Source organism: Emydura macquarii, unplaced genomic scaffold (genome assembly GCF_026122565.2).
Source record: "Emydura macquarii macquarii isolate MOO-44397 ecotype Brisbane River unplaced genomic scaffold, CSIRO-AGI_Emac_v2 contig_2432, whole genome shotgun sequence".
In the NCBI taxonomy this organism is placed as follows: Eukaryota; Metazoa; Chordata; order Testudines; family Chelidae; genus Emydura; species Emydura macquarii.
Window position 1 is genome coordinate 4,055,273 of NW_027132569.1, and position 144,179 is coordinate 4,199,451.

At 40.6% G+C, this 144,179-nt stretch overlaps 2 protein-coding genes and 1 long non-coding RNA gene across 3 annotated transcripts; 1 reads left to right on the plus strand and 2 right to left on the minus strand.

The window, feature by feature from the left end:
• Positions 1–7,004: 7,004 nt before the first annotated feature.
• SFRP4 (secreted frizzled related protein 4) lies at positions 7,005–19,304 on the minus strand. Its single transcript, XM_067562517.1, has 6 exons — positions 18,863–19,304; positions 17,911–17,991; positions 17,745–17,810; positions 14,853–15,051; positions 9,743–9,806; positions 7,005–7,193 (listed from the first exon to the last, which is right to left on the minus strand). Exons 1-6 carry the CDS (start codon positions 19,302–19,304, stop codon positions 7,005–7,007), a joined length of 1,041 nt encoding a protein of 346 aa, XP_067418618.1.
• Positions 19,305–22,090: 2,786 nt separating this feature from the next.
• EPDR1 (ependymin related 1) lies at positions 22,091–59,716 on the plus strand. The gene is made up of 3 exons (XM_067562518.1): positions 22,091–22,625; positions 51,781–51,989; positions 57,156–59,716. Exons 1-3 carry the CDS (start codon positions 22,369–22,371, stop codon positions 57,344–57,346), a joined length of 657 nt encoding a protein of 218 aa, XP_067418619.1. The 5' UTR covers positions 22,091–22,368; the 3' UTR covers positions 57,347–59,716.
• LOC137162610 (uncharacterized) lies at positions 27,967–101,032 on the minus strand. Its single transcript, XR_010922423.1, has 4 exons — positions 100,898–101,032; positions 29,833–29,949; positions 28,919–29,054; positions 27,967–28,191 (listed from the first exon to the last, which is right to left on the minus strand). It is a non-coding gene; the product is annotated as an uncharacterized lncRNA (long non-coding RNA).
• Between the last annotated feature and the right edge of the window lie 43,147 nt (positions 101,033–144,179).

Consider the following 144,179-nt stretch of genomic DNA (forward strand, 5'->3'; position numbering starts at 1 on the left):
CTACAGAACACAGAGAATATGTTGGTACAAACATTGTCTGCCCTCTCCTTTGGGATGCAGGAGATGCAATTTGCACTCATACACACATTCACTTCATCACCACCATGAATTGAGCTCATTATGTTTTTCAACAAATGTGATTTGACTTGATTACACTGTAATAAAGTATTTTGCTAATGCGTTATGACTTCAGACAGCATTATTTTATGACTATGCAAAAGTTTTTGATGCTGTGAACTAGGTACATGTCTTATCATGTATCTGTGACACATTAGCTATTTGAAGACTGCCACAAAATAATGAATGTTTGATAGGTAGCATACAAAGGCTTTGAATGCTGTGGTATATTTATTGCATCTGTCTCAGAAGTTTCAGTTAACTCTAGCTGTATTATAGATCTATTAAGTGTGATGTAACTTTATTTACTGTGCTATTATTTTCTTAACTTTGATTTTTTTTAACAGACCATTACTTCACCCCAGGCCTCATAATTCAGATGTATCCAATCGGCTCTGAACAAAAAATATGGTTACTTTTGTACGTTAGGAGATTTTAAACTTTAGCTGTAGATGGATTGCACTTTTTGGTTAATGTTTCTTATCTCTTTTGAACAGCGTCATGTGTGCTTCATTAAAATGCTTCAGTTTTGTTTTACCATCTCCTTATGGAACGGATTATACTGTTCTTGATGCTGAAATGTTATAGTTAGATCTGTGACAGTTATTTATGCATGTTGCCCATATATCATGCAGGCAAAACTAAAATGTGAGACCATGTGATCTATTACAGCTTACTTACCTTTTTAAATGATCTTCTTGAACCTACCTCCTTTTAGCAGTTGGGACTTCAAAATTCTGATGATGGATATTTGGTGAAAAGCTGTATTCAAAGCCATAAAAAAGATACTATTTAGCATGCTGGCAGAATGTTACTCATACAATGAAGCTTGGGTGTCTTCTACAGATGCTAACCTACATGAGAACATCAAAATATATTCTAAGGGTTACAACCCAAACACTCAAAATTTTAGCACTCACATTGTGTCATTTTCAGAGCACTTAAACATTCATGTGTGATGTACATCTATGATGCACATCTAGTATCACAAAATCATAGGGTTAGAAGGGACCACAAGGGACAGCTAGTCTAAACCTTGCCAAGACGCAGGATTTGTTGTGTCTAAACCATCCAAGACAGATGGCTATCCAGTCTTCTTTTGAAAACTTCCAGCAAAGGAGCTTCCACAACCTCCCTAGGAAGTCTGTTCCATTGTCCACCTGTTCTTACAGTTAGAAAGCTTTTCCTGAGATTTAATCTAAATCTGCTAGGCTGTAATTTGACCCCATTGCCTCTTGTCCTGCGCTCTGTGGCAAGAACAACTGTTCTCCATCTTTTTTATGGCAACTTTTCAAGTATTTGAAGACTGTTATCATGTCGCCCTTCAATCTCCTCTTTTCCAAACTAAACATACACAGTTCCTTCAGCCTTTGCTGGTATGGCTTGCATTCCATCCTTTTGATCATCTTTGTTGCTCACCTCTGGATCTTTTCCAGTTTCTCCATATCCTTTCTATACATTGGTGATCAAAACTGGACACAGTACTCCAGCTGAGGCCTAACCAACACCATGTAGAGTGATGCTATCACCTCCCGTAAGTTGCATGCTATGCGTCTATTAATGCAACCTAAAATTGTATTTGCTTTTTTTGCAACAGCATTGCATTGTTTAAGTTTAAGGCCTAAGCAGTTTACTTTAACATATATTATATCCTGATCTTTTGTTATGTGTGTGTTCGATTGCTTGGATTTTTTTAATGGAAATCCTAAGCTGTGGGCCCTTGTGCAATATAGGTTTTAAGATAAGTGCAAACACAATTTCTCTTTTGTGTTGAGCTAGCTTTGATTCATATTCGTCCATGAAAATTAATTGGCGCTGAGATAACTTTCCTGAAAATCTGGTAGAGGAAACATTTTAGGATTTATTTGCAATTACACTTACCTGCTAAGCACAACAATAGCAGATTTAGTGTCAATTAAGTGTAGTTAGAATAAATATTTTTTCAGGTCTCATTATTTGAATTCAGGTTAGAATGTTGGGTGAAATAATTTAACGGCAATTCTGGGTTATTTTGGATTTAAATTTTTAGTTTTGTTTGTTCAGTGAGTGCTTTTTAGTTAAATGCAATTATTTGATTAGAATAACAAGAATAAGTAAATGAAGTAACAATTAACTGTGGTAATACAGTGACTGGGTCATTTAATTTATTTTATAGGAGACTTCACTGAAATATTTTATGTGCGTCATAAGAAAGCTGTGATCCAGAAGTCTGTCTCTTAGTAAACTGGATACATGTATAGTGGATCTAAAGCATCTAGGATCTGGGCACATTAAATACATTAGTGATACAGCCAAACTCTTTCTTCTCAATCTGCCAAAGTTACTTATTAAAAAGGGATTATACCCAACTGATACCCATTTTTAGGGGCTTGGGCAAGGTGATGCTATAACTTTACTGGAAGAAAAGCTACACAAGGAGATGGGACTAGCAAAACGCACCAAATATAAAGATCACGCTTAGTCTTGTCTGGGCTTCCCTGTGAAACTAGAAATAATAAAAAGGTTCTGTCTCAAATTACATTTAAATTTCCCTGGCTTTGACTGTGAGACTTGTAAGTTTCCCTGTCCTTAACTCTCAATTTATTACCCCACCGCCCTGGCCCTCTCCCCAAAATAGACACTGAAGTAGGCAGGCAATCATATAGCCATAAAAGATAGTTTGGGTCATTCAGTTGTGTCTGCTACCTTCTCAGAGAATCATAGAGTTTAGGGACAGAAGGGACCACCTGATCATCTAGTCTGGCCACCTATATATTACAGGCCACCTGCACTACCCAACACCCGCACACTACACCCAGCAACCAAATTAGACCAAAGTATTACAGCCCATAGGAGATCAGACTATTATGTGCCATAGACAGGGAATAGGAGGGGCCTAGATGCACCACTGTCTGAGGCCCCTGCAATGGCAGATAAATGATTAGGGCTATGTACACACTGACATTTGCCGCCATCAGATTGATTTTTCTGGTTCGATTGAGCGGCACTGAAGACCCACTCAATTGATCTGGCAGTCAATCTAATAAAACCACCTCCCCAAAAAGCGTAGTGCTGCGCCGATGGAAACACATTTCCCGTCGGCACAGCACAGTGGAGACGGCGCGCTAAAGGGAAGTTATGAAGTTGACGGGAGTCACGCAAGCTACGCAGAGTAGTTTGCATAACTCCCATTGACTGCCGCCGAATTTTCCCGGCAGGGTAGACCAGGCCTAAGTGAAATATACCCAGATAACCTTGGCAAGTGAACCACACCCACACACTGCAGAGGAAGGCAGAAAACCCACAAAGTCACTGCCAATCTGACCAGTGAGGAAATTCCTTCCCGACCTCATATATGGTGATCAGTTAAACCCTGAGCATGTGAACAAGAACCAGCCAGCCAAGCACTTAAGAGGGAGAATTGCTCAGTATCATTTTAGAGCCCTGGCCTTCCCAGTCCAATGTCTCATCTTCAGCCATGGCCATCCCTGATGCTTCAGAAGAAGGAGATTAAAAAAACCCGCCCAGAATACATTAGGAGGGGGCAAAAATCCCTTCCTGACCCCTGCAGTTGGCCATCTGAAACCTTGAAACATGAGCTTTTAGGAAAGTAAGACATAAATTGGAAATGAGCCTCATGGCTATTGAGTGCTGCCCCCTAACATCACAAAGAAATCCGTCAAACAACCACACATATGTTTGTCCAGTTCTGTCTTAAAACTAATTAAGTTGTTTGCCCCCACAACTCCTATTGGGAGGCAGCACTAAAAGAGACAGGGAGGGTGACTTCTGTCCATCAACATATAGGTTATGAGTCTAGCACATTCTCATTGTGCCACTCTGCCTGGTCGTACCCATAACTGTGCATATATACGTTGTTGATCATCTTAGTGACTGGGAGTCATGAACCTCTTAGTTCTAGCCCTGATTGTGATAATGAGTTGTTGTGACCTTGGACAAGTGATTTCTAACCAAATTTTCAAACTTGAGTAGCTAAAATTATTACTTTAAACTACTACAACTAAATCAGCACTCAGATGTTAAAATATTCATTTAGCAGCCTCTGAGGGGTATTGTGGGGATTCATTAACCAATATTTGTAAAGGACTTTGCAAAGATAAAGAATTATATTCGTACTACGTATGTATTTAGCATTATTATTATATAGTGGTATCATAAAAATTAGAGATGGAAAATAGAACATTTGCTCATCCAGTCTATCTCCCTTGTCTGGTTAGGATTGCTCCTTTATTGCCTCATGCTATCTGCAGTACTGTCTTTCATTCCCAAGCATTTTTAACCATAGGTATTTCTAATTGTAAGGACTAGAAAAGTGAGAGTGCATTCAGCATAAAAAATGCATATAACATACATTAGGGAACATGTAAAAACAAACATACAAAACCACTAGTATTGGTGCATCAACATTTATTCCCATACAGTGGAATGTTGAATGATCTTATAATATGAAGGAATGGTGCAAATTCTATGTAGCAAATAGTTTTTACACTTTTTCTTTAATATAAAAAAAGCTATGGATAAAAGTTTGATTTCAACAGATGTAAAATAATACGTAATGCTGCTATCATTTCTAAATAGCTGCTCCAGCAGTTTCATTCAACAACACTTATGCTCACAATATTGTATGTTCAAAATAAAGCTTGTTAAAGTGAAGTATCACAACTACAGTATTTGCTGGTTTAACAATGCAATGTTAAGAATGTCGAGGCTTTTTAATAATTACACCTACATGTATTCATGTTTTCTTTTAGGGGTTAACTTGTGAAAACAAAGCATTGGAACTTCACAATGCTCTAAACGCATATTATTTTAGAAGCTTTTTAAAAATATCAATCATTTACCATATGTTTGTGTGGGCCAATATTTTCAAATGTGGATGTCTAATTTAGGCACCGCAAGTGAAATCCTGGCTCCACTGAAGCCAATTGGAGTTTTGCCATTGACTTCAATGGATTCAGGATTTCATCCATAATCTCTATTTAGACACCTAACTATGTGGCTTGAGTTTCAGAGAAGCTGATCTGCTCCTATTTCCACTGTAATCAATGGGAGATATGGGTGCTCAGCACTTTTGAAAAGTGGGCCACTTAGGTGCCTAAATATAGATTTAGGATCCAGTTCTGCACAATTCTGTTGAACTCCTGCATCTGCACAAAGCCAATGGCAGGAGATGCCTGGCTTAGGATGTCCACATCTGGACATTTTGGCCAGAGTTTTTTGTCACCTTGTTCTTCCAGTTGTTTAAGTACACAAAGCACACATCCATTGCCACTCAGGTTTTGCAACTAGAAACTGCACACATGAAAAGTTCATTAGTTTACACCCCAGCGAGCAAGATGAATCTGCTGCATAGGTACAAGCCTGACTAAGGAAAGTAATATTTTTGCTGGGTGCTGTTTGGATTTATTTGGGCATCTTTTGTTGCTTGTGTTAGGACAGTTTGAGTTACCAAATCAGGATGACAAATTATGCCCTCAGATACATGCATACAATCTTCATTAGGATTCCTTCAGTAACTTAGATCAGCATACTAGTATGTTGACATGATAAATCGGTGACGTGCAAAGGATTTTTTTAAACTTGGGTTTGTGTCTTTTTTACTCCTTCTTATTTAAAATTGATAAAAAAGGCAGGAAAGCTTGTCTACCTGCTTATTTTCAAAGTGGGCATTTTGTCCGTTTAAAAGAAGAAGAAGAAAATATCAGGGATGTTAAGTCTAGTATTTTTTGGTTTTGCTGAAGGATTTTCTGTGGCTCTCTGAGACATTTGTTGTGAGCTCTCACACTTTAATTGAAGCTCAGAGGCACTGAAGATTTAACAGACTCCATTTCAGCCAAATGTTTATTATGCAATAGCGTTAAATAGGTGTTAGCAAAAAACAGAGTGCCCCGATAGCAATAGCTTGAGCCAAGTAGAGTGCAGTCAGAAGCAGTGTAAACTGCACCCCAGAGTTGTGCCAATATACCTCATATTTAATTTACATCTCCTTTGCTTTTTTAAGCCCTGACCCAGCAAAGCATTTAAGCACATGCTTAACCTTAAGCCCATGAGTAGCTTCATCAGCTTTGTCCCGGACCTTTTTCAAGACAAAGAGTGCCTTCCAGTTGTGCCAAACTATGTGGTAGTTTAGAGGAACAGGGAGTAGCAATCTTATTTCCTTGTGTGATCTAAGCAAAATTTAAAATCAGGTCTCCACTGGTAAAATGGCTAATGGCCCACTTTACTACTGAGATACATTAGCCCCTCTTTTGAATATTTTAATATCAGAACTACAGAGTAGCTGAAGGGGAATGTTTACAGTAACAGAATAATATGTTTTCCTTCCAGTTTTTTAAATCACTTTTCATAACAAAGCCATATTTCAACAAACATGTAAATGTTACTGTTAAGCACTCTATAGTTCTGTTTCGGTTTAATTTGTTCTTATTAAAAACAGTGATTTTTCAACTAAATGTTTAAATATATTTATAACAACAGAAGCCAGCCTGAAGTATAATAAAAAAATTAAACGTTTCCTTTCTATGTGTTTTTGCTACACAAACACATACAGTTCAAACACTAATAGTGTAAGCATATTTCTGGCACACACATAAAAACAATCGCATAATGCATATCCAGATGCTTATTCGTAAACTATGCGTTTGACTGCTCTGAATATGATAAGCTCCATCAATCAGCTTTAATATGCCTACCACACATCAGTGCAAACCTACAATCTATGGCTTGCAGTGGCTTAAAATAAAAAGCAAACCTTTAAAAGTAAAGTGCTGCAAAAAATGTCTATGCAGAATACGGCAGTTCATGAGTTCTGGAGTAATACAATGCCACTCAAGCCAGCTTGTGACCCTCATCATGCAAGAAAGTCTTTCCTTAGGGAAATTCACAACTCATACTTTTTTAGGGGTTGTTTCTTTCTGGTCTTTTCTTATTTTAGTGGTCTTTTTAGAGGTCCCCAGCAATGGGCTGGTGTTCTTGGTGTTCAGTTTTGGTGCACCACTCCGACCAGTGCGTCCAACATTCTGATTTTTATCATGGGCTGTTTGCAGGTTTTGTTCTTGCAGTCTCTGTTCCCACCTCTAGGAAAATAATTTCAAAAGAAAACACTTAGAAAAAGATGTTACCATATTCTGAGTTATTAATAAAAGCTAACATGAACTGTTAACTGTGGTGCAGCTCTCATTAGCTTAATATTTTACTCGGCTTACCATTGCTGTCCATATGTCACCGCTCTCTAAAGTAACAGCCTGGTCCTGTACTTCCTGTGCAGTCAGAATTCCCATTGAACCAGTGATACTGTCAATTAAACTGGTGCAATAGATGGCTACACACTATGGCCCTTATCCTGCAAAGGGATCTAAAAATGCAAAACCTTACACCTTCTTGGGACTTCACTGAAGTCAGTGGGCATAAGGGTCTGTGTGTGCAGACACCTTTGCAGGACCACTTCTAAACATTACTAAATAGGCCTACTTGGCCTGTTGGTACAGCTAAGTGGAGAGCAGCCTGTCCTTTAAAAGTAAATATATTTAAACATATCACCATATAGGAAAGCTGTATTTAGTTTCTGGGTAAGCGCTTCAAAGACACCTTGAAGGCAAACATGAAGAGGTGCAATATTGACATAAATACTTGGGAGACCCTCGCTCAGGACCGTCCAAAATGGAGGCAGGCTCTGTCAGAAGGATCTCAACACTTTGAAACAGCTCGCCGACAGGTAGAAGAGGAAAAGAGGAACAGGCGGAAAGAACATCAGAACATTCAACATAGCAACACTGTACCTATCCCTCCTGGAAACACCTGTCCTTATTGTGACAAGACATGTGGGTCTAGGATCGGGCTATGAAGCCACCTGCGGACCCACTACTGAGATCTCTGGAAGACAATCTTACTCGTTTGCGAGTGATCACCATCATCATCATCATCAGACAGGAAATACCAGGGCTGATGTTAAGGATAGGCCAGCTAGATGACCTCCTAGGCCACTGAGTTTTTAGGGGAGTAATGTGACACCTGTGAAGGACAATGTGTGTGCAGTTTTGCCTAGGGTGACAAAATATCTAGCATCAGCCCGTGTTGCAGAGTGACAGTAAGTCTTTGGTTATTCAACAACAACCCCATACAGCCCATCAAACAAAATAAAAAAATACCAGTAGGTATTTAGGCTTATCACATTTAAAAGCAGCAGGATTATTTCCTGTACTCTGGACAAAAACATACTAATTTCTGAACAAAATACAGTGAATAAGCCTCACAATTTGTAAGATATCCATGAAGCATTGAGTAGTCTATAAATTATTGCTTAAGCAGGTTTCGAGATGTTCTGTAAACTGACATGACAAAGGTGCTATCTGGAGGCCATTAAATCACACCATAGGCCAGATAGGAGGCAGGTTAAAGGCTAAGTGTTTTCAAATGCCCATGTCCCATGTTAATGCTTCCATAAATCACATCCTGTGCTGCCTTATTGCTATTATAATATAGATCTACTTTCTTCCCATTTCTTTTTCTTTAAAACTCCTTTTTAAAGTGTGTTTTCCCATTTCACAGGTAGTCTATAGTCAAAGGGCTGGAGAAAAAGAATAACAGAATGCAGACACACAGCTACAGCAAAGAGTTGATTTGTAACTTAAAAGCATCTTTAATGGAAAATGAGCCTTCCTGCCCTCCTCTCTGGCAATCTCCAGCCAGTCAATAACTAAAAACAAATAAAACGTATGATCCCAACCCATTATTTAATTCTTTGCAAACTTTTTTCAGAACTAAGAGGCAAAATCCTGCCTCCAATTCCTGTTGTGCTTAGGCTCCACGCTGAGCACAGCAGAATCAGGACTCCAAAACACCCTGCCCACGGTGGATCTCTGTACTGGGATATATAAGAAGATTTGTGAGCAGGCCGGGGTGGGATAGGGTCTGTGACCTTGTGAAGTCAGGGAGAAGTGCGCTATGTCTACTACTACTACTGAAGGAGGTGCATTGTGGCTGCACAGGCATTCTGGTCATTTGAGACCCAGTCTGCAGCCCATTGAAATCAATGGGGCGACTCCCAATTACATCAATAGACTTTGGGTAGGGACCCTAGTTTTTCCGTGCTTCACTCCTTCAATGTTTCTGAATGGATCAAAGCCTGTTTACATTGGCTTTATTTAGTGCAACAGGATTTGGCCTTACTTTCATATTCACTTTGTAATGAGCATTATATACTTAACAATTAAAGGTTATCATTCAGAGTTAAATGCATTAGCAATTATATGAAAATAATTCACAAGTTCACTGTTTTAGGAAAAGAATACTAACATAAAACATTCACATATTAGAGAGAAATTTTTTTGTTATAAAAATTGTTTTCATCTAAAAATATTATAAACATATAAATGTCTCCTCGTGAGAGACCCTGTTTAAAATTTAAGGCCAAAATATTCAAACTTACACACTTAAATCTACAGTTGGGCATCTAAATAAAAGTGACCTGACTTTCAGTGGTGCTAAATGCCATCACTGAAGATAATGGCAGCTGCCACTACTCAATATCTCTGAAATTCAGGTAATTTATTTAGGTGCTAAAATAGATTTTGATGGCTGACTCTCTAGTAAGAATGTAAGAATTACTTTCGTCGGCTATACTTACCTTATATCTTTTATCTAGCTGATCCTTCCATTTTTCAACTAAACATCCATCAAGAAGCATCAACCTAAAATTTTGAAGATAAAAATGTGAGCTACAGCTAGTTTTCTATATACCAGGTAACTAAAAGATATGAGCCCTGATTTTATATGCTTAGTTAGTTGATTTATCGTAGACAAGAAATATTTTCCAAAGGGAACCAGTCAGGCCAAAATTTAGCCCAAATTTAAGTTTTCTACAAATAAACATTTACAAAACCTAAGACCAACAGAAATGTTTCCATGAATTAATTTTATATTCTAATGAAAACATTTTTTAAAAATATCGCAACCCATACAGTGCAACATTGTGCTGGTGCCTATGAAACACTTCAGGATCTGTGTCCTTACCTGCAGTAGTGCTGTAAATGAAAGATACCCCAGCTTCACCAGGAGTAGAGACAGCACAAGTCCCAACAATTTCAGTCTCTCATTGGGTCAACTATACATATAAAACGATGGGGTCTAAATTAGCTGTTACCATGCAAGAAAGAGATCTTGGAGTCATTGTGGATAGTTCTCTGAAAACATCCACTCAGTGTACAGCTGCAGTCAAAAAAGCTAACAGAATGTTAGGAATCATTGGGAAAGGGATGGATAATAAGACAGAAAATATCACATTCCCTCTATATAAATTCATGGTATGCCCACATCTTGAATACTGCATGCAGATCTGATCGCCCCGTCTCAAAAAAGATATATTGGAATTGGAAAACGTACAGAAAAGAGCAACTAAAATGATTAAAGGTATGGAAAAGCTTTCATATGAGGAGAGATTAATAAGACTGGGACTTTTCAGTTTGGAAAAGAGACAACTAAGGGGGGATGTGATAGAGGTCTATAAAATCATGACTGGTGTGGAGAAAATAAATAAGGAAGTGTTATTTGTGCTCCTTCTCATAACACAAAAACTAGGGGTCATCAAATGAAATTAATAGGCAGAGACTTAAAACAAACAAAAGGAAGTTTTTCTTCACACAACGCACAATCATCCTGTGGAACTCCTTGCCAGAGGACATTGTGAAGGTCAAGACTATAAAGGGATTCAAAACTGAAGTAGATAAGTTCATGAAGGATAGGTCCATCAATGGCTATTAGCCAGGATGGGCAGGGATTGCTGTTTGCCAGAGGCTGGAAATGGCCGATGGGAAGGATCACTTGATGATTACGTGTTCTATTCATTCCCTCTATTCATTACCTGACATTGGCTACTGTCGGAAGACAGGATATTGGGCTAGATGGACCATTGGTCTTACCCAGTATGGCTGCCCTTATGTTCTGGTGGGCCATTTTCAGGGCAGAAGCTGACTTCCTCCATAACCCCAGTGCCAAATTGACGGGGTCTCTATGCTGATCCAATACAGGCTGCAGCCGAGGGACCTGGTGGGGCAGGCTAGAGGAACGGCAGTCAGGTCTGAATTTATGTGGCTCCAGTGGCCCTATTACACAGTGACATAGATGGGCTGCTGCTGTAACTCCAGCTGGGAATTGTCACCATGAGAAAGAGAATAGATGATTGTACAATGTGGTATAAAGATTTCATTGGCACTTATTTATGACAATTGTATTACTCATGAGAAATGTAATCCTCTGAAGCAGCTGGTGGAGGCCACTATCGGACACAGAATAATGGACTAGATGGGCCACTGGTTTGATCCTGTAGAACAGTACTAATGGTCCCATGTTCCTAACCAAAAATGAGTTATTCAGGGATAAGAACTTTATACCACACTGTGTAATCTTACATTTTGTTTGTCTTGCATAACTATTTTATAAATGTTTTAGAAAGTTTAAAAATACAAAGATAGTAAATGATATAAAAGGATTCCAGGATTGTCATTCGGTCTCTGTGTTACTCTGAAGCCTAGAATGTCTGTTGAGTCATTGTGAAGTAATGGGAACAGCTATCAGCATAGTTGAAAGCGCTTTTTGTTCAGAATATCTCCAGGTTCAATCATTACTGGGATTTGCTTTCTCTTACCATCTCAGCCATTTTGACTTTACGAATTACACCTATGCAGTGTACAGCTATAGTAAGGTATGTATTAGCTATAGTAAGCTCAAGAGCATTGTGATATCAGAGGTAACTCAACCAATCACCAGTCACCAATTTGCATGTAACAATTTCATTGGTTGTATGAGGGAGACTGTACAGATGGTGGACTATTTGGCCCAAATGCCACATCTATGCGACAGCACAGGAGTTCATTTAGAATTTGTAAATTTTTTCCTGTAAAGCTGGCTGGTCATAGTACAAGAGTGCTATAGTATAGGCCTCAGAATGAGAAAAATAAAATGGTAACTGCAAAATGTTGGAAACCTCTAAGACCTAAAATAATTTAATCTAAAAATCATAAAGTCATTTATGATTAAATGACCAAATCATTTAAGGTCTGACATCTCACAATCTAGAAACATGTGTTGTCTCACTGGGAGACAGATTTCCAAACCTCCAGGGCTGTAAAGCACACATTTCAGACCTTCGTTGATCACAAGATATTGGACCTTAAATATATTGACTGGCCCTGTCAATGTAATCCTGCAATAATTTCCCAGACTTTGTAGATATCAATTAACATAATCAACTGAAGAAAGCAGAACACTGATATAAATATGCCTGATTCCATATGACATTTAACAGCCATTCAGGGATCTGCACTACCTAATATAGGACCTGATTCTCCACTGTCTTGCAACCCAGTTAGTCATTTATACAATGCAAAGTGAGTATAAAATGGAACCATGTGGGGAGTTGGTATCATTTTACACCCATTTTGCACAGATGTAAATGACTAACACAGAAAGCAAGGCGGTGGAGAATCTAGCCAATATTATACACCACTCCTTTCCTCCTATAGCAGAGATTATAGAAAAAAAGTAGCATTAAACTGAAAGGAAAATCATTATAAATGAAACCACAATGTGATATTTCCTTCAGTGCTGATGCTACTTTGGCTCAAAACAAGTTATTGGGTGAAATCCTGGCCCCACTGAAATCAATAGGTGCTTGTCATCAAGTTCAGTGGAGATAGGATTTTGCGCATTGTGACTTCTGACATTTTAAAAAGCCACTGTAATTCAAAACCTTTTGTTTACATACCATTGAGTTCAACAGGAAACATATAAACAATTATGGGCTTATTTTTTCAAATCCATTTTAGCAGAGCATATGAAAATAAAAACCTCAATGACCTTTCCAAATCATTCACAACATATTTGGTGTTTAGCTTGGTTTTCCATAATCTAATCGAAAAGCAGATGGTGATCTTTCACTATTTAAAACTGTTTTTCCATCATTAGTTTCTTAGGGTTCTAGTGATTAGAGCAGAACACTGGAGTTTAAGACTCCTGCATTGTAATCTCAGTTTTCCCATTGAGTTTATGTGTGACATTGAATCTATCTGTTCCTCAGAGAACTGATATGTAAAATGGGAACATACAATAGTAAGGTTTCTGAAAAAAACTTTAACTAATCTTTGTATTTTCAGATCCTCAGAAGAAAGATGCTATGTAAATATAAAATATTATTATTAGCTCATATAAAAAACTTTGTTAATTTATAATTAAGTTGCTCCCGTGATTAATATACCTCATCTAAACACTACATAATTAAAAACTTTTAACATTTTAAAAACTATGAAATATAGAGAAATGAGCCATGAAGTTCATTTATATAAATGTTCTATGGTTCTAGTTTGCACATTCAATTAGCAATCATTAAGGATATGATCTGGTCATGAAGGTCACAGATTCTGTGATTTTCCGGGACCTCCAGGACCTCTGGACCAGGGCTGGAGCAGCTGTCAGTCTCTGGGGCTGCTGCTGAACAGCTGATCAGCCAGCCAGCCCCGGGGCCACAGAGCAGCTGACAGGAGCCCATCCCTGTGCACTCAACAGCTGATCGGCCAGCCCGCGGGAGAAGCGGACTGGAGCAGCTGCAAACTCTGGCAGCTCTGTTTTCTCCCAATCCCCCATGGTATTTTTAGAAAAAGTCGGGGAGAGCTCATGACGTCTGTGAATTTTTGTTTATTGTCCGCGATCGGTCCTTGACCATTACTAAAAATACTCATGACAAGAATCTTAACCTTAATAATAATATTGGAATGTTAAAATATAACGTACACATTTCACAAATGACCTTAAAACTGGCCCAGAGCACATACTTACACATACTTATGAACTATTCTGATACATACATCTGTAACATATGTCTATTTTGATCGTGTAAAATATATCATTAGTGAAGTATATGTTGAAAATACTCACCTTACTAGGCCAGGGTGCAGCCTCACCCGGGTGGGGTCAGGAGCAGCAGAGCCACCCGGGGGTGGGAAGATGAGACCTCAACAAGGAGCAGTGAAAGCAGTGACCTACCTGCTTCCTCTGCTTCCCCTTCCCACTTGCCCTCAGCATGCGTGTGGGGTGGCTGCAGTTTTGTCTTTTCCCTACCGCCACCCCTCTTTTATGCCACTGCATCTCATGCAGAGTCTGACTCCCCTCATCTCATCTCTCCGCCTCTGGCCTAGAGGAGGGGAGCAGGTTGGGACTCTGGTTTCTGTCATGGTCCCTGGGGAGGACAAAGGATTTAGAGGGGGCTTGACCTCACGCCAACCATCACATTTGTATTATTGGGGGCCATTGGTGCCAGTGGAGAGCTGCATTGGAACAATCCTGCTGGGTAGTTTAGGGTGGTTAGCCTAGTGGGGTAATAACTTCAAATGAAGCTGTGGTGTCCGTATTTTACCATGCTGCAGTGTACGTGTCTCATTGTTTCCATGTACACATCAAAGTTTGTAAGTATGTGTTATAGGTCAGAGTTCAGGTTGTTTATGAAATGTGTAAGTGAATTTTGAAATGTTAATGTTGTTCCCTGAAGCCATGGACTTGTAAAAGTAATAGAATATTTATATATGTTTCCCTGAACTGCATATGGGATACTCATCAGGAGACTAAAATTGACACAAGGTTCACAGCATGTGCTTCTGAACAGAGAAAGTGGCCTTTTCTTTACTGCTTGCCTGCTTTCTATTAAACTTGACTACAGTAAATGTCTGCACTGCATGGTAATTGCTTACCTTGAACGCCATTCATAACACATGATTAGAACATCTTGATTTGGGAGAAGATGTGGACACTGGCAGGATGAATTAGTAAGAAGAGGCACTTGAGACCGAGGAATGGGTATTGAAGACTTAAGTATCTCTTTCACTTCAACCACTGTAGTTATTTCATTGCAGCTACCTCTCTCTACACCTTTTACTTTAGCATGAATAACTGCAAGTAGGAAAATATATATGCAAGGACAATTATTTTGTAAATTAGTAAGAACAATTCATATGAGTAAGAGTTGTTTTTTTCAGCCCCTACATGTTGTTATTTATGATTAACTAACGAGATTTATCATGAAATCCATACTGTTTTAAATAATAAACCATTTAAACTACTGATGTCTAGATTACATTTAGAAAGTGGATTGATAAAATTTTCGAGGCGTAAATTAATTACTTTAAACACACTTTATAAAAAGACTATGGTTTTAAATGAAAAGCTGAAAAATAAATAGGCTAAGGATTTTCACAATGAATATAGTTTACAGTGTTTTCCTTCAAATAAAAAAGTCTTTGAGAAACTGTTTTAAAAGTTATATCCCGACTGTGCATTTTATACAGAATAGAGACCCAAATACAATATCCATTGACTCTTGTTACCTGACTATATAAAGATGAAATTAAGATTGTATCTGAGCTCTGCATTGCTAAACATCCCGAAGAAAACTGCACACCTACATGGATTTAAGAAAGAGGCCACTCATTACTCTAAAAGGATACACCTGATCAGCTGGGCATCCTGGTACCTGAGCAGCATCTACACTTCCATTTTTAACATTTTTTAAAATTCCATCTTCAATAAATCACATTAGTAACTAGTAAATTCCAGAAATATAACAAGATTTCATATAAAAGAGGAATAATATCTATTGAGAACAGTAACTATATCAAACTCTGTAGTATCCATATAGTGCTTTAGGGGTATTGGTTGCATTTTCAAAAGCATTTAAGTGACTTAAAAGCCTCTGTCCCATTTTCAAATGTCACTGCAACATTATGGGATTTAAGATCCTATGTAACTTAAATGCTTATGAAAAAGTCTACCTATAATCCTTACATGAATTTTTAGTTGGAAATTTGCTTTACAATGAAAAAGGCTTCATAAAGACTTACTATAAAATTCGGTTGTTGTTGGGAACTATTTACAAAAGAAGCTATCATATCATAGCTAAATCTAGATAACCAGCAGTGATTCTTTTGTATTTACCAACTAAGCAGTAGCCCCAGTCAACTGGAAGAATGTGTTATTTGTATATATTATTCAAAGGGGATTTCTAACAAAACTGGATTTTTACTTTAACTTTTTTCTCTCTGTATTATCTCCCCATCCCACTTAAAAAGGTAACTCTCCTATTGATTTCACTGAGGGCAGAATAAGGCTCTGCATCTCAATGCTAAAATCTTGAATCCAAACATAACCAGTGGAATGCAGTGTTTTCAGTTTTTCTAAGTTTAGAACCAGGACCTGCAGTCTTTCATCAGGGCAACACTGCTGTTGAAATCAATGGAAGCAGGACTGGGCCAAACATAATTTAAAAAAATATATTTCACTTCAAAATACAGACATTTTAAGTATATATTAAACAATGCAGAATCTCAATGGTCCACCAAATGGTAGTGTGTGTTGCAGAGAGATAGATTAGGAAATTAGATCATTAGAAAATACTAATATTTCATATAAGTGTATCAAAATGCAACAATTTAAACAAATGCACTTATAGTTTGCTTTGTAAGGTAAATATCACAACTGTCTTACTAATAGCAAACTGAATTTGAATTAAAAGATTATTTAACAACAAAGACCTAAGCAAGTACCCAAACATTTTTGTTTTAATTTGGTATTGAATATAATAGATTGTTTTAAACTGCCTATTGTGTGATATCCATAGTTTAAAATAAATTAATTCAAAATAAAATAAATTAATTAATAAAATCCAGAAACAGTCACTGTAAACTGCAATAAACCATAATATTACATGTTAAATTCACAGCTCACATAGCATTCATTGTTAATCTTACAAACTTGTTATTGAAAGAAAAATAAAATTATAAATAAATATTCTGTGTTCCTCTGGTCAGAAATCCTTTTTGTGGCTGGGTACTGGTATTGTCAATACACCATACAACGTATGGGCCAGATCCTCAGCTGGTGTAAGTTGTCATAGCTCCATGGACTTCAGTGGAGCTATGACAATGTACATAAGTTAAGAATCAGGCCATAGGACTATAAGGCTAGTATGCAAAATATAGTAAAGATTCTATGACTTAATTTGTGACCAAAAAAGTTGCTTTTCTACCTTTTCACATCTTTCCAATTTCATTGTTTTCACAAGAACTCATTACATCTAGTGAAAACTGCACAATAGTGCTTACTTAATCAATCAAGAATCCAATTTATTCTAGCTGAAATAGCAAGATAAAAACTGCAGTTCTTATGATCTCCAGCTATTTTGTGCTTGTCACTAGACTGAGTTGCATTAAACAAATGTCATGAAAATTTAGAAACGGCTCACATGGCCCTCTCTATTTTTGCTAATCAATCTGTCCCACTAAGTTTTATTAGACCAGTCTGTATTATAAAAATACAACTATCTAATTATTTTAAAGACCACATTAGCTCTAGATCTTTGTTTCTTTTCTTTTCTTTTTTTCAGGAAAACAAGATTTCAGGGTCAACATTTTTTAAAGTACCGGATAAAAGTGCTTCTTATGATTCATTTAATCTTAAAATTTACTCTGTGGCTTGTCATAGATTACAAGTAGAGGAGTTATGATTATTTGATAATACCAAAGCAGCACGGGAAGGGAACCTTCGATTGCCAAGAGTTGAAAATGAAATTATTTCACGGGTTGACTTACTGTAGCTGTAGTTTTTGGTCATGTATGTTGTTAGAGTAGGCTTTATCTTCCGGCACTTGCATCGATCTTCAAAAAAAACCCAACAGCATAAAGAAAAGTTACAAATGAATGTCAATTACAGAATTATTTTCAAGAGAAATAAAAGGGAACCCTTATGGAGACGCACCATGGTTTAGATTCTTGCAGCCAGACTCATGAGGTCTTTCTTGGACCATTACATCTTGAGTAAAATCCATCCACTTTACATCTATTTAAAAAAAATCCATACAAAATAAGATTTGCACAGAATTTGGTTTTTGATACTGAAAAGAAATAAACAAGCAGATATGAAAAATTATTACTTTTGATATTTCAAGAATCAGTTCACTAGCACACACATCTTAGGGTGCATTTTAAATAGTTAATCTCTCCTAAAACCCACCGATTCACTATATTTCTGAAAATATGTCTGCATGAGGTTTTATGTTTGTTTGTTTTTTAACAGCACTGTAAATTGTTTTAAAGAAGGGAATAAAGTTTGCAATATATCACTATATGATTGTAGTTCACTTCATGGATGGGTGTGTAGTTTTGTGTACTCATATTACTAACTTGACATTTAAATTTGAAAGGCATATCTAAATATCACTATTCAGTCTTCGCTTATACCTAACTCAGAATTCTCTCTCCTTTGACTAGTAACACCAGTGAGATTTGGAGAGAAGAATATTAGAGTCCTTCTGCCCTGATTTGCTTTTCAATGTTCTCAGAAAAGCTGCCTGCCATAGGAAATTTAATCTCTTCTTGTTTGGGTTTGTTTGTTTGTGTGTGTGTTTGTTTCTGAGAGGTCTTTTTAAAAAAGACAAATATTTAAACCACCAGAGAGATTAGTTGTAATCCCCGCGAAAACCTGTTCCTTTTTGTTAGATCTGAGAGAGAGAGAGAGAGAGAGATTGCCTATACAGTGCTGGAGCTTCTGTAGTTTTGTGCTTTTGGGACCCACTTAACTAAACTTTTCTGGTTTCCAGAGACTTTGTGAAGAAGGGCACACATCTGGATTCAAAATTGCCACCTTATAATCAAGTTTCTCTACCCCTGAGCCTTTCCTTAGCCCACACACGCCCCCTGATCCGGCTCACCTTCTGAGAGATCGGTGACTATGGCTTCAGGAGATATGCAGACCCCTCGGTCGTACACAGGCAGGTCATCGCAAGCCAGGCTTTCAGGCCAGCTGTGGTTGTACCTCTTCATGATGGGCTCGCATCCATCTCGGGCTCGTTGGCACACCGATTTGCAGGGTTTGATGGGGTCGTGGAGGAACTCCAGGGTGCAGATAGGGGCATACATAGCGCACAGGAAGAAGCTGAGCACCGGGCTGCAGTTGATGTCCACCAGCTCCTGATACTGTTCGATGGCCAGAACGGCATTCTCCTGGGTACTGTGGTGCAGGTGATTGGGCATCCTGGTGATGTTCCAGGGCATGGACTTGCACATGGGGATGCGCACGGCTTCGCAGGGAGCACCGCGCACCCCCACGCTGACTCTGAGCCACAGGAAGAGCACAGCCACGGTGGCTAGCATCTTCCCAGCCTTTACCTTGCTGGATTAGCGTTTGGGGTCCCCCACCCCGGAGATTCTCTGCTTCCTCCCACGAAGTCGCGGGGATCAGTCTCGCAGGCTGACCCAGTCGCTCCTTCAGCTTTCAGTGTAAAGAGCTGAAGAAAGTCTGGTCTATCGCAGTCCCCTGGCAATACAGCACATAAACAGCCCACTGGCAAAGATGAACCAGCTCTCCTCGCGTGCCTCAGTGCTAAACAACACAGCGCTTCTCCCTTGCTCCAAAGTTCAAGTGATCTGAGACTTACAGACAGCCATGGAAACTGTGGGACCATACTTATACCAGTGCCACAAGTGACGTGGGGGTTGATCTTTTTTCTTGGCAGTATCATTCATTTTAGGGGTGGGGGTGTGGTTTGTTTTGGGTTTGTTTTTTTTTTTCTTTTCAGACAGGGTGACATCACCTCCACTCCATTTAATCCCAGAGCGACATCACTACATTTCTCATTGAGTCCCAAGATAAATTCCAGCAAGCCATTCATTCACTTTAGATCCCGGTGCAATAAATTCTTTAAGACGAGAGAAGGGGGGGAAAGCGCCACCCTCATCTATCACTGGGTCTGCAAATCCAGACGCAGAATTAAGACAGAGGGAGGGGAAGACTCAGCATGAGCAAGGACGATACTCTTTTTAACCAGCGCGGAACTTGGTGCCCTTTTCCTACATTTTCAAAGTGACAAAGAACAGAAACTTTTGCAGCTTTTTTTTTTTTAGTGGTGCTATTATTTCTGTCTCCGATAGATGGTTACGTAGTTACTGCAATGGCTCGAGATGGGGATGCTGCATGTGAACCTTAGACTTGACAAAAAATACATGAAATATACAAACTGGTCAGTTACTTTTTCTGGACACCGTCTTGGGAGAGTGCAGCAGCAGCAGCAGTGCGCAGCTCCAACAGTTGTGTTGCATCTGCCGTCGCTGCTATGAGAAATCCAATTAGCTTCGCCCCCTTCGCCCTATTCAAAATCTCCACCTACCCTCCCCCCCCACACACACACACCCAGCCTCCATAAATTAGATCAGCAGTGGAATCCGTGGGAGGGGGGGATACGATATTATGTGAAGTTTTTTCAAAAGCACGTCGTGTCACACAGAACACCAGCAGCCGCAAGTGTTTCATAAAACAGGGCGGACTGTCTGCATTTGAATCGCTTTGGCTCTTTCATCAGTCTGCACGTGCACCCAGACGCTAAATTCTACTTTTACATCGGTGTACTTCAGGAGCAACCCGCCGGTGCTTAGTGGAGTTGCTCCGACTCCGGATTTACAACGATTTAAAAGAGTTGAATTTGGTCCTTGATTAATAGGGACCAAATCCTGCCTTCGGTTCAACCCGTGCAATTCCAATGAGAACAGTCTCGATGGCACAGTGCAATCACTGGCATAGCGGGGATGTAACTGAAGGCCGAATGTGGCCCTAGGGTAGCAATTTCCCATCCCCTCTCATTAAGATTCTTGTACCAGGATGCCTTTTCAGTAAGCTCTGGGAGATGTGCGTTCCTGCTCACAGTTCACAGCATCAGCGCCCTGGCCTCTAGTTCCCTGTGCCTACTTTATAACCGACCTTGCCTATGTTAGTCTCTCTCCCTTTTTTCTAGGAAACTGCTCAGGAGGAGACAGCAGACATAGGCCAAGGGAGCTCCAAGGCAAATGGGGGAAGAACGTGAATGTTTGGGGGCAAGAGGATGAGAGTATTAGACAGTGGAGAGTAGGTGACAGGAAAGTGAAAAGCTTTCCCTCAACAGCAACATTTTAGAGGTTTCCCCTAAGCAGCTCATCCTTCTCACCCCTCCCTCCGTGAGCCCCAAACGCACACACAACAAATCGGCAGGAACAGATACGGGGACGATAAAATTGGTGTGAAGCTTTCAGTCCGCCAGATAGTAGCTCTGCTTTGAGACTAGTAGGAATGTGGGGGGCAGGCAAAATTGTATCCTCAAAATGTGTGTTCTCACTGCCTGGTAGGAAAACCCTTGACCATAGAAAAAGGGGGGAGGGAGGGAGAAAGTGATCAGATTTGCTCAGTCAAATTCCACATCACAGGAGCTCAGCTCGTCAAAGATAAACCAAAAAGATAGCGCCCAAATGGAAAGGAAGCAAACAATTTTTTCCCAAGCACGTGGCCATTTTGCTCCTGGCTCAAAAGAAGTATCTTGTTTTTTCTGTTCTGGTTTATAAAGGGAGCACACCAGCATGAATGTATGTTAAAGCGCATACTGTCCTTCCCCCCCTCCCCCACCCAATAAGAAATATGTGATCATTATACATTAATGATAACTGAGCAATTACATTAATATATATATATTGTTTGCTTCCTTTTTATCTTAATTAAGCCTTCCAGGGTTAAACATGAGGTATATGAAATAGATAGCAACTGGCTTCAGATCCAATCATTTCCAGCCGGAGTATTACATAAGGTGCAGAGCACCCAGCTATGGCACTGGTATCATATGCTGCCACCCAGCTGTGACACTGGCATCAGGTGATGTCTCTCCACCTCTGGCCTGGTATTAAAGGACGTTCACCCGGCTGCAGAAGTGGGGCCATTCAAGGTGCAAGGCCTGTGGCAGGAAACGCCTATGGGGGAAGAGGGGAAATGAACGGAAAGACGCTAGAAGATCGCCAGGGAGCTGGTGGAGGGGAAGGAGGCGTGCGTCTCCTTTCCCATCGCGCCTGCTGTTTAAATAATTGATGCCCAGCGGGCTGCAGCAGGCGGCACTCTGCCTCGGGCCGCAGTCCCTGCGGGCAGCAGAGAGAGATCAACCAGCAGCCGCCCGGCCCCTCAGCACTGCAGCCGCGCCTCTCTCCTCGCTGCAGTTTGCCGGGCTACCTCGGCCCTGGCTCGCCGCCTGCCGCTGCCGCAGTCAGCCAGACCCGCCTCCGCCTTGGACAGCAGCGCAGGTTAAAGAGCCAGACCAGAGCTGCAGCAGCAGCACCGGCGGGCTTCCTTCCTTCCCCTCCCCTGCTTCCCCCACCAGCAGCGCCCCGGGGGCTGCTCAGGGCGCGCGGCGGGAGCCCGACACTGAGGATGGCGCGAGGCGGCGGCCCGGGGCAGCTGCCGCTGCTGCTCCTCTGCTTGAGCTCGCTGGCGGCCGCCCCGCAGGGCCCTGCTGCTGGGCGGGGGCAGCCGCCCACCCCCTGCCAGGCGCCGCTGCAGTGGGAAGGGCGCACGGTGGCGTATGAGCACAGCAGCGGCAGGAACACCAGGGCGGCGGTGGCGTACGACGGCCCCAACCAGCGCCTCCGGCTCCTGGAGGAGAGAAAGGGCCTCATCCCCTGCAAGAAGTAGGTACCGGGGCGGCCGCTGCTCTGCTCTGCTCTGCTGGGCGCGCGGGGCAGCTCCCACCTCTGCCCCGACTACTAGGGCATGTCTCCGCACCGCCCCTCCTTTCGGGGGAGGAGAGGAGGCGAGGGAGAGCGGCCCTCCAGTGCAACCAGTCACCTCTGGGGAAGGGGCTTAGGGCGGGAAAACCCCTCCCGCCTTCGGCAGGGAAAAGTGCCTCCTCTGCAATTAAATCCTGCCCCCCCCCCCCCAGCCGGGCAGGGCTGGCGTTGGAGGGCGGGCCTCGCTGGAGTGGAGAGTGCTGCTGTTGGTGCAGCTGCCCCAACCTAGGGCCTGATTCAAAGCGCGTTGAAGCCAGTGGGCATTGGAACACGCCCCACACGCCCAAACAAGTGCTAGTGGGGACGACAGGCCCGGCCTCTCCTGTTCAAGGGCTTTAGCTCCACGCCCCTTGCCCCTTCCCACTTACAAGATGGTATAAATGCCCAGACAGATGCTGTTCCATCCACCCCACCATCAGCACATTGCTCAGTTTACAGCCAGGGGATGTATTATTTCCCCCCTCCTCCCTTCTCCTATTTTCCTCATGGTTCGCATCACAATTTGCTTATCATTCTGCCCCTGCATGGTTATGATGTCATTTATGCAGCCCAGGCCACAGCTGTGAGCCTGCCCAAAGACTTTCACAAATACATCATCGATTTCAGCCACAGTAAATTAATTTGGCTGTTTTTGTAGCACACTTTGGACCCAGTCACCAAAATTGGACTCTCACAGGTTGGTGGACGCTCTCATCTACCCCAGTGTAAATCAGAAGTAACTTAGTTTAAGTCAGTGAAGTTTCTCTGGTTTTACACTGACCTGAGAGCAGGATTTGGCCTCATGTTTTTGTACTGATGTGATCAATGATGGGTGTATGTAACACACCAAGATGAGGTGATTTCTGGTGGATGGTGACAGGGCTTTTTCCCATTACATTAATTTTTTCTGAGGGGAGAGAGAGGTGGTATGGGGGTTAAAGGTGAAGCCTTTTAAATGAACTGAGTTGTCATGTCATGGTGGCAGGTACTTATGCTAGTATGAAACCAAGTGGCAAGGAAAGAACTGACTGATGTTCATGCTCAATAAATATACGGATATTTATCAGTGGCAGCTTGTGAATCTTACTGGGCGATTAATTAAAAGGTTTTGTTTTGTTATGGAATTTAATCAGATTCAAAATAAAATAATAATAAATAATTAATGTGTCTCACAGAATTTTTAATATGGTGGTTTTTTAGAAAGTTTGGCCTGTGTTTTAGAAGTTCTATGGCTGTGCCTGTTTTTGCAACTAAACATAAATATTTTACTGTTAGATGTTAGTAATACTTTGCACTCATTTATAGGTATATTCATCTACATTCTACATACTGCCAAGGAATACAGGGACTTTATTATGCTTAAAGGAAACAAAGAGTGTGTAAGTCAAGCCATTGACTGACCCAACAAAGTCATTGCTCAGTGTGCACAAAACAATCTTAGTTTGGTGAAAAAATAAATTTAGAAAAGACCTGTTGGAACAAATCTTTTCATGTCTTTCCACCACAATCATAGGTTTTCCCAGTGTTGAGCACATGATATGTCTGATCTGTAGCCGTGCTGAGATCTTACATGGTGCATGGTTCCTCCAGGAGCTCGTAAACCAACAGATGTTCCATGGTTTGTGCAGTCACGTGTCTGGGGCGTTGGAATAGCCACTCTTTCCGCATATTGACTTTTGACCTGCCAACTCTTGTTTGGAGGTGGTTTAAACATCTCCAGGGTGACTAACACTTTCCTACAGACGTGGAAAAGGATTGAGCAACGTAGATGTGCATTTTGATGTTCTCCAAATATTTCGAGCAGTGTGTGCCACTTTTCCTGTTGTGTAGCCATTGGTGATTTTTTAAGCAATTCTGTTGCGGCTATGAAGTTTTTCCACAATTTCAGGTGTCTCACTGTGATGTAAGGATGTCCGCTTTCTTCGACCTGTAGTAAACATTCCATTTTGCTTGTGAGCACTCTCCCAATGTCTGGTGGAGCGAGTCTGGCAAGCACATGTTGGTTGTACACGTTTGTTGGTTTTAGACATCCTGTGATATAGCAACAGCTGTTATTCAGCACAGGGTCCAGATTCTTTGCATGACCCAATCTTTCCCGCACCAGATGTTCGTATTCACCCATCAAATAGCAAAGTGTGAAAGTGGTGGCTCTAAATGTTGCTGAGTTGGTTCCCCATTTTGACTTTGCAAGCTTCTATGTTGTTCCGGATGTTAACTTTGCCTTATATCTTCTTCATGTGTGCCGTGAAGGAGAGAGTGCAGTTTAGCATCACTCCACGATAGATGGGATTCCACGAGGAGCCAAGTCATATCCCATTCCAGATGATGTTGAGTTGTCTATCAGCTCATGATTTTGAAGATGGCAGAGACTTACTAGCATTTTGGCTGGGTTGGCGTGCAGTCGGTTGTTGTAATAGACTGAGAACCCAGAAAATGCCGATATTAATGTAGTTTCTATCTGGGCGAGATCCTTGGCATGGGCAGCGACATGTAGGTTGTTGGCAGAGATAAAACTTCTTGTGCCGAGATGGATTAGTTAATCATTCATGTAGATGTTAAAGAGTATGGTGAGAGTACACTCCTTTGTGATAGGGCTGTTTTTGTTGCCGCGATCGGCTCTGCTTCCCACATAGTTCTACATAAAAACATTGGTTCTCTAATAGAGATTATATCAGTCATAGGAAGTGGTGATCTTTCATCATGTATGTTTTAGTAAGGAGCCTTCCGTGATCCACTATGCCATGTGCTACTGATAGGTCAACAAACATGGTGCCCACTACCACACCGTTTTCAAAACCACCTTCAGTGTATTGGGTGATGTTCAACACTCCACTGGTGCATGACTTGCCTGGATGGAATCGAATCCATCTTGGTCTGGGATTAGGTGCTTTTTCAATGAGTAGTGATAGGCCTCTCATTATTTCCCAACTTGCCAAATTCAGACACAGGACGACCTCTAGGGAAAACTGATTGATTGCTGAAGTGAGGCCTTCAATTGAGAATGCCTTGTCACTGATCCAGTGGAACATAATTCTAGGTATCAAAAGCAAGAGATTTCAGTCATCATGTCAAGATATCTGAGGAAATATGAAGATACCAAACCTGTTCATTCCCTCCCCCTGGTACTTCCAGTTGGCATTTATTACTATTATTTCTTATTTGTATTGTGGTAGTGCCTGGAATGTTCTAGGTGCTGTACACACATAAAGGAAGATGACATCTCTGCCCCAAAGAACTTACAATTTACTCTTCCAAATTAAGTGTAATCAGTTTTGGTCTCATCCTGCATCAAATACTGGGAAGGCAGAGAGAAAGTTCTGTATTGCCCTTTGTGGCAGGGTGGACACGCTCCTACCCACTTTCTAGTCCTCAGGCTGTCCAGAGACCTTCTTCTGGTAAAACACCTCATGCAATTTATTTACAGTGTTCTATTCCACCACATTTACAGATGATGCAGCCACATACCAACAGTACCATGGAGTCCTCAGCTCCTAAGGCAAGGAGGGGAGAGGTCACTCATGGCTCCTCTGACTCTATAAGGCTACCTTGCTCTCTCTCTGACTCATTCTCTTCCTCCCTTCACAAACTTCTTTCCTGTGCTTTTTGTACCCTCTGGGCTAATTAGTTAATTTGTTTTTTTAACTCTCCCCAACCCATCCCAGTCTATCAATTGGGCACGGTTCCCATAGTCAGATGTGCTCTGCAACAACTAATTGGAGTTGCCGTGATTGGCGTGCTAGCTCAACTCCTGTTGCTCAGCACTTCATCAGAGTATCTCAAATACTTATTCATTCTCACAGCTCCTCATTTTACAGATTGGCAAAATGAATCACAGGAGGTTAAGTGACTTGCTGAAGGTCACACAGAAAACGAGTGGCAGAGCTAGAAATAGGGGTGAAATCCTGCCCTCACTGAAGTCAGTAGCAAAACTCCCATTGACTTCACTGTATCAGGATTTTCCCACAACAGACCTGATCTGCACAGTGTGGCCACCCAAACTTGAGACCAATTAATTTGAAATGGTGGATATTTATTAATTGTCCTGTTTGCTTGCAAGCACTGACAGATACTTTAACTATTAACACAGTTCTTAGTGCACTAAAATATAATATAAATAGTATTTTTGCTTTCTTTTTGTCAATAATTTCTATTCTTTCCAGCATCATATAATCATTTTTTAATCTTCCTAAATGGCATGCTCCTGAATTCTTTTTCTGTGTCAGAATGGTTGTCACAATATTCTTATTCTGCATCCTGTTTTAAATCTCAGTTTTCTTCCCCACACTGATTGTGGCTTTTTCTTTCAGTGAGATTTTGAAAAGGAACAATTTTAACAGTGTTAAATATAAAAAAAGTTGAATGTGAAAGGTGGTAATTTATTCTTGAGGTTTGTTGCTGGTTGTACATGTCAAACTAATCTTAGGAGGCCTATGAGGTACAAGTTTCTTCATATATCAATTCTATGTTGATTTTGAAAATAGAAACAAGTGTAGAACTGCATTAGAAAATCTGATGTTGTATTGTGTTTTGATAATACAGTTAGACTGTACAAAACATATACCCGTGTTGGTACAAACATATTTCTGTATTTGAAGATTCTATTTTTGTTTGAAGCATGCACAATTGTTTACAGAATCTGCCTGGGCCAGATTCTCCTTTGTATCAAGATCTGCTCTTTCTAAATTTTTGATAAATATTTGGACTGGACTCAACAATATCTGGTCTGATAAAGCTAGGCACAGTGCAGATAGATGCAGTCAAAGCCTCCCTTCATTAGTGCTGAACATTCATTTATTGCAGGCAATCCTCTGACCTTCAGTATCCCTGCTGTTCCCATGGTGGGCAGATTTTCTGTCATACAAAATTGTAGGGAGGTTTTATTACGTGTGCAACTAGTGCCGACTAAGGGCCTGATCCAACTCCCATTGAAGTCAATGGAAAGACTTCCATGGATTTTTTCAATAGATGTTGGATCAGGCATCAAGTTGTGATCACAACTTCTTTTCACTTTGGGCATTATGAGTCATATCCTGATGGCATCAGAAGTTAAAATCAAAATGAATTGTCCAGACTAAAAAGTTCTGTCTCGCAACCTCTGCTTTGTTATTGGCAGGAGAAAGATAATTAGGCCAAGGCAGTGACTACAAACACAAACACAACTGCTGCGCAACTCTCTAGAGAAGTTTTAGTAACACTTCCCATGGTCATCAATATGCAGACTGTACTCACATCAAACGTCACTAAGATGCAGTAATCAGGGTTGGCCAAAGATTTAATAAAATTGTAAATAACAAAATGTTTTCTAAACCTTACAAATGTGGGCCCTCGTCGTGCCAACTATTCCATGCTGAGGGACTCTTGTGCCAAAGCCTAGCCCCGAAGTTAGTTGATTTCAGTGGGACCCACACTGGTCCGAGGGTGTGCTTGCTTGCAGATTGGTAGCCATAGTAAGGACTATAATCATGAGGGCTTTCCTTGGAGGTATGTGCTTAAAAATGAAACAAACAAATCATGTTGTATTTTCATACCCACTTCAGCCATAATGCCCACAGTAATCTGCTTAAAGAGAATAGCTGGGTAGGTGGCCTCTGAGGATGTGTTTACACTGCAATTAAAAACCCTCGGCTGGCCCATGTCAGTTGACTCAGGCTCTGACTTGGGCTGTTCCATTGCAGTGTAGACTTCTGAGTTTGGGCTGCAGACTGAGCACAGGGACCCTTCTACATCGCAAGGTCCTAGACAGAGCTGGCACTAGGCATAAGTAGACTAACAATTGCTCAGGGCCCCGAGCAGCTCAGGAGGGCCCCTTATTAATTATTAGTATGTGTTGTGTGTGGTGGGGGACCTAAAATATTCCTGTTTAGGGCCCCCAATGGACTAGCACCGCTTTTGGTCCTAGAGCCCAGGCTCCAGCCCAAGCCTGCAAGTGTACACTGCAGTAAAACAGCCCCGCAGCCTGAGTCCTGCCAACCTGACTCAGCTGGTACGGGCCAGCCCCAGGAGCCTAACTGCAGTGTAGACGTACCCTGAGTGTTTCATTAATATCTCTTCTTCACTTACCTTATTTAAGAACAAAAACAATAAAGCCTGCAAATTGTACACATAGGCTGAAATTTTCAAAGGAGACTAAATTCAAATGCGAGTGGGGTGCCTAACTCCTTTAAAAATCCAAGCCTTAGCTAATAAATGCAACCCTATATTCATATTTCACTCACCCTTATCTTCTGCCTTTCACCACTGCACTGTGTTCTTCAGATTATTATAGATTGTAAGGTTCTTGGGGCAGGGACTGTTTTATTGTGCATCACCCGGAACGATGGGGCTGCCAATCCTGGCTGGAACCTCTGGATTCTACCATAATGCAAATAATAAAGAAAACAATAATTTTCATCCACTAGATTGTGCCATCTCATGTTATATTACTTTATTCCATAGTTCACTCCAGTAGTTCTATCATATCATGTTCACTGAATATGCTCAAAAAGTTCATCTTGGTTCTAGAGATATTATTACCAGTTCTTGTGGTATTCCCCTTTTTAAAATAGGGACTCTCTCTTAAACCTTTACTGTCTAATGCTGGGAAAAAATTAAATATACACACAATACAAAAATAGTAATACCTAGTTCTTGTAAAGTGCTTTGAGATCCTTGGATGAAAAGCACTATATGAAGGAGGTAAGTATCATTATCTCCCCCCCCCCTTTTTTTTTTTAACAGATGGGGGTGTGAGGCATTTGTTTCATTTTAATGTGATCTCTTTCAATGAGATGGATTCAGATTTAAAGACCACATCATTGCAGATCAGGGGAAGTCATGGTAGCCAATACCAAAAGTCACATTGACTTTACTGCGGCCAGGATTTCAGCCCAGAACTTTATGTTGGTCTTATGTTATTTTTTGTTTTTCTGAAAAATACAGTGAGAAATGGAGTTTCTAGGGTATTTTGTGGGGTTTCTAAAACTCAGTTATGAAGGAAGGAAAATGCAAGGAGGGGCAGAAGAACCAATCAGAGCAAAGGTAATAGGGTGAGTCAGTGAGGTATTGGAGGAGAAGCTCGGGTATTGTTTTACCTTCATGCTATATTTTGCAAGCTTCCACTTAGCATGAGTGTGCAGGTCTTTTTTGATACCTTTTGGATTCAATTGAAAGGAGGACAGTGGCTGCAGGACTCATTCAGTTTCACTCCTGGTCCTCCATATACAGAGACATAAACATCAAGGAATCCAGATTGGTGTTAACTTCTATTCTATAAGAAATACAAGAAAATATTAAATTTACTGAATGGTGAGCACAATCAAGAGAGGAAGAAATTTCAATTTCAACCTTCTATAAGTGCATTGTGAACAATAAACTCTTTGGGACATAAACTGCAATTTACTCTATCTTTGTACAGTGCCTAGCACAATGGGACCCCAATATGGTCAACGCCTTTTGGCACCTATTATAATGCCAATAATAATGGAGAGTAAAAAAACTGAACTATTAAAAAGATGATAGCATGCATTTAATTACAAATGTTTATGATAATTTATCTTGTCTCAGTGGTATTTGCAAGGGACAGACATAGACCCGAATTATGAATCTGCTTAACTCTTTGACTCGAGAACAAAAGCTGCCGGTGCTGTACCGGAGGCACAAGACTATGATTAGGCAAGTGCATCCTGCACTCTTGTAGCCTGTCTGCATACTTCTGTCAATCCTTCTCCCAGACTGATAAGAAGAACCATATGGTCAGGTGCAAATATAACAGCATTTGTCCAGAGAAGAGATGATCACTTTTCAAAATAAACAGAGTGTGGGCAGGTGTCTCTGACTTATCTTGAGTCAATTCTTAATTGTTAAGGATGTCCAGTTGTAAAGAGAAAACCAAAGGTATCTGACCTATTAAAATAATGTCATTATTTTTCTTTCCTTCTGTGCCCATTATGATGACTTAACAGGCTAAGTCATTCAGCTCACAACACTGAGTGACTGCAAACTTGTTTCTCAGATTTGGTTTTGAGAGTGATTTCTGCTACTCAATATTTAGGAAGATAAAACATGACTATGGATACAATTTTTAAAATTGCCTAAGTGAGTCAGAAGCTGGGTACTTAGGCTGCTAAGTTCCATTGACTTTCAGTGAGATTTGGCGTAAAATTGTCAAAAGTGCCTAACTCTCATTCTCAAAAATGACTTGGCACCTAGGAACCTAAACACTGTTACTATTAGGTTTTTAAGTGTCTAAGCCACTTTTGAAGATAGGGCATAGGCTTCTAAGTCACTTAGGCACTTTGATAATTTTATCCATAGCTTCATCTGGCATTAGGCAAAAAGTTCTCAGAAAAAACATCTAGAGCGCAGTCCCACAAAAATGTTGAGCTCCAGTTCAGAAAAGTGATTAAACGCATGTTTAGCTGTTTAAATAGCTAAACAGAGAACAGGTTCTGCCCATTAGGAATGCCAGCCTTCCGTTCCCAGTCAACTCCAAATGAGTGAGTGCCATTTTCCAGAACTGTGCAGAAAGGACAGCAGGAGGCAAGTCTTGTCTGGTGATGGTGGTGATAGTGGCTGGGTGTTTGAAGAAATGGGTATTGGAAGGCTGGCATTCCTACTGGGGCAGAATTAAAGTTGTAATACTTGTGTGTGATATATGGTGGTGGTTGTAGTAGTTAACTGTATGTTTCTGAGTGTAGAAGTAAAGGAGTGCTTTAACCTTTAAATTTCCTTGCTTTTGTGGTGCTATGTTAATGTTTTTGGTATACTGATATAGTATATCCACTTTTCTCTCAAAGGGTCCCAAAGCTTTTAAAAATCTATATGCCACGTATACTGGACTCATTTCATACACTACTAAAATACAGCCACTTCTCCGGAGCATGTACCCCCTGCTTAATAAGGAACTGCAGAAATAAGCAATGGGTTAAGATAGAAAGTGAAGGCCAATTCCTTTAAAGCTGCAAAGAAAATTTAGTTGAGCAGAATCTAATTATCCCAAATCAGAATTTTGCCAAGGCACTCCAGTTAGTAGCCCTAATCTTGCCAAAAGTTTCAGGGGATCTTTGGTGTCTTGCAGATTGTAAATATCGGTGAGGGGTTGTTCAAAACAAAATCAAAACAAACAAAAAAAAAGAGTCGTCTTAGTGAGAATCACTGTTAATTCATATTCCTTTATGGACCAGGTTGATACTGCATTTAATGGGAGCTGGATTAAACCTTTAATCTTTCTGAACCTCCTAAAGTGCGGATAATACTTCATTCCTCCCACTGTGTCTGTCTCTTCTATTCAGATTGCAAGCTCTTTGGGATAGGGACTGTTTTTGCCACGTGTTTGTGCAGTGTCTAGCACATTGGGCCCCAGTTTTGATTAGTGCCTTTTAACACTACTATAATATTACTACTAATAAAAGTAAAGTAGAAACGTGGCTGAACTAGGAGTACAAGTATATCGGGGTGTTTTTGAATCAGATGCACAAGACAAACATTTCACACGAGAAATTATTATTTGTATTAGGGGACTTTTTGGTAGCCTGAATAAATGCATATGCATATATAGTTAAAGTTAAACTTTAACTAACATGCTGTATGTTGTGGTCTTTATTCAAGGTGAAATGTTTTTAAAGTCTGTAGCTAATATCCCAAAGTAACTACTGTGATTTAAATGATGTTTTCTAATGGAAGTTGTTCAGAGAACTAATGTAATTCTCCTGGAGGTTCTCTCATAAAATGCCACATCATTAAATGGCACCAGTTCCCAACAGGAAAAGAACAAAATAATTCCGCTTATTTTTTGCTGCATTCTTGTTCTAAACCTGTGACTAATTAGAGAGAGAAAACAATAAGATAGCTATGAAGACCACAGGTTACAAGACTATCCACTCAGATTTCAGGCATAAATCTTGTCCATCTGTTTCTCTGTCAGTTCTTGTACTTTCATATTTAGCATAGCAAAATCTGTCCGTTTCCTTCTGTCATCTTATAGGAGTTCAAGATAAGGTTGATACTTCATCTATAATCAGGCAGCTCTGGCAGCTCTGCATATAAGAGTACACAAAAATGTGGCACCCTTTGTGTTTCTCAGTTCTTTAAAACATTTTAAATTGAATTCAGTCCTGTGCAGAATGCTAGCATGAATTCTGTCCACCTCTTCAGTGCCGCTTTAACCCTCAAAATAAGGTTTTACAGGGAAGGTGGTGCATTGACTTTGTGCCACGCTTCTGCAAAGTGGTGGATTTCACCCTCTCACTAGGAAATATTTACATATCTGTGTCATATAAAACTTTGAGGGGGAGAAGCTAGATTTCACCAGAAGAGTTTAAAAGTGTGACCATGCGAAAAACTTATTAATGCTGATGTGGAGAACAGTGCCATTTGTTTAGAAGTGCAAGGAAAGACATTTTGTTTTACTCAGTTTCATTACTTCCTTCTTATATCATTTGCATCTGAGGTTTCTATTATATTCAAGTACGTTTCTTGCCAGGAAACTTGTATTTCTGTCACACTTTTAGGCAGCCAGCACTGGAAAGTTTACTCTTCTGCGTGGATATGACTCTTTCTCAAGGAATTTTTGTTATTTGGAAAACCTGTTTCCATAGAAGATCAGGCATTGTTGTTATAATTTTAACTTCCCAAATTAATTTAGCATAATTTAACTTAAACCAGATTCATTATCCTACACCTACTGTTGTAGATACACATTCATTGTTTCTTACACTGTGGCTTATGGAGACATGTGAGTTTCCTGATATGTTCACAGGCACATATGCATAACCACCACCACCCCACGCCCCCACACACACACAATCAGTCTGTTATGTTACTCTGCATGTCTTAGAAAAGAGATAAAGGAACCTTGACTATATAACTGACCAGGTGTTAGAAGAATTAAGATGTTTCTGGTGTCTCTTGCACTTTTTGTAACAATGAGAAGGAAATTAGGATGGGTGACCTAAAAGTAGGGAAGGGCAGATAGGATTAACCTCAGCCAATGAAGTCCCCCAGTCAATGGGTGACATTGTTTGGGGCTACCATTTTACCATCAAGGCTGTGCAGATGAGATGCTTCCTTTTACTTCACCCAGTGCTTGTGGAGCCTGTGTCTACAACCAAGTGTGAACATGCACACACACGGTTTGGATCTTGACTCCATATATAAAGACTAATTTTTCAATATGTATTTATTAATTCATATTTACTCATGTATTTGTATTTGTTTATCTATAGGTTTGTTTTGGTTTTCATTTGTTACACTGTATTTAAGCTATGCTGATTTGTAATATATATATGGATGTGAAACCTTAGGACTGTAAGCACAAAGTGTGACATCATGTAAGTTTCCGAAATGAAACAATCACAAAGTTGGAAGCCCCATTTAGATACAATCCATACATTAGGTGATAAAATTGTGTATACAATACTTTTATATATCCCACTGTTAAAAGTGGTGACTTCCTTCTCCCTTTCTATGAATACAAATATGCACTATTTGTTTTAATTAACTTAAGTGCCTATTTGTGTTTGGCTGATATAAAATAAATCCTTCAAAACTACCTGATGTTTGGATTATGACATTGCAGAATATATTTTGTAATTAAGATGCCTATATACCATAGCAATAGGCACTATAGATGTAAAAAATGTTTTGGGGATTTTTTTGAAAAAGACAGCTGACCGGGTTTATAAATTTATAATCTTCGACTTTGGGGTCAAATCCATTGCTTTTAATTACTACCTACTTTTAACATCCACCTGGTCTTCATATTAATTCCCCCCAAAATTTATTCAAGTTTTGGCTTTCCATGAAGTGCAATATATACAGAGTTCTCACTCTGTTTTTATATTCAGAAATGTTACTAGAATTTTTGTCTAAAAAATAGCAGATCATCATTACCATATTTATATACCACCTATTAGAATAGAGTATTAATAAACAAAGAATATAAAGAACGTAGGTGTAAATCTCTATCTACTGAAACAGCAAACACAGTATAGCAAACATACATATTTAGCTACATTAGCCATAATTACCTTTAAAATATCTATATATGCACATCAGTATAACTGTAATATATACAGTATCACTGTAATTCATACCAATATAATAAGTGGAGGATAGGCAGTATATCAGTGTAATTAAAACCAAAATTTTTTCCAGTTTACACACGGATGTCCATCCATTTCTGTTTATCAGATTAATAAATATACACGTTTCTGAATCTTAAACTCTGATGAAAGAGCCAGTAGTGTCTTACAATAGCAATGTACAATATCCTCCGGTTTACTTTGCACAGGTGCACCATTGTGCCCACATGGCGTCCCATTGACTTTAGTGGGGTTTTGCATGCACACAGACCTACACAGGCGCAGCAGTGCACCCATACGTAGTGGATTGCAGGTGTAACTCTCACTTGAAGTATAATAGCAATAATAGTCTCTTGAATCTTAGGGCGTCAGTCTCCCCTCTGTGCCCCTCCAGCAACACAAAGGAGGTATAAAATGGTCTTAACCAGCTACCCAGGAATTTTCCCTGCATGGGGAAATCTCCAGGTGGTGCAAAGTCTTGTAGTGTAAAGGACAGTCTGGCTTTCTGAATTTAGATTCTGCTTCTGGTCTCTGCCATATTCACATAAAAAACACATCCTGGCAGGAGAGATGACCTGCAGCAGATGCAATGAATTTCCCTCAGATGCAGTGAATTCACCTCAGATCCATGCTGTTTGATTCACTGACTCCTTATCAGTCCCCCCTATGGGAAACTCTCAGTACTCTCTGCCACTCCCTGAAGAGTTCTATTACCTCACTCTTCCTCAGGGTCAATTCTCCTGTATAGAAAACATGGAGTTTCTCTAGACCAAGGCGTCTTTGAGATACAGAGTTAAAAGTTGCTCACTCTCCTAGATCTCATATCTCTAAGACACTGGTTTTTAATCTTTTTTCATCTGCAGACCCCTAAAAAATTTCGAATGGAAGTGCAGACCCCTTTGAAAATCTTAGACATAGTCTGTGGACCTCCAGGGATCCACAGACTATAGTTGAAAGCCACTGTTGTATGATAATGACAATTTTTTGCGGACCCCTTAGACATTGTCTGCAGACCCCCAGGGCTCTGCAGATCACAGGTTAAAAACCACTGCTCTAAGAAGGTATCCCATTAACTTTATAGATTGGTGAGGAAAAATAAAGGGGGGTGAGCAAAACCAGCACAATTCTTTTATGACAAGGAACGTGTACCAGATAATTCAGGTGGCTATAGTCAAGGATGTAAAGATATATTCTATTTGTTATTTTGCCTGAAATAAATCCTAGAACATTAAAACCAGAAAATTCGAAGTGACCTTAAATTTGTGAAAAATAAACTTTTGGAAATTAAGATTTTAGAAACAACGTTCTCTCTCTGCCCCCACACTCCAGCATGCACCCATATAATCTGCATTATCTACTTGATGAACATTAGCTTCTGTGCTAAGTATTTCAAATATATTTTTAGATTTTTTCCAGCTACTCTTTGTCCTCCATATGTAACAGGTAATAAGGACCTGATTTAAAAATCTATTGAATTCAATAAGATTCTTTCCACAGACTTCATTGGGCTTTACATTGGGTCTTAAATTTGTTCTGGAAAAATGAGTCATAGCTCATTGCTAGTATTTGTACAGTAGCTGAAGTGATAGCAATTATCTGTTTGTATAGGGATGGCTGGGTCTCATGCTCATATTGTGAGGGAAAATGAGATAAGTATATTGATGTATGTATTCTGCGTAGAGAGGCTGCTGGAACGGGACCCGTAAATAGTAGCAGGTGTTTGGGGACCTGATGTAGATGATGATATGTGGAAAGGCTCTTGATAGCTATGAGGGAGATTGGAGGGACAGGTCTCAACTGTATTGGTGAATAAAGGGTTAATGCTGATGTAGCTCTTTCTGAAACCTCACCTACCCAGTCACAGATGCAAGAGTGTAGCTTTCTATGACCTTTGAGAAAACAATCCCAAAGGGTTGCATATACAGCCTCAAGAATGTGTGTGTAAAGGGAGAGGGATGTGCCAGAAATGCCTGATCTTTGGAAGTCCTGAAAATGTAAGCCAGAGGCACGAGACCCACTCAGTAGGAAAACTGATCTTCAGGTATATTAGGATAATAATTTAAGCAAACAATAATTAGAGACAAGCAATCCCATTGACCAAGATTTACAACTTTAAGTAATGATTTTGGATGATTTTCGTCTTCATTTTTGGGTGCTCAACTTGAAACTACTTAAAGGGACTTGAAAGTGCTGCGCTTCTACACTCATTGTCAGAAAGTGCTGGAGGCATTCAGAATCACTAGTCACTTTTGAAAATCTTGGCCATTACTTTTTATTAAATGTGTCTGCAATTGTACATACAAAAAATTACAATATGCATACTTTGGATGGCTATAAATAATCAATAATTATAATTTGTCCACCTCAAAAGATAAGTTACTTTGGTAAGAGTATTTGTTGTGGTAGTGGAGGAAATAATTCTTAAAAGGAAAAATTAAATTACTATTGCACATAAAAGAAATGTTCTCAGTTCTTGTTGATAAAAAAGTTTAAAGTGAACTACGGCTCTTTTTTCCAGCTGATACGTGCCACAGACATTTTCATTTCAGGAAAGTTAGACAATCTTACCTGTTTGCCAGAAACTTTGGCTTTGTGTTCATGTCAGATGCCAAATGGTAAACCTATTTCTGTCATGTTTTAATCAGCATGGGGTAGGCTAAACATAGTCTGTAGGTCTAGTGACCTTTTCCTGAGCAATGGAAAACTTTCAGCAGTGCCAGTGATGTATTTTTATACCACTATTATTTACAGGTCTTGTCTTCCTTGCTACTATTTCTTAGAACTGTCCTTGAAGGAAAAACAAATGTGTTGGTCATGGTTTTCAGTCACACCTGTTTTTTAATACAATTAACATGGATACAACTTTCTTAAAAATAGAAAGGTATTTTTAGCCAATCAGTTTAAGCTGATAGTCATGTCTTTAGGAATAGTTGTTTAACAATGATGGTCAGTTTCTGCAGTATATTAACAGGTAACCTATGAAATAATTCTATGTCAAATACACTTTTACCAATTTACTTCTTAGAGCAAACACTAGACATTTTGAAAAAGCTTTAAAAACATATTTTAAAATTCTTATTTACCTAATTATTTATATCTTTAAAGTGAAAATTAGTTTCAACAACAAAGATTATTATTCATTCATTTATTAACTTTTATCAGAGTAAAGCTAGATACCTATTGTCATTACACATCTAATGTAATAAATCCACAACAGTGAAATTTAAAAACTGCCATCCTTTTGACAGAAATAAAATCAAACAGAAAGTAAAAAGCACAAATGCTCTGAAAGATATCCAACCAAATGTCATTGCCTAACATTGTGCAGTTAAGCTCACTAGACTCAGATTTTGTCAGACCTACAAAGAAAGTAAATTCTCTAAGCAAGGGCCCTTCACGGAGAAAGCCCTGCAGCTGATTATTCTTGAGGTTAAACACTGCACAAATAGTAAAGAGCCTTCCAGCTGATCTAAATGTTACAGAGGGAAAAAGTGAGAGGAAGCTTCGCTTTTGATGGCTGGGTTACAGACTATTCAGTGCTTTAATTTAAAGGTTATGATGCACACCTTGGACTGACCTCAGAAGTGACCATGAAGCCGATGAGACTTGAGTACAGTCACAGTTATGTATTCACAGTGACCCATTCTGGAGGTAGCCAGCTGTATACTTCACAAGCAGGAGGTTCCAGGCATATACTTCAAAAGGAATCCTTCCAAAGCCTCACGTCTTCTGCAGTGCCCAATAATGGTAGCCTGTGTTGAATGTCTCTTCCACACAATATTATGTTAGAGAAGATGAGAGTGAGATCAGTAAAACAAAACAAAATGAGCCTTCTAATGCTGCACTCTGATCTGGCTTTCCCAGTGCATCTTGTCTTATCTGTCTCTCTCTCTTAAATCGTAAGATTATGGATCAAGGTCTGTCCTTAGAATTATCTCCTGTACAGCAACAAGGATACAGTCAATGCATAAGGTAACTGTGCTGGATGTGACAAATGTATGGGTGACAGTGGAAAGACCTCTCGATCAGAGGAATGGCTGCAGGGTTCTGGCCAGTTGTAGACAATGAAAGGTACAATGGATTCAATAGAAAGTCAAGATCTGGACCATTTTGGTGAAAGGCAGCCACATTGTCTTAACAAATACTACATGCAATCTTTTACTGATTCCTCTCAATGTCCCTGTGCCAAAAAGCATCACTTCCATCTTATCTGTACAGAGTTCTAGCCAGGCTACTTTTGTCCAGGCCTTCAACTCATTCAGGCACTGGGGAATAATGAGATGGTGTAATTTGGGTTAATTGGAAAACACAGATAGGGACGAGTATTTTTAGTGTACAGGAGACACTGCAGTCCCCCATATTTCACAGTCTCCCCCGTGGCTTCATATGTACATAGAGTGTACAAAATGGCTCCTATAGAACTGTAATGTGAGAGTCCTCAAAGAGAACGAATACTTGTCCAGCTTTACTCTCTGGGAGCTCCTAGAAAGGCATTTGGTCCACTCTAGCAAGATCCTGCAGATGGCAATCCCTTGGTGTCAAAAGTTGCAAATAAAGCTGATAGCAACAACACTGACATCTAAAACTTGTTCATTGCCAGAAGACGACTATTAACCACGGATATCAATACAGTCCCATTTTCGTACCAGTGTTTAAACCTAGACTGAGGGGGATCTGAGACACTGAAGGAAACCAGGGGTGGCTGGAGTTGGCCCATAACTACTTTCTCAATAGCCTTCCTGAAAATTAGGAGGATTGAGACAGGATAACAACTGGCAAGGTTATTCATGTCCATAAATTGTTTCTTGAGTGAGGCCTTGACCACTTGGGTGATCTAATGAGCCTATTGTCTCTTCACTACCTTTAAGGCTGGACAGGGGTGTGATGGATTTGGAACTGCTCAATGTAAGTATCACAAACTGACCCACAATTATGAACCTACCTTTTCTAAACCCTGAATTGTTATGAATTGTACCACACTTGCTTATTGCAGTGATTGTCCAAAGTGCCATTTCCCTTATAAATATAACTGTGATTGGTTAATTTTTTCTCTTTGTGTTGCTACCTTTCTGTTTGTCTCTCATTCACATGCTGCCCCCTTTCTCTCACAATACTTCTTATTTTGGACATCTAATCAATGTTAATTCTACCCAGGATTTCAGCTTATCAAATTACGTGGGTTTGAGCCTGTCCACTGGTGTATAAACTGAGCTTCGTTGGATGCACACAATAGTCTCTTTGTTCTGTAGCAAGGAGAGAGAAAGAGAGGGAACTGCACAAAGAATTCTGGATGAGGGAAAAGAGCGTTATTTTTATTTTGGGAAGGAAACTTGACTAAAGAGCCAGAACTTCAGGTTGTATTTATTTTCACTGAAGTCAATCTTCATCATGTACAAAGCTTATTTAAAAATAAACTGTATTCAAAGCTTTGAATAAAGATATTAGAAAGCTAAAGTGTGTGTAACTTCCCTACTGTGATGTCCGATTACCCAAAATGACCTGTCTTTCAAAGTTCCTTAAAAATGCAGTGCTAGATGATTCTTAGATTTTAACATTGGAATGATAATTACAACTGCCTGTATTGCCCTCCTCCCAAGGAAATACCTGTAAGAGGAATCTTGGGCACATAAACAGCTACAGGAGGACTTTTCCTGCAAGAATTCCATCATGAAAGCATATTTTGTCTTACCAGAATGGGCGATTCAGGAATCTGCAAAAGCCTCTTGCTCTTCCTTGACTTTTCTCAAACTCCTATGCTGTGCAGGTCCACTGGAGAGTTCATGTAATGTCTGCTTCACATACAAAAACTTACACACAAGATTTTCAAAACTAAAATGTCAAATACCATACAGGTACTGTGGGCCAGGTTCTCAGTGTATACCGGCACAGTGCCATTGACTTCAATAGAACAAAGTTGATTTACACCAGCTGAGAATCTAGCCCTATGTATGTACTGAGTTAAGTTTGTATGAAGTTGCAGTCCTGAGTCCTAGTTTAAAAATGTGTATTTATTGTCAACTTTTTTGAAATAGCTTTCTGTAAAAAGGAGCTAGCTATATTTAATTGATTGCATGTATAGTACATAGGCTGCATCCTGCATTGCCTTTCTCACATGGAACACAAGGATTCCCATAGTGGATCAGATCTGAGGTCCATCTAGTCCAATATTTTGTCTCTGACGGTGGCCGGTACCAAATGCTTCAGTGGCAGGTGTAAGAATCCTGCAGTAGGCAGATGTAGGTTAATCTGCTCGCCACATAGATCTCATCCTAGTTTCTAATAGTTTGAGATAGTCTTAAGCTCTTGTCCTCTTTGAGAACTCTGGATATTCTTGATATCCATATAATTAGCCAATCCCTTTTTGAAGCTTGTCAAATTCAATGAATTCCTCAGTTTAGTCACCTGATGTGTGAAAAAAATATTTCCTTTTTACCAGTTTTGAATTTCCCACCTTTCCATTTCATTGAATGTTCTCTTGTTCTTGTGTTATAAGACAGGGAGAAGAGAAGTTCCCAATCTCCCATCTCTATATAATTAATTATTTTATGTACTTTTATCATCATACCCTTCTTATTCATCTCCTTTCTAAAGTATGTTGATTCTGGACACTTTGTGATCAGTGTGGATACCAGTGAGACACAGTACGCCCGATTTGCAGATCAATAAGGTTTAATGTGCAAGGTTTTCTATAAATACACTAGTTAGATACAAAGCCTAAAATTAACTACAATATATCATACTCACTAAGCCTGGAGAGCTAAGCTGTTACTCAGAAGGCTGTATATAGGAACAGCTTTCTTCAGGGGCCCTGCCAGGGAGCCAGTGGATTGTGGGAGTGTATTATTTGTATTTTGATTTGATGGCTACTTAGTAGACACTTATAGCAAGCTTGGTGCTGGACACTGGGTTAAGTGAGGCTGCCTACAGGGAGCTAGAAGGTGGCTACTTTTATTTAGGCGCTTTATTGGCGGCGAGTTTTTGGGACTTGGCCGCCATTTACTAGATAGTAAAAAGTATTTAAGGTTGTAAACAAAATAGTTGTGTGAGCTAAGAAGCTACCAGTAATATGTAAGCTGTTTTTGTGTGAAGTAAATGAAATCATATAATAGCCAATCAGCAATTGTGTGACCATTGTATGCAAAAATAATAAAAAGGTATATAAGCTAAAGAACAAGATGAAATAAACGATTCTGCTTGCAATCATATTAGTTGTTGTGCTTTATCCGTCCCGCATCCTCTGCCATCAGCAGTGGATTCCTCCCTCGTCCTCTGCTATCAGCATTAAAACCCAACAGTGGATCCTCTGGTCCAACCGGCAGCACCTCCTGCGGAGTCAGGTGTTGATGGAGCATCCCCCTTTGTCTAAGTGATGACTGCTTATACCATTCCATAAACAACTTTCACCTAATTATCTTTCTCTCATTATCATATATGCTAATTACCTACATTGGATTTCACCCTTAACTACATTCCATTCTCACCATGATAATTGGGGTCGTCAAAACAACATCTGATGATAGGAGGGGCGGAGTAAAAGTATGCCTCTTGGGAATAAAACAGTGTACCCCAGATGTTCAAGGATAACTTGTTCCCATCACCATTATCTATGTACAGTTGCAAGCATACAGTATCTGTATTTTGTCTTATGTGCTGTGCGATGCAGAAACTGCGACATCTATAAGATTATTCAGTCTCTGCCAACTGGAAGATGTCATGCTACAGGGGTCAGAATAGCCAAGCAAGCAACTGAATCTATGCTAGACCTGTAGGACAGTGGCCAAGCAACTCAATTTGTACTGGGCCTTCAAGAAAGTAAACATAAACAATCCCAGTCTTTTCAACTTCTCGATTCAAGTTGTTCCTGGCTTTTTTAACTCCCTCTAGTTCTGCAATATCTTTTATTATTATTTATTTGTATATCATATGCTTTAGGAGGCCCAGTTGTGCTAGGTGCTGTACAAACACAAAGATATGGTGACCAGTACTGTACACAGTTTTGCAGATGAGGCCACATCTTTGATTTATATGAAGGCATTATAATATTTTTGTTACTATTTTCCATCTCATTTCTGATGAATAACCCCATTGTCTTTAAGGGGACTACTAAAGGCCTGTGATGGGGTCTATAATCCCCATTCAGAATTTAGGCGGGGAGGGGAGGGGAGCCTATCCTACTTACAACAAACAGACTGGCCATGTCTATGCGCAGCTGCCAGCGTTGCCAATCGGAGGCAGGCACCCACAACCGGACCTCATAAGGGTAACAAAGCTTAATTTAATACCAGAAGCACGGGGGGCAGAAAAGCTGGGAACAACAGGGTGACAAAAGCTCTGCATCAGGCAGCCTCACGGAGCACTACCACAGAGTGGTGATATGCTAACATATTCAGTGAAGGAGATGCATAAGCAGGGACCAGCCTGGAACAGAGATAAGCTGGGAAGCCTGGTGGGCTCAGCGAGAGAGCATTAACAGATGCCAATGAGAGTCTATGACAAGGCCCCTATTCAGGAAAGCACTTGCTCAAACCCATCCCTGTTTAGGATAGCAAATAAGCACATGCTTAAGTCCCATTGAAACACAAGTCAGTGGGCTCTAAGCTTGTGTTTAAAGTTAAGCATGTGCTTTAAGTGCTTCCCTAAATAGGAATGAACATTTTAAGCACATTTTAAGTGTTTTCATGACTCCTGTCTTAAATTAGACTGGATTATTAAGGTTTGCTGGATCACGGTCTATATTATGGAACATCAAATGGTCCACAAAGAACAGCAAAGAAAGTCTTTTCTTAATGAAGAACTCAGTTTCCTGTCATTTTTGGCAAGGTAGTTAATTTAATTTATATTAAAAAAAAAAAAAAAAGAAAAAGAACAGAAGTATGTGTAACTTTTTAATGAGTTTTGTAAGTAAAAAAAATCACAAATATATAATCCCCTAATTGATGTAGCTTTGACTTTTCAGGTTTTGATTCTTTTCTTATATTGAAGATTTTCCTTTTACATGAACTTCATAACTGGATTAAAGCTGCCTAATTCTCTCCTGTTCAAAACTCCTATTATTGTCAAAGTTCCATTTATATTTTGTTAATTAGATATCTAACACAGAAGGCTCAGTCTCCCTGAAAGAAAAAAGCTTTGTAAAATCTGAGAACATTTTAATTCAGTCTAAAAAATACTGCATTGATACAATATTAGATTACATGTACTGCCACATGTATATGTACAATACATTATAATCCTGCATCTTTGCCAAACATGTGAGATCAAATATGGTAAATTACTGTTGTTGAAGTCAGATACACCAGAAGAAAAACACAAATCTGAAATTACTGAAACATCATGGGAAAGAGGAATGGAGTTCCGAGAAGTATATCCAAAAAAATGAACGCTTCACTGTTAGGAAATGAGTTGGCCAGAGATTTCCAAAAGCAGATGAGTGTTCTTGACCTGAAGAGAATGTTTATCATCCGTCTGAATGTCTGCTCAGCAGCTTTTTATCCTCTAAAATATTCTTATTTAAAATAAAAAAGTTGAAGAAATTTGCTGTTGCTATCATCATTTAATGAACTAGGGTTTGTGAATTACACTGATCAATATTTTGTTTAAAAAACTGATTTGTAAAAAGAAGCAATATGTCTATGAATATTGTGGTATACATTACCAAATAGGGCATAAGGAAGCCAAATAATTAAAGATTTGGAGCTACCTGTAGGTTTTGTTATGTTAACCAGAACAGAAACATTCGTTTTTTAAAAAGTGAAATTTCTATCACTTCTAGCTGTGAAGAAGGCTTTCATAATGTTTTTAAACCAGTTGCACCAAAGACATTTTTGATAATGCAGCTAAACAAATCTAAACAATACACCAACAAAGAGGTAAATTCTCCACACTTCCAGTTATCACAGTGGAGAAGAAAAAAATTAACTTTGAAATTCATTTGCCGTAATTTAAAATGACATTGTTCACATCTGAACAGCATATCAGCAATAATAATAATAATATATAGCATTCTGCCTTTCACCTTCAAAATGATTTATAAATATTATTATCTAATATAGGGCCTGATTAAAGTGAGAGGGAGTTTTCGGTTCACAAAAGGCTGCAGATGAGAAAACTGAATCAAACAGGTTACAGTCCTGGACACTCCAAATTCCAGCTGTCTTCAAAGACGAGGATAATCTGTTTTCTAAGAACCCAATATTTATTCAGTGGAATTTCAAGGCTCCAGAATTTTAAGAGACTTGCGCAAAGCTATAGAAAGGAGTGATGCAGAGCCAGATTTAGAACGTAAGGAGTTTGTGTCCCAGCCCTTGCCTCTAGTTTGCCTCCCTCTAGCGAATACCCATGTCTGGTATCCGTGGACATATCATGCAAGTCTTGGCATGCTGCTGCCAGCACTCATGCTTCGTTGAGTCACAGAAAAGGCAATTAGATATTACACAACTCCTTTTTTTTTTTTTTGGTTTTGGCAATCACTTTCTTTTGGGGTTTACTTTTGTTTATTCAACCAGAGAACCTAAAATAAATAAAAGTAAATCCCAACAGAAAGTGACTGATACCAGCGTGATAGATTTCACTTTGGCCAACACGCTATGGATTCAGGGTGGGGGGTCTCTACAGATGAAAGCAAGAATCTCTATAACTTGGCGGGGAGAGGAGGAGGGAATCTGCGCAGTGGTCCAAAAATATATGGAATCATGTTTCATTTCAAACACCAACATCATTTCAACCACCACATCTGCAGATAAATTTGTCAGCTGTCTTCATTTGTGAACACACTGTATGGAGTTTACATGGACTGCTAAGATCCTTATCCTGGTATTCATTTCTAAATAAAATTCTTGTTGAATTCAATGGGAATTTGGTGAAGCATTCATTTTTCAGTATATTTTCAGGAACTCCATTCCATTTACCTATGAAGTTTCGGTAATCTCAGATTTGTGTTTTTCTTCTGGTGTATCTGACTTCAACAACAACAGTGATGGGATATACAGCTAATATTCATTAGATTTTCCATTAGATTTTCGGTATAAATTGTTGGGTTTCTTAGAGCAGTAGCTCTCAACCTTTCCAGACTACTGTACCCCATTCAGGAGGCTGATTTGTCTTGCGTACCCCAAGTTTCACCTCACTTAAAAACTACTTGCTTACAAAATCAGACATAAAAATACAAAAGTGTCACAGCACACTATTACTAAAAGGATTACTTACTTTCTCATTGTTACCATATAATTATAAAATAAATCACGACCCCCCCCCAGGTTGAGAAACACTGATATAGTAGATATAGAGCAGTATAAACAAGTCGTATGAAATTTCAGTTTGTACTGTCTTTGCTAGTACTTTTCAGATAGCCTGTTGTAAAACTAGGCAACTATCTAGATGAACTGATGTACCCCCTGGAAGACCTCTGAGTACCCCGAACCACTGTCTTAGAGTGCTCTTGTAAATTTGGGGACAGACTGCCATCCTTACTCACATTGCTTTCAGAGAGTTTGTGCTACTCGAGACAAGTAATGGTTAAAGAAACTGGGGCTACGTTCACACTGCAGCGCTAATTCGAATGAGCTTAAATCAACTTTCAGTAGCCGATTTAAAGAAATAGCAGCAGACTGGTCTCACTATGCTATTTGAGCTGGTCTCTTGCATTCACACATTCCAGCTTTAATTCGAATTAGAAAGCAGTGCAATCTGGGTAGCTATCCCACAGTGCAACTACCGACGGAGGCTGTGGCATCGTCCCAGGATGCATTGCTGCTTCCCCTACCCTTTCCCCCTCCCAAACAAACAGGAAAAGGATCATCGCTGCTTCCCCCACCCAAACAAACAGGAAAAGGATTTTTGAGCTGTTTTTTTTTTGCTGCCTGATTTTGCCATTGCTTTTCATGGCTTAGCATGGGGTACTTGAGAAAAAGAGCAAGAAGGTGAAGCACCCATGGCTGCCCTGCTTCAAGACATCCAACAGAACAATTCCCAGTTGCTGCAGGCAATGAATGAGTAGATGCATTAGTGTTTCTGTCCCTGTATGTTGCTAGCCTTTTCTCATGCACCGCCCTCTGTATTTTGCTTGCCTCTTCACATCCACCCACCCACCCACCCCATATGTTGCTTGCCTTTTCTCATGCATCCCCGCCCGCCCCCCGTTGCTTGCCTGTTCTCATCCACCCAGCACCCCCCGGTTGTTGCTTGCCAGATCTGTGCCCGGCAAATCCCTCATGAACAAGATTTTCTTTAATAAAGAAACGTTTTGAAAAGACGCACAATTTTATTTTTGAACACTTATGTCTTGGGTGAAGGGGTGGGGGGAAGGGTTCCTTCACTCTCTCCAGGGGTAGGGTAGGGTGTTTAGTTTCTTCCTTTTCCTAATCTGAGACAGGCTGTGTGCAGCACTGACTAATGGTTGGGCCACGGGCGAGGTGTCTTCAGAATGAAAAAAAAAAAACCAAGATAGCCACAGCCAAATTAGTGAAGAACAATATACATATATAAGATTTTGAACTGATGCTTGGATACAATGTAGACACAGTGTTGAAAGTTAGGAAGAATGTATCTATTGATCAATTTCAGCAATGATGGTGTGACACAATGTTGCCTCTAGTTTGTGTATTGAAGAGTAAGAGGAGACATGTTTCAGTCGTTATAATTATGATTTTATACAATGTAGCAAGTGACTTTCTAATGCAGACCCCATGGAGGGCTGGGGGGTAATTGGCTGGCATCACAAACACACAGAGAGAGGATCGGGATGGGGGACGTGGGGGAGTTGCTTTCTCTGTTTGCATTCAACACACACACACAGACTGGAACTGAAGAAAGAGAACTCACCAGATGTCCCTTCCCCAGCATGCCTTTCCCCCTCCCAAACAAACAGGAAAATCAAATCTTCCTGGGGCTTGAGGGGAGGGGACTTTACCTGCTTTTGTGACCCCAGAGCACCACAGACTGATTGGCCAGAGAGATGAAAATGGAGCATAATGGGATACATTCTGGAGGTTAATTAATTCGAATTAAGCTCCATTACGTTCACACAAACACTAGGATTTTGGGAGGTTGTTTTAAGAAACTGTTTAAGGAATGAAATTGTTAAACAGAATAGTAGTAGTTGTAGACAAAGATTTCAGCTACATTTGCTTTTTAAAATACAAAATATTTGAAAATCAGTTTTTATTTATCTGCCAAGACCTTTTAAACAGTTATTTTTGTAAAACAACAACTTAGCAGTTTACCTTCAATAATGTGTAGTGAAATACAGGTCCTGCAAACCTGCACAGTACCTTATGTTCATTGTGTGGTAATTCCGTATAGGATATACCCAGAAACAAACCTCACTGTACAAATTAGGACAAAACATATGTCTGAATTTTTTGTAAGTCCTAAGGAGAGTATATTTATTTACAGTATAAACTTTTTCACTTGCTTTATATGTCAAATATTGTAATTCAGACGTCTGCGTATAACCCCACTGATTTCACTATGAGTAAAGTATTCTGTTCTGTTCTATTAGAGTTTTATCCTGTGCTCATTCATCCCTGTAGTGCAGGGGTGTCAAACTCATTTCCTATGGCGGGCCAGATTTGAATTAAATGTACTTCAAGTTGGCCATACATACCATAAATCAAAAAAAAAAATTAAATTAAAATTATTGTATTATATTGTACTGTATTACAATAAAGTTTGACAAATTTCATTATATATAATCAAACCCAATTTGCTTCTTGGCATTTCTGCCAAGAGTGAGCAATAACACAACTCTTCTGAAGAAAAGAAATTAGAATAGGAATTTGAAGAACCATTAAATTGAACATTTGTTTACAGTATGTGTGAGGTGACTCGTTTTACTAGGGAAATCAGGAAGCAGGTCCTATTTTTCAGGACCTATAGGAATATAAATGACCAATTAAAGCAAGTTATTTGTTCCTTTTTTGGAATTTCAAAGCTCTCTCTCTTTCTCTCCCCCTACCTTTATCAACTTTACCTTCCCCAGTGGGATTGTTTGTTTTTAATCTTGTGAAGGCATCAAACAGATCTATAGAACAGTGAGTAAAAAATGTTAAACAGGTTTAAATATCTAGCAACCGCTTACCGAGCGCTGTGTCTCATGCTGCCGCTAGAGTACACAGATCTCATGGTAGCGCGCGCTGCCGTGAGATTTCACAGTGTCATACCCTCTGGCGGCAGCGCCACCGCCAAAGAGTACAACACCGTGAGGTGTCGAGGCAGTGCCAGGGGCCGGACCAAAAAGGTTGACGGGCCGTATCCGGCCCAAGGGCCGGATGTTTGACACCTCTGCTGTAGTGTCTGAGTGCCCTCCAGTTAAGCATTAAGCAACATGACTAACATTTGTCGTGTGTGTTCGCCCATCCTCTCTCCAGGGTGAGAAGTGTGTGCAGTGGAAAATCTTGTGTTAGTAGGGCTTTTTATATTGTATTTTTAATGTACATGTTGCTGGATATTTATGTTTGAGACAGCAAAGTTAACAAAATGTATCCACAGGGTTTGGCTCCAGTCCTGCACATTCTTACACACACGCTTAACCTGAAACAATCAAATAGTCCCACTGAAGTCAGAGTGACTACTCATGTGCTTAAAGTTGAGTATATGCATAAGCATGTGGAGGATCGAAGCCTAAGGTGGTACTCTGCATGAGTGAGGGTGGCAGAATATATCCCTTATGTAATAACATAAATACTCTGTATTTTGTAAATCAAAATATGTAAAACATATTCCCTTCCCCAATTACTTTATAACCTCTGAGAGGCAAGACAGAGAAGGCAAGATAGGGGAAAACAGTTCATGGAAAGGAAGGTGTGAAGAGAGGACTGTTAGGGAAAATAAATAGGAAGAATTTCCACAGAAAATGGATTTTGAGGAGGGATTTGAAGGAAGAAGATAAGTGAAATCTTTTAAAACCTGACAGGATATAATTTATATGTCACATAATTTTAAAAGATAAATCAGCATTTTTATCTTTGGTTAATGTGCAGATTTTCCGGGTGATAATTCAAGGTCAAAAGTCACTGATATGCCACTAGCTTTGGCTGCATGTGTGCTCCTCACTTTCCTAAAGGCATTCTCTCCCTCCTCTCAAGAAGCCACTGCAAGAAGCCACTTGTGCAAACAGAGGAGGAAGCTGAGACGGAGTTAAACCCTTAAAACCTGATCCTTCAAACAGCTAAGCACATATTACTGTACACGTGTGCAGCTCCACTGAACTCAGTGGAACAGAAGTTATGCACATGCTTAAGTGTTCACAAATTCAGCATTTTACTGACCAGGTACCAGGAGCTCTCCTGAACCCTATCACAATGGAGTGAATGTTTCCTTCAACAAAGAGAATGTAACATTGACTTTAGGCCAGTAATGATTCCATGGCAATTTTCACAAGATTCAGGGTGTCTTAATCAACTTCCAGTTTGTTTAATTACATTTTACTTACCTACATTTTCCTCTGTATTTGGATACACTATTCACTTTCTCTCTGGAGCTGCTGTGAGTGTTGCTAAAGGGCTTTTAACACTATTAAATGTTTTTCATGTTTTAACCTTTACATAACTTCACCTGAGCAGTGGGTGAAGTGATTCCTACCTATGTATATTTTATATGATGAATTAGTAAAATTTTGAATTGCATTGATCTTCACTTGGTGTTACATAATATTACATTTAAAAATTACATTAAAAGAATGTTCAGGTTGAAAAGTCAAGCACTTAAAAGTTAGGAAAAGCCAGAACTAAGGTTCCTCACATGCATTATGATACAGTCTTTAATTACATAATCACATCCAATTTTTTTCACAGGACCCCTATGTCATTCAGTGTACAGGATAGATGGTGTTCTGAGAATGAATCAGGGTTGTATAGTACAGTGGTTCTCAACCTTTTTTCATTTGCGGACCTCTAAAAAATTTTGAATGGAGGTTGGGATCCCTTTTGAAATCTTAGACATAGTCTGTGGATCCCCAAATGAAAACTGCTGTTCTGTGGTAACAACAACCTTTCGTGGACTCCTTAGACACAGTCTGCGGACCCCTAGGGGTCTGTGGACCACAAGTTGAGAACCATTGGTATAGGGAGTAAGGCTATTGTTTGTAGGACCCCTGCCTCATTTGTTGCAGGTGTTGTGAATGAAGCAGGTGATTCCAGGAATAGAAGAAATGGTTTTCTAGTTAAAGAAGTTTAATGCCATCCTGGATAATTGGATTCTATCCCTTTTTGTGCCCCAGGGTTCTGTGTGATCTGGGCTTAATCATTTAAGCCAAATACGTAACTTAAAATGTCCACAAATGGCCATTATCTTTGTGCTCCTCAATTCCTATACTTGACACCAGATCTGACTTAGCTGTGCTTTGAACATATAATATACTGTAAACATGCTAAGTACTCTGGAGAATTGGGTTCTGTGTGTCTCAAAAAAGGCACCCAAAATTAGTGGACATTTTGAAAATTTTGGCTTTAATCCCCCTGTGCCTCAGTTCCCTTGTGCCTCAGTTCACATGTAAGAGCTATGAGGGGATTGAGCATGCTCATGGAGGATGAACTCTTCAGAGAATTTAGCTGCTAAACTCAAACAAGTTGCGCATGTGAAAACTGAAAATTTTCAAGGACTTATACATTGGCCAAAATTTGGACAGATTTTCACAAGAACGCAAATGATATAACCTTGACAAGAAGGCTATCCGCCAAATGTCAAGCCCTTGCTCCAGAAAACATGCCAGTGCTAGAGCTTCTCAACTAAAATGTTGTTTAAAAAATGTAAATATGGACAAAACATATTTTTCCCTCACCTCATTCTCAGAAATAGCTGAACATTTTAACTGACATGTTTTTAAATAAAAAAAAAGTTCATACTGAGGCAGATACCTAGTATGGAAAATTTCAGCCAAAATGGTTAAAATTTGACAAAGTTATTAGCAATTAAAAACAGGGTGTTATAAAGAGAAATGTCAGGCAGTCTTAACTACAGGGAGTGCTACCAGCTGTAGAAACATCATGAACATTAACTGTTTTCTTTTTTAAATGTTTCAGATTCTTTGAATATATATTTCTCTATAAAGATGCAGTGATGTTTCAGATTGAACAAGTCACAAAGCTGTGCTCAAAGATTGCTTTGACTGAGCCATGGGATCCTTATGATATTCCTGACAACTCCACTTATGAAGATCAGTACTACATCGGGGGGCCTGGAGATGAAATTATGGTACAGGAATGGTCTGATAGAAAACCAGCCAGGAAATGTAAGTGTTTGTTTTTGTTTTGTTAAAAAATGTCTGTCTCTCCTTTACCCAAGATATAATTTTCCACCTGACTGTTAGTATTGGCTGTCATATTACCACAAAATATGTAGGAAGAAAAAATATGTAATACATATCCAGCATATCATATTAGTGCTGCATTTTATTAAAGAAAATGTCCCCATTATCTAAGAAAGGTTAAATATATGCAAGAGCATGTTTGTTTGTATGTCTGAGACAAACTTTGGGATGAAACCACACCATTTTTTCATTACAGTCCAGTAGTCTGAGTCCAGAATTATTCATGAGAAAAATCAATCATGTGGAGAGATTCTCTGTCACAGTTTCAGGGGTAACTGCACCTGTGTGGTTTGGAGATTGCCAAGTATGACTTAGGGACTTCTTGGTGCCAACTGGCAGATGGCAGGGGGGCTACATAGGGTTTTACAGGGATCCCTTGAGTTAGATATATGCACAATAATCACTGAAGTGTGGCATGTGAGGTCTCTAAGAGCCAGTAGCCCACTGGTCATCATAATCATTTCAAAATGTATGCATGGATAATATTTAAGGAGTTACATATCTACACTGGAAATGATGTTCGTAAAGCCCTGGCGTTAAGGCAGGTCACCAGGAGGTGACATACCTTGGACAGGTTCATTTCAGGCAGGGTAACAGACACTTATCTCCCAGTCTAGTCATTTGGGTATTGTGCATTGTGTGCCTCTTACTGTAGGTCTATTTGCATAGTCAGTCACATGTTGACTAAGAGATTGCAAAATCTACAAGAAAAGAGTATATAGGAAAAAACAACCAGCGTGGGCATCCTGTTTATGATAAGGACAATGGATTATTCTAATATTTCTGTGGATGCAGAGACCCTGGATCTTTTGCTGAGAAGGCAAATTGACAGCATGTCTTGGTTTATGAAAGTTGGGTCACAGCCAGCCAGGCTGAAATTCTGGAAGGATCCTCCAACATTCTACCACCTCTGCCAGGAAACTTGTTATTCAGATCCAGTATTGTTGGCAGATTTACAGTATTTGATATCCAGATAGTATCAAGTTTTCACTCTTGAAGACATTTGAATATTCCCTGATATACTGTACACTCACAATTAATTGTGTGTTTTATATGGTAATATTGAAAGAAAACAATGTCTTGTTCATATCTATCTATCCATGCATCCTTCAGAATTAATTTCACTTGCATTCTGGGAGATTGTTATTATGGTAAAGTTATTCTGGTTTCAATGGAAATACATTGTACTTTAATAGCATTTTATTTTGCAATCATTTTTATATGAGATTCACTAAAACTATCATGAGCAGGTGTGAGAAGGATCCTATAGACTATTTATATATGTTTACTAATGTATTGTGACTTTTTGAGAAATGTGTTGAATCACTGCTCATCTTATCAGCGTTTATTTAGATGTTCTGTGTGTATATCATAGCACAAGTTGTTTTGATAATGTGAACTGTACATCTTTTACCACATAATTTAAAAATGATAGACTATGGTGTGCATGATTGCTCTTTGGATAAGAGAAGGTAGAGGCCACTTAAGGGCTGGAAGTGGGAAAAAATAAAGATTACTGAAATACGGAGTTCACTGCATCCAGCATGATGGTGTATATTTTTCATCCTTTGTGGGCTGGAACCAAGATTTCTGTAATAAGAAATACTAATCAAAACACACTTGTGCTTAGTAGAAGGATCTCTGGACTTGTTAGCATCTAGACTTTAAAGCTTAAAGAGTTTCCAGTAGTTATGTTCAGATATATTCTCTTTCTCCATGACTTAGAATTTAATTTGTAAAGTATGTTAACCTTTCTGTGATTGACTAAGACAACACATAGGAATTGGTGCACTAGCCAATTTTGAGATTTCTGTGGGAAATACATTGTGCAGACTCTAACTTAATCTTGATCTTACGCAAAGATACAGTACTGGAATAATATACACATCCAAATTCAAAAAATATAACATATTTGAAAAGCCAAGATAAAGTCAACAGCATTAAAGTGCCCTAAATTTTTCACTTTTTAGTCTTACTGCTGGAAACTCAGTTTTTTTCAAATTTGTTAGACAGTAACCAATCCCAAAAAAGCCTTCCACAGAAGAAATCCCTTAATTATTATATCAAAAGAAAGATGTGTACTCTGCCAGTGTTTAATTATGACATCTTTTTAGATCTGAATAATATACACAATACAATTCAGCTTTGAATCGCATCTTTCATAAACACAATATCCCAAATACTGTGCAAAAATAGGCTTCAGTTCAGCAAGGTGTTTGAGCACATGCCTAAAACAATACAGTCACCAAGTTAGAAAAGGAGACGAGTAACATTAAGAGGTGCAGATGAGAGAAAATAAATGCTCTCAGGTGAGCTATGAAAAAGTATGGTGAGTCAAAGAAGCCCTAGATGCAGGAGGTGCAGACAGGAAAAATTCTTGCATCAACAGTGGCAAGATTATGTGAAGTGACAAAGGGGAAATGGGTGGTAGAGGAGCAGAGAGAGAGGAGATCTGAGAGTTAGGCTGGACTAAGTCCAGGACATATTCGCCATCTCAGGATGCAAATTTTGTATTCGAGTTGTATCTTGCAGTCCAAAGAGTGCAGTTTTGAAGAGGACTTCGGTGAATCTGGGTCGATGCTTAGGGAGGTGGAAGTTGCACTAATTAAAATATGGATGAAGATTTCCACAAAAGGAACAGGCAAGGGGAAGGCTTATATGGGCAATGCTGTGGAGAGGACGATGGGCAGATTTGCAGAAAAAGAGCTGTGGAAGAAGTAAAGTTTAGGGATTCGGATGATGCTAAGGGTTTACAGAGAGATGGAAGTGAATGAGAGGAATGAATCAAAGAAAGAGAGAGAGGAGTTGGAGTTGTGTTTGGGAATGCTTTTTCTTTTCCAGGACAAACACTTTTGTCTTTGAGATAGCTGGAAGAAGATGAGAAGAAGCCATGTATATTTTCATTAAAGATGTGGGAGCTTAAAGATATGTACAGCTGAAGTTCATCAGTGTAAAACTGGCAGTTAGGAATTAAGGTAACTGAAACGAATGAAGGTAGAAGGTTGTGGGTGTCCACAAAGGAGGAATCATGGTGTAGAGAAGGAATCCCCACCAAAAACAGAAAATGAACAACTTCACAGGTAAGAGGAGAACCAAGGATAAGAGGGAATCAGATGCCTACATAGCTATGGAAACCGAGTATTCCACAGTCTCAGAGGTGGCTCTGAGGCCCAGCAGCATAAGAATGGAGAAAGAGTCTTCAGTAGCAGAAGGAAGAACTACATTTGGCAATGTGTTAACTACGGGAAAGAGAGTGGTTTCCAAGTTATGGGCAGTGTGAAAGCCAGCAAGGATACTCATTCATTTTAAACTACTGAGGCCCAAATGTGGGATGCAGTATGTGATGTTTACCCCAAATGTGGAACATTTTTCATACAGGAAATGCAAAATGGTGTGGAGTTCATCCCTTTAGTGCAAATAACTCCCAGAACTTCAGTTTCATGATTCTTTATTTGTGAGGTAAATAATTTTTGACAATAAAAATGAGAGGATGTCAAATTTGTATGGGAGGTTGGTAAATTTAGGACTAAAATAAGTGACGTCCCTCCAAGTGAGGGGCACTTGGAGGTCTGAGAGAAACCTACTTTCCTGATTACATTGAAGAGAAATGGACACGTATAGGTAAGGCTGCAGATTTGTCATGGCACTTTTTAATCAAAAATTATTGGTAAGCTTTGTAAAAGTCACAGGTTTAGGGGAAAATGGTGTGTAAAGTCATGGGTATGAAAATTCAATGATAACTCTTTAAATACAATATACATAAACCCTCCTTCACTGCCACCTCCTCTTCCTCCTCCTCACCTCAACAAGGGGGCATCAACCAGCTGCAGCAGCACCCTTTGCTTTGGTGCAGCAAAGTTACTAGAGTTGCCAACTTTCTAATTGCTGAAAACTGGAACCCCTGCCCCGCCTCTGAACCCCAAGACCCTGCCCTCCATCACTCCTCTCCCCCCTCCCTCCATTGCTTGTGCTTCCTCCCGACCCCTGTCTCTCTCTCCCCTAGCCCAGGACTCACCTGCTGCCTGCAGAGCGAGGGTAGGGGGAGCTAATGCGGAGCCTGCCTGCCTGGCCACCCAATCAGGGCATGGCAGGGCGGAGGGGGAGTTGGTCCTCAGAATGAGGAGCCTGGGGCAATCAGAGCTCGATGGAGCAGGGGGGGGGGTCGGTCCTTAGAGTGAGGGGCCACTCCATCATGATGCAATGCACAGAGCAGGGATCCTGGCTCAGCCTTGCAAGGGCTGCCACTGTGGGATGAGTGGTTAGGACTTGCTTTCCAGCCCCTTCCACTGATACCTGACCTTTCCTCCAGGTTGGTGATTCACCCAGGACCTTCCCACAATCCACTGGTGGGTCGTGACCTAGGGTTTGGACAATAGTGCTTTATTAAAAGCATGGGCACAAAGAAAAGTCACAGACAAAACAGAAAAGTCACAGTATCCATGACATTTTTACCGTCTTGACAAACTTGCAGCCCTATTTATAGATCATCATTTGTTTTAGCAGAAGTTAGAGTAAGGTGAAAATAAGGGCAAAAGAAGCATGATGTCAGATGGGTCCAGAGGGAGAGGAGAGAGAGAATTGAGGACGGGAGAGTAATGGAAGAGAGTAACAGTGAGGGAATATTGCCACAAATTAGGGCAATATGAGATCGAAAGAAGGAAGTCTACAAACACGATTCTCTAATAAAAACAATTTCCTGGTAACTAGGGATTAAACCTCCTACTGGATTAACCCAATTCTAAATAGATGGCTGCTGTCTATTAGAACAGCAGAAATCAATCGAGCTCATGAGTTGCTTAATATACGTATATAATAAACGGAGTTTTCAAAAACGGTTCCAGAAGTTAATAGTCAGCTCATATATGACTGAACATTTTATCATGAAACAGCATGACAAACAGTTTTCTTTTCTCTTCTCCATTAAGGCGGGGATTTTCAAAGTTGTAAATGCCCAATTCCCTGGGACTCCTTTGACAGTTAATGCTGAAGTCATGGAAATACACAAATGTTCTCTTGTCATTTTAATAACAGTTTTAAAATAATTCATGCTTGTCCAATAAAATAGTCATACTTTGTGCTTCATTATAGTTGAGTCCTGGGTTGGAGTTTACACAGTCAAGGATTGTTACCCAGTGCAGGAAACCTACACCAAGAACTACAGCGTGACAACCTCCACCCGCTTTTTTGATATACAACTGGGTATTACTGACCCCTCTGTGTTTACCCCACCCAGCACCTGCCAGGAAGCTCAGCCAAGAAAGATGAAAGATGAATGCTGATTATGGACAATTGGTTGCTACATGCAAACAAATAATAATATAGAGGATAATTATTAATAATCAGAAGCTGACATGTAACCTGATTTTCAACCAGATTGTTGCTCTTTTGGGAATTGTGAGTTTTCACTTGAAAGGGAACACAACATTTAGTTGAACAGGAAGGTCATATGTGTAACAAAAAGGATTTCTTTATTTCAGTGTTTCACTAAATTCAACTGCATCATTGAACAGAGTTTGTGTGTTTGATAACCATGAACTATTGTTTATAGGCACTATTTTAGCTGTGAAATTTTTTTTTGAAAGATTTATTATTAAATATTTCAATATGCCAACATAAAAGTATATTGTGCTCTTATTAACATAAAGGAAAAGTTTAATATTGTTTGTTACTTCTGAAGAGATTTATGAGATTGGTAAAATATATTCTGTGTAAGAGCTAAACTGTAACCATAAAATAGGATAGTTTAAGCAGCCTACATCAGAGTGATTAAATGCATTCTCTTTTTTTTTTTTTTTTTTTTTTTAAATCTTTGCTCTTCAAAAAGCTGTTAGTCAAGTGTTTGGGTTGAGGCTGTTGATTTTTTTTGCAAAGATACCAGAATTCTTATAATACATGACTGATGTAATACTTTAATGAGGGGAAAATAAAAAATTAAGCCAAAGTTTTCTTGCATTTACTAATCCTTCAGTGAAGCCTTTGCACAGAGTCTGATGAGGCATGTTTCTATTTTATTCATTTCTAATTCATGTTTTGTCAAGGCACTGTTGCTTTTAACCTATGCAGAGAAATTAGTAGATACAGAATTGCTATAATTGTCTGTAACTCCTATTTTCAGAAGTCGGGCGGGTTTTTTCCCCCCAAAGAGTATGAAAGGCCTTTACAATTTCAGTTAGAAGTAAAAAGCACTTGTTCCTGTCACCTCACTAGTCAAAGCTAGATTAGCACACATACAGTGCCTCACATTGCAATTCAAATGAAAGACAAATGTGTGATGGGGAGAAATGATATTTTAAAGGCCTTCTGCATGGTATGATTACAATGCTCTATGATGATCCAAGCACAAATGACAATCCTGCTTTTGTTTGCATCCATTCTTTTGATCACTGAACATGTTCATTGTTAAATCAGCATTCTAAAACATTACCATCCACATATAGCTAGTTGCTAGTGGGAGGAATGAGAGCTTAGTCAAAGTAAATAAATAAATAAATAAATATCCAAAAAGCCCCAGGAAATGTACATTTTTAGCAGTACAGTACAGAACATTCAAGTGATATGGACTATATAACTGCCCTGTCTTAGTGTTTCTGTAATTATAGTAAATGCTTTCATCTTCCATAAGTCTACGGTTTTATTTCATTTATTAATTGATAATATCTGTAGGGACAGATTCTGATCCCCTGACTCATGCTGGGTAGCACTTTACTTCATGAGTAGTCCTGCTGAAGTCAATGGGACAACTTGTAGAGGAACAGCTTCAGTAAGGGGATCAAATTCTGGCCCTTAATGATAGTAGTTTGAAAATGTCCCACAAGACTTCCTTTTCTAGGACAATTTTCATAAGGAGAAATTATCTAGGGTGATAGTGATGGGGGAGGGGTCTTTTGTAAATAGGCTATGTAATTTACTGACCAGTAGTATGAGAACTAACAAAAACTAAAGGCCAGAACCACCTTTGGAAGAGAGTGGAGCTAGATACATTATTAGTTTCTCTACACCTTACTAACATTTATCACTTAGATGCTGTAGCAGTGTGTATTTTCCTTTCAGAGCTGGCATCACAAAGGAATTTTACTTAGGGGACCCTTTCCTGCACATACACATGTGAACAAGCTGAAATATGATTAATTCATGATAATATTTTCCCAAACATTAAAAGTTTATTGAGATGTGCTAATGGAAATAGGCTTGGATTTCCCATCAATTTAGCATGCATGTAGTCTGTGATTCCTCTATTATTTTGTGACAACTTAAATATTAGCTGCATGTTGTTTTCATTAGGGCAACGATTAACACGCATTTCTTAATATATGGCTCTTGTTGAAAGCTGGAAAATATAATAAACCTGGCTAGCAAACATGGAACTGTGATTCCATATCATTAGTAAATATTTTGTTGTGATTTAACAAGATAACTATGTAATCTCTCTGTGTGTGGTTTAATACCATGCCTATGATTATATTGGTTCTAACAATAATATTAGATGTTCTTTTAATATTCATTTGCAGAAGTGCTTTAAAATTTTTGCAGTGACATCCAAGTTAATTTTAGATGGCAAAATATGTGTACGATTTAAAACAATGCTGTTTTTATATTTTTGAGTTCTGTTCTCTATATTAAATAAACAGACTTGTCAAAGAAAGAACAAAGAGCCTTGGGTTTGTTTTCTCATGGTTTTAAATTAGTGTCATTAATCAAAACAAGTTTGCCTAGTTTGTTATCATTGTCTTCAGTAGTAGCATATAAGGCCCCTTAATATTGCCAGTGGTGTAAAAAGGGCTTATTGACTTCATAGTGGGAGTAAATTACATTTATGCCTATTTTAAGGCCCATTTCCACTGCCTATGTGATTTAAGAGGGCTTTCGTGTTAAGTGAGATTCTGGAACAGTCACTTGTTCACAAAAACTATCCTATAATTAAACATTCCATCTCTGGATGAGAAACAAGGATACTAACTAGTGGTGACAGAACCTTTTGAGTTGGAAATTTTTGTGAGAGAAAGCTTTTTTGTGAATTTTCTAGTACTTCCTCATTTCAACTTGGCCAGAAATAGTGCAAAAAGAGGCTTTCTTGCCATATTTCTGTATTTCTGCTTCAAGGCATAGCCAAAAGTAGGAAGTGCAGAAACACAACATTGTTTTATTTAAGACTAAGCAAACATTCCTGAATCTCACAAAAAAGGTTGAGTTTGAGTGTGGGATGAAGAGTTGAACATTTGGGTTAGTTTCTATTTTAACCGGTTTGCTTAGGGCCTATTGTTAACATAGGGCCAGAGTCTGCCACCCTTAGTTGTGCTGCATAGTACTTTACTAAGTATGCAGTGACATTTACAATAGAATTTCAATGGGACCAATCCTGGAGAAAGACCCTTCTCAATGTGAGCGAGAGAATCACAATCCAATGTCAAGATTAATTTTACTGAAGCAATCTCTTTGTAGTACTGCATTCCATTTTTTAGGCATATTAGTACAAATTGTCTTTTCCACCCTTAAAGTTAAATGCGGTCTAATAGCTACATCTACACAAAACAAGGTTATAAATATTTTTCCACCATGTGGGGAACCAAAAATGCACCCCCTCCACCCCAAATGCAAGTTAGTCACGAGTGCTAGAATTTAGACACCAGTTTTAGATCAAACTCAAGTGCAGTAGCAGTGCCAATTTACCATCCAAACCTAGCAAGAGAAACTACAGTTTCATAAAAACAATTATGTAAGCATTACGTCAAATGGAATAGGGGACGGTCAGCCCCTCTGAAAATGAGATCAGCTAGGTGCCTAAATGTGGACTTTGAGCCTAAGTCCCACTGCTGCTACTTAATTTGCTGCTACTTAATTTCAAGATGTAAATTTTTCACAAGTGCCTAAGTGAATTTTTAGTTACTTAGGCTCTTACGTCACTTAGGCTCTTTTACAAATTTTACTCTGGCATCTATATTGAGGCACATAATTGAATGGCCTGACTTACACAAATGCTCCTCATCCTAAAGCCTTCATTGATTTTAATGGGAAAGAAAAAAGAAAATTATACTCTGTTTGGAATTCCTAATGAGCTACAAAAATGTATTTGTTGCCAAGACTTCCCAAAAAATAAGTTGAACCAGAAATCCTGACATTTTTGGTATGTCTCCCATTATTTTCAGTTACCTGTTTTTCTCTTGGGATATATCATTCTGGAGACAAGATTAACATGTAGGTAAGACATATAGTACATTCCCATTTATCCAAATGGCCTGGGCACATCTGAAACTTTCACATGACCAGTGTTCGGATAAATGGAAGTGCTAAACTGAGCTGCAGTTTCGCTGATATAGAAATACAGGGAACAAAGGGAGTAGTGCTGATGTTTGCGTAACACTTTGTACTTTATTAATGAGTACAAAAACCAACTTTACTGACTTTATAAAAACACCAAAATTATATCAAAACCACTGCGGACATAATTTAATTCTGAATTATTTATTTTTAAAAAAAACCTGACTAACCACAGTCTGTAGTTTGTGAGCCTCTCTTTTCAGTCTTCTGATGTAGTTATGCAACAGTAGAATCTGTAAACCATCTGCAGTCACTAAGAGGTTACCTGAGAAGTTATTAGCGGGTGATTAACTAACCTGGGGGTATATGGAGGACACACTGAATTTGAATAACTAGGATTTTCAGGGAATTTGGATATGTGGAATTATACTAAATGTGGCTATCATAGTGGTAGTGTCCCCCCTTGTAGCTTTGTCTATAGCACAACATTGCTTTTTTCCTTAATATATATCATTTTAAAAGGCGTTAGCCATTTTTGGAAGCAGATCAAAACGAAGGCCCAAAATACTTATTAAACAAAACAAGGTACCAGATTACATCATACAAAACTTTCTACTATGGAAGACAAGTAGGAGTCCTGTTGTAGCTGTCCCAGGATATTAGACAAGGTGGATATCTTTGGCCTAACTTCTGTTGGTGAGAGACAAACTTTCAAGCTTACAATTACACTGAAATGTATATGAATGTATATGCCTTATACATATATTTCTACAGACTCCGTTTGACTGCACCTATATGTACTAGCTGAGTACACCGACTGTGAATCATGACCTCTCCAAAAGCCAGTCAGTGCTAACTGAGCTCACCTCAGGCTCAAGTCAAGCCATGCAAATATGGCTAAACTGGAAAAGAAAAGCTCACTGGATTCACACTCCATAGATTATTCGCAAGCTTGGACTGCTCTAACAAACAAACAGTTTTGATGTTCTCGAAACACCAGTTCAGTTGTCATTTCTACGCTACAATCCACATCACTTTGAGAGCTTTGAGTTTTGTCCTCGCCAATACAATTAGCCTTCACTCAGAGTTACAAACTCAGGATCATTTTCAGTCAAAGTCGTGTTCTCTCAGGAGGCAGACAAGTTCATTTCAGTGCTGGTTTCTGTTCTTGTATTGGACTGGATTGGGGGATGTAGCTAGAGGCAGATTGTGCTACCCTCTGTTCAACCAGGACTGCTGGAAGGTAATCTCTGATACCCCTTTAAGGGTACAGAATAATTTCCCCCCCCCCCAGCTCACTCCCCTCCCCTGGAGCCAAATAACTTGCTACAGCTATTCCACTCCTTCTTTCCAGTGACTTGCTCCTGGAGTGAGCAACTCAGTACCAGCCCCTGCACTCCCCAAAGCACAGGGACTCCAATTCTGGGTGACCTTTATGTCGGTTATGCAAGGGTGGAGAGACTCCTGACTCCCTTCCCACCACTGCACAGCTGCATTCAAGGGAGCCATCATCTAGTCATAAATCGTCTAGTCATAGTCGAAATAGAAATTGAAAGCAGATGTCAAGCGGTAAGAGATAATGTAATACATAAATCCTCTAAGCCCTAGATGCCTGAATAATCATTTCTTGGCCTGCTATATACTTCTGGCCAGCAAGCATGAGTCAGCTCTGGGTCATCTTTCTTGGGCCAGAGATCTGTGTTGGAGAACTCTCCCCCGATGCGATACCTTGGGGTCGTTCATTGATTGGTAGTAGGGCCTGGTTACTGAATCCGGCTTACCCTGGACCCTTTTTGGACCCTCTCCTTTGTTTTGATTTCCTTTTTGGTATCTGTTAACTCCTTGTCTTCCTTGGTTTTTGTTTTAATGAAGAGTTGTTCCCTTTTGTTTGGTGGGGTGGTTTGCCTTAGTGATACTAGGCTTAGAACCCTGCAAATCTGCGGATATCCGCTTTATATCCACATCTGCGGACCATTTTTGCAAATCCAAATTTTATATGTAAAGCCCTGCAAATCTGTGGATATTCACTTTATATAGGTGGATCATTTTTGCATATCGTGGATCAGATGTGAATACAATTTGTATCCACGCAGGGCTCTAATTGGGCGTGGTCTTATGCAGGCAAACATTTTAAAACTATACAGTCACTTTATGAACAACCACTTCTTGGGGTTTCTACCCATAAATATGAGAGCAGTGATTAAAAAACACGAGAACTCTTCTAATACTATGTGGAAATAGATATAAGCAATGCTCTGTTGTACATCACTTGTGCGCTACTAAAATATTAGCTCATGTTACCAGTATAGAAGCCTGTTAATACCAGTGAAGCTAAACATCTTAGTCTGTGACCTAACAAGTACAGCTGGCTGGAAAAATTGGGATTTCCCCCAGAAAATTGAAATGAAAATATTTTTTGTTTTTGCTGTAATAGCAGAAAATTTTGACTTTTCAATTAAAAAAAAATTAATCTGCACCCAAAGAAAAATAAATAAAGTCAGTTGAAAACTGCCAAAAACCTAAAAAAATATTTTGCTTTCAAACAAACAAAAAAATTGTCAGTTTTGGTTTTCTAATGAAATACTGAAAATTTTTGAGTGAAACGGCTTTCCTCAAACTCCAAATTTTCTAAAGTTCTGATGAAAAATTTTCAAAACCTGGGTATGTCCATCCTGGGGGGTGTGGGGGGAGGGAATCTCCCTTTCCCTCCAAAAAACCCCACCATGGCAGCAAGTGTCAGAGCCTGTATCTACAGACTTGGATTCAGGCTACAGCACTAAAGCTAACAGTATATAGACATTCCCACTCAGGCTGGAGCTCTGGCTCAGAGATCCAGCCCCCCCTCATTGCCAGATTTCAGACCCAGACTCCAGCCCAGGCGGGAATGTCTACACTGCTATTTTTAGCACCGTGGTGTGAGCCCTGCGAACCCAAGGTCTGAGACTTACTGCCATGGGTGGTTTTTTTGCAGTTATACATACCCTGAGTCACAAACAAAGCAGGGTTAGGAATGGTCAATACTTGGTCCAGAGAGCTCAAAGGAAAGCCCATGTGCTGTAGTAAGATCATGTCAGAATTCAGCAAATGGTACTTTTCCCCTGAGTCAGTACTGACCTAGTGCTTCAGCATGGTCTTTGGGGATGCTATATTACTGGAGCTGGTGTCATTTGAATGGAGGTCCTGATCACTTGTGGCCATTAAAGATTCTATGGTTCTTGGCACAAAAGTAGTCATGATTGCTTCAGTGTACTCACTGAATTCTAACTTAATTACATTCTCCCTACCAAAGTTCCTCCAAGAGTTTCTACTGGAGATGTTATTTCATTTTCTGCTATTAATTTCTGAAATGAAAGTTGCTAATGGTGGAATATCATTTAATTTTGTGCTAGTATATATTATAATCACATATTTCTCAGATGCCATTTGATGGTCTTGACACTTCACAAAATAGACTAGTGCTGACATTGTAACGCTAATTTGTCTGTGCGGTGTTACACCAGCTGCGGATCTGGTCCACTATACGTAATCAGTACAATTTTTCTTAGGGGTTTGTTACTGCTCCAGGAAATCTTTATTCTCTCTCTCAGTACAAGTTTCCCAGGAATATTCTTACTTCTCACACACCTTTTTTGCCTATTAAGTGGGAGCAATGCACTAAATGTTAGAGAAAACCTCTATTTATGAACTGAGATCCAAATTCTGCTCTCACTTACAGGCATGCCGTCCATCGAAGTGAATAGGATTACACACCTTTAGATGAGAGCAGAATTTAGCCCTAGAAAGCTATTTTATGCAATGGTTGAGTCAGGAGTTATTAATGCTTGTTAACTTGCCAAGACTGTGTTTTACCTCTGTATGTCCATCACAGAGCAAGAGAGGGACAGATCCTCAGCTGGTATAATTTTTTTTTTTTATATCTCCATAGACTTCCAAGGATCTATGACAATTTACACTAGCTAAGGATCTTTCCCAGAATTTTTGTCAGTTTTGTGTTTGAAGACTATGAGTTATAAAATAACATCCCATACTCACTGCAGAGATACTCACAAATAGGCATGAGCAATTTTGCCTAATTTCCAACCTATTCAAAACATTCAGAGTTGGAATTTTCAACTTGGACTTGGACGTTAAATGGGTCATGCTCTGCTTAGGAGAGGACCCGTCAAAGGAGCAGAGAGAAAAAAAAAACACTGAGAAAGAATAGGGTGAAAAGGGGAGCAGAGAGTGGGTAGAATGAGAATGCACTGTAAGGAGACTGAAAAAAAAGGAGCAATATGACAGAGAACATTCTAATGAAGGAATAGATAAAGCAGAACTTCAGAGGTACGCACAGCAGAGTTACAAATTGACCAGTAAACCAAACACCTCATTGGGAACCAGAACTACGCAATCAGGCAGCACAGCAGCAGAGGCCCCCCCCCAAAAAAAAAAAGGCAAATTCTGTACAATACAGTACAGCATTGTGTTCAATTAGTAAAAAAATAAAGGGAAAGTTTAAAAAAAAAAGATTTGACAAGGTAAGGAAACTGTTTCTGGGCTGGTTTCATTTAAATGAAAGATGGTTAAAAGCAGCATTTTTTTTTTCTGCATAGTAAAGTTTTAAAGTTCTGTTGTCAATGTAAACTTTTGAAAGAACAACTATAACATTTTGTTCAGAGTTACGAACAACTGCCATTGCTGAGGTATTCATAACTCTGAGGTTCTACTGTACCTAAAACACATAGAGGCCTGGCTCCTTGGCAGCGTTAGGGTGGGGGGAAGTTCTGGGATTGATCTAAGTGACACTGGGGGTCCAATCAGCCCCCAAAAGCTGTGGAGATTGGGGGAGGTCTAAGGTGCTTAAAGCCAACTTTGCCCTGTTCTCCTCAGTTGTGGCAAGTGGAGCTCTGGGTGCAGATGAAGATCTGGCCCAGAGCACACAATACACCGTATACAGGTGGCTCACCTGTGCCAGCATAACTTCTGGGGCAGCTCTGCAGTTGCTAATACAGAGCACAGGTGCTGCCTCTCTCTTTTTAAAAAAAAAAATGTAATCATTCTTGAAAAAAAACAAAAAACCAAAAAACAACCTCCACACATGGATTTAAAGTAAGATTTTAAAGGGTTAAAAAACTCATCCTTTTGAGAACACCACAACCCCCCCCCCCCAAATATTGCAGACTCAAAGTATCAAACACCACAAGGTTTGCTCACCCGTACATACAGTAGATTTACTGCCTCTCACTCAGGGTCTGTCCGCACTGCAATTAAAAACCTATGGCTGGGCTGTGCCAACCAACTCAGGCTCCAGGGGCTCAGCTAAGGGGCTGTTTCATTGTGGTGTAGACTTTCAGGCTCAGGCTGCAGCCCAAGCTCAGAGGTCTACACTTCAGTTAAATAACCCCTGAGCCTGAGCTATTAAGCTACAGTGAGCTGGCACAGGCTGGCTGAGGGTTTTTAATTGTGTAGATATATCCTGACAGACCCATGGCCTGTGGAAAGCGGCACTAAACCCTTAACCCAGAGCTTTAGCATGGCTCAAGCAGTGCATTGGGCTTTGTGTGGGCTCTGCCATAGGGTGAATCTGACCTTTAAGTCTTGATTCTAAGAAGTGCCCACCATTTTAAAACGGTCAATGGAACAGGTAGGTAGGTAGGTAGGTAAGTAGATATTGTTGGAAAGTAAAATCCTATCCAGTCAGTGGAAATTAATAGTCATCATGTATGACCCTGTCCTTTTCTTTCCAAGAAAAAAGTTTTCTTAACCGAAATGCTGAAGTTGGAAATTAAATGCTCTTTACTCCTTTCCATGTAATTTCAACCTTGTGCTCGTTCTTTTCTAGCATACTGCCAAAATTATATTGCCTTTAGGATTATTTTTTTCCAGTGATTTTACTCTTACAGATGTGAATGAAAAGGACAAATGGGCCTTGCGGGAAATGTTCTGAGAAATAATCAAAGGGAATAGTCTAAAGAGAAATAAGTCATGATGATATGTTCCGATACACCTGCTGCCTTTCCCACCACGTGAGCCACTTGAGCTGGATTTTCAAAACAGGCAAATGAGAAAATTAAGTCACAGAAAGCAAAGAATCACCACACTTCAGAGATTGCTGGTAATATTGTATACATTATACAGTACTTGCATGACGTCAAAAGTGTTGCTCACAAATGAAATTCCTCTCTCTGCAGGTTCTTTTTAAGAACAGAAGTAAACGTTAGATAATACCTCAACAGCAAGTTGCATCTCAGCCAGCCAAAAACTACCAAGCAAGGTTGGCCAAAGACAATACATTTTGTAAAGCTTCCTGCAAAGATTCTTCTTTATTTCCATGGCAGCTGCTCGAAGCATTGGCTCTTAAAGGGCTTTGAGATGCATATAATAGGTACCATGTATTTGGTCAGGTGTTTCAAATGGTGTAATGAACTTTAGTCCACCTGTTTCAAAATGTGTTTGTAGAAGTACCGTGCTCAGTATTAAACAGCACTTACTTTATACTGAAAAATGTCACACTAAAATGTTCCATTGAATAATATTAATTCATGCAAAGATTTTGGGGATGAATTGCAAACCCAAGACTTGACCATTAATTATCTTCTGACATTTTTCTTTAGAAGAAAACAGAGTAGCACATATGTCCCCCAAAACTCTTCCATCACACTGGCTAGGAGATAAGACCTTTCCCTTTGGATGTAGACTTCACTGCAGTTATGTAGGACTTTGTCACTTCCAGACTAGGTTACTGCGATGTACACTACAGTACAAGTCTATAACTGAAGACAATTTAGAAATTGTAGCTAGCTGAGAACGTGTTAGTTCAGCAGCTCATTTGCCTTGTGGAGCTCTTCACTAAGAGTAAAATCACTTGTTTTCTATAATCTGCAGTGGCTACCACTGTAATTCAAAATGTAGGTTTTGGCCTACAAACTGTATAGCTTGGGTCTTCAATACCTAAAATGCTGTGTTACTCCTTAGTGATACCACCACAGTTCAAATTAGCTTAGGTACTTGAACTAATAGCAACCTGGCGGCAGATCATTTTTCGTGAGAGAATTGATGGGATATAAGAGGGGTAGACTTATGTGGACAGAGTTTGGTGGTCTTCTGCTAGCATTGCACCAATTTTGCAAATTGTTGTTTAACTATTGTTTTAATTATTAGGTGTCCACTAAGAGACTATTTTCATTAGCACATTTTATTAACAAAACTAAATTAAGAGTCACTGTATTGGGACACCTGATCTAGATATCCTGGTCAAATTCCAGCACAGTAAATTACATTTTGCCTACCTAAATTCTCCCTGCAGTTTTAATTGGACAAAGAAAGAACAAGGGTAATTATGATTTGTGCTGCAATTCTTGTATCCCACTATTATGTAGTGTTGCTATATACAGACGGACCGAATGACTGAACAGCCTTCTGGGTGAAAGATGCTAGATAATGTATTTTTATCATCATCAACCTCCTTCTCTTCATTAAAAACAACTGAAAAAGTACTATATATTCACAGCCCTCGATACTGAAATCCTCTACTGACATCTTTTGTAAAGTGCTTTGAGATTTACTGATGAAAAGTGCTAGATAAGAGCTAACTAGTAGTAGTATTACTTATTCACATGATAGTACAGTATAGGCAGCATTAGCACAAACTCCTCCATGCTACTCCACCAGTGTGTATCAATTCTGACAACTACTTCATTGTCCATGCCCATTTAATCCTTTGACTGTTTAACTCAAGTGCCAAAATGGAGGACCAGTTACCACCAGTCATGATTTTGTTTTTCTGTGATGTGGACATATGTCTTTAGGTAGCTAGACTGACAACACCAACTCATTTTACATAATCAATCACACAGCCATCACATACTCCGAACTTTTGGCTGCCACTAACTTGAGCTAGATTTGAACTGGTAATATATGGATGAAAGCCTCTGTGTCATTACCAGTCCCTAGTATTCCAGTTTTGATATGTAAACCATAAGATCACATCTAGTATAACATATAGCTCAAGGTGATGAATGGCATTTTTAATCTCTTTATTTTAAACCCAGAATACAGTGAATCATTTTTAGATGTGATTGCAAGTTAAAGAAGTGGCTGTCTGTCCTCTCTAAAAGAGATGTTCATGGTCTGTGCCAGCAATGGACTTCCTCTCCCTCACCAGCCAGGAAGAGCATGGGACAAGTCACCTGTTGTGGCCCAAAGTTCTCTCAACATCTCCAGCATCTCAATTAGTGGTGCCAGCTGAAGTTCTAACACAGGGCCAGCCACACGGCCAGGCAATCAAAGCAGTTGCCCTGGCTGTCACCTTCTGGAGGCATCAAATCAGCATCCGGAAGGACATCACATCACTTGGCTGTTTTAGTTTGGTTTTTTGCTCAGCCGAATATATTTTCCACCCTGGGTGGCAAAATACCAAGGGCCAGCTCTTCTCTAACAAAGTTTTCACCAACATCCCATAGCCTTACTTTTTCTACATTGAAGCAGATAATTTGCCCCAACCCAATTAATGTTATCCACAAAATAACAACGTTTCTTCACAGTAGGAGGACCTCACAATATTTGCTGAGCAAAGGCAATCTGGATTAACCAGACTATGTAGACTCTGGAGCAAATCTACTCTCTGAGTTTTTGTGGAAACTGTGGTGGAGAAAAAAGAAACCCCTTCCTTGCCTCCCACGCAGCCACAGCATAAAAAAATCTCCATCCATCCATCCATCCATCCATCCACATATATTTGTTATAAACATACTTATTTACACAATGCGAGTATGCATAAGAGTTTTGGCATACAAGAATGGTAAGACAAGACTGGTACCTCAGCAACCACTTCCAGTAGCCTATTTAGGTTATTTGCAGCTATAAATTCTAAATCATTCAGCAATGAAAGATGTGCTGTGGGCTTCCACAGGATCTGGACTTCTTCCCACAAAGTGAGCTAGAGAAATAACTCTCAAAAGGGTAAAGTCACAAATGAGCTATGAAAGTTACACATGGTCGGGGACACATTTTGTATCTCAGACAAATGCATCGTGCATGTTTAGTAAAGGATTTGTGCAGTTCTCTTTCAGTTGGAAAAGGGGATGTAATGCCTATGGAAGAAATGAGCTATTTTTTACACTTGGGAACAGTTGTAGTTTACCTCCCCACACTAATGCCATGAATTCAATTGTTCTACGTTTGAAAATTGCTAAAGTCTTAACTCTGAGGCTCTGAGTTCCATTCAGATGTTTAGAAATCTGATATTGATTTCACATACAGTCCGCTAGCACTGCCCATCCCAACTAAACGAGCAAAGTACAGCAAGCATTTCAATGATTAATTTATATTAGCTCCATTTGAATAGATCCATCTATCTAAGCTTAGAAATGTACCACTTGGGTCCTTCCTGCTCAAATATACTAAAGTCCTCTGGAGCCAATACCACCCCCCCATATTGAGCCACATACATTTGTCTGTGAATGGCTTTGGTGAGCCATGTGTAGCTGACTGTGCGGACTCTACTCCCGTGATCTGGGCTCTCTCTAAGGTGCTTATCTGTGTGGCCACACAGTCTTGCCTGTTGGCTCGGTGCAGTCCTCAACAAGTGCAGCAGGCCTGTGTATCTGCAAAGCAGGAATGCTGATCTGAGGTCTCCCGTGCAGTCTCAGACCAAAGAGGCAAGGCCAGATCTGTGTGAAAGCCCCCCCACCTAAACCTTTAAACATGGTAGACAGAACTCACCGCCCCTCACCCTGACCTGAGGGAGGGAGGGAAGTGAAGACAGTGGCAGTGGATATAAAGTGGCCATCAACAAGTTTATGCTTGAAATTAGACGAAGGTTTCTAACCATTGGGGAGTGAAGTTCTGGAACAACCTGCCAAGGAGAGCAGTGGGGGCAAAAAAACCTAGCTGGCTTCAAGACTGAGCTTGATAAGTTTATGGAGGAGATGGCATGATGGGACTGACTACAATGGCATGTAGCCGATCTGCAATTGCTAGCAGCAAATATTCCCAAAGGCCAGTGATGGGACACTAGATGTCAAAGGCTCTGAGTTACTACAGAGAATTCCTTCCCAGGTATCTGGCTGGTGGGTCTTGCTGCCATGCTCAGCGTCCAACTGTATATTTGGTTTGGGAAGGAATTTTCCCCTGGGTCAGATTGGCAGAGATCCTGGGGGGTTTTCTGTGCCTTCCTCTGCAACATGGGGCATGGGTCACTTAAATTAGAGTAAATGATAAATTCTCTGTAACCTGAAGTCTTCAAATCATGATTTGAGGACTCCAGTAACTCAGCCAGAGGTTAGGGGCCTATTACAGAAGGGCGAAGTTCTGTGGCCTGCAATGTGCAGGAGGTCAGACTAGATGATCATTATGATCTCTTCTGGCCTTAAAGTCTATGAGCTAATCTCCTAGTCTTCAGGTAGTGTGGAGCAAGGATTCTGGCACAGCTCCCCCTTTTTCAGGGTTTGTCTGTGTGAAAATCTCCCTAGGCTTGAGGGGAGGAGTGTGTGTGCACAAATAAATACAGAAATTATGACACATGTTGCACTATCTTAGAATATTGAAATATTAAAATGAAGTATTTCCATATATCATAATGCAAACATATGTAAGGTCCTGATTCTGTACTTGGTTAGCAGTTGTTATTTTACACTTTTTCAAACAAAAAAGTATTATTGTCAGGGCCACATATAATAGCTTTGTAAATATAACACAGCATACTACCTGTCCAGGTTTTCTTCTGTGTTTTGGTCCATGCTGTGACGAGCATGCACCACCAATTTCAAGTCGGAATTAAAGAATTCAGTGTTAACACTCAGCTAACCCTCAGTGCCTTCTTATCAGCAAAGGCTAAAAGAACTAGAGCTGCTTAAAACAGCGGAGGGGGGAAACATCTTGGAAAAGGCATAATTTTTTTTTTTTTTAAACCAAGAGTGAAAATATTTTGTGTTTTTTTAGAAAAAAAATCAAATTTGTGAAACTTTTGACTAATTTGAGGAGGAACCTTCTTTTCTGCATTGTAGCAGCTATTAACTAACTTGTTCCTAGTTTAGTGTTTGTTAGGATTTGTTGTTTTAATATTGGTTATGTATTGGCATCATTGCATAGTCATTGCCTAGGTTGAACTGGTGCCCCTATCTGGTTCAAAGCAGGCTGGGTTCAGCTAGTGTCCATTCTTTTGGCTCCAGCCAGTCCCATTGTTTAGGCTGTTATATATGGCAGACTGCAGTAAAGAACTATAGTTGAAATAAAGTGCATTATATGTTGGAAAGATACTGTTTACAGACTGACAGGCTCAGTCTCTCCAGTGCTTGGCCACCCAGCAAGATGATACACAGCCTGCATCTGCTTCTTGTTGGACAAATCCAACTGAGGTTGGATTAGCTGAGGTTAGTCCTGCTTTGAGCAGGGTGTTGGACTAGATGACCTCCTGAGGTCCCTTCCAGTTCTAATCTTCTATGATTCTAAATCCTTACAGGCTAATCTGCCTGTAACTGTAGGCACAGCTGGATTTCATAAGATCTCTTTTGGATACCAAGTCTGCAGTTAAATTCTGTCACTTGACAAGAAAGTAAGAGATTCATAGAGCAGTATTGTTTGGGCAATCTCAGTGTCAAAATAACACAAGGTTCTGCCTTTGGGGTAAGGAAGTCATGGCTTCCTGCACCTACATGACATTGTGTACCAGACTTCAAAGTAAATCTTTTCAAGCTTGATTAAGAATTGCATACAGTCCTCTGCATGACAACATGCAGTCACCTCAGAAGATTCAGGCCCCTTGGTTGTGTGCATAAAGCTCAAGAATTCCTGCCAGTGAGAACCATTCATCTCTTCTTCCCCATCTGCTGTGGTAGGAATAGATACTTCCAACACAGCTTTCTGGGGACAGCACCTCAGCAACTGTATGATCCAGACTCTTGACAGATCCAAAGAGCCAATGCTTCACATAAAGATCTTGGGGGCTGAGGACAATTTCATTGACTTTCAACACTCTCTTCCCTCATATCAGGAGAGGTCTTTGCAGACAAATCCATGGAGAAATCTTTTATATTATGTTAACCAACAAGAGAAATTCAGTTTCATCCACTGTGTAGGAGAATGTCAGATACCAGAAATAATGTAGTCAGCTTTAAATAATACTTCTGGCCCTTCATCTCCCCAGATGGGAGTGTAATACCCAGCATGAGGGTCTTCAAGGACTTTGTGATCCAAATATGGCTGTGAAAGAGGCCATGAAATAGGACCATGAAAGAGAATATAAGGCACCTACAGTTTTGCTCCTGATATGACAGAGATCTGGGCTACCTAATGCATATCTGCCTTCTGAACCAGAGTCAAGAATTTTGCCTTCCCTACAATGCTTCTTGTAGGGTCATCGTGAAGACTAACAGGACAAAGGTCAGATGATATAAAATAACTCCAATTTGGGCACTTGAGTTTTGATTCTCAGATCTCCTTGCCTCGGAACTGGAACCTCCAGCAATATTTTCAGTTCTGCCAGATCCATTACAACAAGTCCAGGCATAGATTTTCCATCCAGGCCTGAAATCCCTGAGACTGGTATATTGATACTGGCTCATTGATCAGTTCAGATTATGACTATTCTCTGCAAATTCACAATATTTATGGAGGGGTTGAAGACTCCAACAAGAAGGACCACTGGAAGTGGTTTTCCTTGTAGAATTCTCAGAAGGGCAGGGATCCATTAGCTTCATGTTTTTTTAAAATTTGAACTATTTGTTACCTCTCAAACAATCCAGATTATCTCAGTTCCATCAGAATCCATCTGCCAGCCATATCAGTTTATCATTCTCTTGTACAAAGTTCTTCATTCTGCACACATTCTACTTTTGACTTCCAAATCCAGTCCTGATATTGATTCTTTCTGTTGCCTTGGGCAAGTCACCTAATTTCACTGCTTCTGTTTTTTCATTGGTAGCATGGGGATAATAAGACTTTACATCTTACTTCACAAGCATATTGTGAAGACTCATTAGCTTATGTTATTAAAATGCTTTGAAGATTCAATATGCATATAAGTGCTAAGTTTAAATGTATTAATCATTGTAATTATTATGTTCATATATGGATGACTATTATCAAGAAGCATGATCATCTTATATATAATGAATGTAATGCCACATTTGGAAATGTTGCAACCACTATACTTTTGCTGGCTATAATAAACATTTCCTAGCCTCATTCTGCAGTTTCCATTTCAATATGATGCTTTGTTTTAATGTAGAATTTTAAAAAAGTCTGACATCTGTTCATGAAGCTAATTTCTATTTTAGTGTTTCTCTGTAATGTATCCTGGAAGGAATATCATCTAATGTAACGTTGTATCACCAAAAACATTGTTTAAATTTTAAATGCACTTGTTATAGAAGGCTTTTTATTTGAACTGCTGCTGCCCACGTGGGGTCTTCCTTAGTTAAACACTTCATATCCCAAAGTGAAGTCTCTGCAGATGGTGTGAGGTCATTCCCATTTTATGTTTGGGTTTGGTGTTGTTTCCACAGGATCTAAAGATGAACTGATATTCAGAAGCAAACGTAATGCTAAAACTTTTGGGAAGATGGAAAGGAAGATTTTCGTGATATTTATAAGTCTTCTGTAGACATTTTGAAATTGTAGACAGCTGCCTTGGCTGCGTTTGATGTTAATAGAAAACTAAGCAAAGTTGAGCTAATTTTAATTTTTTAAGCTGATCAAGAATGGCTTTATTTTTTCAGTAAGGATCTGGATGACTATCAGGAACTATCAGGACTATTACGACTATCAGGAAAACTAATAAAACTTGGACCAGATGGTGTGAATTGGTGTCACTCTACTAAATCTAGCAGAACTACACTGATTTACACTGGCAGAGAATCTGATCCCTTATCTGTAATTTACCATTTGTAAAATCCATGCATACCATTAATAGGAATTAAAGATATAAAAGAATTGGTAAGCCAGCCAGGATTGTCCCATGCCGTGCAGGCTGAAGTGTTCCAGCCAGTCTAATTTTAACTGACTCACACAATGGTGCCTCAGTCACTCCCCTTTTGAGACAATACCACAGTCTAATAGGCCTCATTATTCTTTTAGTATAACCATTCTGTCAGTCTCTCAAAGTGCCAATGACTCTACAGAGGAAGATACAGATGATGTCACCTCATAATTTCTAACATTAATATTGGTCCCTCTCTGGTGATATGACAGCTGAACATTTTAGCATAACTCATGGATGAGAGTCCTTGAATTTACTGTCACTTCCTTTTCACTTTGCAAGGCACAACAGGCATCAGAATTCTCCAACCCTGTATAAACATATGCCACAGCAGAGCTGGAGGCAAACATTCTGGCATACTACAGAGGCAGCACTTCTATTTTTGTAATTAATTAACTCTTAGCAATAAGTTGCCAGGGACTCAGTATCATATAAAGCTTGCATGCAGTACCAATTAATGGTGTCACTTTTTCAAGTGACAGCTCCAGTGAAATGCAAAGTGTAAGCAAATAGCAATTTTGCTACAGTGCAGTCACAACAACATTCTAGAAGGCTGAATAACAATATTTTTTAAATTTTAAGAAAAATGTAAACAACTTTTTTTTAATTGTGCTTGGCTTTTCCTGTTAATTATCATTACTACTAATTAGCAGTGCAGTAGTGTCTGGAAGTCCCAGTCATGCACTGTTGTGCTAAGCTCTGTGCACATATATATTAACAAAGGACAGCCCCTGCCCTCAAGCAGCTTACAATCTAATCTGTTTGTTTTTGAGTTTGTGTGTATTCATGTATGTATGGGTATTGAGGTGATCCCTATCTGATCAGCTAACCACACAATACAGTTTGGTGGCCCCTTTCAATAAAGGGTAATCTTTTAGTTTAGTGGACCTACTCAATTTGTTGTTATTTTCAACAAAGCAGTTTCCACAAGGTAGGGGAAAACATATAAAAAGAGAAAATGTGTTTACAGAGTCTAACCTCAGCTACTTGCAAATATAAAAAGATAAAGGAAGAAGCAATCCAGTCTCGAAAGAATAACGAAACTAAAACAAATTACTAAAAGAACCAACACTTAAGTATATATGAGAACACTAAACTACAATGATGCTGAATTACAAATGAATTCATTTTAAACTATAAATGCCTCTATCAAAACTCATAAAATAGGTTCTCTTTTATCCTGTACCCTGACTTGAGAATCAGAAAATGATCATCTCAGAAAACTCAGTGACAAACCTATTAATCATTCCCCCAGAGGCACAAATAAACCTTCAGATTAAGTAAAGCCTCCAGGGTAGGGATCAGCTCTTTTCTGTCTTTGCACAGTGCCCAGCAGTGGGATCTCAGCTTCAATCGGGGACTTTGGGAACTACTGTAATATAAATATTTTTCTAAAAATTTGTACTCATCACTACAGTCAATGTACCAAGTAAGCCTCAGACTTTACTTCCACTCCTTTGCAAAGGATCCCCCAACAACCACTTAACCCTCAGGACCATTTTTAGCATGCACATCTTGTAAGTTTCTGTGGCACACTGCATGCAGAGAGCAGAGCTTTCTCTAGTGAATGCTCATTAAACGTCACTCTCAACATCACCTCTGCATATTCAGAAGTCAGTCCCGTTTTATTTGCTTTACACCCATTACAGTCCAAATCCTGGCTACTATTCCTCACCCTTTGCACCAATGAATTTCTAGAACTTGAGACTCAGAGCTAGCAAAGTTTACATTTATATTTAGTATTAAGAAATCTCACCCCTTTTTATTTATGACTTGAATACATTTTTAGTGTCACAAATCACTCTTCAATATTTTCCCTTCTTTCATCCTTTCCCTCTCTCTCTATTTTGGATTAAGGGGTAAGAAGAAACCTAGAATATATAGTATTTACATTTTTACTAGATTGACAAAAACAAAATGCGCTGCATATTAGATGCATATACTGAACAGAAAACGGTTAGCCCTCGGTATTGGAGGGAGGTGAACTGATTTTAAAGTTCTGCCTATATGTGAAGTTTGGGTGGTGGCATTTACCCAGCAAGAGTGGTTAAAGCACAGTAGTTCACATCCCTGTCTCGGTGGAACAGTGCATATTCAAGCACATCAGCATTTAATTCAATGACTTGTACTGAGTGTTTCCATTTATAAATAACAACATTTAGCCAAAAGTTTCAGGTTAATGGGAGCTGTTCAAGCTTAGTACATCTGAAAATAAGTCCAATGTTAATGGGAACAGGACGTCCAAATCCCTAGGCACCAACCTTAGCCACCAATGTTTAAAACATTTCATCTCTGTGTATAATCATATTATTACAAGCCTTTCTTGTATTTCATCAGATTACGGTAGCCTTACACTGTATATTTCAACAAGAGTTGCCATGGTTCTTCCCCTTCGAATAAGGACATACATTGTTGCACTGTGGTTATCTTTTATAATTCATATAGATTGCATTTTCTATACAGTTCTCTTGCTCTTACTTTCCTCCCTTTTTATGGTATGCAGATTTAAAAGTTAAAACCTCATCCATAAATTCTTTACTGTCTGAACAGAGAGCTCTACTTTTTAGTGTGTAGTCAACTTTTAATTTATTTAAAAATAAGAAAAAAAGTAATTACTTCTGTTCCCTCTGACGTCAAAGGGAGTTTTACTATTGACTTCAATGGGAGCATGACTGGGCCCTATAATACCAATGCAAGGAGAGAGAACACAAATGTTATATTATAAAGATTAGTAAATATATATCACATCAAAATGCAAGGAGGAAAATATATGTATATTAACCCTGTTCAGTGATCAATCTACAGTTCTACATCTTGTAACCCTGAAGAATTGGGTATGAAGGCCAACAATTTAAATGCAGACAATGGGAGTTTAATGGGGCCAGGATTTCACCCTGAGTGTCTAAAGTTAAGCTCCTAAATTCATGTTTAGGCACCTAAATAAGTAGTCTGATTTTCAAACAGGCTAGTGACTTCAGTAGGAGTTGTGAGTACTCAGCTCTTCTGAAGAAAAAAAAATCAAACTTTAAATGATAATAATAGTAATAATAATTAATAAAAAAATCTTGGTCAGGAGCTTTATAATATAAAAAGGGGCAATTCCCAGCATGACTCAGCATACATGCTTCTGTTACTGGAGGAGAGGGGTCTGCTTTAATGTCATGGTATTTTTATATACAGAAAAACTATTTGTATGTTTTTAGAAGTTTTAAAAGTTTTTTTTTTCATCCTCCAGAGGTCTGGGCAACTTGGTGTGATGGGGCATACTTCTCACACTGGTCCTGGTTGATTTAGGCCAGGCAAGCCCAACCATCCAATTATGCAGCAAACAGGGGAGATAGGCGAGGAGCTGCTAATTAGAACCAAACTCATCTGTGAGGGAATAGATGGGGCTTATATAAAGCCAAGAGACTGTTAACAGAGATGGGGCTGCAAGGTGAAGAGTGGCTGTCCTGCTCCCTGATGGAAGGGAGTGGAAAGGAGGGATAGGAAGTAGACCTAGTATAGTCTGTAGACCCTAGGAGAGAGGGGTCTGACCAGAGTGAGTGGAAGCAAGGTAGGAAGTAGTCCAGGGAGAAGAGCAGTAAGGTTAGGAGAAGCTGCAGACCTTGACTGCTTGGTAAAGGGCCCTCAGCTGGAGCCCAGAGTAGGGCGTAACCTGGATTCCCCTGACAACCACTGCTCAGTGGTACTGCCAGCAACAGTGAACTAGCAGACTGTCACGGCAGGAGTGAAAAGGTCAGGGCAGTAGCTTGAGGATTGCTGAATGCTGTTTGTTCTGAGAAACTTGGAAAGTAAGCCTGGAAGGAGAAACCACTTAGTGACCTGGCTGGAGAGCTGAGTTATGAATGGGAAGCAGCAGTTCCTGGAGTGAGAGACGGACTGTAAAGTGAAAGAGAGACAGAGAGTGATGGAGTGTGACTGTTGGAAAGGTGCATCGGGATAGCAGAGCTAATCCACAGAACAGCCAGGAGGAAGTGCCGTTGAGCAGCATGTAGAACAGTTGGACTCAGGGTAAACAATTAAGAGAGTCTGTCTCTTTAGATAGAACAACTGGAAAAAAACCTGACAAAAATGATAAAACTCCTTAAAATATTTTAAAGATGGTGTTGTCTGCAAGAGAGGTGATGTAGAAAAGTGGTATTGGTGCTCATTTAGGAGGACCTGCTTATGCCAACAAAACCTTTATTTCACACTCAACCACTGAGTATTTTATATTATAGGTATAATTTACATTAGAAAAGACAGCTGTAGATTGAACACCAAAAGCAGCAACACAATTAAAAACGCAAGTCAAATGAGCATATTGGAATCCATGTTTTACACGCTACGTACAGTACAGATTAGGGCGTAAGAAAGAATTAAAGGGTGGGAAAGAGAAGAGAGAAAAATGGAAGAGAAAGAACAGATGGCTGGAACTGACACCTTATACGTTATGGTAATTAGTTTAAATTTCTCCCTCACTCAGAAAGTTCTTTATTTCTAAAAATTCTTCCAATAATGCAGGTCTCAAAATATTAGCAATATATCAACTTCTCAATGGGAGCGGTCTCCCTTGCACTGAAACCTGTTCTCTAGTGTGTGCATGTCTTCACTTGTCTGATATTGCAAACTCAATCTACTGCAAACAGGTCCTGATCTAAGGCTTACTGCAGTCAATGGAAAGACTCTCATGGACTTCAGTGGTTTGGATCAGGTCCTGAATTAAAAAAAATCATGTACATGACTGCACTCAGAGAATCTATGTTCTGTGGTACGGTGCACTCCATTCATAAGAAATCACCGATATAAGAATTAACTGCGTATAGTGATCAAAACCACTGGGACAAAATTATTCCTACACTAACTAAAATACTCCACTTGTAAGAATCAACTGCTTATAAGAATCAAATAAGCTGGGACAGATGTGATTCTTATAAAAAGGAGTGTACTGTACCAGAAAAATTACAAGTCCTGCCAGGGTAATTCTTCATGTCCCAGCACACCCAATGTGGACTTATTGTATATTGACTGGCAAATACGCACCCAGGCATGTATTGTTGCTTACTTAAAAGAGTTCATTCCATCTTGAATCATTATCCCTTTACATTACATCCTATTAACGTTCCTCTGACATCCTTTTCTGACAGTCCTACTGTTTGATTTGTTCCTTGAACTGTGTCCTTCACTCTCTCAGCCAAATTCCCAGTTACTCCTTAACTCCCATGCTTTTAGATATTGACAAGAGCCTCAACTGTGGAGCTGTGTCAAGAAAGCTTTCGGAACACCACTTTGACCTTAGAGAATATAAAATTCTTCAGAACACAGTCATAATCTCTGGTGTTGCAGTAATGATTGGCTTTGAGTCTCAGAAACCTCGGGGTGGGAAGCTGGCAAGCTACACTAGCCTTGTCTCGCTTGCTTCTGTCATGTTGCCATCTTTGCTCAATCTTCGCAGTCTGTATCTTTCATTGGTACATGCTACAGCAGGTAATTTGCCAAGAACAGGTAGGGTTCTAGAGGTTAGAACTGGAAAAGTCCTGTTGAAACACTGCAGTCAATGCAAGTGCAGGATATAGCCCTGATTAAAGGATGTCTTACAACGATTTAAAGCATCAATAAGTATTTTACTAACCACACCTTGCTTTTCTGTTAGCCGTTGCAGGCCCTCCTTTCCTTTACAGCTGAAATACCTCTTGCCTGTATTACAGTAACCCTCCTTCTGTCCAAGGAAAGCTGAGGGGCTGAGTGGGCTGCCTGTACACTGCTCCCAGCTCCTGCTGGCTCAGGGAGTGGCACATCTTGAACTGATTGTTAAAACTGAGTTCACTTAAAGCAACATATTTTCCAAACTGATTTTTTAAATGTAAGTCCAATTAAAAGAAATTTGTCAGAGGAAAGAATTTCCTGCAGGGCCCTGAACAATGGACAGGCAGGGCAGCCAAAATCATCAGGAGAAACTTCCAGCCCCTTCCGGAAGGCAGGACACTCTCAGATGTCTTCGCAAGGCAACTCCTCCACAAGCCGCGCCCTCTGCCACACACAGCAGGGGGAGCCACGGACATAGGTATCAACCACGCCGTCCACTACTGCGGCCCAATGCCTGTGCGCCCCTTTCCACAGTAGGCTGTTCTGTAGACAACAGGCAGTTGGGGAAGACAAAAATTAGCAGTAGCAATTGCTGTCCTCTTCCACATGGTCGGGAATGTTGCCGGTGACCTAGACCTTCAACACCAGTAGTGGGGATAGCACGGAGCAGCAGAGACTGCAGCATAGGGCAGTATTGCCAACCCCAAGCAACCAAAACCATGACTCAGGTGCCTCAAACATCATGAAGTTGGCTTAAAAAAAAAAATCATCATCAAATAAAGTGTGAGAATTTGTTAGCTCCGAGGCAACCATCAGTGTCCTACCAACAGCACAGCCAGACATCTCTACTGCTCCTGTCTTCCACAATGGAAGCAATGTTTCCTAAAGAAAGTTTGCTTCCCCCACGCTGCCTGGCCTGGGTTGGCAGGGGGAAGTGATGATGGAATTTCTTGTAAGATGTCCTTTGCCTTCTGCTCTAAGAGTCTCTACTTGCACTCTCAGCCCTAGGAGCTAGGTCCATCGTATGACCGCAGAAATAGCGGTCCAGAAAGTGGGTTTCCACTGTTGGGAGTTAGGGATTTGGCAGGCTGAGGATGGGATTGGTTATGGTACGTGGACTCTTTAGTCCCTGTTGTGATGGATCTGGGGAGACAAGCCAGATAGTCCTTGGAATTAAATTAGACCAGGGTGGAGTTAAGACTAAGAGCACATCTATCCCGTCAGGGACTTTCTCAGTCAGAGGCCCTTGCTGTAGAACTTTTTCCACAGACAATGTCTGCCAGTGTGCCTCATTTTATGTCAGCATGCTTGTCATCAATTGTTTTTTATGCTCCCTTCCCTGTTCTCTTAAGATTGAATTCTAAGAACTCTGAATGAAAACTCTCTTCAGCCACTGGACCACTCTTTCGTGTCCCTTTAGGATATCGTGATCACCTTTTGTTCGTGGGCATTGATACCCTCACGCTTAAATGTGTTGTGCCTCACACTGTCTTCATAAATCACCTTAGATTAAGGGAAGAGGCAGAGAGAGAGAGACAAGCAGGCTAGTGGTGAAAACCTCATTCCAAAGCCAACTGATGTACAAACTCTGTGCTGCAATTTTTTCCCCATGACTGTGATTAAGATTTTTTTCCCCTTTCCTTCATGAAGTTAGTATCTGAAGTATTCTGGAGGCTGAATCCAGATTTTTTTCACTTGTTCATAGCTTCAAACATTTCTCACTGAGTGGAATTTTCCAGCTACTTCGTGGATAAGCTAATTTGGCTCTAGACTTCTTGGACTGCTCTCATGGGACTGGGGTGGAATGCTCCACAACAGCATAATGACTGATTGCTGGGCTTAGTTTCACCCAAATAATATGAATATGTCCTGCTGTCCAACAATGGCTAATTTACATTGTCACAGTTGCTTGGAGGCCTTTAATTCTTCCTGGAAAATTAAGTGGCAGAGGTGATATTGTGAGGGTAGCAGGGATAGGACAGAAATACAGCATGTTTGGGCAGTCCCCAGAGTAGAAGCTGCCAAAAGGACTAGCTCTTGGTACTTGGCAATAGGTGGAAGGAGGCAAATCAGAGGGCCTCAGGCAGATAGAAGTCTGCAAAGAGCTTTACTTTCCCTCTTCACAGAGAGGGACACACCTGGTCAAAAGATAGGAAAAAGCTTTCATGGAAAATTTCAAAATGTTTTTTTATCTTTTTGAAACTTTTAGTGATGTTTTTGCCAAAATTGTTATGGAAAGCTTACACAATATTCCTAGAGAAATATTTGTTAAAAGCTGTGTTTTCTTATTGAAGTCAAGTTTTCTATAATAAAAAATGTCAAATGTTTTAATTTTTTTTAAAAAGTCTCAGAAAATTTGGCAAAAAATGTAAACATCCTACAATGTGGACAATTTTTTTTTTTTACAAAAAGTTTTATTGTCACAAAAAGGGACATTTTCTTTGAAAAAAAGTGTGCAAAATATTTTGACCAGATCTAGAGACAGCAAATTAATATCCTTTGCTGGGGCAGCCAGAGTTAGGAAGGTTTGTTCACAAGCACTATCTGCCTAGTGTCTTGGTTATTTTCAGCTGTTCAGAGCTAACGAAGTTTTGACCACACAATTTTCCATGCAAAGTTCATCTCTATCCTTCACCATAGCACTGACACTCAGCAAAGCCTGCCTGTAAAATAGAACATTTTCCCCTTTCAATAATTCATTAAACAAATGTATTGTTTTAAATCTATTGGAACTAATCAAAATGATATTTTCACATTGTAAAACTATGTCATTATATACATGTATGCATTTCTCATCCTGATCTGCCTACAGACAAAAATCTGTAATGGTTTGGATTTTTTTCTTCTTTGGAAGGGGTTGGGGAATAGAGGAAAATGTACTACAAACATCAACCACGCTGCAACTGAGCAACTAGATCTGAGCTTCCCAGGGAAATCTTTCTAAGGTTTTGCATTCTTTACCATAAGTATGAGCTAGTCTGGGACTTACATTTATATTTAGATATCTTACATGCAAATCAAATCTTCTGTATCAAACCTAGTCTGTAACTTTGTGTATGTATGTATGTGCACGCTGAAGACCTTGATTTGATTGCACTCTGTCCTCGGTTAAGGTTTGAGAGCCAAAGGGAGAAAATGAGCCAAGTCAACAGTTTTGCATTAAGAAAGGGGAAAAAGGTTGTCATGCAAGACAAAATACAATTAGCTCAGAATTATACAACAATGAGGGTTTAGACTTAGGCTGTGTGTTTGTAATAAATGTACAAGATTAGTGAATGTGTTTTGTTGCATGGTTAATCTGTTTGCAGCAGATATTTACATCAGTTAATCAGCTACATAACAGCATCGATAGCCAAAATTGCCACTGAATTTGATCTGAATGTCCAATAATCTGTTTAGAAACACTGTTAGAGGTCTGCACATTATTAGTAAGAGATACATAAACAGAAGCAGAGATTTTTTTTTTAAAACCTCTAGATTGAGAGAAAAAAAGATGTAGATTTCCCAACATTTCCTTTTAAGAAAAGCTAAATCAACCTAGGATGACTTGGGTTTGCAGAGATTACCGGATGCAACAGCTTTCACAGCAGAGCTTGTAAATGATATGAATGTCCAATGCATTGAAGTAGGCACCTATACAGTGCAGATGCAGAATGATGCATATGTAGGTAGACAGTAAAAAGAAAATGATGAACAGAAGAAGAAATGCAGGAGATGCTGGTCCTGCATTGCCAGAACTGCTACGTGGCTACCAAGATACTCCTGCCCAATAGCAGGAATAAGAATAAAGATGCTGGGGGGGACGATCGTGTAGCATACTGTTCGTTAGCACAATGAAGTTCTTGGTTAAGTCCACATCTCCTCAGATGTGCCCACTTTCTCACGTCACTCTGCTCCCTCTCCAACCCACTGTCTTTACAAGTGAGAAAGCTTTATCCCGAGCCATTTAAGTTAATGATAAAGCTCCCCTTGACTTCAAGATCAGGACTCATGCAATATCCAATGAAGTCAATTGGCAGATGTCTACACTGTAGCTGGGAGTGTACCTCCCAGCCAGGGTAGACAGACTTATACTAACTCAGCTAAAGCAAGTGCACTAAAATAAGTGTTGACTTTGCAGCATGGGTGGCAGCTTGGGTTAGCAACCCAATCTCAGATCCAGAGGGTCAGGCGGGCCTGGACTCCGGTGACTAGCCCATGCTGCTTCCCGCGCCGCAGAGTCCACACTGCTCTTTGTAGCATGCTTAGCTCAAACAGAGCTAGCGCGCGTCTGTCTACCCGAACTGGGAGGTTCATTCCCAGCTGCAGTGTAGACATACCCTCCCTGAGACCTTCCACTGACTTCACTTGAGTATTGGATCAAGATCTCGATTCACAGGAGGCTTGAGACATATTACTACTGCACAGTCCAGAGAACGATGCTCAATGCTGAACTTTAGCCTCCCCATACATAACTATAGTCTCTATTTGTGCTTTCACTAGAATGCAACTGTTCATGCCACCTGGGGCGGGTACAGCAGCAGTACTTGCAAGATGAAGGCCTCCATTTATGGCTTAAAACACAGCATGTACACTGTGGTTGGCTGAGTTATTGTTGCTGTTAACATTTGCAATGCCTAGCTTCTCAGGACTTTAATACAACGTTTATTCTGCACAGCTAATGTAGATTTAACTCATTATTAAAAATTATTAAAAAACTGACCAATTCTCATAGAATAAAAATCAGTGTCTATATAGAAAAATGTATATAATATAACAAAAGAGAATACTTTGGATTTGCTATGGCACTTTGCTTGCAAAGATATCAAAGCTCTCTGCAAAAATGATAGCCACATTCTACAGATCGGAGTACTGAAGGACAAAGAAGCTAAGTCAATGGGAGATAGGTGCCTAAATACCCTTGAGCATCTGGGTCCAAATGACTTGCTTAGGATCACAGTACCAGCCAATGTCTAGAACCCAGATCCGTTCTCAGTTCCATGTTCTAACCACTAAACCACATTGCCTCCCATATAAAGCAGACTGATTCTAGATAAAGCATTTGCATCAATGTGTAAAATATTTAGATTATAATAACTTAAATGGGATTCTTAACATGTTCTGCATATTGCATATCAAACAAATACTTCAAAAGCTTGCCAACCAACCTTCCCTCATCACATTCCTTCTGTCTTTACTTACACTGTGTGAGGAGAGGATTTTAAAAAGATAAAATCTTTATTTTACAGGCTTTCATTTAGGGTCTGGTCCAAATCTCACGCAGTGGAAAGACTCCCACTGCATTCAAGTGGCCTTGGATCATTCAATGGGAATAGAGAAACTGTGGTTTGCATAATTTACTGGTCTGCCTCCTCCAATTGTTTTGAGAAGCTAATTTATAATTTAGTATTTAAAATATTTTAACCACTGGTTCTAAGGAATTTAAAAACTATGTGGATGAAATATATATATATTACTCAGATAAATTTTTACAAGGTGGGTTTTTTTGGCATAGAAATCAGTAATTGTTTTCATTTTGATTTCCTTCTCTAGGCAGGCCTTTTAATTTAGATGGTTACTGGTATCTGACTGGCTAATAATGGTGGAACACTGCAGCTGATTTTGATAAAAGGTTTAAGGTAGCATAAACCTAGTTTTAGAGAAGAGGGAATAAATAACTAGAGGTAGTATAAGTTAGTTGCCTGGAGTGATAGGAGTTCATACCAAGGTATTGTAATATTTCATTTAGGAACTTAAAACATGTTTAGAGGGTACCAAATCAGGCTGGGTGCTGGAATATTAGATACTGTTTGTTAGATGAGCTAGACTGTTTTCCAGCTCTTCTCGTGTGCTGATATGAGGATTGCAGAATGATGGCTAAATCATTTGGGAAAATTCACTTAAGAAAAAAAAATGGAGAAGAGGCCTTGCTGTCAAAATATTTTCAGTTTTTAAAAGAGCATCAGCTAACCTGTACATAGCTTTTTTTCTTCCTACCTCATTCCAAATATTTTTTTCCATGGAGAGAAAGTTGAAGTACATTTAGCAAACTACACTCATATTAAAACTACCATCACTATAGCTACAGTAAGTGTCTAGCAAATATTTAAATGAAAACTAGAGGAAAACCTCCACATCACAAATACTTGAGGCAAGAATAAGCCTTTAAAATCAGTGGTTACTTTCCAATAAGGCAATTAAATAAAAACAAAAACAAAAGATTCTGTACAAAGAGCAAGAATGAATTAGCAATGCTATGATGCTTAAAGCTCCATTAAACATTCATCATCATAAATTTTATTTTAAACTGAATAGTGCCATACCTGATCCTCTTTAGTCATCTGCAGTTTTAATCCAAGTCCTAATTTCTTATTGGTATGGGGAAAATACATTCATGACTGAAGTGCTTCAGGGAAACCTACCATCCTATGGGATTGTGATGCAGTTTTTCAATCAAATACAGAATGAACACTTCTTCTTACCATATTTCCATTATGAGGATTATTTAGAGAAACTGCTTTTGTGGCAGAACACCAGTTTGAAAGCACAGTATTTTTATCTCTACACTAAAGCTACACTGGTAACTCATTGTGTAGAAGTCTGACCCCTAGTGGGTGTGAGCTATAGATGTGATAAAGGAGAAAAAGGGTCAAGAAAAAAGAGCCTGTAAAAAGGGAAGAGAGGACGAACTGCAAAACAGGGACTCCCAAACTGGCTGACAGAGAGCTAGCTGGGCATGTGGGGGTGGTTCTCATTCTGAGCTATTAAGACAGCAAAATATTTACTGTATTTTCAGTGATCACTTTCTTCAGAAAGAGATTGCTATGGTTAGGGCTATGATACAATTCTGAATGAGAGGAGAGAATTGCTCAGTGAAGCACTGTTACGATTTGACCCTCAGAAAGCAATGAACATCTGTTGATGTGAGGAAGTGGGCTGCCTAAACTTGAAGCACTCTCTGATATCCCCTTGGGGTCCAAGAACGACAAATCAGAGAATGCTGGGACTAATTACAACTAGTCAACAGACACTGGGATTTCTAGTTCCCTCCTGGGGAGCAAGCGTTTGCATAGAAGCAGCAGCTGAGTGTAACCCATGTGCCTAATAGGGAGATATCTCTTTAAAAGATCTATGATGAGGGGGAATAGGAATGAGTTGTGCTTGGGTCATTGTTGCTCGGCAGATGTACAATTAGTACTCCACACTCAGAAGTTTCTGGAATTGGGTGTGGTAATTTTGGATACTCAGTAGGTTCCCTGTAGCTGGACTCAGACTCCGTAAGGGCAAGTAGTCGGAGCAGCTGCTTTGCAAAAGGCCACGTGCCCTATGTGGATGGGAAGAAGTTGAGTCACAGGCGCAGAAAGCAGGCCGTTTTCCCTAACTCTGAAGCATTTTGCAGCATGTTAGCAATATTGTTAAATCTCCACTAGGGAAATCCTAGCAGAGTTCATTATACACAGGGGAAAATTCATCTCTTTAATTTTCTACATGGATTGTCATTTGATTTTAGCCACACTATTTTACTTAAATTGTCTCAACTAGTGCAATACCCCAACTTTTCTCATATTTGAATGCGATGATGATTATTTTGCCATTCTCAGTTTTGTATTTTTCTTGCAACAGAGTTTTAAAAAAAAAATCCTATATACTTAACTGAATGGTTGATTAATCAGTTAACTGACTAGCTAACAGTTGAGAAACACGGCTCAACTGTTAGCTAGTAACCAATGGTTACATGAACACCAGTCAGACTGATCTAGCTCACCTGTTTTAATCTGGCTTAGTGTTAACCAGTGTGCACGAAAGTGACTCAACTTGAAACGTGCTGCTCCCTCGCCTAATTCACAATGCAGGGGTTCAGAGTAAACTGTACCCCCAGAGACATGGCTCTTGCTGGGCCTGCACTGTGCCCTAGTCTGATTCAAGGCAGAATTCTCTTTTTGTTGAATATGTAAAGCACTAATAAGAAAAATGGAGAAGATGGCAAATGGCTTCCATAAAAAAAATCTAGTTTCTCAAATCTGGATAGCTGCAGAATTTAGGATGTTATTGTTCATCTCATCAATTTTAATGTATTTAAGCTTTGACAATTTGTAGTCTGTCACTTAACGAACACTTTAAAAAAACTTTTTAAGACCGTGTTTTCAAGTGACATTTGGGTGGGAATGAAATGTCTGTCAGTGAAGTGAAGAAAGCCTACTTTAGCCAATCAGTGAATGAAGGGCACAAACAGGCAAAGTTCTCAGATGTATCATGTCATGTTAGGAATCTCTTATAAGGAGTAAAATATTTATTTTATTAGTATAGTGCTAGTAATTAACTGCAATGCTTAACAGAATAAGGAAGAATTTTAAAATGGTCACAACACAAAGATTCAGCCCTTCTAAATTCAAATTACACTTTCCAAGCAACCCAAAAAATAAATTACAGAAGTTAAAGTCGATCCATTTTAGACCATATAGAGGAACTTCACACAATTCTTGCTTTTGTTGCCATCTAGGCAGATAGAACAACTGACCCTATGAGTGAAACATCTCTCTAAAACAAATATTCTAATTTAAACTAATGAGTCAAAAGGCTTCTGAGCCAACACTGAAAATAGTTATTTGAGGAGAAAATGGCGGATAGTTTTTAAAAAATTGTAGTATCTTCAACCTGGCTGGCTTGCATGGACATCAGAGGTATGTTTTAATGCAAATATACCTGTTTTCCAAATAAGCTGACAGCATTGTTTGAAAGCTGTGCTGCAAAGGCTTGCCTTAGCTTATTTTACTTTAAATTTCACAAATGTATAGATGGCCTTCAAGGGAGACATTGGTTTGTTAAACATCTGCCATATCTAATTGTTAAATATCTTAAACGCTAAGCTTTTTTTTTTTTTCATACTTAAAGTGCTGGCTAAATCTGGTGCTGAAAACCACACAAAATGCAGATGTTGGTGGACTTGCAAAAAGCCATGGAAACTTGAAGTTTGAGACTTAAGCTGTTCCTTCAACTATAACATTGGGAGCAGATATAAATTCTTATTCTGAATTCATAACCAGTTAGGGAGGCATTGTGCTTTGGTTGAAACGGCACACTCGCCCAATTCTGCATTACATAAAGCAACCATGGTAGAAGTAGGCAGACCAAGCATTCTGCTAAAACTGATTTTGCGCTCTCTCTCTACTGACATAGGTTGTTTCCAGCCCTAAATTTCCACACCATATAGTATCTGAGCTTACACTTTAGCACTAAGCATTGAGAGCCAGTGTAATTAAACTTGAGAAACTAAGAGCTGCTTGCATGGCCCTTAAGCCTCACCATTTAGCCTCTTGAATATGTTTATCCCATACACCCCTGTATAAAAAGCAAATACCCAGATAAGAAAAGGACTTAACCTCTTCAATACAGTGGGCAATTATCCACTTATGCAACTTCGATCTATGGCTGAAGGGAATTACTTTAGTTTTCTGATAACTTAATCATACGCTCCTGCTCACAAAAATCATTAAAAACTTTAAACTGATGCTTCAGACCCAAAGGAGTTTAGGACCTGCATACAGGAGAACTGACACTGGTCTATTCAGAATTCTAGGGACCAAATAATACTCCCCCTCTAATTATGCCACTACTTCATTAATAAAAAAATTAAAAAGGAAGGTGGGACCAGTAAACAACCCTGAATCATACCCTTCCTAATGGAAATAAGATCCGTTAGCTCATCTTTATGCCCTATTCTAACTCTAGATGCCATGGCCAGAAAAGATGCTCTCAAAAGATATCCCAGCTCTCACAAGTTAAGGATTAGGTTTTCCCCAGACTGCCTCTGTCAACAGCATCAAAAGCAGATTTCAAATCTAAGGTCACATGAAATTTTCTCTCCCTTGGAAGAGCGATATTTATAGGTCCAATATGAGCACAAACCTTCTCTGTAGTTGAGGGGCCTTTCCTAAAGTCAGCTCATTCCTCTGCAACAAAGTTACAGCTCTCAGCCCAGTCTTCTGCTCTCCCCAGAAGGCAGCTGCACAGCATCATAAAGACCACATTTGAAAGGTTTACTGGATGATAATCCTCAGAGTAATTTATTCCCTTTATAAGAGAGGAACAATAATACCAGCAGACAAACTGGCAGGGAAAGTCCCTGTGTTATTTTTATTGGCAAATTTGCTAAAACAGGATCCTTACATTTCTGCTGGGATATCTTCACCAAGAGCTTTACCATGATGTTGACTGATTAAATTTAAACTTCCCTAATGGAAAATGTGGCTGTTCCAGAAGAACATAACAGGTAAAGTCCATTAGCACAAACAATGTCAGAAGATTAGTGGATAGAGTATCACTAAAGAGCAGGAAAAAAAAAATCTCACAAGCATGTCTAAGGATAAGAGCATCAAAATTTATATAAACTTTACCATTGCCACCAATGTCTATATAAATACATTTGTCTTGATGGTAGCAAATTGAAATTCCTTCCAAAGGGCCCTTTAATCAAACTTCTTAACACTTTTTTTTATATTACTAAAGCCCCTATTTCTAATAGCCCTAGCCATACTCTGGAGCTGTTGCATATAATCAAAGCAATATATATCACACCAGATTTTCTTCCATGGGATGAAAATATCCCTTCTTCATAGTTAAAATTACAGGATAATTTTGGACATCAGTAAATACTGTACGGACCTCCTTCAGGCCCAGTAGTTGTTTTTTTGAGATCATTATGAGATGCAAGTTTCTCTAATTTTTAAGTTTAACTAAGGGATTCAATGCCTAATAATAACTTGCTTGGTATGTTCCAGAAAAGCCATGTCAATACTCAAACCACTCCTGCTATTTCCCTCTCATATTTCTGAGGTTAGAGCTCAGCCTCATATTTCCCCATGAATTATTCCAACCTCTCAGCCCTGTTTAATTGAAAGTATTTCAGATTAGGCTGTGTCCCTCGTGTTTATATTTTTAGGGGAAAGGGTGAGTCAGAGGCCTGACTGCAGCACAGTGTATTCACATTTTGGAGCGACTGGTGTATTCTCTACCCAGATATCAAAGTCAAAAGGTTAAGTCTTTCTAACGTAGAACCACAAGCATGGAGATGGAATGTTAGGGACTGGGGGGTTGTTAAGAAAAGCTGGAGTATGAGAGCTCTCCTTAGCTATAGAGGCCACCTGATAGAAAAGGTTAACGGGAAACAGTCTAAGATAGTTCGGTTGAAGAGAAATTCAGCTCCAGATAACAAAATTAATAGTCAAATTATTCAAATATGTTGTCGGCCGATACCCTGCTATTCAGGTGAAATCAAATGGTCCAGATTTAGGCACTATCGCTCATAAGATTATTCATCATAGGATTAAATTTAGAATTTAATCATAGGATTAAAGACTATAATTCTGAGAGAAATAGGCCTAATTATAAAAACAATAGAGCTGTTTACCAACACAATCTTGCAATTGAGGCTCTACAGAAGGAGGTAGAATGACTAGGAGATGGGCCTGAATAAGACTGCATTAAAATATCTCATGAAGATTGCCTCTGGGAATATTCTTGGTCTCAAAAGCAAATTTCAGGATTTGGAACATAGAAATAATTTTATTCCAGTCTGACATACTTTCCCTTCAAGAAATGGGGGTAGCTAATGGCAAGACCTTTTTGTCTTCCAGGCTTTGAATCTCTTTTCGAAGACAGTGTAAAGCATGCTAGGAAGAGTAGATGTGCTCTCTGGCCCTGTTTCTATTAAAATAAATATATTAAGATCAGGTAACCCCTATTTCCTGGCCTTCAGTTTTCTTTTCAGATAAATTTGTTTTTATTAGCCATTTATTACTCTGCGAAGCTTGCGTAACTCCCGTTGACTGCCACCGAATTTCGCCGGCAGTGTAGACCAGGCCTTATTTATGAAGATGGCCTTTCCTATTCCCCACCTTCCCCCAATCCCTAAACTAAGTGATATTTAGAAGTGGAGCTCTTTCACTCTTCTGCAAATTTAGCACAACACACATTACAACACAAGCAGAACAAGAAACCCTCAGATACGTCATGCAAAGTATCAAGGTCCCCCTTTTAGAGTTCAGAACACACACAATATCAAAATACATACAGTAATCATGGGATGATTAACATGATTTGGGAGAGTTGTCAGTTTCTCAGACAGGCTGGTCAAGTTAGAAATTCAGCTTAAACATAAGATAAAGATCCTAACAGGAACTTCACATATTTTGTTTGTGAAGGACAGGTAAACAATATTCTAAGATAACTGAAGTATGTGGTAAAGTGTGGACTAATTATAGTTATATTGCAGACATTTTGGACAACAGTAGTAGACCTTTGCTCAGAGTCGAGGCTGGTGTTATTTGATAGTGGGTAGGAAAAACTGACACATAGGTGTGGTGGAAGCCAATTTCCAGCATTGGGTAAAGATCTTACTGTAACAGACTGAAAACAGGGCAGGCAAAACATACCCCAACAAGCCTCTGCTGATTCATAGGTGTTAGTGGTGTCAAACTTAACTGGGAACAAGGAACAATTGCAGACGTGATGAATCATTCTTCCAATTTTATTCTGGGTCTTGATCTATGACCAGAGCTCCTAAATGCTATTGCAAAGCAAATTTAATAAGCAGCACATTATCAATGTTAAGATTTTCACACAAGAGTGCCTAAAACTAAATTTTAGAATTCCTTGCAGATGATATCTCTGACTCTGCAAAACTGGAGTTTAGATCAAGGAAGGAGCTGGTTGACTAGGCCATTAGACATGGGTTGTGTTCTTAATTCTGCCATAGACAGAGTTTAAACAAATAATCTCTGCTTTGGTTTCCTATCTTTTGTGTAGTACTAGGAGATGCTCTCTGGATGAAGAATTGCACTGTAGTAAGTGCAAAATATTATTTCAGCTAGAACTGTGCCAAATGTATTTCGCAGACCAACACTTCATTCTGGTACTTCCATTCTCTGTAGTGTTCTGTGAAGGCCTGACACACCCTCTTCATACTTAAAAATGTAAGACTTGATGGAATCAATTTGCCATGTAACAATCTCTTGGAGACTGAATGCTGTGGCAGTCACTTAATATTTCCAGGACTTTGGAAGTTACAAGTGCTAATAGTAAAGGTTACAAGGCATCCTAATTTATAGCAATGTGCTCTAGACTTTGAGGGTATTCATTCTGCTTATGCCAGTACCTGACCACTTCACATTAATGAATTAAATCTAGAGATTGCTCCAATTTAAAAGTGCAAAGTTTGGTGCAAACTAACATTTGAAAATGGCTCTGTGTTTTGTCTTTGAGATGGTTCAAATGTGTCGCTGTCTGATTCATGTGAAGAAAACACTGTGACCTAAAGAAATGGCCAGAAGTGGTGGGGAGAGGGGAATGAAATGGTCTTATACAATTGGCTTCAGGTTATCTGCTTTCATAGCTTTAGAAGGAAAACATTATGAAGGGTCACAGATGAAGTAATTAATTAAGTAGCCAATTTAGAACCAAAACTTTACACACCAGACCAGGTTTCTGATCTCTCTCTACTACAGTAACTGATCAGAGGTTTGTATGATATATTAAACCAAAGGGTATGCGTTTTAAAAACAATTAAACTAGCCTAAGCCCACACCACTACTACAACGGAAACTGTTTTCTATTCAGAGGAAGATGGAAAAAACAAAGGGCCATGTCAATAAGGTATAGTGGGAGATGCCTGGCTCACGTGTGTGTGTGTGCACGCGCATGTGTTAAAGTTAACACCCATGTGGAAAATAAACTGAGAACATCTGTATCTTACCATATTAATCATTATTAAACCATGTGAAATTGCAATAATCAAATCTAAAGGCTGCTTGATTGAATTCTTACCTAAGATTAACAAGAGACTAGCGTCTTTTCTTCATCTGCGATACAAGAGGGTTTTTATATCATAATATGCTTTGGCATATAAAATAGCAATTACTTGCTGTGGACAAAGGACTACTCGGTCTCTCCTAGGAGGCCCCTTAAGTATGCTAAATGGAAGGAAATTAACATCCAGATGTTATTGCCTATGGCTGGTACTGGAATCCTCTTGGAGAGAACACAGATTCCTTTTTTAGCTTTTTTCCACTGAACACTCCCTTGCCTTGTGTCCCACCTTGCTGCAATAAGAACATTCCAAGGGTTTAAAATTTGTTATATGCCTATAATATCCAGACATTTTATGCCAGCTGCTGCTCAATTATATCTTTACTTGAATCCCTATAATGTCATTGCATCTTCAAACTCAGCCCAGGGATGGCTCTACCCTGACTCATTAGGTAGTGGGGACAATAAAAAAAAAAACCCTCACTCATCTACCCTTGCAGAACACTAGTTAGACAGCAAGGTGTCCTGCTGCTTTTGTGTCCTTTCCTTGCTACTTTGCAGCCTGTCTTTTCTAACAGACCAGACAGTGGCATGCTAACTGCCCCCTGTTGCCATCTGGTCAAATGCACTCTGCAACTGCTTTCCATCTGGGATTGTACTCCCAGCTTCCCCCAGTGAAGCTGTTATCTAACTCCCAGCAGAGTAATGGAGGTTTGGATTTTCTGAAGTGTTGTGTGCTCACTATATAAAAGTGGCTCGCAAATTAGACCATTCTACATTTATCAGTGCTACCTAGTAGTTAACTTCTAGTCCAGGTGACTTCAGAGCATTAAAGTAAATGGATGGGCCATGGCTACGGTGCACTATGGGACATCAGTAGGAGGACTGTTTTCAATGGTATTTTAAATTGGAAGTCAGATGCCTCTACCCTGCAAATAAGCAGAGTTAAGTCCCTGGGATACAGAGTTGCTTTAATTATGAAGCAGACTGATTTCTATCAGTAGAAGGCCAGAGAGTGATTCATGGGAGAACACTTAGGGAGAAAACAGTGCATGGCTGTATGACTTGCTCATGCTGGAAAAAAGGAGTGTTTTTACACTGGTGAAACTTGTGTGTGGACCAAGGCCTGAAGGTGATGGGAGTGGTGACAAATGTACCGAAATGTAACTTAACATTAAAATGCATGAGCTAAAATTAACTAGCAGATGTGTGTTGCATGCTGGTGGCAGCTATGGTATGATCAACAAGTCAAATGAAATGTAAGAAGTTTTAATACATTTAAAATCAAGAGCAGTTTAAAATAACCAGTAGGGTAAGAAAGACTAAGGATAAAATCTGCCAGTCAGAATTAATTGTATCTAACATAGGCAGCATCAGCTATGGAAAGTTTTTTTACCGGTGTTCTTTTGTCACGATTAATGCCTAATTGGGCAAGGAGGGTACTGTTCCTAGTGCTCCACTTTCCACAATGCTCAAGGGGAAAAAGAAACCCATAAAAAGATTGACTTCTGGGGATTCTTCTAAAGTCAACAAATGCTCACTGTTGAATGTTTGACTGAGCTTTCAGGGCTTTGGGTATTACCTTCCTCTCTACCTGAGGTCTTCTTCATGCACTTGACGGCACCCATTTTACTGTATCCACAGTGCATATCCTACTTATACATTGGTTTTGCACTACTTAAAATGTGCAGCTTTCTTAAATTAATCTTTTCTTGCTACAGAGAACCTACTCAAAAAGCCCTGTCTCTGATTATGCTACCCTACACAGCTTGAGCTCTGGGCCTGGCACTACTTGTTGTTGCTACTAGCTGACCTCCCCACTTCCACTCTAGCCAGGCACTGATTCATTGAAGTAAATAGGGAAAGCCACAAGGGCTGTGCTGGATCTTGCAATTGCTAAGTAATTAAACAATGTCTGAATCAGTGAAGGAAGTGTTGTAGCCATGTAGGTCTCGGGATGGGAGAGAGACAAGGTGGTTGAGGTAATATCTTTATTGGACCAACTTCTGTGGGTGAAAGAGACACACTTTCAAGCTTACACAGAGAGGTTTTTTTTTTTTGGTCATTATTTCACCCACCTTGTATCAATGAAGCAAAGCACTGACCTGGCAGGGATTATCTTTTCCAGCAGCATCAGTCACTTAAGGCTGTCTCAGAAATTCATCCAGCTTGGCTCTTCAGACTTCTGGGAATGGCAGCTTCCCCAAGTGCACTGCTCTAGAAGTTGAACTCATGCTTACCCCTGGTTTTGTGCATTTTTAAAATCTCCTATACAAGATTCATATACTAGAATGTCCCCGATGCTCTAGCTCAGCAGTTCCCAACCTTGGGGTCGTGACTCCATTTGGGATCGTAACAATAAAAAATGGCATTGCAAAGGCGCTCGACAGCTCCTGGCCGCAAGCACTGGGCAGCGTGAGGTGGTGCTCTGGCCCACTCAGGGCAGCAGCAGCAGCACCAGCCCGGCCAGGTCATGGGCAGGCGGCCTCACTCCTCTCCTTTCGCTTTGTGTCCTCCCTGCCCACGTGCCCTCCCCACCATGGTGAGTCCTGGGTGCAGTGTGACACCCAGCAATGCCTGGCTTGGGATGGTGGCCCTGGAATGTGGGGAGGACCTACTGGGGCCTGGAGCAGGAGGGAGGCACAGTGCAGGGGGCAGAGAGATGGAGTGTGTCACAGTGCTCAGTGTGGGGCTGCCTGGGGCAGGAGAGATGGGGGGAATGACACAGAACTGGGAGGCTGCCAGGGGCAGGGATGTCACAGTGCTGGGAGTGGGGCTGCCTGGGGCAGGAAAGTGGGGAGGGGTGTGTGGTCACAATGTTGTGGGTAGGGCTTAAGGGAGATGAATGAGGACAGTTACTGCAAGGCACTGAAGAGGTGTAGCACAGCAAAACTTGCAACCCAGGGGAAAAGGAATAAAGTGGCTTTAAGTCATTTTGTATCCTCTGGTGTCTGGGCTGATCGGGGAGCCAGAGCAACCCATGGCAAAACTGAAACAGCACTGGGGAACAGCCTACATTACAGCAGTCTGTTGCTGGATACCTGTATGTAGCAGCAGTGCCCAGAAGCTCTGCAGTGTGCTCCCTTCCCACACTTTTAAGTCTCAATTAAACAACCTTAGATTTCCTGGTTGCTAAACAGCATAACTGCACAGTAAATATAATCCACACTTACAGCAAAAGTAATAAATGTCAGATAAATGGATTTAATAGCTATTTTAGGCTTTGTATTCAATGTTGTATTTTTTATTTAAAAACCTTTAAAATGATTTTAAGTGAAAAATATAAATACCATAAGCATTGCAATGCCCTGACTTGTCTGCTAGGGTTGCCAAAAATGTTCAGTGTTTAAATGGGGTCACACTGAGTAAAAAGTCTCTAGCTTTTGGCTTAGGGTCCAGCATCATTCAGATTATCCTAAATTGTCATGATCCCCAAAACACATTTAAATCTCTTGGAGCAATAGGGAGAGCTGCAGGGTCTGTACTGGGACCACAAACAGTGGTTACTGGAAAAAGTGCAGTATTCTCTCTCACTGGGCATGGAACAGTAATAGTGCTATGTCGAATGTTCACAGTGCGATACCTGAAGATAGGAGAATCTCTGACTGAATGTGTCTCTTAGAGCACATAGGAGACCCTAAGAATGTGTAAGGGGACTGTGAGCCCCTTACTGAAACTTAGTGGGTCTTTTCGGCTCTTGAGGAAGCAGGACCCTGAAACGGACCATCTCCAGGGCCAGTGTGCCAGGTCTGCCTGATTGACAGGGCGGACAGGCCAATGAAGGAGAAATGAGGGAGCAAGGAGGGCAGCCCCCCCCTCCCCAGTGTGTGAGCTGGAACTGCCTGCCTGTGCTGGGCAGAATGCGGGGCGAGCTAAGGACAAGGCAACCAGCAGCAGAACCAGAGAAGCCAGGCCAGGGAGCAGAGCTGAGCAGAGTGGAGCTGGGGCTGGACCTGACTGGAGCTGGGTGCCAAAGCCAAAGAAGAAGCACAGAGAGCTGAGCTGAACAGACCCACAGCAGCAGAACCAGTGGGGCCTGAGGAGCGTCCCAGAGAGCCGAGCTGAGCAGAGCAGAGCCACACTGAAGCAGAGTGGGGCTGGGGCTGGAGCCGGGTGCGGTGGGCGGCTGGGAAGGGTAAGGTGGACCCTGGGCAGGGCCCAGCACAGGGAGACATCACCAGCCAAGAGGCCTTGCAGGCCAAACTGGGAGGGGGCTCGTGACCCTGACAGGGTGGCTGATGCTGGGGAGAAGGGCCCTATCTCCCTAGAGCATGGGGGTGAGTGGCCATTACCAGAGCAAGTGTCTGATTCTCTGCATCCCTGCAGTGCAGCCAGGGCCTGGGCAGGGGGCCTGTGATGTGTGAGAGACTTCGAACTTCCCTTGCACCCCACAGACGCAGTGTGGGGTGCCTCTGTGCCAGGGGGCAGTGTTGAGTGTTTTCCTTTAACCTTTCTCCTCTTTTCTTGTTTTTTTAGTTGATTTTTGATTGCTGTTTGTTTAATGTTGCTTTGAACTGTATGCAATGATTAGTGGGTCAGGGAAGCGCCCAGTGCAGCATTAGTACCTTGAAGTGGGGACACCCTAGCCCCTGCCCTAAGTGACCACAACAGGATTGGGGGTTGAGCCCCCAGGAATCCTGGGCGCAGCCTTGTCAGAGTTACAGGGACTCTGCCACACAGGAGAGTGGGAGGGGAGCCCTCAAGGTCAGGCAGGCCTCTGCAAACAGCATAGTGAAAAATATGGAAGCTGGTTTACTCCTGTGACGAACAGTAATGAGATCAGGCTAGCATGATTGACTGGACCTGGGAGTCAACAACAGGTACCCTAATTCATGATTAGCACTGGCCATGTGTAGAAATTGTCACCTCTTAGCAAATGACAAACCCTGCTAAATGAGAATTTTAGATGAATGTTGGTAGGTAACCCAACATTAACAATAAAGATAAAGGAGACAGAGGCATGATTTTTGTAATTACCTGTAGTACTTTAAAGGCATATACCAGACCTTAGAAAGTTTAATTTAATCAGGGTGAAGAATTGTGAAGAATGGGTTTCACTCTGCCTTCTGGGCACCTGTTAAACAAAATATGCCTTCAGAGCCTCCCACCGAGATTTTGACAGAGTTGTTTGTGGACAGCCTTCTATTGGAAAATGATTGACTTCTCTTTGACTCAACATCAGTAAATCTTTGAAATTAATCTCCATATACTTGGCACTGGCTTTAAAGTATTAGAAAATGAAACACTGAATACAAGTGTTTAATACTCTATTTTACAACTAGATTACCCAAATGACAGATGTATGCAGTTTAGAGAACCATCACCATTGAATATTTTAAACTGGGAAAAGCAATTTTCACTGTCATTATTACTGTTATATGCTGCCAAGTACTGAAAGGAATATTTGAGTGACTCCAGATAACTCAAACAGTTTCTTTGGACTTGAATGCTGTAGACATAAACCAAAAACTGTTATATTATAGATCAACCAATTAAACAAACATTGTCATTGCTCTGCTCCCATTCTAAAAAGCTGGTTGTGGACCTCAGTTTTATTGTGCCAATCTGGTGGAGTGGCACTTAAAGAACAAATGAATATCAAATGGTCCCTTTGTTACATCTTGTGCATTCAAAACTCTTGAACCTAACTTGCTGAACCTGGATATGCAGCATACTTAGTAGCCATTGCCTAAATAAAGAATTGACTAGTCAGCTACTATGCATTTCACTGTAAAATGGTACATATATAAAACTGCTCAAGTGTTGTGGCCAGGCAGTCGCACCTATTATGACAAGCCCATATTAGTATCTCTAACTAGAATAAGATCTTTATCTCTCAAAGCTTATTCCACACAACTGTCGATGCTACAGGTAACAAATGTTTAAGGCTGGGCCATATACTTCAAGAAAAATGTATATATGAATTAAAACAAGGTTCAGAACGAGTGTCACCTAAATATGTAAATATTACATCATTGAATTTTTTCTGTGTTTATAGCAAAGCCTCTGGAACATGCAATTTGAAAACTTTCATCATAAGTTCCATTCTCACCTGGAAGCAGAAATTTTTTTATTTTGGTTCTTAACTTCTGACGCTATAATAATATGTATACCTCATATCACTTGTATCACTTCAAGAAGTATTTACTTGCTGCAAAATTCCCCTTTTTGGAGAGCAATAGCCTTATTTTCCATTCTGCCTCAGTCTTCTTTACCTGTATCTAAGGTCCTGTAGTTTTGTTCCCAACTTAAAAGCTATTTGTGTTACCTGAGTTCCAACTTCCAATAGTTAGGTAGCTTTCTGGTGCTTCTGATGTTTCCTGTTGATTGCCCTGACTTGTTGTCCTAGAGCACAGAATTTGGCATTACACATTAAAATGTGTATGGAGTAGCTATCCTCTTTGAAAGGATGTGGTTGCAGAGACTAAAAGCCCTCCTCCATCTTGGAAGGCAGAGGAATAAAGTACAGGACCCAGCTCTATAGACAACAGTGACCAGGTGATTACAGGCTACACCAGGTTCTGGGAGTTAAATTTTAAACAAGCTTAATTGTTTTGTAATTCAAGTGCTCTTGCTTCAATACAAAAAAAAAAATATTGTAGGAGTTTACTTCACTGCTGACTTCAATTGAACTTGTGTATTGTTGACAGGCTACTGTGCAAGAACAACTTCCTGCTTCAAGGAAAACATGGACTGTTGAATTGCTTCAGCTTGATGATTATGAATATTATGTTCTCAGTGCTGCTGAAAATCCTATTTGGCATGAGAGGTGCTATGCACAAGTCATCCTAGAAAAGCCATTTAGTCAAGGAATTGCACTCGGAGAGAGAATAACAAGGTTCCTTGAAAACAGACCATAGTATACAAGATATTACAGGAATGGTTATCTCCCCTACTTTGTCCCCCCCCACACACACACTCTTGTGTTGCCAACTCATGATTTTGTCACAAGTTTTATGATATTTGGTGTTTTTTCTTAAAACATTGAGCTCCTGGAAGCATGTGATTAGCTGAGAATCTCAGTCTTCATTAGTCAGTTTTTAGTCCTGGTTATGAAGAAAAGCCTGAAATATGACCTAAGTGCACCCAAAAGGTTAAAAAAAACAAAAGGTAAATAACCCCAAATTTATTTGTCTTAAATCATGAGATAGCCAGATTTTTTAATATTAGAGGGTAGCAAATACTGCAAGCAACTTTTTAGAGAAGGTGTCCTTTTAGTAAAGATGGAGCAATATTGTACTCAAAATTGTACAACTTCTTCCTATGGGATCCAGCCCCTAGACTTTACAGACTCCTTATCCAAGGGCTACTTCTACCATGCCTGTTGCTAGTGAGGCTTTCTCAACCAGTCCACTGCCAAAAACATGCCTTGGCTCCTTCCCTGTTTCCACTTAACCAGGGCAAACACCTTCTATCTTGCTCCAGTTCCAACTTTTTCAGGGAATCCCCAGTCAGCTGTTGGCCACTATCACAGGGCTCTCCGGGACAAGCTACTATTCCAACCATCTCTCAAGCCCTCACTTTGGCCAATATGGAGAGACCCAATACCTCTTGCTACCCCAGATCAAACCCCAGCAGTCACATGTCGGTTCACTCCATTAAGTGCTCAAGGGGCAGACACCAATGTAGCAGGTGAGCTGGAGATACCTCATCTGTAAAGGGTCAGCTCATTGTCTAACAGATACATAACCTACAATTACTCAACTGAAATACATTAAGCTCCAGGTCAGTACAGTACTATATAGTCTTTGTTATCCTGGCAGCTCTGTCTTTGTGGTGTGCTTAGTTTGGTTCATTTCCAGGATGTTTATAGTCTGCTGCAGCAGCAGCAAAATAAACTCTGTAAGTGTTGAACACTGTATGGTTTCCTGAATTATATTTTGAGATACATGCTGATTCTTCTGTTTCAATCTTTTCCCTGCATTCAGTAGTCAGTTTTGGCCAACAGCAAGAAAAAGGTCTGTTTTTAGAAATGCTTTTTCTATGTGGTCTCTGGTAATAGAGGACTGGTCTCTATAACAAGTCTCAAATTATATATAGACTTGACTCTAATGGCTAAAGAGTAATACCTTTTTAAATTGCAGCTGAAAGTGAACTCTTGTCTAGTTCTAGACTTCTCTGGCAGGAGGATTTGATGCATTTCAGTCCCAGTCTCCCTCTTGTGATCTGGGATGTTTTGCCTGGTGCCTTCCATGAGTGCGGTTTGTCCAGGTGGCTTTTAACAGGTCCTGGCCCCTTTAATGCCCTGCATAGTCAAAGCTGTGTGTGACTTCATCCTCTTGAGGTAATGGGCCATTCAGTAGAACCTGAAATCTTCTCTAAACCGGGTCTCTAGAGTAGAAGTGCTCCAATGACTGTTCACTTGTGCTACTGCTGCTTTAAGGATTGCACAGGATGCTCCTAGAGAGCTGGGTTCAGCAATGTGGCTGCCTTGCTAATCCACCCTCCCAGCTCCTTAATTCTCCCCACACTCTGGATACCCTGTCAGCTCATGCAGCCAGTGTGCTTGCAATACCAGCAGTAGCAGCAGTTCCCCTGTGCCCATTTTCAGCTTCTACGCATCACTATACAGGTAGCCCCCGCCCAGTGGGTTTTCCACCTTGCTCCTGTTCTTCACATGATCCATTCTTCCTAAGGCCCCAAACTCACCAGACCCAGGCCAAGGGGGATGTGGAATGATGAGGCTTGCCTCACTTTGACTTAGCTCCCACAGAGGACAGGGAGAAGCATGCAATGAACTTAATATGAGCATATTCGTTGATGCTTTCAGTGCAAAATTTTAGCTCCAGTTGAGAGAATCAGAAGTCTTGTCAACTCACGCCAGCTCATTTTCATGCAAGAGTTTTTTTAAATGGCTGATTTTCACCTCGGTCTCTTTAAATACATACTACAGTGACTATAAGTGAATAATTTTGTGTTGGTTTCTGCTGAAACTTTTCACAGAAATTAAGTTGGACAAAATTTCCTCAGGGGGATTGCAAATTCACTCCTTCACATTCACGTTCTTCATTTAAGTGCTATAAAATCCACACAGTTCAATACCTCTGATAGGGAACCATATAATTACACAGTCTAACATCATGAAAATTGATCAAAATGAGCCATTCTAGCAGAATGTGTTCAACAGGAGAGAGGAGGAGTATTTTTTTTCTGTTCCCCTTCTGGGCTTGAATTCCACCGTTTGTGGCTGTGCAGGGATTGAACCAAATTTTGGCTGTATTTCTTTCACTGGTTGTGCCATTTGCTGCATTTCATTGCCTATTATTTTTAGTATGATGGGTAAGGTTGTAAGTTACTGCAGTAATCCCCAAACACCACATAGACTCATAGACTTGAAGGTCAGAAGGGACCATCATGATCTTCTAGTCCGACCTTCTGGACATTGCAGGCCACAGAACCTCACTCACCCACTCCTGTAATAGACCCATGACCTCTGGCTGAGTTACTGGAGTCCTCAAATCATTGTTTAAAGACTTCAAATTATAGAGAATCCACATATTCTTAACTTATATCCATAGGCATGTGCAGCACATTTCATGAGGGTGTGCACCCAGTGAATTTTCATGAGGGTGTGCACCCAATGAATTTTAATTTTCATCTTTAACAGGGGTGTCAAACTGAATTCCACCGACAGGCCACATTAGTCTCCGCCGCAAAATCTCGCGGCTCACACCCTGTACGCATGCCTATGCTTATATCTTCAAACCTAAAAGTTCCTATAGATATTATGGAGGAGGTGAAGATCTTTGTTGACAAGGTTTATTTCCCAATTTAGGACAGAAAAAAAGTGTAATTAATGTAGAAGTAGCAGAGAACTTTTTTGTCAGTCTCCCAATGTACTGTAAATCAGAGTACTTGACCCTCTACCTAGTTGAGTTTCTCTAGCTAGAAGGCAGTATCTCCTTTTCCAGCTGTTGGGATGAGGAGGAAAAGATATGACAGTTTTCTCTTGAGCTCCAAAAGTATTGAGCCATACTGTATAGCAATCCAGCAGAATTGAATTCTCTGCTCTTACAAAAGGACGCATTCCAATCTCTTGGATAAAGAGGATAGGGAGACGACATCTCCACATACATCTCTATGCAGCAATCTATTGGCCAAGATGTCCACGAGAGATGTTACAAAGCTACCTCAGTGCACTGAGGTCTCAGTCCCTCCAGGATATTGTGTGACTCTTAGAGGTCTATACCTGGGGGAGGAGGGGCGAGCGTGAATCTTTCAAAGTTGGTGAGGGAGAGATGGGTGACTACAAAATGCTATTTAATTTAGTTCCTATTATTGATATTTGTCAGCTGTCTGGTATTGACACACCTAGGAAGAGGAGAGGAATATTCCATAATGCCTTTGGTTCTCAAAGTTACTATTATACTTTTAAAAATATTTTTTTTAAAAAACCCAAACCCTCTGACATATCTTCCTAGTACTAGCACAAAACCCTTCAGACCCCAAGATTCCCTCAGTAAATGAAATTGTCAAATAAGAATGTTATACCCCAACATTTTGTTGCCACACAGCAAAACACAGAGGTGATGTGTGGAAAAGCATGAGGCTCTAGTCTAATCAGACCGACAAATATCAAACCAACTGCCTGTGTAAATCAGGCTTTATGAATAAGTGATGAGATTTGATTTTTATATCAAATTGGGTTTTACTTGAAAAAGTGGCAGTATTTCTGCTAGAAAATAAAACTGTGGCGTTATTTATGATGGAAACTTTCTTCATTCTGCAGCTGCCAACAACAAATCTGCAGCAGCATTATCTTCTGCATTTTTAAGCAACCCCTTTCATGGCCTACAAAGTACAGAACAGATTTTCTATCTTGCAATCAAAGTGCTCCAAATACCATTTCCCCCCAGACTGCCATGGTTATGTAGTACATCCCTGTTGCATTAAGGTAAATCACCAGAAAGATTGCTGAACTTTTAATAGCCAGTTGAGAGCCTTAAAACAGGGGTAAGGAGTACAGCATTAACTTCTACATTTCAGGGTGTCAAATATAGAAAAAAACTTACATTGTCTGTTGTCTCCTTGAAATGGTTTTATTTAGTTGTATCCAGATTACTGATATTCACCTATCAGTAGTTTTTGTTAAAAGAACATAAAAATCTGAGGCCAGATCCTCTCTTCAATGGAGCTATGTGAATTTACCTCAGCTGAGGAGTTGGATCCCAAAATTAATACTGAAGAGGCTAATGGAGAGGGAGATTAGCCCTTCAAAATTAGCCAGATTCTAAGATGCTCCTCTTGAGGTGTAAGTGACTGGGGGTATATGGGACTGCTAGGTTATACCGGTCTCACCTGACTGTGCCTTCCTAGTCAACAGACCTTCTTGCTTGTTGACATGAGGAAGGAAGAGGGGTAATTCATAAATAGCCTGAGGCAGAATAGAATGGGTTAGGAACACAAGCAACTGTATTTTGAGATAAGGCATTGGAGAAGGAAGTACTCAGCTCATTTAGAGAAAATGGAAAAAAGGAGTCCTGACCACAGAAGTTGCATCTTTTCAACAGCTGGAAAGGAGGAGAGATTGTGCAGTTTGCTTTATTCTTGTCCCTTACTTTTATTTTTGATTTATACACATTCCATAAAATGGAACACATTCTTTGCTATAGGCACCTCTTTGACACATTCAATGATAGAATACAAATAGGGTTGTCCAGTAACCTCCCATCACCCAGCAATAAAAGCACTATGGATGTGTATTCTTATCCTTGGAGAACTATCTAGGCACTTTATATGCAATTTTATAATCCTGTAGCCCAAGTCCCATGGGCTCGGGTCGGCTGACATGGGCCAGCTGTGGGTGTTTTGTTGCAGTGTAGACATACCCCAAGATGCTTATCTAGAACATTTTGGGTTGGAAATCTTGACCAAACTTTTATAAGACTTCTGATAATGCTGGTTCCAAATGGGAAAAACAGCTTCCTAGCCCTTTGTTTCTGATCTGGGATGTCCTGAGAAATACAGAGATTAAGAAGGGAAGGAAGTAATTAATATTTTTGAACTTGAACAAAAACGTGTGACTTCTGTACTGAGGCTTCATTTGAGGAATTTTATAGCAGACTGATCTCGGCATCACACACTTTGTGGTGCATCTGTTACATTGCATCATAATACATGATATGATAAGTCTTGACCTACCCTAAAATGACTAATCGAGTGGGATGATTGAAAAGACTTTCTTTTTTCAACCATCAATTAGAGAAACCACATTTTCCAGGAGAAAACAGTAACTTTTAAACATGGTATTTTACAAAGAGGGCTCTCCTGCCCGCTAAAGAACTTGGTCAGAGGTTTTTTTTTAAACCTGCCATGAATCAACATGAATAATCTAATTTTAACCAGTGTCTTAACTTCATAGTTTGAAAATAATTGGTGACACTGTCTACGGTAGGCAAAGTAATGGATTTTCCAACTCTTGCAGGATATTGCTCCATTTGCCCTACATTATGTTACCACTTTAGTGTATCTCTCTTCAAATACACCTAGGAAATAGTGCAAATGCCCAAGAACCTTTCTCTCTGATGCATCAACTAACACTACATTAAGCATCCTTGGAGTCTCTGCGCTTTCCCATGCTGTTCAATATTTAGCAAAAATGGAAATAGATTAAAAAACTTTTTGCAAAAATTGAAATGTTTAATGAAAATCCAGATTGCAGCCCAGGGTGCTGGTGTTACTGTTACTCTTACTAAGACCCTTTGTATCTTGCGGCACTCAGCAGAACTGTTTAGTTTATGGTGTTTAATTTATGACCCTTTAATATTTTTTGTTTCATGAGGTTTTTTAAAACAAGCCATTGTTTTGGCTTTGTATGTCTTCTTCTTTCATTTGATGTGTTTAGAAGTGGTTGTCTATTTGATGGATCAAGCATTATTGAATCATAAGATATTAGCACATTTGAAATGGGTAAGATCCCCTAGTCTGGAGTACTTTTGATTGTTTATGGATTGGGTATTTCTAGTTTTCTTCCAGCCAATAAAGAAAGTGAATTCTCATTTAAAATTTACATAGCACCCAGAAGCACAAAATGCATTTTGTTCTAAGTGTCATACAAAGATACAGTCCCTGCCCTATAGATATTACAATCTATATAAATATAATGAAAGAGAGATGTGAACTGTTTCAGGCTGAGTGAAATCAATAGTCTGGTTTCAGATATGTCTTTTAATTCATGTGTCTGTCTGTGTGTGGACGGTCTATATTTATATTACAATTGACGCTCTCAAAGCACTTTACAAACATAATTAAATCTCACTGCATCCTTCTGGGGCAGGTAAAGGATAGTAGCTATGCTGAGTCTTAGGTTTTAAGGATGGAGCAGGTGGAGGTGGGAACTCTATCTAGCAGACAGCCCACTGAAAACTCCTCTAGGATGAAGCACATTGAGAGGCCTGACATTGCCCAGACATAAGTAGTTGCAGGTTCGGGGAAACTTGGCCATGACTTCTTTGAACAGATGTTGGATGCTGCAGATGGCCATCATGTTTAGAGCCTACGTCCTATGTATTGATGTAAGTACGTGCATCTATGCTTAGGCTCCTGGACATTGACACACATTCCATCCACAATGTGGCAATGGGCAAACCTCCAAAACTCTGCATGGACGGGTACCCCTTGGAGAGGTGGCCATTCATGTGACAGCATCTGCAATTTTATTCAGCACCACAGTCCTGCCTTCCATTAATGCAGTAATGGCCTGTTTTTTTAAATCCCACGCAGCTCTCCACAGCTCATGCAGCTTACTCAACAGGAGCAATCCTGATGTTCCAGCACACTCCTGAGCCCTTGTGCACGTTCTTTTCTCCCCAAAATGTCCTACATCATGGCATCCATCTGGCTGAGCACAGGCACCATTAAATCTTACCTTCTGGCTTGAGGGGGGTGGGGGGCATGCCCATCTTCCTGCCTTTCTGGGATGAGAACTGGTGCCTGAATCTTTCCAGGCTATGCAGCAAGATGGCGTCAGCGTCCCCATCTGTGGCCAGGGGAGAAGCAGTCTGTATTGTGGTGGATCCTGTCAGTGGATTACACTGCTGGCTCCTCAAGGATGTAAGCCTGGTTTGAGGATTGCTCCCTTGTGGGGGGCTGGAGGATGGTGGGGAGAGGATGCCAGTTAGGACATGCTGATGCTGTAGAAGGAATACATGAATGTGTCTGAGCAGTCTCCATTGCAATGATACGGAACCTGGCCCATCACACCTATCGTGCTGAAACCAGTGACATGTGACCGTGGGGACAGCAGGAGCTATTTCCAAACTGCTCTTCTGAGACAGGGAGGTGGGGTTTGTGGCTCAGGGAGGACTGGGGTATTTGCGAGGTTCTGAGAATAAGCTGACAGTACAATAGTGCTTTGGCATACATATTTCTAAGGGGACTTGTGTCCCTGTAGGGTAGTATTGTGATGACTATGTATCCTGACAGCTTATCAATAAATGCAGTGAATGAAAACAGGCACTTCACTCTGTGCTAGGTCATCTGCCGGGTAAACTTACAAGGTGAACGCCATTGCCTTTGCAAGGTGTCTGTGCTCCCCACTTTCATTACAGCAGCTGAAGGAATACCAGAGGCTGCAAGCTACGGGGGTTTGGAGAAGCAGGAGATCCAATTTTGCCTCCTATCTCCTCCACATTCTACCCCCCTGTGCCAGTGATCTCATGGATGGCTGCCTTTGCCTGGTCCTGGAGCGGCCACCCTTTTAAAAATCCTTCAGTCCCTCTAGCGGCTGCCCCGCGTTCACTCTGTCTTGGCCAGCTAGATAGGACATATTGGATGCTAGTTAGAATTGGGGCATGCACAGCCCTAAACTGGTTGATCTCATTGATATCATTAGAAAAATTGGACCACTTCCTTGCTTGCCTCTGCTTTCTCCAGTGCCCCGTGGCTGACCTGTCATGTTCTGACCCAGAGGAAACCCTTGTGCTGGGATGCGAGGGACACCATTGGCCTGACAGACTTGTAACAGCATTCTTAGACTTTGGTGTCATATGTTAATAATTAGGTCAGCTCATTACCATTGTCACCCACTCCCTGCCTGGTAGCAGTTGGTGGCTATGGCCATGAAGAGGCATGCTTTTGAAAATGCTGATCGGGAGTGAGTCATCTAAGTTCCTCAACTTGTGGCATTTGTCAACATTACCTAGTGTGTGTAGTTAGGTGCTTATCTCCCCTTCTACCTCCCCTCACGGGAGCTATGAGAGAAGAGAGCCTTGTCTTATTGCTTCCATTCAAAGATAAACAAACTTGGCTGCAGGTCCTGATTTTCAACTGGTCTCACACCAAGGAAAAGTGCAGGGGAAAAAAACCTCCTTGAATGCTAAAGTTTGAGACAGTTGTAGGCAACAGGGGACAGGTTGCCAACATGGAGAAATCTATTGCTACACACCAGCTGGGGGGTAGAGGAGCTACCTCAGTCCATTGTTTGGCTGGTCCACTGGATGCCTCTGGATAACCAGGGCAACAGGAGAGCAGTGCAGGTGTACAAGTCTTGGATGTGTAGCTCTGTGCCAGAACCCAACAATAATGGCAAGCATATGGCAGTCCCTGCCACATGGCTTGCCTCTGAGGAGCTGACTGTTTACTGGCAGTGAGGGGGTGAAGTGGGGAGGGCACCAGGACCCCTCTGGACACTTTAGGAACTTGTAGATTGTGGTTCTGCATTTTCTTCCAGTGTACTGGAGGGATTCTCCTGTATTTTTCCACTACCATATCGTTTGACAGGACTAAACCAAGTGGGAGGGCTCTCCTGTTCTTCCCACCGACCTTTCATAGGATATTCTGCTCTTCCACGCCTGTAGCAGCTTGAGCTCCACTAGGTGCTTGTGTGTAACCAGAGCACAAATCCATGTTGTACCTCCAGCTAGATGGTATCAGCTATTCTTTGTGCTCAGGGAACTTGTTGAGGCTGACTGACTCCAGAGGTTGCCTTTGCTGGTCTCCAGAAAAGCTTTGAGGCTGGGGTGGAAGGGCTGTAATTAGCATCTGCTCAGTGTGGCGGGACCGTCCTGTTGCTCATCCCTCAGCACTGGATGAGCTCCCAAATGGATTATATGTAGGGATGACACAACATGGAAAATGTGACTCCCTTCTGCGTCTGCCTGTTCTCCAATGTCCAGCAGCAAGAGGGCAGAGTGCAGCTAGTGGCCTGGGGTCCTGAGTGTGTTAAGGGGACTCCACAGGAAAGTGAGTACAATTTTCCCTTACCCAGCATTGCACTAGATAGTGGGATTGGCCTTATAAATGGAGGGGCTGCAGCAGTTGAAGATGGTGATGGACTGTAGAACAATTGTTTCAAGCATACACTAGTACTAGGGGCAAACTAGTGTCTCCTCACTTCAAGGTTGCCTTGCTTGGGAATAAGGTCCACATAGGAGGGGCAGTGCTCACATCCTTGCATTCTGAAATTTCCATACAGAGGCACTTATCTGGCCCCCTGCAGTGAATGGGGAGATAGGCAACTACTTGCCTCCTATCCTGGTTCTGAAAACTCGGCTGGGCAGTAGCTGGATTGAGTTCAGCTGCATGGCAGCTGAGCAGGCCAGCAACTAAGTACCTTAAACAACACATGCTTTCAGGTGAGATGTGGCTCACGTTCACTATAATGATGAAGTACGAACTAAGAAGAGAGTTTCACTTCCTGCAACATATAGGTGCTCTCGGGAGTTCTCCTGTCCAGCTAATGGTCTGGCCAACTCTGTTCTGCTTGCAAGCTGCCAGGATTGCAGGTGACATGTCCACAGTAGTTGTAACTGAAAAAGGTAAACAAGTTACATGAGCCTTCAGCTGACGTACATAAGGTCATGTGTATATACATGGACCCCTTTTTAGGAAGTAGTTCAAAGGCTGAAAATAGTTAATTTTCCTCACAAACTTCATGAATTGACCTTTCTCCCCATTAATTTCAAACTAACAAAAATACCTCTGGTCTAGTATTTTACCTGAGCAACACTAACTGGAGTGACACCTGCCCTCAGATGACCAAGGAACCCTGAATTTAGGTATTTAATCTCTCCAGTAACTGTTCTCATTGGTTCACTATGCTTGTCTATTTTGCTCCTCACATTGTAGGAAACGATGGATGATTCAACACTATGAAGGGCAGGGGAACAGTCAATAAAGTAGAGAGGACGGCCACAAATTTTATGTCCTGGTCATGTGTATATTTTGAACTAGTAGAAGAAATGTGTGGCTTTTAGCCTGTTGTAAGCTGGTGGGTTTGAGCCTGCCTTCTGGGCTCTTGCAAGCATGCTAAGGAAAACAAACCCTCCCTAGTTGTGGCTCAGGGTAGCCCCTATAGTGTCTGGTCACAGTCCTCACTCCCTTAGTAACAAGCAAAGCAAAACAAGTGAAGAATCAGCATAACAATTCTTTCCTTCGGGTAAGGAGATGATAGCAAGAGCAGTCCTCTAGGACCAGGGATAGTCAATAGGCAGGCTGCCAGACACTTTTGAACGGACCACAAAATCCTGTTTACTTATTATTATCATTATTATTGTTATTTTTGTATTTTCTCTGGAGTCTGGACCTTGATTATACCTTGACCAAGAAATTTGGACCTTGACAAAAATGATTGATTACCCCTGCCTAGAACTATCATAGTAAGGTAAGATGAGCAAGTCAGCCTACCTGCAAGAAAATGCAATTGGCTGACTAGACAAGATAATAGAGAAGCCCCACTCATTTAAATCTGATACTGTGATAAATAGACCCATTTGATTCCTGAATTGTGGTATCAAATTGGATTAGGAGAGGCTTGCAAAACCAGCTTTTTTTCAGGTACAGAGAGAACATTTGTCTGTCTGTCTTACCTTTTATGTTGGGACTTCCCTTTCTGAGATCTTTCAAAGAAATTATATCTTTCAGGATGTTTTAGTTTCTAAGGAAGCAATAGGTAATATCCCCTCAGCCTCTGATGTTATGTTAAAAGCACCCATCTTCTAGGTACATGAAAGAAAATAAGTATAAATATTAACACAAAAAAGAACTCCACTACCCAGAATACTTTACAATATAGCCCAATCTAATATCAGACAGCCTGTTTAACAGTAAAGCCACCAAAAGGAGTACGCCCACAGCCCCAATCAATCTAGATGTCTCAACCCAACGCTTCCTTAGAAATCCTGGTGTACTTTGGAGCATGAAAGTTAATAATTTGTCCTCAAGAGCATGTACAGGTCTCCCATTCTTAATCTTGCTTAATCTTATCACTAGGCTTTCACTGGCCTCTGCTTTAGAACACCACAGGCTGAACATTAGAGTTAGTTCAAAAACTACCTTTTTCTGAGCTTGTCAAAATCAGACATATTTGTGCTGGCTTTTCAGTTCATACTACACCACAAGTTTCCTGTGGCTGTAAGGGTGAATACTAACTTGTAATTTTTTCATGGTTTTCATCTTTCAGTAACATTAACTGATTGGTTCATGGTGGGTTCCAAGTCCCAGTTCATAGCCACATGCTAAAGTTCACTCATAAATATGGTTCTTGGGGGGAACCATTTTCTACTTTGGTAGATTAATGTTCCCTCCGGCTATTACATGGCTGAATACCACTCCAGTTCCACATCTGGTGGCAGTTGCTGTATGCACTGTCACAGTTTCAGAGTAACTGCATCTTTGACACTCCCAAATCCAGTCTTCCTAGAGGACATTCACTTAAGGTTTTAGGTTTCCTAACTGTCACCTGTCTTGAGTGGAGACCTGTGTCGCTCTCCCTCCAGATCAGGGGTTTAGGCTTGCAGTCTCTCTGCACCTCATTGTGATTTTCCCCAGCAGGTCTGACCTGGGGCCAACATTCGTGGTTAACCTTTTGCCAGGCACTACAAAAGTGTACACCAGTTACCAAACAGTCTTCACAAAGCAAAGCACATTTATTCTCGGGGCAAAAGTATTACAGAGAAAACATAAAAAGAAACCTACATGCACGCTGAAAGCTTATCAGAGATCATACCCTCCCTTCCTCACTCCCACTTCCATGCAGGGCTTTGATAGGAATCAGTCTGTCAAACCTCTCAACTTGGTTTGCTCTTCTGGTTACAAGTTTCAGATCAAGAACAAGAATAATCTGTTCCTTTATACAGTTTGTTTGTGCCTTTAATCTCTGACCTCCTGCAACAGGAAATCACCTGTCACTTGCACTGTCCTCAGGGAGAAGCTTCAAAAGGCTGCATTTTGCATAACTGGTGTTGTGGAATTTTAATTAACCAGATTCCCCTGGAAACCCACTTAATAGTTACTGTCACAAAAGTCCATGCTGTCTGGTACATTTTAATATAGTTGTTTCACTTTCACTTACCAGGTCTCTCACCTGTCACAGGCTTAACAAGGATGGTTCAGAGCAGGCACTGAACATAGTAAGTCAGTCAAACACTTGCTTAGTGTCCTGTTCACACACAATGGACTAAAGACATTATTGGACTGGCTTATGTCAGTGACTAGGCAGCTATATCTGAAAGTTAGGCATAAACGTGATATAATGAAGAGATCCTTTTGCTATAACAGAGTTGTGGAATCATGGGGTGCATTCAATTTTTATATCTTTTCTGTTTCATTGGATGTCTCCTTGCTCTTGTATTCTGAAAAAGTAGATGGGGACCTGATTTGCTTTCTCTATCATTCATTTGATGTAGATTTAGTTTAGCGGAGACAAGATAAACAGTCTTAATCCCTTCATTTTCTCAGTCTGTAATCAGCTGTTGGTCGCTCCTGGATCTCTTCCTCTTGTTACTTTGGGTTTTGGTGAAAGGTAGTGTCCAAGAAGCAAGTGATGGATATCTTAGTGTCTTCATTGACAGATGGACTTGGCCTGGTGAAGAGCTGGCTTGCTCTTCAGTTAAGGGAACAGTAAAGCTGATGGAGCCACGGTGGTAACAATGGGGGCAGGGAAGGTCAGGGCCTGTTACTCTTGCTTGACTACACATGCTGGGAAAGGGTAGAATCTAGGCCTAGATTTGCAAAGAATTAGGTAGCTAGAAAAATCTCAGGAACACCACTGTGATGCACAAAGCCTGAATTAGGCACCGAGGCTCCCTATATAATGAATTGGGGGCTAGGCGTCTTAGAATGTGATGCCCACAAGGCAACCCAGATGAACTGGGAGCTGCCCAAGCCAGCCTAGAGACATACATTTCAAGATGGCATACATTAACAGACTCAGGGAGCTGGTAGGTAAGATCTCACGAGAAGCAAATCTAAGGGGAAAAACAGTTCAATAGAGTTGACAGTTCTTCAAAGAGACATTATTAAGGGCATACGAGCAAACTATCCCACTGGTAGGAATGATAGGAAATTTGGCAAAAAAACACCCTGGCTTAACTGGAGATCTTCAATGATCCGAAACTCAAGAAAGAGTCCTACAAAAAGTGGAAACTAGGCCAGATTAAAAAGGATGACTATAAACAAATAACATAAGTATGCAGGGACAAAAATAGGAAGGTTAAGGAATAAAACAAGATTAAACTAAATAGAAACAAAGGGTAACAAGAAAACATTCTACAAATACATTAGAAGCAAGAGGTACACCAAAGACAGGGTAGGCCTGTTACTCAATGAGGGGGGGAAAATAATAACAGAAAATGTGGGAAATGGCAGAAGTGCTAAATGACTTTTTTGTTTCTGTTTTCACCAAAAAGGTTAGTAGTGATTGTATGTCTAACATAGTGAATGCCAGTGAAAACAAGGTATGATATGAGGCTAAAATAGGGAAAGAACAAGTTAAAAATTACTTAGACAAGTTAGATGTTTTCAAGTCATCAGGGTCTGACGAAATACATCCTAGAATACTCAAGGAGCTGACTGGGAAGATATGAGCCATTAGCGATTATCTTCAAAAAGTCAAGGAAGATGGGAGAAATTCCAGAGGACTGGAAAAGGGCAAATATAATGCCAGTCTATAAAAAAGGAAAATAAAGACAACCCAGGGAATTACAGACCAGTCAGCTTAACTTCAGTAGCCAGAAAGATAATGGAGCAAATAATTAAGCAATCAATTTGCAAACATCTATAACATAATAAGGTGATAAGTAACAGTCAACATGGATTTGTCAGGAACAAATCAAGTAAAAGCAACCTGATAGCTTTCTTTGACAGGGTAACAAGCCTTGTGCTTGGGGGAAAGTGGTAGATGTGGTATATCTTGACTTTAGTAAGGCTTTTGATACTGTCTCGCATGACCTTCTCATAAACAAACTAGGGAAATACAACCTAAATACTATAAGCTACCAGGGCAGAACAGTCAATGGTCCCCGCCCCCCTAGAAAAGGAGGGCTGAAGTTTACGACCATGGGCAGTGGGTGAAGCTCTCCTCAGGGACGCTAGCTCCCCATCCTGCCTCTTCCACCCACGGCCCAGCCCGCACTCCACCCCTGCTCCATCTCTGGTCCCGCTCTCTCCCCTCCCCCCCTGCTCGGTCCCCCTCCTCTCTTCCACACATCCCCTTCCCTCAGGTGGTGAGCAGCAGGGGGAGGATGAGTGGGGAGAGGGGAACGAAGGATGAGGCAAGCAGCAGCGAGCGAGAGAGGAGGGACGTGGCAACAGGGAGGCCAAGCGGTTTTAAAACTGGCAGGGTCCTGGATAATTGCCCCTTTGCCCCCCTCCCTCTGTCAGTGAGCCTGGGCACAAGCAAGTGCCCCTCCAGCTTCTGGTGGTCGAGTAGAACAATAGGCCCAGTGAAAACCAGCTCTAATGAGCTCCTTACACGGACACATACACTATCTTAAATGTATTGCAAGAACATCGGCTCAGAAGATACCCACTCCTCTCAATTAATCATTTCACTCACCCCTCAAACTCTCTACTGGAGAGCACGCATCCAGCACAGCTTCCTAGGACTCTGAATACACAGGCAACGGGCAGCACAAATGGTGAGTCCAAAAAAAAAAAAAAAACAAAAAAAAAAAAACCACCAGAGGAACATGTGATTCCCAGGGAGGATAGAGCAACCAAGGGAAAGGGAGGGGGACAGCAGCACCATCAGACACACACAAATGCCACATGCCCTTTTCCACAGGCTCAGCGACCTGCCAGACCTGAACCAAAGAATATTTCTCCAAAAATCACCCTCAATCACACCTCAGAGCACATGAAACCCCTGGCATCTTATGCTTTATGTCCTAGAGCTGTGCAAATGGATTACCCCCACCCCTTGAACTTCTCTATATGTGGAGGGGAGCAGGCTTATAACCACAGGAACTGAAATAGGGCTGCCCTGCCACTAGGCCTTGTCATGTCCTTAGGGGACATGGTAATCCAAATGGTAAATCCTCTTGGACTATTTCAGTGAGAATGGGGGAACTGTAAATTCGTGCCCACAGCATCTGCACAGGGGAGTTTCAGCACAGCACTTCGCTGCGATACCCCCTGTAGTCCAAACTATGGGGCGGTGTAGATGTACCGTAAGTCCTCTCATTACAGTCTTGCTGCAATAAATGAAAACTTGAGGGAGGTCAGAATTTTGCAAGCCAAACATGAAAACATGAGACAAGAGAAACTGATGTCATCCAGAAGCAAGTGTCCACTGTTACACTACAAAGGTCTGTAAAAGTCTGCTTCATATATTCTAGCCTAAGACATTCTATGACTTATCTGTAGGACTTTGATGGAGTGTTGCAGGATGATTCACTCTAACTGGAATAATAATGCCAGGTAAAATATGACTATTGGAAAAAGTGATTTTTCTTCTCTTTCCATCCTTGCCTTACTTCCCTCCAGAGTCTAGGACGCTAGCTGATTGGAGACCTGTAGTGTCAAGTATATCATTTCAACTGCTGATACAATAAATTAAGATTTATAACACTGGTGGTGAGTCAGCAACACTAACTCAATTTCTTGGTCTCATTATTTGCAATGAACAATAATTCAGCACCAGGGCCACGCAGCCCCTGTTGTTCATAAATCTATTAGCACTGAGATACAGGGAACCTTATCCCCCACCTGAATTTTAATACATAAGGGTGGTACCTCCAGATGTTAACTGTGGGGAATATTAAGAGACCAGAGATAAAAATAGTCAAAACATGCCGAGTGTCAGCTGTAGCTTTCCCCTCTCCAACCTTTGTATGCCCAAAGCCTCTTGTGCCAGTGAAGTGCCACTTTTCTTCACAAACATCCTTTTAAGTATCAAACACATTCTTCATAAACTACAGTGGTTTTCAGAGGCTTGTCACTTGTATAGCTAACCTATTTTACTGGTCCCATAGCTTCCTTTTAAGCATATAAATCCATAAGAGCTAAAAGGCCTACCCATACACTGGTTGGATTTGATCCTGAAATATTTCAAAATAATTTCTGTTTGTAACTGCTGAAATAGCTTGACAATACTAGAAAGCTGCATAATTTAATTTCCATTCCTGTGTGACAGGTGGAAGGTTACTAAAAGGAAAGGGTGAAGTGCCCAGAGGTTTTTCTTGTAAAAACACAAGGGTATAACGGAACATGTGGTGATGATGATGGTGTGGGTACAAAGCACAAACTACTTGTCATTAAAAAAACCCACATCCCAGGCTATGCCACATAGCAGCATAGAAGTAAAACCAAGCATTTCTTGCTTACACAAATGGATTGCATTATTTTAGCTTTTACAAAAACAGAACACGGAAAAAAATCCACGGCAGTCACTAAAATAATGTGTTTAAAATGTAGTTTTGAAATTCTCTGAATAAACTAACTCCCTAAAAAAATCCATGTAACCATTAGGGTGTTTTGGTCTGTGACCTAAACTGATTTAAAAAAGATTCAGAGGCTAAAGGGTTAAACCTCTTCCTTCATTTACCTTGTTATGCCAAGTTATTAGCTTTTTGTGAAGTTTCCCATTTGGATATCTTATATTATTCTAGATTCAGTAGGATGAGCTAGAGAATTCTTTGAATTTCATCTCCCGTATGCTATATTGACCAAACAAAGCAAATTGGGATTATGTCACCTCTTCTTGAAGCTACAATTTTCATCCTCAGTCACTGGGTTAATTCCATTTGTTCTTCCCTATGTTGTAGTTTACACGCTAGCCCAATATATGGGCTGCTTTCCCCTTAGAATTCCATCCAGATCCCAAAGGCTGTGTCCCTTCAGACTCTACCCTACGACTATTAGCTGGAGATATTTAGGTGATAAAAAAATGGAGCATTCCACATGCAAACTGGGCACATCAATGCCTGCATTTGTTAGGCCCTCACTTAGACAGTTGGGCCACCATTTTCAAGTAGTTGTAGGTGAATTTAGGGCATTGGGAGGGAAAAAACAACCCACATTCTATCATCTCCTAAACCCCCGTTTATGTGCACACTTAAATGTGGTGCTCTGTTATTGACATCAGAGCACTGTGCATACTTATACTGTGTCAATGCCTTCCTGGGGTACAGTTCCTTTAGATAAAAAAAAACTTTGGAAAACTAGTTCTTGCATGAACGAATGGTGATTATAGAAGAAAGTAATGGGACTTTACCTAAACTGGATGTTTCTGCTTAAAAAAAAAAAAAAAAAAAAAAGGGAGCAGGGAAATAGGAATTGCACTTCTGAGTTAATGCTCCAGAGAAATCACCTCTGGTGGAAAAGTATTAGCCTTCGATTGGTTTTACATTCAGAAAGTTTAATGCAAGTTTAAAAGTTGACTACTTAAAATGAAAGCTTAAATTCTGAAGAAACTGCTGTGGCCTCTAGTAAAGTACTAGTATAGAATGCTCGTGTGTGCTGGCTCAATCTGTCCTCTACAGCTTGCCACAGAGGAATGAGCAGGCATGGGGAAGCTTGTATTGCTGCTGTCCCTTATTTACCAGCTCTATGTGTAGATGTTAGACTGGCAGCACTCTATTTATCAGACATGCATCATTCACTCTTCTTGCTGACAAACTGACGGTTGCTGAATGAATTACAGACTTGGATCAAAACAAGTGTCTGGGTCGAACATGAGTAATATCCACCCTTCCTTTCTTTTCTAATGATGACATCTATGGTAGAAATTTCAAATTGGTCATCTATTAAGTGCAGTTTTTCCAGAACATTCCCTCTCCTTCCCCCCTTTTCCTTGGAAATTTGAGGTGATCGCTTTGTGTCTCTTATATGCTATACTTGTTTAGCAAAGCAAATATTTCCATTTTTATTGCATATGGTGCTGTACAATCAGCAAAATGCCAAACAACTGTGTGACTGCTTGTGGGATCTTAGACCAGAGCTGCATTCTGGTTCTGCTGCTCATCACTCTTACAGTAATGGCCTGTCACAGCTTACATGATAGGGATAATCCTGGAGCCTCAACGCACGTGTGAACCCTTGTGCATGCTCCCACCTCAACCCCATAAATTCCCACATCACTGCCTCATTTTGATTTAGCAAGACATCTGAATTTGTGAAACGTTTGCATGGGCCACCACATATGTTCTCTCATTCTTTCCCCCTGGGGAGAAGTGTGTGCAGTGGAGTATCTTGTTTTGGAAGAGGTTTTTAAATGCACATTACTATGTATTTATATTAGAGAAGGCCAGGTACAAGAAATGAGCCTTGCACTTGGAGCAGAAGATGGTGAGTTTGTGACTCCTTGAGGAGTTCATTTTCCAGTCTAACTGGTCTCAAATCAACTGTGGATTATTAAAACTTCCCCTTTCTCCCCACCCACCTGCTGTTTACAACATATTACAGCCGTAACTCAGTGTGTGCCGTGTTCGTTTTGTTTGTTCTAGTTTCTTAATCAAAGTGCTGGGCAGTACCAAGTCAAATACCTTACAGAAGCCTAAGTATATCGCATCAGCACTTACCCTTATTGACCAAACTTGTCCCAACCAAACATGCCAGTGAGTCCTGCCCCTGCTCAGGGGATCCACCCTCCCACAAGAAACTGCTTGCTTTTAGGCTTGGCTTCCCCTGACCGAGCTGGATCTTCCCCTTTTCCTAGGAGCCACTGTCTGAGCCTTCTGCTTGTCAGGGGTGCCCGGCTTTGGTCAGTTCTCCTCAGCAGTTCTCTTCCAAGTCTCCGCAGAATTCAGCTCACTTTACCAGGGAGCTCTCTTCCAAGCCACTCTTGCTAGCTCTTTCTTGCTGCTTCTCTCTCACTCCTCTGGGTCTCAGGCAGCTCTCACGTGCTCCTTCGGGAGTCTCTTAGGCACTGACTCAGCAAGTCTCTCTCTCCTCTAGGGCCCAGGTGCCCTTGTAAGCCCAATTGGGAAGTAGCTAATGAGTCACAGGTGCACTGAGCTTTGCTCCCTTTTGAAGGCCAACATCAGCCTGTGACTCCTGGCTTACAAGTTCCTCAGCTCAAAGCCATTAAGTTGTGTGAGCCTGGTCCGGCTAGTTTTCTGGAGCTTGGGAAAGAGCTCGCCCACTACAAGCTAGATGACTTCTAATCTCCTCTTCCCTGCCCAGCTTCCTGTTCCTGTTTAAATAGGTCAGTCCTAAGGTGGAACTGGGAGCCTCCTTGATTACACCAGGGCTGCTCCAATTGTGAACTTCTAGCTTTCCTTTAAAGGACTAGTACCCTCCTACACATGGTTGTCTAAGAACACACCATACAGATCAAACATCTGGGCATATCAAGGACCAAAACGGTCCATTCTTGGCATTTAGTTAGTTACTTTAATTTCTTGAAAGATTTTCATTTTTATCATGTACTGCCTTTTGCCTCAGACCCGTGGGTCCCCCTACACTCTAGGCTAGAAAGTGGACTAGATTTTCAGCTTGACAGTTCACACTGGGCTGCATTCCCTGCTGTCTCCAAGGCAAAAGGAGCTGCTCACTCTAATCACAGATTTCTCCAGAGTCCTGCCATTGTTTGGATTAGCATTTTCTTCTTTCATACTCTGTAAGTTCAGTAGTTCCTTGGGTTTGTGTCATCTGCTGAAAATTCAGTGCCAGCCTCATTATCTATCCTCCCTCATTTAAAAAATTTGACTTCTGAAGTGTATGTAAGGGTATCTCAGCACTTGTCTGGCCAATAGATTTATAGCTACCTCAAGCAGCTAGAGCTTGGGCCGCTGCTGTCCAGTAAACAAATATATGGCACATTTTAATTGGTCAATTAATTTGCATAATTCTTTATCTAAACACTGGTTTACAAAATAAAATAACCTTATTTATTTTGTAGTATTGTGTTTCATTGGTACAATTTTTTAGAAGTTGCAAGATGAACACTAAAACTTCTTCATGAGGTGATTTGGCATAAGCTTCTAAATCACTTATCAATGTTGTAATGTATTCCCCAAAACAATAATAAAAATAATGCTCTTAATGTTCTACTCCATAGATTTTGAGGAACTTCTTAAAATATGTAAGATGGAAAATTATCCCCTAGGGTCCATTGTGTATACACCCCATACACGTGTGTGTACAGTCTGTCTCTGAGACCAGATGTTTCTCTTGCAAGTATTTCTTGTCCACAAGTGATTATAGTGTTTCAAAACCCACTCTGACCACTGGAAAACAAATGCATTTTTTTTATGCATAATCATTGTAAAAAGAACCTATGTCCCTACCATGACATTTTGTTTTGATTTTTCTCCACAAAAATACTGGGCTGGAGTACAGTATATATAGAAAGGGTTAAAGTTTACAGCAGCTGATTAATTAGACCAGTGGTTCTCAACCTTCCCAGACTACTGTATCCTTTTCAGAAGTCTGATTTGTCTTGCGTACCCCACGTTTCATCTCACTTTAAAATTACGTGCTTACAAAATCAGACATAAAAATACAAAAGTGTCACATCACCCTATTACTGAAAATTGCTTACTTTCTCATTTTTACCATATTATTATAAAATAAATTAATCAGAATATAAATATTGTACTTACATTTCACTGTATGGTATGTAGAGCAGTATAAACAGGTCATTGTCTGTATGAAATTTTAGTTTGTACTGACTTTGCTAGTGCTTTTTATGTAGCCTGTTGTAAAACTAGGCAAATATTTAGATGAGTTGGTACCCCCAGATCTTTGCGTATGTGTACCACTGGCTGAGAACCACTGAATTAGACTTCATGGAAGTCACAAGCATATCATTCAAGTACATAAATGCAAATCTCTCACTTAGAACTCAAAAGAAAACTTTTACCCTTACCACAACACTTCTCATGTTTTCAATCAGTGACTTTTTTTTAAAGTTGACTTAATAAATTAGTGCTTAATATATTCCTGAATAGAGTAAAATAGTACAAATTCATTTTTTAAAAAGAGTATTTAAATATATAAGTATTCAAAGTGATCTTAATAAAGCAGAGGAGTGGGGTGTGTCCTATCCAGTAGCCTGGGTCTTGTGGGCTGAGGGGGAATTCAAAAGGGAGAGGAATACAACTTCTTTTATCTAGCATTGCACTAGATAGTGGAAATGGCCTTGTAAAATGTGAGGGCTGCAACAGTCAGACCAGACTGCATAGTGATCGTTTGACAGACATCCATGTATAGGAGTTGACGCATCTCATTACTTTTCAAGGCTGCTGTGTGGCAGCGTTGACCTCTGGTCTGGTGCTGCAGTGACTTAGCCTGCTAGCTAAATCAAGCCAAAGTTCCAGTCCTTCAGGGAGTATCAGATCCAAAACAGATACAACAAAGTTCCAAAACAGATACAACAATCAAAGAGGACAGTCATCCATGGCTAGATCCAGCCCTTGTCTCTTCCAGTTAATGCTCATTTGGGCTCCCTGATTCAGGCCTACCTTCCCTCAGGGAGGCTCGGACAGGCAGCAAGCAATCTGACTCAGCTTCTTCGCTCCAGCCAGGCTTTTCTCCTCAAGTGAGATCTGAAGATCTGCTCCCCCCATGACCTCCCACCCACCAACTGAGCTGGGTTCTCCCCTGTTCACTTCTCCCTCCAGGTGGCACCTACTGCAGGTGTAGCAAGACAGGGCTGATTAGTCCCACCGGTTCTTATTAACTACTTCTTGGCCAGCATGGGAGTACACTTCATCATACACCCTCCTCGAGACAGTTCCCAGGACACTATGAGCGGAGGTTATCTTCTCCACTCCTGGGAAAAGCCTGCATTATGGAGTGCCTTTCCCACCCTATGTTGTATCTTGAATGCATATGGCTGAAGGTACAAGTACCACCGCATTAGGTTTGCATCCTTCAGTGCATTAAGCCAGCTCAGAGGGGCATTATTTGTGACCAAGGTGAAGATATTCTCCAGGAGGTAGTAGCAGAGGACATCCATGGCCTCCTTCAGCAACAATGCTTCTTTCTCAATGTCAACATATGTCCTCTCTTGGGGAAACAGCTTCATGCTGCTGTACATGACCAGGTGTTCCACCCCCTGGATTTCCTGGGACAGCACTTCCTGAACCCCACTTTGGAGGCATAGATCTGGAGGATAAATTCCCTTGGAAAATCAGGGTGATATAAAACTGGTTTCTTTGTTACTTCCTCAAGGGGGGAGTGTTTACCAATGGAAGAGGGACTAAAGAGGCTTTCAAAACTCTTCTAGGAGCAGCATCTGACTCCCATAGAGGTTGTCGATGGCTTCTTGCTAGGGTGGGCAACTGAGGGAACCTCTGTCTGGCTAGACCTCCCTCCCCCCCCCACCAAAAAAAAACTGGTCCTGCCTTTTCACTCAATCCTTCAAGATTCTCTGGGTCCTAGGCCCTATCCTTTGCGGTTTCATCATAGAAATTTGAGGTTGGTTTCAGCCCTGCGAGGTCATTTAGTCCAGCTTCCTGGATGGAGGCAGGACCAAATACACCTAGATTATCCCTGACAGGTGTTTATCCAACCTGTTCTTAAAAACCTCCAATGATGGGGATTCCACAGCCTCCCTCTGTAACTTGTTCCAGTGCTTAACTATCCTTTATAGTTAGTTAGTTTTCCTAATATCTAATCTAAATCTCCCTTTCTGCAGATTAAGCCTATTATTTATTTCTTCAGTGGACATGGAGAACAATTGATCACCATCCTCTTTATAACAGCAAATAACATATCTGAAGACTGTTACCAGGTCCCTTCTTGTCAAAGCAGGGGCTTTGAGTCCAATGCTGGCAGTGGGCCACCAAGGGAGTTCATTTGTGCAGTGCTGAGTGTGGCACCATCCAAATACCTTTAAAAATCTACCCCATAGCCAGTATTTCCAGTTTGCAAAAACCATATTCAGTCAAGAAGCAAATATTTTTCCCTTTGAAAGGACTTGACTGGACATAAGTGAAGACAAGAGAATTTTCCCAGACTGGACAACAATGTAACTTTTGAATTCAAGTATACAGTGGTCTGGTTTGCTTTTTTAAGTATACTTAACATTTGGAAAGGATATGCATGCTGTGGCTGCTGTGACTGGGCTTGCTTTTGCCATGTTAAATGAAACCCTGGACCACAACTAATTGGTCAATATTATGACAGTAAAATGAGTCTTATAGTTATACCTTAACTCTTAAGAGCCAGACATCTTCAGCCGAAGAGAGATGGGCTGGAGATTAAAGTACAAACGTGGGAAACAGGAGGCTTGTGTTCTACTTCTTGCTGTGCCATTATAAGTTAGGGCAAGATACTGCATTTTGGCCCCTCGTTATTTCATTTTGTAGATTGGTTCACATTTTGTAGGTTGAAACCCCTGCAGTTCAGACTATGTTGTGTGCTCCAGTGTACTGAGGCCATGCTGTTTGCTCATCCACTTGATAACTGGTGTTTCCCTCAAATGCAAATGAACTGCCCATTATCTCTCAATTTACTTTAGAGACACGGGACAACTCTGCCCCAAAACATACTTAAGGAATATAATTCCAGCACACACACACAATTCTTTACACACCATATGTAGACACATCATGCAATGATATTAATGTCACCAGCTTTCATTTGATGCTCTTTCACGTGATGCTCTTTACACACAAATACAGACAAATAACAGCATGGTATAAGGTATAGTAAGTAAGTCAGGCCTGATAGGAGTTGCAGAACAGTAGGCTTCCTGTCGGTTGGTATTGAGGAGCACTTGTGGTCACAGATGGTTTTCAGGTCCGATTGAGACACAAAATGTTCTGATTTTATACTGACCTGGACTATGTTAATGTCCAGGCACCTCAGCACTCACTTGGTTTCTAAGTTGCAGAGTTGCCTCAAATCTTTACATTGTCACTTATAAATCAGGATATTTATTTAGGCATTAAACTCAGATGAGCAATGTTCAGCATTCTTACACGGGAAGTACAAATCCATTGTATTGATATTTAATCTCTTTAAAGTGTTGGCATTTTTAAGCAGGTGACCTCATTCGAGTTAGAGCGGCTCAGTACCTGCAAGTAAACGAATTCATGGTCAGGGTTGAATTAAATTCAAGATATGTTATGACGCTAACCAAACTAATGGGTCACTGTTTAAAGTACTTATCCCCTGGTAGTTTCATTAATATGTCAGTGGATTAAATCAGTGTTTCTCAACCTTTTTTGAGAAACCTTTTTGAGGGACCAGCTTGCTGCCTTCCTAACTGTGTCAGGGAGATCTCAGGGACCGGCGTCGGTCCTCGGACTGGTCATGGAGAAACATTGGACCAGACCATTACTTTCTAAGCATTCTAGAAGTTTGTGTTTGAGTTACCACAAGCACATTCCCTGCTGAGTAGTTTGGATTAAATTGTTTGAAAGGCGTCTACCCAATAAAGCAAGCCCTGCTGTAACAGTGTCTTTCTTGGGTGATTTCCCATTTACAGCAGCCAGTTGGCAGTTAATTTCATTAAGAGATTCACTGGTTCATAGCTCAGCCACTGGACCAAAGGCATTTGTTAAGATGTGTGGGGAGAGAGTCTACATCTACTCTGAGAGCCTCCTTTTCTGATCCTTGTCTAGAGGGGGCCTTCTCCCTGGGTTAGAGTTCCCCAAGCAGTCTGTATCCCATTTTTCTCTAGTCTGCTTTGCATTATCCCAGCTTTTCTCACTGATTTCTATATCTCCAAGTGCAGGATGGCCTCTCAAAGATCTGACTGTATGGCAGGGAATGCCACACAGTTTATTAGGTGGAGCCTTGTCTGGTAGAGGCGGAACAAGAGCAGGTGTTATGACTCACCCTAGTGAGGCACAGGTATATTTCTAATCCTTTTCTATAATTACAAATCAGGGTCGTGTTGGACCCCAATTCAGATTCTCCCTACTGACCTCTTTTCATCAGGACTGTGACTGTGACTGTGACTATGACTATAAGTCACCTGTACCCCACAAATATAGGAGATAAGGAATAGATTTGTGGGGTGGTTTGCAGAAGATCAGATTTTTAATAGATACCCTGCAACTAGAATATGGGCATATCCTAGGTTTGAACAGATAACACAACCTTTGAGAGTTTTGGCCTGTGCACAAACTTTAAGAACACTAGTCCTTTCTGCATACCCAGAAAAAATTTCTTTCTATAAGAGGACAATCTTTTAATGTCTGATGCCATCCACAGTTACCAGGTTCCTGCATATTAGCCTCTTTTATCTTGCAAAGCTGTTGAGGGCCCCTCAAAAGCATCACTGTGTGGACAACAGGAGCCCCCGAGCTCTATTGGGACTCTGCCTTTTATTCCTTTGCCAGTTCAATTCCCTGGCCTTCGGCTCTAGCTTGCTGATGAGACTTTGCTAATTTTTCTATTTCAGGCTACTCTGCTGCAAAATCATCCTATGTCTGCTATGTAGCTTTTGCCAGTAAAGAGGTCCACTGCTTCCATTTATGGACCACATCTCTGGTTTCACTGTCCTGCAACCTGAGCCACTGCCTGTAGCTCTGTTCCTTTGGAGAACTATTTCTTCTGGAATCTGAGATGCTACATCTCCTCAGATTGCCAAATGAGGAGGCAGGTTCCGCCCCTGGATGTTGGCACATTGGTGAGACAGTGGAGGGCTGTTGTCCTAGGCATAGTTTGACTTCTATATTTAGGGAAGGGAGCAGCTCCAGTTAGGCCCATGAGGCCGTGTGTGTGTGGTGGGGGAGATGGGAGGGGTGGAGGTGAGCAAATTTTGTTCCTGCCTAAGGCTTGCAGTTTGCAGGGGCAAATATCCCCACCTCCCAAACTATGCCCCTGGCTGTTGGGGCTAGAGAAGGAGGGTTACTGCTATACTGGTTATTGCTATATTTCATTGGGGTCTCTGCCCTCCTCACAGTCCTCTACTGTAGGGCAAAGTCTGTTATGATGACACTGGGCTCAGGGGATTCTCATTGACTTGCTGATTCTTATGAAAAATAAACATTAACTCATCCACTTTAGCCTACCTGCATTTCTTTCATCATGGGGGAGCACAGTGGCCATTTATTTCTTCCACACTCCTCTCCTGGGACTTGGTGGGAGATAAGGGAATTGCAGAGGTGGAGTTCATTATACATTTAGTAATCTGTTCAGCACCATTGCACTTGCAAGCCTGTCCTTTGGTTTTGATACAATGCAGCATGTGTATGTGCTAATGGATTGCCAGCTGTTTAGTACCTGTGCCTAGACTTGGTTTTGACTCAAGCATTCCTCTAGGTCCTGTGGAAAACACTGAGACTGGGTTAACTGCATGCATCCATAGTGATCTGTGGAGGAGTGTCCACTTGGGGTGATGTATTAATTTTGATGGAAAAAATGGGTCCAAAGAATCATCGGTGTAAACATGACCCTGGCACGGTCCAATATTAAACAGATTTTAACAAGGTTCAGGCTTTTGTATACTATGGCAAACACACAATTAAAAATATTTGTAACCCTTTAGTAAAGATACAAAAAGTAAAACTGCTAAAGTATTTCAAATATAAAGTATTAAGTAAAGCTTTCATTCTAACAATATGTTTGCTTTTTTTGCAACAGTGTTACACTGTTGACTCATATTTAGCTTGTGACCCCACTATAACCCCAAGATCCCTTTCCGCAGTACTCTTTCCTAGGGAGTCATTTCCCATTTTGCATGTGCAACTGATTGTTCCTTCCTAAGTGGAGTACTTTGCATTTGTCCTTACGGAATTTCATCCTGTTTACTTCAGACCATTTCTTCAGTTTGTCCAGATCATTTTGAATGTTAATCCTATCCTCCAAAGCACTTGCAACCCCTCCCATCTTTGTATCATCCACAGACTTTATAAGTGTACTTTCTATTCCATTATCTAAATCATTGATGAAGAACAGAACCCAGGACTGATCCCTGCAGGGTCTGGGGCTTGGAAGCCCTGCCTTGTGGTAAAGCCAGAGACAAGAACAGCAAAGATAGAAAATACAGTTTCTGTCTCTTGTGTTGACTCTCACTCGCAACCTCACTCCTGGAAAAACACAGGCATCGCATACAGTCTTATTAGCAACTCCAAGAACTGGCAAACTTGTACCAGTATTTGACTGTTTAGGGCATTGCTTTTAGCTGCCTCTTTGGTCACAGGCTCAGAGCGATGTTTGTAAAATATGCAATCTTGGTTAACTAAAACAGACTATTTCTTTTTAAACAGAAGAAAAAAGGAGAGAGATCGAAAAGAGAAAAAATAAGGTGGGAAAGGAAAAGGACACACAAGAGTAGGAAGGAGAGTGACAATGGGAACTGAAGTCTCATATCCCAGATGGTGTTTGGGCTTTAACCAGAGCTAGTGGAGGTGGTGATGTTATCTGTGTTCCTTCCTCTGGTCTGATTTGATCAGGACGTCTCTTGGGATAAGTACAATGAAGGCCCAGTGGTGTCCCAGTGGAGCCTGGAGACTCAGAAGATGGTGGGGGTGGCAGCCATGATGGTAAATCTAGCTCCTTTCCTGTTCTCCCATCTCTGTCAGTAGTTGTTGGCAGACAGCTGCTGCTTCTGCTGTCTTACCCGCCCCCTCAAGTCTCTTCTTAAAACCACCAAAATGAAGTGATGGGTGGTATAGCCCATCCCCTCTTTATTTTGTCCATCAAATAGGCCTAATTTTCAACACACACATTTTTGTTCCATTGATTTCCGGCCCCACACTTTTCTTGTTTACCTGACATGATCTTAACACAGCCCTCTAATTATATCTGTAGGCCTTTGCATTAATTCAATCTATCTGAATTAGTTGCACCTTTTCCCATCAACTCATATTGTCGTGACATTTTATGAATTTTCACTCACTTTTCATAGTTGAGCTCACAATGAGGGGAAAGTTGTAGGCCCAATTATTACAACAGGAACAATCGTCTCTTTCAATCTCTTTTCATTTCCACAGTGTTCAGGCTTCCCACCCACATGATGGCTTTCTCAGCTAGGGATGTACCACTGGCAACTACTGAATGGACTCTCCTCCTCTAGGACCATTTAAGGCAGCATCTTCTTTGCTGTGCCATGCATGACCCTCGCCTTCTTAACATCCTCCATAGGTTTTACCCTGGAACACAACTTTTCTTATTGTCTGGCCTGCTTAACCATTGAAGTGTGAGTCAAGATCTTACTGGTAAGTTAAGTGGCATGTCTGTGCATAAACTGATCAATAACATGGATTTTCCACTTGTCCTAGTGTACTGGGATAATATGGATTGTGTGCTCTAATCATTGCTAATGGGAAGCTGATGAATTTTCACGTAACAACCCAGCTACCCTGTTTCTAAAAAACCCAGGCAACATCTGCATGAGCCATCCTTCTGTTGATAAGCAATGTAATTCCTTTGTGGACTTGTCTACACAGTTAGTGCATGGCAAGCTAGGATTTGAATATACAGCACTATAGCTTGCTGTCCACTAACTGGCTGTGTGGAGCCTGCTACCGTGTCTGGAAGTTCCGTAATGCACAGCGGCAGTGTTCACATGCTCTGTGAGTGTGCTGTAATTTCACACCCCAGCTCATCATGCACTCATTAGTCATGTGGACAGGCCCTCATTGTGTTATCTCTGCATATACTCAACACCAAAGCAGCCCTTTTCCCAAGAGCATCTTCCTTGGTGACTTCCAGATCTTTGTTAAATCTCACCAGTGCAATTGTCTTCTATTGGATCTTTTTCCTTTTTCTTTTTGCCTTACTAGGGCTAGTCCTTTAAATTTGGCAGAGCCAAGCAGTTACTATGCTAGAATGGCAGTTTATTCTTCTGTGCGTAAACTATCCTCTGTAGGAGGCATAATGCAGAGGCATAAACTCTCAACATGTTTAGCAAACAGTTTTCATGGGCAAAAACACCATCCGTTACTTGCTATCTTTTCTCTGCATATGTGTTCCTGGGTCTTGGCCATCTTATTGTGTGTCCAGTAATTCTTATTGTAAGCAATAAAGTTTAGGAAAAAGCAGCTGATCAGAAGCTGATGTCTAAGGTGCCAAACCTCTCATTTGAACAAGTTAAGGTGGGTAAAGTACATACTTAGGGATGTCTGTTGATGGTCCACTGTTGAACACTGCTCAAACCACTTGTCAATGCATTGGCTAAGGAAGCACGTCTTTAAGGCTTGGTCTACACTTACCCAGCGATTTGGTGGCAGTCGACGGGAGTTACGCAAGCTATGCAGAGAGCTTGCATAGCTCCCATCGACTTCTGTGCTTCCCTTCTGTGTGGCGTCTTCATTGCACTGTGCCACCGTGTTCCCGTTGACGCAGTGCTACGCCACTTGAGGGGGTGGATTAACAGCGTTGACTTCTGGATTGATTGAACAGGTCTTCACTGACAGCGGTGACTTTGCCACCGTCAGTGTAGATGTACCCTAATACAAAGCAGTTGTGACACAGAATGTTCAGTCTCACAATTTAGGGCTAACTTAGTCTTCTGAGGGTGTATAGAGCTATGGCTTGGGTTCTGTTTTGTTGGAGCATTCCCATGGAAAGACTTTAGGCATCTCTTCCCTGGGCATAAGATAAGCATTGAACAGAGCCACAGTCTTCACCCTTTTGAGATAAATGCAGACGTGAATGTTCCTATTCCCAAACTTTTGCCAATAGACCTAGACTACTGAGCTGTACCAGTTACTATGGGATTCTTCAATCATCCCTAGTCCTAGCATTTTTGGACTTCCCTTAGATATTCACATTAGCTTCTTAAGAGAATATCAATATGAGATTTGCATGTATAGCTATATGAGTAGTAATATGAATAGCAATATGTGTAGCAATAATAACTTTTAAAATGCTAACTATTTATTATTGTTGTGCCATGGACCCCAGGATAATAGACACCAAAAGATGGAAAAGGTTTAAATAATAACTAAATAAATCCTAAGTAACTTCCAGAAAATCTGCCATTGTTAGTTTAGCAGTAATAGCACCCATGGTTGTTCTTTCTAGAGAGATTGTCTATTGTAGGTATGGGACTCTACTTCCGTATTGCATTTCCACAATTTTTGATGTCTCAGCTGCAGTTTGGAAAGTGAAGCTATTGGAAACTTGCCTAATCCCTTATTGTTGATGGCCAATCAAAACAATGGATATGTCTTGTCAGATGTAAATAATAGGATACTATATTGCAATATGCGTATTTAAGAGACCAAACCCCTGTTTGTAAAGGCTTTATGTTGACGTGGGAATCATGTGCCACTTCATCAGTCACTTCATTCTCAAACCAGAGCAATTATAACAAAATCCGGTACAGTGGAACCAAACCACAAGCAAAACATTAGCTCTATATTCTGTCCAATCACTTATGAATGAGATGTGAAAAGTTCATACTAACTGTGTATTACTGGCCAATACAGAGAATCCTTTCAGTAAAAACAATATTTTCAACTCCATTGCTTTTTTAAAATAGGTTGATCTATGTAGACTACATTTCAGCCAGCAGTTCACTTTGTATAAAACACTGACCAGTTATAGCAATCTATGACTGGTCTATATTTCTCAACAGTGAATCTTTGGCCTTCCCCTGCTTTGTTTATCTTAATCTTCACAGTGATATATTCAAAGAACTATATTTTTCTGATTTGGCTATGTGCTCTTACGGTTCCTTCTTGGCCTATCTAATCCACATCTTATTTTATCTGTCTTACTTTATTTTCCTTTCTTTTGGCTTTGCTCGCGCTGGATTTCAGATACCTGATGGGTTGAAATAACCTTTTGAACATTGCCATTTAGCCAGACTGCCTCTTTTTCTTGATTTGCAGCCCTTTTTGTTGTACATACCTCCTGTGATCCTGGTCTGTTTAAACAGCCTCTGAGCCACATTTTAATTTTCTTCTGAACAATGTTTCTCCCTCTTCCTTGTAACAACCTTTTATATACTTGAAAACTGTTATTCTGTTCCCTCCTCAATCTTCTCTTCTCCAGAGTAAACAAACCCAATTTTTCAATCTTCCCTCATAGATCATGTTTTGTAGACCTTTAAAATTTCTGTTGCTCTTCTGTGGACTTTCTCCAATTTATCTACATCTTTCCTGAAATGTGGCATGCAGAACTAGACACAATACTCCAGTTGAGGCCTAATCAGCAAGGAATGGAGCAGAAAAATTAAGTCTTGTGTCTTGCTTACAACACTCCTGCTAATACCCAGAACGATGTTTGCTTTTTTTGCAACAGTGTTACACTGTTGATTCATATTTAGCTTGTGATCCACTATGACCTCCAGATCCCTTTCCACAGTATTTCTTCCTAGGGAGTCATTTCCCATTTTGTATGTGTGCAACTGATGTTCCTTTCTAAGTGGAGTACTTGTATTTGTTCTTGTTGAATTTCATCCTATTTACTTCAGACTATTTCTTCAGTTGTCCAGATCATTTTGAATTTTAATCCTATCCTCCAAAGCACTTGCAACCCCTCCCAGCTTGGTATCATCTGCTAACTTTATAAGTGTATTCTCTATGCCATTATCTAAATCATCATCTATATCATTGATGAAGATATTGAACAGAACAGAACAGATCCAGGCCAAGAAGTGCGGGACCCCACTTGATATGCCTTTCCAGCTTGACTGTGAACCACAGATAACTACTCTCTGGGAATGGTTTTCCACCCAGTTATGCATCCACCTTATAGTAGCTCCATTTAACTTGTATTTCCCTAGTTTGTTTCCCTAATTTCTCCCCTCTACACTTCCCGCAAAATTTCTGTGCCCACGCAATGAGCTTCATTCTGACCCTTTCTCCAGACAGCCCACTAAAATGATCAGCAATTAAATAATGATGTTGAAGTCTCATCATTGGACTTCAGAGTTAACATCCAGTGAGACCAATGGTTGGAGGAAGGTAGGTCACACATCTCTTTCTGAATGCTTTCAGACTCAGAAAGGAAACACTGTATCTGTTTAAACTTTTGAATGTGAAAGGAACATCTTTGTAACTGAGGGCTAGAAAACTGTTTTGAAGCTTAAATTCTGCAGAATTTGTTTAGGTCCTATAAATGCATCAAGCAAGATGAATTTGGCATCATGATCCATGATGTTTAACACCTCCATGGGACCATGTTGCTTCAAGTCTGATGACAAATTACTATGAGGGCTCTGGTAGGGTCAAATCAACATAGATTTATCGCAGGCAGGCATTGGTTACTATGCCAGACAGGGCCACACACTCCAATGTACTTGTCCAAATGGAAAACACATTAAACACCTGAAACAAGCCAAATTAAAAGTCCCGTGCCAGCCATACCTACCCTCAGAGGATCTGGCATCTAGTAAGTTTTGGATAGATCCTGGCCACAGCCAGACGTTCTCCCAAGAAGCTAGCATGAGAGGTTATCTCCCTTACCCAGAGAGCCAATACTGAGCTGGGCCTTCCCCTTTTTAACCCTTCCCTCCAGGACTGATACCTATTTCAGGAATAGTGAGATGGGGATGATTTAGCCATAGGCTCTCATTAACCCCTTCTGCATTAGTGTGTAGTTAATACAGAGATCTTCAAACTGCTCTAGGGGGAGCGCAGAAGAACATTTGGTTGGGGGGGCGGCAGGGCCTGGGCCAGCCTGCATGTGGGGTGGGAAGGGAGCACCGCCCCATTCTGGTCCAGTTCTGGCCCTCAATCGTGGCTCCAGCCTCGGCTCCTGGCCCCACTCCATGGCCCTGGCTGCCAGCAGTGGTTCCCCGGCTTGACCCCTGACCCTGCTGCCAGTGTTGGCCGCTGTGGCACCTGTCCATTGTTCCTAATCGGCTCCCGACTGTAGCCCTGCTCCAAGACCCAGCTGCAAGAAGGGGGGCAGGGGAGTGCGGACCGGGATAAGGGTGAGGGTGTGACCTAAAAAGTTTGGGGATCACTGGGTTAACAGGATATTCCTGGTATGCTGTATATTACTCAATAGTGCAGTACAACGTGGAATACCTCTCCCTAGGGGGCTGAACATGTTGGCGGAGGAGGAGGGTGGACAAGGAAGAGAAGGGCCAGGGCCACCCTTTGACCAGGCCTCCATCATGAGGATGTGCTCCTCCTGGGAACTCCTCTAGAGCTGTGTAGGGCCACGAAGTACGTGACAGACTCGTGCAGGAGAATTTCTAGGAAACAAAGGTACATGGGCACATCATGTAAACTATCACAAAAAGAAAAAAAAAGGAGCAAACTTATGCTAAAAAAATTGACTAGATGGTACTCTGGGTATAGAAATAAAAAAGAGAATGCCCTCACAATGAATATTTGTGGATGGGTGGAGTCAGGTGGTTAAGTGCCCACCACTACTCAGTTTTTATCTTTTATTTTGGCTGGGTGCTCCTAGCCTTGCAGTGGCTGTCCTAGAACGTTCCGGGATCTTTGCCACATTTTGCAACTGGAGGGTGGGTAGCCATGGGTCATTGGTGGTGCCATCTTCAATTATACTGCTGCTGCCACCTCCTCGCCATGCCAAGGGGGTGCTGACTCCTGGCATCACAACCCTAATCCCAGCCCGGTGCAGAGAGGAAGGGAAGCCACCAGGGGGGGCTGGAGACTGAGCCTGCCCTGTACTCACCTAGCAGTGGAGGCTCCTGTCCTGTCCTGGGCTCACCTCCCTGTTCCAGGCATTGTGACTGGGTAAACAGGGTCACAGCACTACCTGGAGCCACCAGGCCAAATTTCAATGAGTGGTGCTGTGACCCCACATGCTGGGTTGCAACACCACTTCCTCTGGGGGCCCTCTCAAACAGGGTGGCTGGGGCAAACTGCCTCTTTGCCCTCTCCGGCAGTGCTGCAGAGCCACCTAAAGGCTCCCAGATAGAATTCACTACCCACCATCCCCCCTATTAGCTCCGCCACTGGTGGGGCCTGCTGGGCCTGCAGTCACTCATCTCTGTTTTGCCTTTTCTTTTATGTGACAGCTCTGGAGGAGGGAAAACTGAAACAAGGAGCAGAGATGGTCTGGGAAGGTGGTGGTTGTTGGGTGATTCTGATCCAGCGTTGGCACCCTCAGATGCAGTGGGTAGTGGTGAATGGATCCAGGTGTCAATATCTGTATCAGCAGTGGATGAATCCAGTTGTGGGGGGCAGGTAGGAGTACCTTTGGGAACAGGAGGAGGTGGAAGTGTAACACCAACAGACCCTGGTTGTCGGGTGGAATCGAACTTGGGGTATCTGAAGCTGTGTATGAGCCTCAACTGCACAAGCTAAAAGCCACATGCTCCTTAGCTAAGTCTGTGGCAGACTCATCAATCTGTTGCTGGGCTAGGTGCCACTAGAGGGGGACAGAGCGCCACACCAAGCAGTCGTGGGTTACAGAAGGATGAAGCGGATTAGCCAACAAGAAAGGGACTGACCAGACATAGATACAAGTGATAATAGAAAAGTCTTGAGAAGTGTAGCAGGAAGATAGGGTTCCCAGGATGCATGCATTGCTGCGGAAGTTACGCACTTGGGATGCGGCCACCCTCATGTGGTGTGCACATCTGAGAGAATGGGTAGTGGCTTACACAGGCTACAATCTCAGTGCAACTGAGAGTACACCATGAGGGGGATAATCTCTCAAATTTACTGTCCCAGCCCACCTCCCCTCTGCCTGCCTACTGAGGATTGGTTTGTACAGCGAGTCTATCGCGACTGGATTAGATTAGGTGCTCCTGTGCCTTCGGGCACATCAGGCAATCCGGTGTTTTTACGCTTCCGTCTCTCTACTGCCACATTCCTTGCTCCATCATCGTCTGTTTCCATGGGCCTATCTTGGGACACTATTGAATTTCTGCTCAGGTGGTCTGGCCACATGGTGCATGTGGAGGACATGGGGGACCATTAAAGTCTAGGCTCTCTTCCCCTGTAGCCTCTTGCTTCTGCCCACTGTTAGTGCCTGTAGGTGACTGATCTGCTCAGGAACCAGTGACTTCTGGGCTACATTCCCAGCATTTGAGAGTGCTGGTACTCTCAGTTGTGAGCATTAATACATGACCTGTGCTTTATATGGGACTCATAGGCCTAATTTAACTACTAACATCAAACATATAAAAATTAAATCATTTTGCAGGTTCATAAACTTATACCCCAAAATTAAGCCCTTTAATCCTGTTTATTTTCAGGTGTAGGACACAGAAACATTTAAAAGAGCTTAAGGTTTGTTTAAAATAATATTTTGCTGTGTTAGTTTACAATAGTGGAAATCATAAAAATGAAGGCCTGGAAGGGACCTCAGAAGACCATCTAGTCCAGCCCTCCGTGCTGAGGCAGTACCACGTAGACCAGCGTTTGTCCTACTTGTTCTTAAAAACCTCCAATGATAGGGATTCCACAACCTGCCTTGGAGGCCTATTCCAGTACTTGACAATCCCTATAGTTTGAAAGTTTTTCCTAATAGCTACCCTCAACCTCCCTCACTGCAGATTAATGCAAGTGAGTTTCTAAAGCACCATGTAAAACAACTAATCTTCACTGTTTAAACCTACCTAAGCCAATCGCCTTTAGCCACCATTCTAATATAAATAATAAACTTTAAACAGTATGGTCAGAGCTTCTGATTAGAATGGCTTACACCTCCTTTCCCCAGTAACTATCAAAGTAAACAGAACATCTCATTTATCTATAATACTGAAATTCTTTCAAATGAGGGAAAGATTCAGAAATAGATTCTCAAAGAGACAGAGGGAGCGAGCTAGCAAGGACTGAAACTATTGATGCATTGAGCTACTGCACCTATGTTTACTTGCAAAAATCTCTGTCTGTTGAGCATCAGCTGGGCAGAAGAGGGAGCTGGTTTCCTTCTATAAGCAGTTGTTTCTGGGAATGTTTAGTTCTGCTCACAGTACTCCTCTTACTATTCTTAGTTCCCTGCTACAGATTTACAACGCAGTAGCAAGTTGAACATGTGGGCATTTCTTTGTTTGTTTGTTTGTTTTTTGTACTGCTTATTAGAATACAGGAGTGCAGAGTTTAAAGACAAAAGTAGCTTGTTCTACGTACTCTGATTCAGCCAGCAGCTTCCATGTTCAAAAAATACATCTGTGGCTCTGTCACCACCACCTAGGCGTTAGCATTAACAGGAACTCCCTTCTCCCTTCCCCACTGGCCACTGTACTTGACGTGTCAATGAAGCTCAGAGAGAGATCAGTGAAAAATCCTGAAGTTCATCTGAAGACGTCACACTGCCAGAGTATTTGTGGAGGGGAGTTTGTTCAACCCTGCAGAACAGGAGGAGGCTGAGGTACATGCCAACTGTCCAAAAGTAAAATCCTATGCTGTGATTTCTGAACAAACAAGTGGGGGAGAGCAAGAAGGTGTAGTCCATTCTACTGGAAAGAATCTACATATCTTGAATCTAGACCAAACTTCTACTCTTCCTGGGGCTTGGCTTTACCGGTAACTCCAATAACAAGTTATAAACCTCTGCCTATGTTTTCTGTATATGCTGGACTGTCCTTAGCTTTACCCTGCATAACCGCCTCTGTCCAGCCCCTAATTCTCTCTGCTTGGGAGACTCACTAGTCCCTCTTGAATCCAGCTGCCATCTTCAATTACCAATAATTTACTCTGCAGTTTGATGCAGGGATCTAGCACCCTAACACAGTGACTCCTCAGCATAGGTGCTGAAACTAGGAGTGCTGACTTGAAGTAGATTTCATTATATACAGGGTTACAGTTTGGTTCAATGGCTCTCAGCACCTCACTATACAAATTGTTCCAGCACCACTGCTCCTCAGAGTCATACATTCTTGTATAGAGTCCTAGGAGCTTTCCCTACTAGTACAGGGAGCTATCACAGTAACTGTGCAGGAGGAAGTCTGAGCTGGTTTCCAAAACATCCCGGGATTTGATATTAACGTGGAGTGAATTCCCTTCTTGAGCTAACACATCTGCAGAATCAAAGGACTCCGTAGTAACTGGGAGTGAGTGCCCCCTATGTCTGCAGACATTGTCTGCTGCCGTATGAGATCAGATATCAGGTTTTGGCAGAGTTGCTGCACAGTATGGGAAAGGCTTGAGCTGAAAACACCAATGTGCACCAGCAGATGCCAGCATCTAGCAGAGTTATGATTACATTAATTCACTGTTTGTTCCCATGTAGATGGTCAGGGAAAGAAAGAGCAACACATACTTCCCATTGAGGAAGTGACAACATATTGTAATTGTTAAACCACCTGGGAAACATAATGATCACAGTACAGTCCTGCTGTAAACAACAGGAGAGAAGTAGGCTGGGAGGATCCCTTTCATCCAGTTATATTCTTTGAACAGTCCATTGATCAGTTCTCTATCTGCCTCATGGTGTGCAGTGAGGCATAACATTCCACAATTCAGGAAATTTTCAAGGAAAGATTGCACAAGGTTTTCCTGAGGAACACTGCCTCTGAAAAACAAGTCAGAAGCATGAAATGTCATGTAAAGAAGCATCATCAAAATCAAACCCAGACCCTATAGGGACACAGAGAATTGTAGACGCAGTGCCACAGGGTGATTGTATGATCCTTCCTGTGTAGGGTGGGCAACTGAATGTGTTTCCCGAGCTAACCAAACTGTCCTTCCAAAAAGGTCTTAAAAATCAAGCCCAGATCTCCTAGAAGCCCTGATGGATTTTGCAGGACTTGGCAACAGGGCACTATGACACCCTCTTCACACAACAGAAGGCATTTCCAACAATAACAAAATAAAAGCCTGAAATAAGAATCTTTTGTGGACTGAAAACATTTCCTTCTCCAATTTAGTAGTGAAGGGTGGTGCTGGATTTAGCAATGTGAGTGACAATTTATTTTCCTTATCTAAGTAGCTGCACCTGACAAACAATTGTGCAACTGAATTTATTTCAGAACTTAATTTATTTTATAGAGGTAATTATTTCAAAACCTGGAAGTGGTTTTATAGGAACTTTCAGCCATTAATTATAAGAGCTTTGAATCACCTCAAAATTTTAATATAAACTATTCTTCTCAAAGTTGCTTCAGCTTTAGAATCTTCACTTCTTAAGAGCCTTACAAAAACTTTATATTCTGAGATTAAAAGGTAGAGTTTCAAAAGTGCTCAACATTTGGCTAACCCTGCTTCCATTAAAACTCTCTTTCACAGATACCCTATTCATAAAGAGATACTCAGCTGACTTCAGTGGAGTTACTGCTGCTTGTGACATCGGTGTAAGGAAGAGAAGAATCAGTCCCTGTATCTTTTTGGAGCTGAACCAGCTTTCTTCTCCTTTAAGTCATATGTGTGTGTGGGGAGAAAGGGGGGGAATGCCCATTAGATGAGGGGATAATGGGTGGATCAGGCTATTTTAGATCAGATTATTAAGGAATAAAATATTTTGCATGCACATAGCACCAAGGAAAACACACCCTTTATATCTGCAATGAACACTGACTTGAAACAGATGTCCCACCACAATGTCCTTTTCTTGTATCTGGAAAAGAGATGCTGTTTTTGTAAAGCTGCTGAAAGAAGTAATTTGAATACATTTGTAATGGAGATGCAATGTCTTACCTTCCTAACTGTGGCTTTCTTTTGCTCTTTTTCCTCTCCACTTTGTGTAGTGTGTTGCATGTGTTAAATTTAACTCCCTCTCCTTCTTATGAGGAACATGACAAAAATATAGCTGTAATATGTTAGTTTAACAGTTACAGGAGTACAAAGAATGAGAACCCACTTTAATCTGGTCTTTTTAACAGCCCATTTAGTATTTTCATGTAGTTCATAGTATTCATCCACTGATTTTCCATATCTATAAGCTGCTGGGGTCATTTGCTTTTCAGGGTGCTTCTTATCTGAACTGAGTTTAGAGAGAGATTAGATTTCCTTGAGGATGAAGGCTGTTTATCAGTCTAGGCCACAAACACCTCCAATGGCCCTTATAATTATTGGAGGAAAGCAACAATAGTCACAGTACTTTTCTGTAGTGAAATTAGAACTCTTTAATGACACCTAATCTGGTCTATTTCCCACCGCCCCAATGAAATGCTGATAGTTTCATTATGTGAGTTGCCTACCAGAGCATGTAGGGCACAAAATGGCCAGAAGAGGGAGCTAGCTCTCTTCCACAAGCAATTGTTTCTGGAAATGTTCAGTGAGCTACAATAAATTCCTCTATTAAATTTACAGTGCTTCTCTGTGGCTAACCTTAGTTCACCACTACAGATCTGCTAAAAGCAGGCTGGATGTGCTTTTCTTCCATCCTTTTTCCTGGCACTGTTTATTGAAATGAGGAGGGAGAGTAAAGTTTCAGGAAGAATGAGACAACATGAGCTGATGAACTATTTACTCTGAATTGCATCTAGGAGAGGCTATGTCTCATAAGAGCATTTTTGTGGTTCTGGTTTCTCTGTTTGTAGATCCAACATGTTACATTGCGAGGAGCTGGTCCTTCAGCTGGATGGTTGCTGGACCCTGTTGAACTGGTGTCGGGAATATTGGTAGCTGAGATCCAGGATGCTGGCCAAGTCCCACTTCACTCGCCCATCCCATCTCTGTGGTTCAGTAACTCTTCTTGTGTGTATACTTGATCTAGCACTTGACAGGAAGGGATTGGTGGAAGGATGGCTTTCCCACACTAATTTGGTGGGAGCTGCTCTAGTGTATTGTGATAGTAGCTTGAAGTTTTTGTGCTGTTCCAGGCCATTTTTACTGACCATAACTTCTTTGCCCAGCAGGAATTATCCTTGCAGTGCGCATTTTATGTGGCTCTAATATGCTGATTTGTGTCCAGCTGGTGGAACTTTGCGGGGGAACTGTCCAATAAAGTATGAATTAATTGTGGATACAACTCATTACAGGTGCAAATCAGTTTGTTCAAAAATGGAGGCTCCCTTTGAAAATGAAGTCATCAAATATTTCTAAAATGCACCTGATTGTATATTACCTAAAAAAATATAAAATAAACCTGCACAGCATTTCACAAGAAACACAGGTTCTGGGAACCATAAATGAGATGGACAAGAGCATATGACCACTCCCTTCACCAGTGAGTGAGACAAAGGGAGATGACTGCACATTTCATAAATAGCACCTTATACACAGATTTAATTTGAAAAGAGAAAAATTAAATGTAAAGTCTGCTAAAGAGCCAGTAAGTATTTCTGTTTTTCTCTATAACTCAGTCAGGAAGGAGCCCAGGTATTTTTATGTCTAAGGTACATTCATGTAACAAAATGCTCTATCATGGGGAAAAGAGAAAAGGAAAAGTTTATGAAAGTGTCCTAAAATTCCCTAGACCTGCTTACCAATTATGCAAGATTGCTTTCTCTGTCTCATTAGCATGCTGTAGAGTTTCTCTACCCTCTTTCCGGGGGAATCAAATACCTGTGATTTGCTCAGGCACTGCTTCTCATTCAGTCAGGGAACAAAAGAATACTAAAAGTTTTATGTGACAATCATACAGTGAATATCAAATTCATTTAAAAATCATTCCCAGAGAGCAGCATATAAGAAATCCACAGGATGAAATATATTTGCATAAAATATCCTCTAAACTACTGTGAATAGTGAATGCACAGGAGGGGAAAAAGACAAAATATACCAACTAAATTATTAGAAATTATTCAGTTAATTCTAATGGTAATACAGCCATAAGTTCCAGTCCTATGAGTACATTCCTAGTGGATGGGGGAAGAAGGAGGTGTTAAAATAAGGTGAGAACAACTTGCTGTGTACATGATGGATATCTGAGATGTTGTGTATGGAATAGTGATAGATTAGTTCATCATTTCTCTTAAATGTTTTGAACAAAATGAGCTTTTTTGAAGTCTTGTTTTTGGGGGTTTTTTGCAAAAAAATTGTCAATATTGTTAAAAACTCTTATAAAATGTTGTTGTGCCTTTAAAAATTGTTTAAAAGTGTTGTTGAAATGAGTCTTATTTCTGTTTACAAAAGCTCTTGTTTTGGTAAATTAAAGATTTTAAAAACCATTTCAATAACATTATGCTGTGTTGGATAATTTTATTTAAATGAAAAAATTCATGAAAAAATGTTTAAAAACCTTAATGAGTTTTGAATGCTTAAAAAAAAGTTAACATTTTTCATGGAAATGTTTTCATTTTTTAAACAAGCTTTGAGAAAGCAACCTTAACAATACAGAAAGAAAAACGTTTGTATAATAAGGATAATAATATGAATGTAACTTTGATCTTTGGAGAATGCTCCTGTTAAAAAAATAAAATTAGAAAACAAAAAACTCTGCAAACTTCACCCTCCCCTGATAAAGGTGTTGAATTCTTAAATTTAAGAAATGCTATTAAGACAGAACTAACAGTCTACATGAGACCAGTACTCAAAGGTACTGAATAAAATCAGATTAGCTAAGAAATAATTATTATATATAGCATATCATGTCAGGCCCAATCATGGGCAGGGCTGAATGCCTTTTCTGAGGTACTGAATACTGTCTGCTTGCATTGAATTGGAGGATGCTTAGGAGATCTGGCCTATTTGACATCTGTGAAGTTGTTTATTTGAGGCTGCGGCTGTACTTTTGATGAACCCTGTTGTTCTGCTGTCTGAGGCTTTGAAGAATGTGTATTATAGATGCTTCTTGGGTAACATCCAGTCTGATGAAAAATTTGCTTGCAGCGTGGTTTCTGTATAATAGTATGTGATTCATTCCTCTTTTAGCAAAATAAAATATTACATTAAACTGTCAGGAAAAAAAAAAATCTTTAAAACGTCAGACCTTGTTTTTTCCCCCTCTTCCTCATTTTAATCTAGTTTCTATTTGCTGTTAAATGTCTGAGTTTCAGTAAATCAGATCACAAGAATGAGTGAAATGAGGTAATGTCATTTAAGCTTACTGCAATCACAAACTAAGCTGTTTATTAGTCCTTGTATGTGTATGTATGCATGACTGCCATTCCCGCTAATAGAACAAGTTTCTGGATTTTGGAAGAGACAATATGCTACGTTTTACAGCAGTGTGATGGGGGGTAATGAGAACCTGTGGGCACAGTCAGCTTTCCCCACTACACCTGCACTTGGTGTAAGGCCTGGAGGAGAAGTTAGAAGGGCTGAACCTGGCTCAATTAGGACCTGGATTTTTGGACCCCAAATGAAGTCACTCTGGAAACTGAAAAAGAGTCTATTAGAAAGGGAGAATAGATACAAAGAAGGGAAAGAAAAGAGTAGAAGCACAAACAGATGATGATGATATCAGCAAAAAAGTAAAATGGAGGAAGGAAATAAACCAAAATGTTATAATTGTAAGATCCCAAGACAAAGTAAGATTAGGTGATATTAACCCTGTGAAAATAGATGATTGGATTAAAAAAAATGTTAGGGACTATAATAAGACCCAGAAGGTTCTTCTAGTTGAATGTATAAGCAAAGAGCAGGCTGATAAATGGCTAACAACTAAAATGCTAAGGAAAGTTAAAATAAGTTGCCAGCTACCAAAATATCTGATTGAAACAAAGGGAGTTTTATATGACATGCCATTAGAACTGACCAATGATGAGATAACAAAAAGCA

Excerpts from the sequence above, each read along its gene's own strand:
- SFRP4 (XM_067562517.1), bottom strand. The coding sequence starts at position 19,304 with ATGCTAGCCACCGTGGCTGTGCTCTTCCTGTGGCTCAGAGTCAGCGTG. Across the intron at positions 17,811-17,910 it reads CTGCAAGAATCTAAACCATG|ATCGATGCAAGTGCCGGAAG; the intron begins GTGCGTCTCCAT and ends TTTTTTTTGAAG. Across the intron at positions 7,194-9,742 it reads AGCTAGATAAAAGATATAAG|AGGTGGGAACAGAGACTGCA; the intron begins GTAAGTATAGCC and ends TTATTTTCCTAG.
- EPDR1 (XM_067562518.1), top strand. The coding sequence starts at position 22,369 with ATGGCGCGAGGCGGCGGCCCGGGGCAGCTGCCGCTGCTGCTCCTCTGC. Across the intron at positions 22,626-51,780 it reads GGCCTCATCCCCTGCAAGAA|ATTCTTTGAATATATATTTC; the intron begins GTAGGTACCGGG and ends TAAATGTTTCAG. Across the intron at positions 51,990-57,155 it reads TAGAAAACCAGCCAGGAAAT|TTGAGTCCTGGGTTGGAGTT; the intron begins GTAAGTGTTTGT and ends GCTTCATTATAG.